Source organism: Sciurus vulgaris, assembly GCF_902686455.1.
Source record: "Sciurus vulgaris genome assembly, chromosome: 2".
In the NCBI taxonomy this organism is placed as follows: Eukaryota; Metazoa; Chordata; class Mammalia; order Rodentia; family Sciuridae; genus Sciurus; species Sciurus vulgaris.
This window is the reverse complement of record NC_136462.1, coordinates 190,149,842-190,293,400: the sequence shown is the minus strand read 5'-3', so window position 1 is coordinate 190,293,400 and position 143,559 is coordinate 190,149,842. Positions and strand designations below refer to the sequence as shown.

The window sequence follows — 143,559 nt, the reverse complement described above, 5'->3', positions numbered from 1 at the left end:
AAACTTTTCTCCCATTCTGTAGGCTCTGTGCATGTTCTTGATTGTTCCCTTGACTGTGAAGAAGCTTTTTAGTTTGATGATATCCCATTTATTGATTCTTGATTTTACCTCTTATGCTTTAGGAGTCTTATTGATGAAGTCTGTTTCTGAACTGACATGAGTGAGAGTTAAGCCTACTTTTTTTTCTAGTAGACCCAAAATCTCTGGTCTAATTTCAAAGTCCTTGATCTACTTTGAGTTTAGTTTTGTGCAGGGTGAGATACAGTAATTCAATTTCAATCTACAACATATGAATTTTCATTTTTTCCCAGCACCATTCATAGAAGAGGCTATCTTCAGTGTATGTTTATGGCACCTTTGTCTAGTATGAGATAACTGTATTTATGTTGGTATGTCTCTGTGTCTTCTATTCTGTTCCATTGGTCTTCAATTCTCTTTTTGTGCCAATACCATGCCGTTTTTGTTATTATAGCTCTGTAGTATAGTTTAAGGTCTGGTATTGCTTTGGCTATTCTGGGCCTCTTATTATTCCAAATGAATTTTATGACTGTTTTTTCTATTTGTATGAAGAATGTCATTGGAATTTTAATGGGAATTGCATTAAATTTATATAGCACTTTCAGTAGTGTGGTTATTTTGACAATGTTAATTTGCCTGTCCAAGAACATGAGAGGGGATCTTTCCATTTTCTAAGGTCTTCTTCCATTTCTTTCTTTAGTGTTCTGTGATTTTCATTGTACAGGTCTTTCACCTCTTTTGTTAGATTGATTCCAAGTATTTATTTCTTTTGAGGCTATTGTGAATTGGGTAGTTTTCCTGATTTCTCTTTTTGCTGATATATTTGTCACTGGTGTATAGGAACACAATTGATTTATGGGTGTTAATTTTATATCCCGTTACTTTGCTGATTTAGTTTATGAATTCAAGAAGCTTTTTGGTGAGGTTTTTGGGTCTTCATGTCATCAGCAAATAAGGTTTGTTTGAGCTCTTCTTTTCCTATTTATATCCCTTTAATTTCTTTCTCCTGTCTAATTGCTCTGGCTAGGGTTTCAAGGACTATGTTGAATAGAAGTGGTGAAAGACAGGCATCCCTGTTTTGTTATAGTGTTTAGAGGGAATGCTTTCAATTTTTCTCCATTTAGAATGATGTTAGCCTTGGGTTTAGCATATATAGCTTTTACAATGTTGAGGTATGTTCCTACTATCCACGGTTTTTCTAGTGTTTTGAACATGAATTGATGCTGAATTTTGTCAAATGCTTTTTCTGCATCCATTGATATAATCATGTGGTTCTAGTCTTTAAGTTTATTGATGTGATGAATTACATTTATTGATTCCATATGTTGAACCAACCTTGCATCCCTGGAATGAAACCCACTTGATCATGGTGCACTATCTTTTAAATATGTTTTTGTATGCAGTTTACCAGGATTTTGAAACAGGAGGACATAGAAAAGTTAGACAAATCAATTGAAGATGCCAACAAAAGCCTACCAACAAAGAAAATCCCAGGACCAGGTAAATTGTCAACTGAGTTCTGCCCAGACCTTCAAAGAAGAACTTACACCAATACTCCTCAAATTATTCCATGAAATAGAAAAGGAGGGAACCCTTCCAAACTCATTATATGAAGCTAGTATCACCCTGATCCCAAAACCAGACAAAGACATGTCAAGGAAAGAAAACTTCAGACCAATATCTCTCATGAACATAGATGTAAAAATTCTCAATAAAATTCTATTCCACTATGTTGCTTATCATTTTATTGTTTATTAAAAAGTCAAAATAATACACACACATATATTTTCTTTTTTTCTTGAGATAAGATCTTATTTTGTTAACCTATTCAATAAATGGGCTAGGGAACTGAACAGACACTTCACAGAAGAAGAAATACAACCAATCAACAAACATATGAAAAAATGTTTATCATCTCTTGCAATTAGAGAAATGCAAATCAAAACTGCTCTAAGATTTCATCTTCAGTCAGAATGGCAGTTATCAAAAATACAAGCAATAATAAGTGTTGGCAGGGATGTGGGGAAAAGTACACCCATACTTTGTTGGTGGGTCTGCAGATTGGTACAACCACTTTGGAAAGCAATAAGGAGATTCCTCAGAAAACTTGGAATGGAACTACCATTTGATCCAACTATCCCACTCCTTGGTTTATACCAAAAGGACTTAAAATCAGCATACTACAGTGATGCAGCCACATCAGTGTTCATGGCTGCTCAATTCATGACAGCAAAACTATGGAACCAACCTAGATGCCCTTCAACAGATGAATGGATGAAGAAAATGTGGTACACAATGGAATATTACTCAGGCTTAAAGAAGAATGAAATTATGGCATTTGCAGTAAGTAAGTGGATGGATGCTAAGTGAAATAAGCCAATCCCAAAAAAACCAAAGGCCAAATTTTTGATAAGCAGATGGTGATCTGTAGTGGTGGGTGGGTAGGGAACAATGAAGGAATTTTGGATTGTGCAGAGGGGAGTTACGGGAGGAGGGGAGGGGAGGGATGGGAAGATGGTAGATTGAGACAGATATCATTACCCTATGAAAAAAAATTTAAAAATATCACTGTCAAAAAAATTAAAAATAAATAAAAGTAATAAAAAAATTAAAGATAAAAAAATCTTATTTTGTTTCCCAAGCTGGTCTTAAACTCCTGGACTTGGGCTCAAATGATTCTCCCAACTCTTGAATAGCTAGGACTACAGGTGCCCAACTTTATGCACATAAAGTTTAAAAAATTGGTATGGTAGAACTTTCTTCTTTTTTTTTCAATAATGTATTTTTTTTATTGTAAACAAATGGGATACATGTTGTTTCTCTGTTTGTACATGGTGTAAAGGCATACCATTTGTGTAATCATAAATTTACATAGGGTAATGTTGTTTGATTCATTCTGTTATTTTCTCCCTTGCCCCCTCCCCTCCCACCCCTCTTTTTGGTAGAACTTTCAGTGAAAATAATCGTCTGGAAATCTTAAAATACTGTAGGATGATTGTCTGTCTGGTGGAGAGTGGGACTGGAGAGGGAGCTATGGGGATCATGTTGAGTCATGGGATTTTGGCCCATTCCAGATCATTCCTTATCTGGGCTGGCCCACCCTGTCCAGGTAGGAGCTGCTGAACTGCTTTTGGGTGGCAATGGGTGGGGATGTGGAGAGAGGGAGGGAGCACAGGAGAGAGTGAGGGTGGAGATAGATAGGGCTAAATCTAGGTCTTCCCCTTAAATTCCACTAGGACATTCTGGACAACTTTCCCTATTTACCCTAAACCAAAGAAGGCCACCCAAACTGTCCTTCCTCAAGATTTAAGTCAATTTCTACCTCAGTTCTACAAAATATGTCTCAGTGGATCCCAATTCTGTCCCCTTATCCCTTACCCCTGCATACTGCAATTAGCTTTCTTTAAAAAAAAATTTGTAGTTGTAGATGGGCAGAATGCCTTTATTTTGTTTATTTTTATGTGATGCTAAGTATCAAACACATGTGCTAGGTGAATGCTTTGCCACTGAGCTACCGCCCTAGCCCCCTGCAATTAGCATTTTTTTTTTTTTTAGTACCAGGGACTGAACTCAGGGGCACTCTTCCATTGAGTCACATCCCCAGTCCTTTTTTGTACTTTATTTGAGACACAGTCTCACCGAGTTGCTTAGTGCCTCACCATTGCTGAGGCTGGCTTTCAACTGGCAACCCTCCTGCCTCAGCCTCCCAAGCCAGTGCACCACCAATTGTCTGGCTTGCAATTGCCTTTTGACCAGGGTGAAACACCACCCCCACCTCCCCACTTTCAAGTTACTCATGGTGGGCAGGAATTTCTGGACCTCTGACAGGTGCCCTTCCTTAAGCTGGGCTGACAAAGTTCTGTTCTTTACCTGGAGCCAGTGAGTTTCACAGCTCCTCCCTTTTCTATCCACATTGTGGCTCAGTCCCAGCAATACCACAGTCACCATGGACACCCGCATTTCCCTCTGCTTTGGTTCTAGATTTCACTGCTGTGTCTGGTTGGGCATTACATTATCAGTAAGTGGGGTATGTGGTGTGAGGAGGGTGGAAAGTTGCTTTTGTCTTCAATTTCCTACCCAAGTCAAGCCTTCTTGTCAAGGGGATTTGGTGCATATATGCACCTTTTATATGAAGGCCAACTTCATGTAGATTCACAATCACAAGTACAGGATAAAGAAGCCCCTCATGTGAATGGAAAGGATTCTTCACTGGGTGCTTCATTCTCAGAGTCACCAGAGGGCAGCACAAGTCCAAGTCACAGACCATTGAATGAAATAACTTCCCAGAACACTGGTTAAAGGAAAAGCTTACTATCTCTCTGTGTTCCTGGATCCCTGCTAAATTACACAACAAATTAAAGCTTACTTAGAAAAACAAGAACAAAGATTCTAAAACTAGTAGAAGAAATAATCAAGAGCTGAAATTAACTAAAAAAAAAAAATTAGAAATGATTAGTGAAATAAGATTTGGTTCTTTGAAAAGATAAATAAGATGGATAAAACCATAGCCAAACTAACAAAAAGAAAAGACCCAAATTGATCTAGAGATGAAAAGGGGATATTACAACAGACACCACTGAAATTCAGAGGATTATCATGAACTGTGGTTGGTTGGTTGGTTTCTTGTTGGTACTAGGGATTGAACCCAGGGATGCCTTACCCTTGTACTACCTCTCTAGTCCTTTTTGGTTTTTATTTTGAGATAGAGTCTCACTAAGTAGCCAAGGGTCTCACTAAATTGCTGAGGCTGCTCTCAGACTTGGGATCTTCCTGTATCAGGCTCCTGAGTTGCTGGGACTACAGGCCTGCACCACTATGCCTGGCCAAGGGACTGTTTAAAAAAATCTATATTCCAATAAATTGGAAAACTTAGAAGAAATAGATAAATTTCTAGACACATGTAGCCTATCAAAATTGAACCAAGATGATATAGAAAACTTGAAAAGATTAAAAACACCCAATGAGATTGAAGCAGTAATAAAAAAACCTCCCAACAAAGAAGAGTTTAGGACCAGATGGATTCACAGCTGAAATTTACCAGAACCCTAAAGAACCAATACCAATATTTTCCAAATTATTTCACAAAGCAGAAAGGGAGGGAACACTTCCAAACTCATTCTATGAAGCCAGAGTCACCCTGATACCAAAACAGAATAAGTGTGCATCAAGAAAAGAAAATTATAGACCACTGTCCTTGATGAATATAGTGATAAAAATTCTTAACAGAATATGTGAAAATTGAATTCAGTAACACACCAAAAAGATCAGAGCATCATGACCAAGTTGGTTTTATCCCAGGGATGCCAGGATGGTTCACCATTCACCAATCAATAAAGGTAAATAGAATCAAGGACAAAACTCACATGATTATCTCAACAGATGCAGAAAAAACCTTTGACAAAAGTCAACACCTCTTCATGATTAAAAAAACCCTGAAGAAACTGGGGATAGAAGGACCTTAATATAATAAAGGCTGTATACTACAAACCCAAAGCCAACTTCATACTGAAAGGGAAAAAACTGGAAGCATTTCCTCTGTCAGGAACAAGACAAAGAGGTTCACTCTCACCATTACTATTCAATACCATACTTGAAATTTCAGCCAGAGTAATTAGGCAAGAGAAGAAAATAAAAGGGATATGGATAGGAAAGGATGAAGACAAATTATCACTGTTGGAAGATGACATGATCCTATATTTAGGAGACTCAAAAAACTCCATCAGTCAAGTGGTGGGGAATAGGGAGGGTGGGGGGAAATGTGATCTGCATATGTCAGGAGGCCCCTCCAAATAGTGATTTAAGCAAAGTTTATTTTTCATGTAAAAGAATTCTGTTGGTGATTAAACCAGGGCTGATTGGGCAGCTGCATGAAGTTTCAGAGACTCAGAATCCTATTAACCTTGTTAGTCCATCAGCTTTGGTAGGTGGCATCTATCTCATCGTTTAGACTGACTTCTTGTATTCCATTCACATCTGCACTCGAGCAACCAGGAAATGAGACAGTTGAGGAAGGGAAGGGTATATCTGCACCCTTTAGGGACATTTTTTGGGGAGTTGCACAGGATACTTGTGCCCTGCAACTAAAGATGGCCATGTGTCTAGATTCTGGACAACAAAATGTAAGCCAATGCTGGAACAGAAAGAATCTCATTTTAACTTTGTTTTCATCTAAATTTGCTAAGGTAGAATTCCAGAGTAGAATTGTTGGGTAGATGTGCCCATTTAAAATTCTGATAAGTTTAGACAAATTGTGCTCCAAAAGATTTAAAAAATATGTATGTATATAGCCAGGTGCATGCCTGTCATCCCAGTGGCTCAGGAGGCTGAGGCAGGAGGATTGTGAGTTCAAAATCAGCCTTACTCAGCAACTTAACAAGACTCAGTCTCTAAATAAAATATGAAAAGGGCTGGGGATGTGGTTCAGTGATTAAGCAACCCTGCGTTCAGTTCCTAGTACCCAAACAAACAAAAAGATATATATATATATATATATATATATATATATATATATATATATATAATCCCAATAATCCTAAGAATGTTTATTTCCTTCCTTCCCTTTCTTTCCTTCTTTTCTTGCTTCTTTCCTTTTTTCTTTCTGATACCTCTCTCTCTCTCTTTCACTCTCTCTCTCTCTGAACGCAGGAATACTCTACCATGCTCTACCGTGGAGCTACATCTTCAGCCCCTTTTATCTTTTTTTTTTTTTTTTTTTTTTTTTTTTTTTTGCGGTGCTGGGGATCAAACCCAGGGACTTGGGCTTGCAAGGCAAGCACTGTACCGACTGAGCTATCTCCCCAGCCCCCCTTTTATCTTGAGATAGGGTTTTGCTAAGCTGCAGAGGCTGGTCTCAAACTTGTGATCCTCCCTCCAGTTGCTGTGATGACAGGCATGTACCAGCACACCTGTTATCTTTGTGACTTTCTAGCACTGAACACAGTGCCTTGTACATAGTAAGTAAAAATATTTGAATCGGATTGAATTTCTATTATTTTTAAAATCCTGTCTATATTGGCCTGTTTTATATCACTGCGACATAATACCTGACATAAACAGCTTAAAAGAGAGAAAGATTCCTTTTCACTCATGGTTTCAGAGGTTGCCATCCATGATTGTTGGCCCCATGGCTTTGGGCCTGTGGCGATCAGCACATCATGGTAGGAGTGTGTGGTGGAGCAAAACTGCTCACATCATGGCAGCCAGGAAGTGAGAGAGAAAAAGAAAGGGACTGAGGTCCCAATGTACCCTTTGAGGACACGCCACAGTGACAATTTCTTCCGGCAGGATATCACCTTCTAAAAGTTCCATCAGCTTCCAATAGCACCACAGGCTGTGATGACCAAGTTTTTAACACATGAGACTTTAGCACATCTTCCAGATCTGAACTAAAACATTCTCCTTTCCCTTAGTGTATGTTCTGAGAAGTCTTGCCAGTCCATTTGGTAGTTTTATATGCTTTCATTCTTTCATTTGATAACACTCATTATTTCTGGACATTGGAGATAAAAAATATGAATTGGACATAATTCCTACCCTTATCTTTTTCTAGGTTTTTGCACTCTGTTGGTTGGCACCTTTCTCTCACTCTATTTATTTTAAGTATTCTCTTCCATTTTCTGATGTTCCCTATTTCATTATTGTTTGGGCATATTTTACTTAATATCAAATGAAGTCGTTTAGGCAGGGGTTAATATCTTTAACCGATGAGGATACAGGCTCAGAGGTAAATAGCCTTTTCCAACGGCTGCCAAATAAGGTTGTGTTTTGTTTTAGCAGGCAGTTAAATTACTGCCAGATCACCGTGAATTTGTGATGGTTTCATTTTATGCTTTTTTGGGGACAGACAAATTTCAATGACTCCTAGCTCTAGAGTGAATGCTTAGTCTTAAAATGTAGTCTTTCCTGTTAAGTCATGATTCTTCCAGGGTTTCAGTTTAAAACTGTGGTGTATATCTCTCTAGCATGTCAGGGGTTCAAAAATCTAAACTTCTCTGGTGGGCAACAGTTGAAATCTCTCTGCTTGATTTTTCAGCCTTCCAGGTATTGTTTACCTTGGATTCTTGGAACGTCACCTGCACATAAGAGATTGAGGAGTCAATCAAGGATTTGTGAGAAGTTTGCATGAAGAGTTTGGAAGTTTCCCTGCTGTGGTTCCCTCCTGTCTGGGATTTCCCCCTTTAATATATAGCCACTTTGGTAGTCCATCTTAAACATTGTTCTGTGGCTCCTCAGGGCACAAGGCTCATTTCCTGCTTGAGTTTTAGATACATAAGCTGGTTGAATTCAGTAGTGTCCTCAAAGGAAAATTCATGTAAATATGTATCTCTCTCAGTTTGATTCTTGTCTTTCAAGGCTAGATTCTACCCGGTGTCTTCTTAGTTTTGGTCACTCTCTAGTGCATTTAAACATTTTTTTTTTACATTTTATTGAGATATTATAATTTCCATTTGTATAGTAGTTCATCTGATATAAACTATTCTGCCGTTATTAGACCCAGAATTCCCTGAATGATCTTAAAAACATTACTCTCCTTGAAACCCTCTGTTCTTGTCCTTCACAGCCCACCAAGCCCTTATGACTGGGATCCTGATGACTTCAATTGTACCTCCAGCACTCTGGGGCACATTGCAATTCTTTGAAAATGTCATCCTCTATCCTGCCTCAAGGCTTGTACATACGGTTCCTTCTGATAAGCATTCTGTTTCCTTTTTGTCTACTTATGCTTCAGATGCCAGCTCAAATACCACTTCCTCTAGAAAGTATTTGCTGAATCTATGGATAGACTAAATTCCCCTCCTACACCTGCTAATAACATCTTATTTCTTTCTTGAAGATCAAAACTCACCTAGAACACTTCAGTAGTTATCAGAGCACTGTCTGTTCCTCTCCGGATTATCAGTTCCAGGAGAATAAGTCCTGGTCCTCTTTGCTCATTGCTTTATCTCATGCCTCATATGGTGTCTGACTCATAGTAGGTGCTTAATAAATGTGTTTAGTAAATGAAAAGAAGGGGATGTTGCATTGTGCATGGAAGAGATCCCCCAGTTGAGGGGCAGGGTACTATATGAAGCTATGAGCTACCAGGAGACATATGTCAATTGATCTCACATTTCAAATCTTTAGTTTCAAGGTTGAACTAGATGATCTTTTAGGTCACTTTCAATTTTCAGAATCTATGATACACATGAAAACTCAAGACAAAAGTATACTATGGGAAACAATAACGCTAAAGAACAGACACGAGGGACTTAAGACATGGGTGAAATTAAGATTTTTAACCAGAGACACTTAATGTCCTAGATTAGGGACCTGAAAAATAGAAGTGACACTAGAGGACAGTTATTCTGGGACTAGCAGATAAGATCAATGAGATTTGGAAGTAGTTAGATCATGAATGAATCTGGCAAGGGGACTTTGGCAGCATGGAACTGGCGTCAGGGTGCTAGCTGTGGAGATGACAAGGAAGGAGTGACTCATCAGACCCCATGAAGGCCAGGCTTGGGGATTAGAGGTTCTCTCCTAATCTGTTTATTTCCCTACAGGAGACAGAGTAGAAATGTTGGATAGGAAGGAGTTAAGAGTCTATGATCATCATGGACTTTCCCCCTTTACACCTTGGCTTCATTTTAGGTCCAACTCTGCACCCAGATATGAGGACAAAATATTCTGAGTGTTCCTTGCAGGACAGGCAAGGTTGTGTCTGAAGTTAGGATCAGGGTTTGCTGGTGTTGAGATTGAGCTAGAATACCCCAAGTGAATTCACTTTGCCCCGTTGTTAATGACCATTATGATAGTGGCCTGAGTTGCTCCTATCAGTGGATCCATTTGTGAGACTCAGGTCCAACGAGAACACGCCTAGGCACTCAGAGCAGAGGGGAATCACCTTCCGTACTCAGATGCTAGACGTTCACCATGGCTTAAGGCTTGTGGCTCCCAGCTGTAAAGTCACAGCTTCTATATTGCTTCTATAATTGATGTACCAGGGACATTTCCCTAGAGGATGAGGATTGTTAGGAGTTGAATGGCCATTGATCTGTGGCAGATGGAAGAATTTAATGGCAATTCTTTTAGTGCCACTTACCTGGAAATCCACTTGAGTCTGTGACACAAAATACAGAAACAAACTCAGTTTTGCTAAGTCATGCTGAGGAGAGAGCAAAAATGACTGCCCTACCCAGGCTGACTCAACGGAGCCTGTAGAGAGGCCGTTTGTATTTTATGTTGGAAGCATCTAGTCATGAGTGAATTCACATCAGGGATGATGGACAGGAAATTTTCAGTTAAAAATTTATACATCTAATCAGTATGAAAGGAAATGTGTTCAAGGAAATCAGCCAGAATTCTGAAGTCAAAAAATTTCCAGAAATGTTTAATTTACTCAGAACAATTTTAACATAGTTTTACATATTCCTTTTCTTTGTTTCTTCCTTCTGTCATATTATTGATCACTTGTTTCTTTGCTGTTAATAAATAAATAAATACATTTTGTGATTACTATGGTCATTGCTATTATTTAGGACCCAATCAATGGGTCTTTATATATCAGCAGAACTTACAGATGTCATTAGTGCTAATACCCCTCCTGATCTATACACTTACCCATAAACTTTTTTTTTTTTTTTTTTTTTTGTTTATTAGGGATTGAACCCAGGGGTCTTAACCACTGAGACACATCCCCAGCCCAGCCCTTTTTAATATATTATTTAGGGACAGGATCTCACTGAGTTGCTTAGGGCCTCCCTAAATTGCTGAGGCTGGCTTTGAACTAGCGATCCTCCCATAGGCATGCACCACCCCACTTGGCCATAAACTATTAATAACCAAATATAGTGCTTGACTCTGAGGGTATGCATATGAATAATGTCATGTTTCTGCTCTTGAGACCATTGTTTAGTCATTCACTTTAGATACAGAACAATGACGGGTGTCTTCCCCTGCTATCCTGACATCCTTACAGCTTCTCCTTTAACTGTGAAACAATAAAGTATTGGATAGGATCTCAAAGACCTGAGGCTACCACGGTAGTAGTAAGATGCTGGGTGAAGAGTTAGGGGCTCTGCATTCATGCCCTTCCTCTGAGTGATCTTGAACAAATCACTAGCTTCTCTGGGCTTCAGTTTTCATAGTTTCAAGAAAGTGTTGGACTAAAGGATGTGGCACACTGAAATTTGTTCCTCTGGCACAGCTTCAACTGATGCAATTTCCTACTTCCTTGTCCATTCTCCCTAGCCTCTTTTTTGCTTTTTCCTGGGGTTGGGTGGGGGGACATTATCCCTAGTGTTCAGCATCCTTAAGGGTGGGGTAAAATATCAGGAGACTTACTCTGTAGAAACACAATATTCTTCACAGATATATTTCTGTTTAAAGTTGTTTCTGTTGCCATTACAGCCAGAGAAGATGAAGGGCTCACATACATGTGTTAAAGTGTTATAGTAGAATCTGGTAAGAGTCAACTTGCAGCGGCCGGTCTTGACAGGATAGTTGCAGTAGTCTGCGAGAACGAGCCCAGAGTTAGATAGTCCTAACTATCTTCCTAACACTTTTTCTCAATGGCTCAGACTACTGAAATTCATCTACCCATGTGAATCTACCTGATTTTATCACTGAAGAGAAAGATACAGTTCCTTGTGTATGAATTTTACTGTGTGGGTGACACAGGCAAGAATTCTGGGCTATCACCTATGTCAAAGATGCAGAGAAGTAGTTGGAGGACAGTCATGCAGTTCTACTACCTCTACGCTGACTGCAGACCTTGAGGAAGAAAGACCTTGAGATATCCTCCGTCTTTCACACGGGTCCTCGTTCATATGAACATATATCATTTTTTGACTCTCTACATACTTCCCCAGTCACTGAAAGTGAACTCTAACCTGTTCCCCTTAGGACACACCAGTCAGAGCCTTTTTTCCCCAATCCCAACCAGATTCTATGTAAATACACACACTATAAACACCCTTTACCACCTACACTTAGCTCCTGAAGGAGAGGCTTGGAAGGTCTAGTCCAGCAGATCTTTTTCTCCTCAGAGTATGTGTTCTCTCTCACCCTGCTTCCCCTTTGTCTACCTGTCCAGACTCACCTGGGCGTACTGAGACCGTGGTTGAAGGTGGTTACAGCAGCAGCCATGGCGACCATGTTGGAGACAAAGAAGGAGTCAATGTTCATCTTTTTGAAGTCCAGCTACAGTCCCTCTCTTCCCTCTCACTCTGAGTGTTTCGTACATGCCCATTATAATTTAAATAAAGGAAAAGCTAAATAAATAGAATGAGACTACCCCAAACATGCAAGTGATGACCTCTGTCTGCATCCCTGCATCAGTGGACTGGAACACTGGTCCTACACATTCATGTAACAACCCTCCTGGCTAAATACATTTCTTGGATATGCCTGACATCAATCCAATTTTCATAATCCCCACTCCTTTTGTACTGAAAGCCCTTGGTAAGAAGTTAAGTTGATTCTACTTTCTGTTTTCTTTCTTCAATACATAGAGGGCACTCAGTGTAAATAGATGACCTAGAGCCCTAAGATTTGAGATAGAAGGAGGACTTGATCCTGATTATCACAGCAACACCACCCAGGCTGCCTAGACTCCCTTCCCTGTCACAGTTTCTTTCTGGTTTCTTTTCTTATTTTGCCTTACTTCCAAGATTGCCACTGGGACAAAAATGTTTTTTCATCTCTTCAGATATAGCACCGGACAGTGTACGGAAGAGCATGGAAAAGACAAAGAGCCACAGAGAAAAGCAGATCCATTCAGGCTTCATGGTCTTCTCGACAGCAGGTAGGAGAGTCCCAGACTATGCTGAAATGATATCTTGAGGTGGAGATCCTTCTCTTGTGAGAAGTTGGACCTATATCTCTAATTTCATTTCCCCAGGGCTCCACCCTAGGCAGAGTTCTGGTGCATCCAGAATCAGTCTAGTGAACAGGACACTAAGTACTTGGGCACCCAACTATGTGGCTTGAAGGTCAATGGTTTGTTCGAGCCCTGTGAATGAACCTCAGCCTCCTTTGGTCCGCCTCCTCTACAGACTAAAATCGCAAAGAGTTCAGGACATCAATATGTATGTAAATATATAGATTTATTTTTTGTGGTACTGGGGATTAAACCTGGGGCCACTCTATCACTGAGCTACACCCCTAGCCCATTTTTATTTTTACTTTGAGACAGGGTCTTGCTAAATTGCCAAGGCTGACCTCAAACCTGCAATCCTCCTGCCTCAACCATCAGAGATTTTGTGATTACAAGTGTGAGCCAGACATCAGTATCTTTTTAATAAATTATTAAATAGGTGAATGTGAAAAATTTGAGAGTAAGCGATCTAAGTCTTGAGCCTGAAAAATTGGAACAAAAACAGTAAAATAAATAAAGAGAAAAAAGAGAGAAGATAACTGATGAAGATAGTAGTTGTCTGTGAGTTTTTCATGGTGCTCTTTTTTAGGTTGAGGAAGTTCCCTCCTGTTCCTCCTTTGACTAGTGTCTTTAACATGAAAAGGTGATGGATTTTGCCAATTGCTTTTTCTGTGTCTATTAAGTTGTTTATGTTGGTTATGTCCTTTATTCTGTTAATGTGGTGTTTAACACTGATTTCTGCATGTTCAAATAAACTTGCACTCCAGAGAGTATTTAATAGTACTCCATGGTATTTAATAATAGTGTATAATCTTTTTTATGCGTTGCTGAATCTTTTTACTATTTTTGGGTGATTTTTTTCTGTCTATATTCACGAGGAATATTGGCCTATGATTTTCTTATAATGTCTATGGTTTTGTAATGAGGTCTGGCCTCACAGAATGATTTGGTAAGTGTCCCCTCCTCTTCTGTACTTTCAGAAGAGTTTGTAAATGATTGGTGTTAAATTTGTAAATATTTTGTAACATTTAGTAGTCACATCAATCATCTGGACGTGGGCTTTTTTCTTTTTTTAACTCATTCAAGCTCTTTTCTTCTTATAGTTCTATTCAGACTTCCCATTTTTTAGAAAAGTTGATTTTGGTAGTTGCCTTTTTAAGAATTTGTCTATTTCATGTAAGTTATCTACTTTTTGGCCTACAAATTTTCATAGTATTTCTTTATAATCATTTTTATTTCTGTTAAGAGTGGTGGAATTGTTCCTGATTGTCCTATTTCTGATTTTAGTAATTTGAATCTCCTTTCTTTTTTGCCTTGGTCAGTCAGCTTAAAGGTTTATCATTTTTGTTGGTCTTTTCAAAGAATCAGTTTTTGTCTTGTGCACTTTCTATATTCTCTCTCTCTTTTTTTGGTGGTGCTGGGAATTGAACCCAGGGTCTTGTGCACGCAAAGCAAGCACTCTACCAGCTGAGCTATATCCCCAGCCCCTCTATATTCTCTTTATAATCTATTTTTTATTTGTTCTTATTCTAAGCTTCATTATTTTCTTGCTTCTGCTTGTTTTGGGTTTAGTTTGCTTCTCTTTTCTAGTTTTTTTTTTTTTTTTTTTTAAGGCGGTAGATTAAGGAATTGATTTAAGATTTCTTCTTTTCTAGTACAGGCATTACAGCAATATGTTTCCCTTCATGTACTGCTTTCCCTGCATTTCATAGTGTTTTGCATGTTGTGTTTTTGTTTTCATTCTTTTAAAAGAATTTCTAGTTTCCTAGTTTCTAAGTTTCTAATTTTCTAGTTTCCTAAGGCTACTGTAATAAGTTCCCACAAATTGGGTGGCTTAAAATAACATAAATTTATTCCCTCACAGTTTTGGAGGCCAGAGATCTGGAATCAAGGAATAGCAGGACTGTACTTACTCTGAAGGATCTAGGCAGAATCTTTCCTTATTTCTACATCCTTCTAGTAGCTGTTGTTATTCATTGTAGAAACATAATTCCAGTCTCTGTCTCTGTTTTTTCATGACCTTCCTCTGTGTGTCTTCTCCTCTTCTCTCTGTAATAAGTACATTTATCATTAGATTTAGGTTATAATTCTAATGATACCATCTTGAGACCCTTAACTTAATTAGATCTACAAAGCCTCCTTTCTAAGTAAGGTTATAGATTCTGGGGGTTGTGATAATTGATCTGGTGGCCAGCATTCAACCTTTTATGGTTTAGATTTCTTCTTAGACTTAACTGGTTATTTAGGACTCATTGGTTATTGTTTAATTTCCATGTGTTCCCAATTTCCTTCTGTTACTGATTTCTGATTACATTCTAATGTGTTTGGAGAGCATATTTTGTATGATTTCAATCCTTTTAAATTTATTGAGATTCACTTTATTACCTAACATATGGTCTATTATGGAGAATGTTTCATGTGTGCTTGAGAAGAATGTATCTTCTATTGTTGAATGAAGTGTTCTTTTGATGTTTGTAAGATCTAACTGGCTTATAATGGTGTTCAAGTTTTTCTATTTTCTGTTGATCTTCTCTGTAGTTCTATCCATTACTAAAAGTGAGGTATTGAAGTCTTTATTATTTGTGAATTGTCTATTTCTCCTTTAATTTTTCCTTGTTTTAAAAAAATTTTTAAAGTTGTAGATGGACACAATACCTTTATTTTTTTGCACTTTTTAAAATTTTGATTCATTGTACACAAATGGGATACAACTATCATTTCTCTGGTTGTACACAAAGTAGAGTCATACCATTTGCATAATCATACATGTACATAGGGTAATGATGTTTGTCTCATTCTATTATCTTTCCTTCTCCCCGCCCCTTCCCCACCCCTCATTTCCTTCTACAGAATCCATCCTTCTTCCATTCTTCCCTTACCTCCTCCCTGCCCACTCCGCATTATGTATTTTTTGGGATTGGCCTATTTCACTTAGCATGATATTCTCCAACTCCATCCATTTACCGGCAAATGCCATAATTTTATTCTTCTTTATGGCTGAATAATATTCCATCCTGTATATATACCACAGTTTCTTTATCCATTCATTTATTGAAGGGCATCTAGGTTGGTTCCACAATTTAGATATTGTGAATTAAGCTGCTATAAATATTGATGTAGCTGCTTCTCTGTACTATGCTACTTTTAAGTCCTTTGGGTATAGGCCAAGGAGTGGAATAGCTGGGTCAAATGGTGACTCCATTCCGAGTTTTCTAAGGAATCTCCATACTGCTTTCCAGAGTGGCTGCACCAATTTTCAACCCCACCAGCAATGTATGAGTGTACCTTTTTCCCAACATCCTCGCTAACACCTATTGTTGCTTGTATTCTTGATAATAGACATTCTAATTGGGGTGAGATGAAATCTTAGGGTAGTTTTGATTTGCATTTCTCTTATTACTAGAGATGTTGAACATTTTTTCATATATCTATTGATTGCTTGTAGATCTTCTTCTGTAAAGTGTCTGCTCATTTCCTTTGCCCATTTATTGATTGGGTTATTTGTATTCTTGGTGTAAAGTTTTTTGAGTTCTTTATAGATTCTGGAGATTATTGCTGTATCTGAGGTGTGTGTGGCAAAGATTTTCTCCCACTCTGTAGGCTCTCTCTTCACATTGTTGATTGTTTCCTTGCTGAGAAAAAGCTTTTTAGTTTGAATCTATCCCAATTATTGATTCCTGCTTTTATTTCTTGTGCTTTGGGAGTCATGTTAAGGAAGTCTGGTCCTAAGCTGACATGATGAAGATTTGGACCTACTTTTTCTTCTATTAGGTTCAGAGTCTCTGGTCTAATTCCTAGGTCCTTGATCCATTTTGAGTTGACTAAAATCCCAATAACATACCTCATAGAAATAGAGAAAGCAATCATGAAATTCATTTGGAAGAATAAGAGACCCAGAATAGCTAAAGGAATCCTCAGTAGGAAGAGAGAAGCAAGTGGTATCACAATACCAGACCTTCAACTGTGCTACAGAGCAATAGTAACAAAAATGACATGGTATTGGCACCAAAATAGACAGGTAGATGAATGGTACAGACTAGAGGATGCAGAGACAAACCCACATAAGTACAGTTATCTCATACTAGACAAAGTGGCAAAAACATGCAATGGAGAAAAGATAGCCTCTTCAACAAATGGTGCTGGGAAAACTGGAAATTCATAAGCAGCAAAATGAAACTAAACCACAATACCTTTATTTTTAAATTTATTTTTTATATGGTGTTGAGGATCTAACCCAGTGCCTCATACAAGCTAGGCAAGTGCTCTGCCACTGAGGTACAACCCCTGCCCTTTCTTTGATTTTTGCTTTATGAATTCTGGGATCCTCTCATTATATATTAACTCTTTTTATCCTTATTAAATGTCAGTCTAGTTATAATTTTATTTATTTATTTATTCTTTTTAGTTATATATGACCGTAGAGTTTATTTTGACATTTATATAAACATGGAGTATATCTTATTCTAATTAAAAGGAGGGAGGGGAAGAACAGAAGTTCAGTGGATTACACATTTTTTGTTTTAAAGTCTGTGTATGAGTTCTCCAGAGAAACAGAACCACTTGTATGATTGTAGGGACTGGCAATTCTGAAATTTGCAGGGCATGCCTGCAGGCTAGAAACCCAAGGAAGAGTTGATACAGTAATCTTGAGTTCAAAGGCAATCTGGAGGCATAATTTTTTTATTCCAAGAGACCTCTGTCTGTTTTCTCTAATCAGTTCAGTCTTGAACTGATTGATGAGACTCACATGCATTGTGAAGGGTGATCTGCTTTACACAGTCTACCGTTTTAAATATTAATCACATTTTTAAAATATTTTCTCAAAAACATCTAGACTGGTGTTAGACCCAATGTCTGGGTATTATGATGTAGCCGAATTGATGTCAATTTAACCATAACAGTCTATTTTGTCTTTATTATTATAGATACTCCAGTTTTTTTCTTTTTGGCTACTACTTTCATGGCATATCTTTTCCCATTCTTTTACTTTAAGCCTATTTATGTCTTTTTAAAAGATATGGGTCCTTATGACATTGTCCAGGCTGTCCCTGAACTACTGGACTCAGGTGATCCTCTTGATCCTCCTCTCCAGCCTCCTGAGTAACGGGAATTTCAGGTGCATGCCAAGATGCCTGGCTTATATGTGCCTTTGAATTTAAGTATATCTCTTGAAGATAAAATATGGATGGATCATTTAAAGCAACCCATGCTGCTAGTCTCTTCTTTTAGGTTGGAGTATTGTTCCTCTTAGAGACAATGGAATTTCAAAACCAGTATCTGAGGATGAGTTTTGCTCATTGACATTGAAGTATCCTTGCTCTTGGGAGATAGAGTTAGGAAATCCAAACTTGTATACTTGCATACATACACAACATAGTCATATGTTTATACTGGTTTCTATATGTATTAATATATTAAAAATAAGGAGTTTACACTGATGCTCCAGATTAAGCCCAACACCCCAGGGTTTGTTTTAGTCTTCTTTTGTTCCTTATTTGAGACCTTTTTCTCTTACAGTGAGAAACTTAATTTCTATTATCCTCAATTTTTTTTTTTTTGATTTTGTCCGTCCCTTTATATCTGACCAGACTTGAGGCTGTGCCCACTTGAAACTTAATTCTGTACATACCATCTTCCTCACCAGTCCAAAGTTGGACCCTGGCAAAATGGAAGGGGCAAGAGAAGAGGAAAGAAGAAAGGAAGGAGGAGGAATGGGGTATGGGAGGGAAGCTTAATAAGAACTTGGGCTCCAGAAATGGTCCCCTCCCTGACATTCCGGCAGAAAATCAGTCCCAGCTAAGAGATTTTATTTTTTCCTTTAAAAAACTATCCAAATGCTTTATTGATTCAGTAGCATTGTAAATGGTATATTTTTCAATGTATTTTGTAATTTGTTATTGTGGTATAAAGAAGAGCTTTCTCCCACACCCTCGTGTTATTTTCTCAGTTGGCATATAAACTTAAATCAGCCAAAAAATGTCATGAAAAATGAAGACAGCAAAGCAAAACATCAAATGTAAAATATGTTTAAAAGCTGGTCATGGTGGCACACACCTGTAATCCCAGTGATTTGGGAGACAGATAAGAAATCACAAGTTGAAGACCAGCCTGGGCAACTTGAAAAATAAATAAATAAATAAATAAAGAGTTGGGGATGTAAACTCAGTGGTAGAGTGCCCTGGGTTTAATCCCCAGTACTGAAAACAAACAAACAAACGAACAACAATTCCCCAAAACCAAATTGTAGGTGTGAGAAAACCTAACATTATTTATATCATCCTAGAAGTTCAAAAAAAGTAATTTTAGCTACATCTTGAAAAAAGCAATTGGTACACCTGCCTGTGCATTTTTTTTTACTCACAAAAACTTGTTTCCCCCATTTAGGAAAGACACCAACACTCCTACCATTTGTGCCACAGGAAGGAAAATAAATTCTCCCCCCATTGTCACAGCATGACCTGATTTATTGGGATCATACACTTTCTGCTCTAGAGGGTATGAGGGACATATTTATCACAACATACATTGGTGTGCTGTTATGTGCTTCCTAAATGTCCGCCAGGAAAATATATGCTGAGCGACAATAGCTACAGAGATGGAGGAGCTACTCTGGGTAACGGCCTTGAGGCAATACAAATTTCTGGCAAGTGTATCACCACTTTGCTTCACAGTTGACTGGAGCATGAACTATATGTGATTCTGGGTCAAATGGTCCTATATAGCCCAGCTAGTCCTAAGACTCATGATGATATGCGTAGAGACTTGTGCATTGTAAATATCAATGGCAATTGGTGGAATTCTTGGCATTGAGCTTTGGCATTAGAAGTAAGGATTCTGGGAAATAAGGAATATCTTCCAAATATTTCTGACCATGGGATTTTTTTCTCCTTTACTATCAAATTCTGGCCTGTACCCAGATGTGAGGGTGTGGCTATGGCAAGAATATCTCTTGAGTGACAAGTAGCAATGTTCCACGATCCTGGCCCTACCAGATCCTTTCCCTCAGGAGCTCTTCTTGAAACCATCATGGTTTTTTTTTTTAAATTTATTTATTTTAATTAAAAATCATAAATTTACATAGGGCAATGTTGTTTGATTCATTGTTATTTTTTCCCTTCCCCCCACCCCTCCCACCCCTCTTTTCCCTCTATACAGTCCTTCCTTCCTCCATTCTTACCACCCTCCTAACCCTAAACCTAACCCTAACCCTAACGCTAACCCTTTCTACCCCCCCTTATATGTCCTCATCCGCTTGTCAGCGAGATCATTCGTCCTTTAGTTTTTTGAGATTGGCTTATCTCACTTAGCATGATATCCTCCAATTTCATCCATTTGCCTGCAAATGCCATAATTTTATCATTCTTCATGGTGGAGTAATATTCCATTGTATATATATGCCACAGTTTCTTTATCCATTCATCAACTGAAGGGCATCTAGGTTGGTTCCACAATCTGGCTATGGTGAATTGAGCAGCTATGAACATTGATGTGGCTGTATCTCTGTAGTATGCTGATTTTAAGTCCTTTGGGTATAGGCCAAGGAGTGGGATAGCTGGGTCAAATGGTGGTTCCATTCCAAGCTTTCTGAGGAATCTCCATACTGCTTTCCAGAGTGGCTGCACTAATTTTCAACCCCACCAGCAATGTATGAGTGGACCTTTTTCCCCCACATCCTCGAAATCCATATGCAACAGAATGAAACTAAATCCCTATCTCTCACCCTGCACAAAACTCAACTCAAAATGGATCAAAGACCTCGGAATCAGACCAGAGACCTTGCATCTTATAGAAGAAAAAGTAGGTCCAAACCTTCAACTTGTTGGCTTAGGATCAGACTTCCTTAACAGGACTCCCATAGCACAAGAAATAAAAGCTAGAATCAACCACTGGGATAGATTCAAACTAAAAGGCTTTCTCTCAGCAAAGGAAACTATCAGCAATGCGAAGAGAGAGCCTACAGAGTGGGAGAATGTCTTTGCCACTCATACTTCAGATAGAGCGCTAATTTCCAGAATCTATAAAGAACTCAAAAAACTCTACACCAAGAATACAAATAATCCAATCAACAAATGGGCTAAGGATATGAACAGACACTTCACAGAAGAAGATGTACAAGCAATCAACAGATATATGAAAAAATGTTCAACATCTCTAGTAATAAGAGAAATGCAAATCAAAACTACACTAAGATTCCATCTCACCCCAATTAGAATGGCGATTATCAAGAACACAACCATCATGGTTCTTAAACTACAGTCTGTTTCTTTGTCATTTATAAAGACTTTTCATCTTTGATTTCTCTGGTGATCAGTTTCAATTCAAAGGAAGAGGCCAGAATTGGCAATATGTTCTTTACTTTCTTTTTTTGGCACATAATTTTAGTTATTTGCATATGACTTTGTTGAATGATAGCTTTGCTTTAGGTTTTCATCTGGGTGTCCCCATTATGAGTGAGTGATTCCTCAAAATGCTGACCTGAAATCAATGGGAAATCCTTTTGGGTTTCATGGAGATTTACGTCCTGTCTTCTTCTTAGTGAACGTGTTGTTTGGTTCTAAGACCCACATGCATTCAATTATTCGTGCTGTGACACGTGAAGTCACCGCACATTTCAGATCTTCAACTTCAACATGAACATCAGGATTGATCAGGAATGAACTATATACTCTTTTTATTAATAAGATTGTCTTAATAACAATTAATAAGATTATTAATCTTAATACTACTAATAAGATTAGGCTAACAAGATTAATGAAGTGAAGGCAGTAGCATGGTGTGGGAAATGTTACCTAATAAAGTAGAACAGCTATGAAGGAATTGGGTATTGGGTATTTGCTTTACAATTTTAATGGGCATTTGTGAAAAATTACTTTCAGTACCAGAGATAGCATTACACATATCTTTTTCTTAGAGGCAAATTTAGAATTGAATAAGAAAGAACTCTGAGCAATAAACTCAACAGCACAGAAGGAATCTGAGAGTCTGAGACTGGAATGGACTTTGGGTCATTGTTGCCTCCAAGTGTTTGCAGAGAGTAGTTTATTAAAAGTGTTTTTCTGCACTAGGGTTATTCTGAATATCTTTTCAAGAAGAGATTACACTCAAATGTAATATATACAACACTTTATAAGCAATAATAAGAGAGAGGAAAAATTCTCAGGTAGGTTGTATAGGTCCAATCATGTCAGACCCCAGAAGAAACGTTTGTTGAAAAAGAAAAAAAGTAATATTCATATTGCTAGAATTCAGATATTGGCTTCCACCTAACATTTGATTAGAAGTGATTAATCTGCTATATAATGGTATGCTAAAGGAAAGTATCAAGAGAAGACTCAAATAGAATTCTATGAATAGCTTAGAAGTGATTAATATGGTCATGAATTGAAATATCTAGCAGTACCTTTCTGTGTAAAAAGACATTTTTGAAGAAAATATTCATAAAATAAGATCAGCATTAACAAATGAACATTCAAAGTCAATTTTGATGAATCAGAAACACTAGCTTTGAACTTTGATTAAGCAAAATGTTTACCCCTCCTTGCAGAAAACCTGAGTTCCATTTTACTGATCAGTAGACCTGTGTTATAAAAATCTGTATTCAGTTATTATCATCGTATTTAAATATTTTCAGTAAAATTTTTTGTATAAATTTGTTTTTTCTTATGTAGGTTTTTTTTTTTTTAACAAAGATCTCAAATTGGTCTGAATATTCTTACTTAAATTTCCCATGGTGTATACTTCTTTTCTCTTTCTCTTTCTCTCCCTCTTTCCATCCCTCTCATTTTTTTTTTTTTTTTTTTTTGCGGTGCTGGGGATTTGAACCCAGGACCTTGTACTTACGAGGCAAGCACGCTACCAACTGAGCTATATCCCCAGCCCTCCCTCTCATTTTTTGAGGTGCTGATGATCGAACCCAGAACGTCATGCCTGCTAGACAAGTACTTTACCACCTGAGCCCCCTTCCTTCCCTTTCCTCCTTCCCTGCTGTTTCCTCTTTTTTCAGATTCCATCTTGCTGTGTTGCCCAGGCTGTCCCAAACTCCTGGGCTTAAGCAATTCTCCTGCCTCAGGCTCCAGAGTAGCTGGGACTCTATGTAGGCATGCTCCACTGCACCTGGCTTTATTTGCTTATATTAGTTTAGTGTCCTTGGTTTTGCATGTTGGCTTGTAAAGTCTAAAAGGTTCAATATCTTGACTTTTAAAGGGATTTGCTGAATCCTGATTTGGATACATGCCTTTTGTACTCAGAATCACGTTTTGTTTTGTTTTGTTTTGTTTTTGGTGCTGGAGATTGAACCCAGGGCTTTGTGCTTGCAAGGCAAGCACTCTACCAAACTGAGCTATATCCCCAGCCCTTCAGAATCATGTTTCTAATATTTATCCATCTTGCTTTGTGGAGTTCCCATTCATTTATTTTTATGACTGCATCATCTTTGAGTGAATATGCCAAAATTTGTTTATTCATTCTTTTGTTGGTAGACACTTTCCTTTTTGGCTGACTGGTTTGTCAATGGTTTATTTCTTCTGTTAAGCTTCTCAAAGTATCAACCTTTAGTTTTGCCCTATCTGCTGTTTTTTTTTTTTTTTTTTCTTCTTCTTTTGTTTTAAATCTCATTATTGAGAATCCTCAGGCAGAGTATGGTTACAAAGTCTCAATGGCCTATGATGTCTCTGATATTAGTCTGAGCTACCACTGATCCATATTGTGATTTCCAGGTGGAGGACGGAATGTTGTCCTTGGGGTAGATAAGCAGAAGGCAAATGCAGGTACCAGCATAGGCCTTCCTACTTCAGTGCAGGTTTAACTGGGATGCCTGAGAAAATTCAGAGTTGAAAGGGTCAACCCAAGAATCCTGTAGCTGGACAGATCACAGCAAGTTGAACCTGATTACATTACAGTTAGAAGATCTGTGTTTCGATGTTTGGATTAGCATTCTTTTGGTAGCTGAAACAGTTAATGTCCTGGACTTAAGGGTTCTTTTTCCAGAAGGTCTGACAATAACCAAGTCAAATTTCAATAACTGAGGCCCTAAAAATGTCCAAATAAATACTCATAGATGTGCTGGCGATATAGCGCATCACATAGAGTGACTGCTTCCCATGCTCGAGACCGCGGTAGATTACGGAAATACTCATAGACCTGGGCCAGGTCAGGAGGGCAGTTAAACCAACTGGGGTTCATGACTTGGGGGACACGAATCAGGGAACTTGACAAAGAAAATTTTGCTATGAGTGAAGGGACATTCCATGGAAGTGGGAGGGTCACTGCTAGGTTTGATTCAAAGTAAAAAAGGAGCACAGATTTGGTATTTAGTTTCTGCTAATCAGCTCCAATTAAAAAGGGAGGTGATATAAACCAATGCAGACTCGGCCAGCTGCACTCATATTGCGCATGCATGAGGAATGGCTCAGGAGTGAGCGGAGCTAATGGTTGGAGCCAGCTGACATTTTGTGGGTAAGGCAGAGGGAGGGAAATTTAAAGAGGAAAAAGGACTGACACAAAGGCTCTTCCATTTTAATAGTTATTTAGCCATTTCTTGGGAAAGGCAAAACTGTAGTTAGGAAAATGGTAAATAGATGGAAATTTCACCAAGATTTCAAATTTGGTCTGACTTTGTTTATATCTTTGTTTCAGATGGCAGGTCAAAGAAACTCCATCTCACATCCTCTCATGATGCCCTGAAAAGAATAAGTCCATGTTACAGATTTTGAGAAATTTCCCTGGATTAATGCAGATCATTTTTGTCTTCAGGTAAGCCTAGAGGATTCAAGTTCTTTCACTGTTCCTTCAGTTGCATTGATTAATCTCTCACTCTTTCATTCACTCAAAATTTAGTTATTGCCTATGATGTGCCAGGCATTGTAAAGATTCACTAGAAATATAAAAGGAGTAAAACAAAACTTGTGCTTTTGAATTGACCCTAAGGCTACTCTCCATCTCACTCTTCTGGAAAGCAGCCACCCTACAGCCCCGTTATGTTCCATTGAGTCTCTTTTTAAAGAATGGAAAATAGGTTGGAGGCTTAGTTTTATAAAACAGCATGTTGCTATGAAGATTTCAAAAGTCTGGGAGTGCAAGGATTTGATTTGTGTGATCTTAGCACATAGAAGACAGCTAAGACTTGGGTGAATGTCAGATCTCATTCAAAACCTTGTTGTGCCATTTCATGTGATCTTTGGCTGGACTTGGTTTCCTCATCTGTCGAATGAAAATAATAATATACGGGCTGGGGAGATAGCTCTGCCAGTAGAGTGCTTGCCTTGCAAGCACAAGGCCCTGAGTTTGATCCCCAGAACTGCAAAAAAAAAAAAAAAAAGAAAAAAAAAAAAAAGAAAATCACTGAAAATAATAATATACATCTACTTAAGAGTTATTTTAGTTTAAAGTCATATCAACATACATTAATTGCTCAGTGCAATGGTACAATGCCTGGCCTATGGTAATTATTTATTAGGTGGTATCTACTATTTTCTCTCTGGATATTTGATTTCCTAACTGCAAAATGAGTAAATGTTAAATCTTTTAATTAGAACAACCCTCCCTCTTCCCATCCCAAAGCAGGGTTAGCCCCTGACCAATTTTTTTTTTCTCTCCTGGGCTCTCAGAGCCTCTCCTTTTGACCCCCTGAAAGACCAAGGATAATAATGGATTCCTTACTTTGGGTATTCTGGAACACAGGGCACTTCACACTCTATTTTAAGAAGCAGCTGGTTGTTCCTCAGCAGGTGCTTCTTCAGCCCCAGATTCTCCTTCCATCCCAGGTAGTTTCCTTCACAGTCAGTGTAGAAAAAAACTTTGAATTAGAACAAACTTTTAATTAGAACAACCCACCCTCTTCCCATCCCAAAGCAGGGTTAGCCCCTGACCAATTTTTTTTCTCTCCTGGGCTCTCAGAGCCTCTCTTTTTCATCCCCTGAAAGACCAAGGAGAGTAATGGATTCCTTACGTTTTGAACCCTGGAACACAGGCCACTTGACACTCTATTTTAAGCAAGTAGTTGTTCAGGTTGCCATCACAGCCAGTGTATAAAAAACTTTGACATTGTTTGATACTTTTGTTGTAGAAAAATCTAGGGAATACATCAAAGCAGCTTCCAGGATTCTTGTCCATCACACAGGGATCTGCATGAGAGGTTCCCATTGAGTTAGGGGAAGATGAGTAGGATGCACAGTGAAGGTTGTCTTTGTGGGTTCTTGAAAATTCTCACTTTAGCTTGGAAACATTCTCAGGTTCAGGGTCATTTCTCTTGGAATTAGAGTCACTTGACAAGATTGCCCTTGTGCAATGCAAATTGCTTACAACTCCAGATTACGGTCCTCATCAATAATTTGGAAAAGTACTGAACTATAAAAAAGGAACTTGTACAAAGTGACGAGGTTCCCCACATTTCACATCTTACAGTTTATTGAAGTTTATGATCCTCCTTCTTCTCATACCATCATCTTCCTATCCTTTTAAGTGCCTACTTAAGAGGCACAATTCAGAACACTCACTCCCCAGTTTCACAACACTAGGCTGTCTATACATCAAAATTCAGACGACGGTTTCCATTGCTATCCTCAAAGCAGGATGCATAACCATCAGGATGATGCTTTCACCCTCATACCCTGTCATTTTCCCCTTCTTGAGGTAATACTCAGCTTTTACTAGTAAATGGTTAAAACAGTCACAATCATGGTTGGATTGGCAACCTAGCCATTATTGCCACCCTACTCAAGTAGCCATTCTGGAATTTACTCTCTGGCAAAACTAGCTATTTAGGCACAGTTCCAGACATAATCTTATTATTTTATAATCACAGCCACCCTCTAAAGGAGGTGCTTTTTTGATCTTCATTTTACACATGGGAAAAGTGAGGCTAAGAGATGATAAATGGTTTAGTTACTTGTCTGAGAGCACACCTCTGTTAAGTGACAGGGCTAGAGTTTGGAATCTGACTCAAGGTGTGGACTGTGCCACTTCCTCCTACCCTGGGAGCACTCAGACTATACATATAATGTACAAGAAAACCCCATTGCCTGTCACATCCACATTATAAATTCCTACAAACAAGGATTACTTGTCCAAGTGTTCTCTATATACCCAGAGCCTAGATACTGAAGATGCCAGAATCTTCTCAGCCTCTAAAACCCTTTCTCTTTCAGTCCAACAATATTCTCTTGTCTTTTTGGTGGTACTGGGGATTGAACCCAGGGATGCTCTACCTCTGCGCTACATCCTCAGCCTTTTTAATTTTTTATTTGGGACAGAGTCTCGCTGAGTTGTTAAGGCTGGCCACAAACTTATGATCCTTTGGCCTCAGCCTTTCCGGTTGCTGGGATTACAATCATGTGCTACCACACCCGGTCCAAAATATATTCCTGAAAGGTTGGACCTCTTTGAAATTTGTCACAAAACCCCTAGTTCAAAATCCTTCCTGTCTTTTTGACCTCCTACAATAAAGCTGTCTATCTGGAAATGACTTATTTGCCTCATACCTGTTTTATTCCCCTCATGAAACATCCATGAGGCCCCTAGTGTAAGTAGTACCCTGAATCAAGGAACTAAGTATCTATGAGTATTGCCACAAAAAGAGAACTTTCCTGGCCCACCTAGAATTCACACATTTTTTGCCACTTTACTCATTCATAATTAGCCTTTGGATTTATTTTCTGCCTTAACTTCATACCTCTGTAGTTTCTGCATAAAACATCAAAAACTTTATTCATACCACCCAATAAAGGGGTAGTTAGTGAGCAGAAGATGAAGAGCCCTAGAAGAAATCCCAGCATAGCAGGTTTCATGGTGCAGTCAGCAGCAGGTCTTGGAGAGTCTTGGTATCCGCTAGTGTTATATTTTGCCCTTGATACTTAAAAGGGCTGAGCCTACCCACCCCAAGGGCCAGGATTGGGCATTGCTAGGTGTTGAGTTGAACACTGAGTGCTTGAGTACCCAGCCATGAAGCTGAAGGTCCCAAACCGATCAGACCCCTGATAGTAAGTCCCTTATTCATGTAGAAACCCATAGAAACTTAAGGATTAGAGCTTCTGCTGAAGGTTCAACCAGAGGGTTGAATCATCAGAGCAAGAAATTTTAAAAAGGATTGTTTCCTTTCTACTCTTCGAACATATGCAACAGAGAAAAAAATGATTTTAACACACCAAAATGTAGTAAGTGCAACAGTAATAGTTATAATTGCTAAAGTACTTCATGCCACACACTATTTTAAGTAATTTGTAAAGATTAATCATTTAAATAACACACAGAACCCATGAGGCAGGTACATTTATTTTCATCACTGACAGATGAAGAAACCAAAGCATTTGTTAATATGTATGTATATATGTTAATATATACTTAATATTAATATACACACATACATACACACATACACACACATTTACAACCTAACATCTCCTGACATTGATCTTCCTTTTGGTAAAGTATGAAATGAAGTTTTTTTTTTTTTTTTTTTTCATTTTTCTTATGGTTCTAGACCCATTTATGGATGAGCTCCTCTCTTGTTCAATCATATAAAAATTTTACTATATATATGACATATATGAATCATGCTATAGATATAATTATTCATATATTTCATATGAATGACTGTTTCTGAGCTCTTTATTTTACTCCACTTTATATTCCTGTCTCAAAGCCACACTTAATCCCTTGAACTTTATATTATATTAGGATTTTATATTATTATATAAATTTCAGCATCAGCTTGATAAGTAATTCAGCAAACCTGTCCTGGGCATTGATTAGAGTTGCACTGGATCTAAAGAGCAATTTGAGAGGACTAGTATCCCAACAGTATTGTCTTTTGTATGCAGTTTTCTGTTTATTTTGGTTTTCATGAATCTTTCAAAAAAGGCATTTGATATTTCTCAAGTAGATATTATAATATTATTTATATTTTTGTAAATGGCATTTTTAAAAGTTTTTTTTGAGAAATATTTTCTTAGTTGTCAATGGACTTTATTTTATTTATTTCTGTGTGGTGCTGAGAATCAAACCTAGTGCCTCACACATGCTAGGCAAGTGCTTTACCACTGAGCCATGACTCCAACCTGTAAATGGTATCTTTAAACATTATATTTCTTCCTGTTTATTTTGGTATACAAAAATGTGATGCATGTTCTATATTGATCTTATATCCAGCCACACTCCTATGTTCTCATTATTCCTAAAACTTACATGTGGTTTCTTTTGCCTTTTATAAAGGCAGTTATCTGTGACAAGTGACCGTTTTGTGCATTCTTTTCTAAATATGAATGTTCAACATTTCAATTTTTTCACTTATTTCTCTAGTTGGTATCTTGAATACATTGTGGAATAGAAATAGCGTGTGGTCATCCCTATCTTTTTTCAAATTTTAAGGCAATCTTTCTAATAGTTTCACCTTGAAGAATGATGTATACATTGGGTTTTATCTTGTCAAGGATATTCCCTTCTATTTCCCATGTGCTAAAAAATGTTAAAATATCAGAAATGGATCTTTGTTGTTTTTGTGGTACTAGTAATTAAACCACAATAGAGGGGTGCTCGATCACAGAACTACAGCCCCAGACCACTTTAGTTTTTATTTTGAGACAGGGTTTCACTAAGTAATCCAAGTTGGTCTCAAATTTGTGATCATCCTACCTTAATCTCCCCAGTAGCTGGGATCACAGGCTTGTACCACTGCAGTTGGCCATGAATGGATCTTGAAGTTCATAAAACTAGTTTTTGCATTTTTTTGGCTAATCATATATTTTCATTGGTATTTGATGAATTATGCTACAATTTCTTGTGATGTATAATCTTTTTATACACTACTGATTTTTTTTCTAGTGTGCTGTTAAGATTTGTCAGTCTACGTTTGTGAGTAGGATTGATAATTTTATTTCTTATACTGTCCTGTCCTCATTTGGTTTGAGTATAAACATTATATTGGCCTCAAAGACTGAATTGCAAAACAGTTACTTCTAGCCTCTTACAGAATCTTACACGAGTTGAAATAGTCTGTTTCTGTGGTTTTGACTGAGCTTTTCTGCAAATCATGTGTACTCTGTGTTTTCTCTATTTAGTAACTGTACTTACTGGTTTACTTTTCAAGTTTCCTATTCTTTTTTCTTTTCTAAAACCTTGTTTTATTATGGCAAGAGTACTTAATATGAGCTTATACCCTTAATATAATTTTTTATTTGTTCTTTTTAGATATATGACAGTAGTATATTCTTATTAGGAAACAATGTATAATACATTATTGTTGACTATAGGTACAGTACTGTATTCTAGATCTCTAGATCTTATTTTTCTTGCTTGACTAAAACTTTATGACTGTTCATTAGTAACTCCCATTTCTCTTCTACACAGCCATTGGCAGACACCATTCCACTGTTGATTCTATAGACCTGACTGCTTTAATGCCTCATATAAGTGGAATCAGGAAGTATGTGCTTTTCTGTGTCTGGCTTATTTCGCTTAGCATAATGTCCTCCGTCCCCATTGTCACCGCTTCTGCTCCTTTGGTGATTCCAAAGGGAAGACACTGTATTTATTAATTTTATTTATAAGTCTAACACCACTTGCTGATTTCAGGTCAGATACTTTTCTCCACCACTGCTCCAAAAGATTGCCTGAATCTCTTCTGTGTTCAGCTCCTTTCATGGACACCCAACTTCCAGGACCAGCTTCTCTGATGATATAGCATTCCTGTAAGGCAGAAGACCTCTCATCCAGAATCTTTGACTGAGACAATTTCTTGTAACTACTCAGAGATTCATTTAGTTTTGGTTGAATTAAAGTGGGAAGTTTGTTCCCATAAAAATGTGTTGACTAGACACAAAAGGACAGTAACTCAGTGCCCATCAGGAGAGTGCCAGGTTCCAACCAGGGCTGTGTTTGACTCCTCCATTGGGTTTGACCACATGCCCTTTACTCTCCTAGTTTTGTTCATTTGACTTCCAGTTTCTTTCATGTATTCAACCTGTACTCACTATGTCGACAGAGACAACCCGTCAGCGCTTGCTTCTTTTATATTATTTAAAGATAGGCTATCAGAAGGATAGTCTTCCTTCTTGTATTCCTGTTCTACTCTCTCTTGTTCCTCTTGTCTTGCCCATTACCTCTAGTATAATCTTCATAAGCAGTATTCATATATCACAATTTTCTAAAAATTTAAGGACTCTTCAAAGGGAACATTTCTCTTTTTTGAAGAGTAATAGATGAGTACTTTAGACATATTATATTTTATAGCACTTCAGTTCATCTTGGTCTTTTAAAAATTATCCTATCAATATTATTATACATCTACATTCTTCTGGTGGCCTCCAAGGGAGCAGATTGCAGTTCCTTTGTATTCTCTAGCTTTTAACTTGCTCCTGCCTCTTGCTTTTTTTGATCAAGAGATGTTTTCAGTCTTGAAATGTTCTTACAGTTTTGGATATAGTCCTTTGGCTTCCACATTTTGCCATGACAAGGTGCATCTTTTTTAGTTTGCTCTTTTTAGTTATACATGACAGGAGAGTCAACTTTGACATATCTATACAAGCAAGAAGTATATCTTATTCTAATTAGGATCCCAGCCTTGTGGATGTACATGATGTGAAGATTCACTGTGGTATATTCAAATACATAGGAAAGTCATGCCCAATTAATTCTAGTGTCTTTCTGATTCCTGTCCTACCTCCCTTCCCTTCATTCCCTTTGTCTAATCCAATGAACTTCTATTCTCTCCCTGACCTCATTGTGTGTGGGCATCAATATATCAGAGAGAACATTACACCTTTGGTTTGGGGAGATTGGCTTGTTTCATATAGTGTGATAGTCTCCAGATCCATCCATTTACTGGCAAGTGTCAGAAAGTCATTCTTCTTTATGGTTGAGTAATATTCCACTATGCATATAGACCATGTTTTCTTTATTGATTCATCTGTGAAAGGCACTTAAGTTGGTTCCATAGTTTAACTATTGTGAATTGAGCTTCAATAAATATTGATATGGCTGCGTCACAATAGTATGCTGATTTTAAGTCCTTTGGGTATAAGTCAAGGAGTGGATAACTGAGTCAAATGGTGCTTCCATTTCTAGTTTTCTGAGGAATCTCCATATCACTTTCCAGAGTGGTTGTCCAATTTGTAGTCCCACCAGCAATGTATGAGTGTATCCTTTTCTCCACATTCTCACCCTTATTTCTTGAGAGACAACTGGTTGAAGAGAGATGAGAGACACAAAGATCAAAAGTGGACCTAAGTGTTGGGAATGTAGCTCAGAGGCAGAGCACTTTCCTAACATGTGTGAAGCCCTGGATTTTAATTCCCAGAAAAAGAAAAGGACCCAATTCTCAGCCTGGATCCAAGCTCAACCAAGCCCAGCTGAGTATCTGTTATCTTGTTGATATTGTTGCTTGCTAGTCAGATTTTTGTTGGTTGGGGGGATTATTATTCAGCAATGCTTACTAAAACATTCACACAACAGATTCAATTTAAGCATTATCTACATACAGAATAAAATAATAGAACAAGAGAAATGAAAAAGAACAAAATAAATATGCACACTGCATTAAATGACATTTGTATTTATAAACATGCATGATATAGTAAGGAAGAGAATATTATGAGCATCTTATCAGAAAGTCATGGTTGATATATTTATGACTTCTTTTTCACACTATCCAACTATATTTCCTCTTTTCTTTCAGTCAACAATATATTAGATGGTTAGTGATTTTTTTAATGTGGTAAAATATCCTAAAATCAATTCATCCTTCCCTCCTTCCCTCCTTCCTTCTCTCCCTTTCTTTCTTTCTTTCTTTCTTTCTTTCTTTCTTTCTTTCTTTCTTTCTTTCTTTCTTTCTTTCTTTCTTTCTTTCTTTCTTTCTCTCTCTCTCTCTTTCTCTCTCTCTCTCTCTCGGTGACTCTATCCCTATTGCTCAGCAATAGTTCTATTTCTCTTTTGTAATGATGATTGATCACTACAGTCAACAGGGTAATCCCTCTTCATTATTCTTGTTTGACCAGTGAAATGAAGAATCTGGAATGGCCACCTGGTAGTCTTTCCCTTAATCCAGGTAAAATTTTTATGATGCTTGATGAAGGTATTAAACTCTGGATACTAAAAATATCAAATTGGTAGATCACATATCTATTGGTGAGGAATGTTCTTACACCCTTAGAGGAAAGATTTGTGGTAAGAAAGAAGGGGTTCTGGGGATCCTGGTTTGATGAGTTGTTGAAGCACATTCAGTTTATTCTTCTTCCTCAAAGAATGTGCACCAATCCACCTCAGTCAGAGAGGCATCTTTCTTCAGACTACAGAATTCCCTGTTGAGCCTGCTAAGGCTGGTCTCAAATTTGGGATTCTCCTGATTGAGTCTCCTAACTCACTGGAATAGGAGTTGGCTTTCTTAAAGTCCCTCATATGGTTTTGTGGAAGGGAATACAATACTCTTTGGTACTATAGCATCCTTACAAACAATCTCCATGAATCCTCTCTTTTATAATAAAACACTAACCTCCTCTTAGACAGTCTGGAGGTGAGTGATGGCCATTGGACCACTCTGGCCTCTTCTGAACACTTCTCTTTACATGTATTTCATACTTCTCTTTCAAATGGATGGTGGCTTATTAATAATTGTCTCTAGATTTGAAGTCTCAGCAAAATATGAGAGAACTGATTCTATAACAATCACACATGCTTATGTTTTATACCATGGATCTACTGTAATACACCTAGCCTTCTCTCATTGAGTACTAAAATTGTTTCAAATATTTTACATTTATAAATAATATGAATGAACATCTTTGTCCACATCATTATTTCATCATTATATTTTTCTAGCCATGATCTTTACTTGGTGTGATGCCTATGGGTCCTCCAGTCCTAACACCCGCTCAATCCTCCAAAAACACAGGCTTATTCCTGTATCAGCTTTAGTTTTTCCAGTTGGAAAAATTGCATGGTAGTTGCCTGTGAAATAGGAGATCTTCACTTCCTGGTCTCTTTACTCCCTGTTCCTTCCTCAGGCTATTTTCATATTATACTCTCATATTATCTCCAGAGTTTAAAGTTCAAATATATGTTTCAACAATTAGTATATATGTGTATATATATGGATTTTATTTCTTTCACAAATAATTAAATACTACATTTAAAAAGTCTTCTTCTATACTATTAAACCTTGGTAAAATTATCTGTTACTGTGATCTTCAATTTGCTATCATTAAGTAAACATCAACTTTATATAGCTTGAAGCAGTACTTTTCTTTAGAACTTCCTGTGATGATGGCAATTTTCTCTATTTGAGAAGTGTAATACGGCTACTCATGGTTATTGAACATTTGAAATGACAAGAGTGAGAAGCTCATGGAATATTTTATTTTGTTATAATTAATATATATATTTATATTTAAGTGGCTCTTTTGAGCAGTACTTATAGTACTGGATGGACCAGACTGTGATTTTTTTTTTTTTCTTTTAAACTGGGTCTGGAACCACGGGCCTCATGAATGCTAGGCAAGTACTCTACCACTGAGCTCCATCCCCAGTCCCAAGCTTTGATTATTAACGTAGTGATGGCTACATTCTGAATGGTCAACTTGTATGTACACTCAGGTCACCTGAACCATATCTGATCAGTTTCTGGTGTTAAGGAGCCTGCAGATTTTTCTGAACAGTCCTTCCTGCTCTGGTCCAGGGTACCAGGAAGTCAGCCAGATTAGAAAGGTATCACAGAAGAGAAGAGTAAGGATGGACTTGTGATACATTTATCTCAAGAAAACTTCATTTACAGAAGCATGTAACTAAAAGGAAAGTAGAATTATAGGACTAGGTGTCCTTGAATTTTCAAATTGGTGACATTCAAAAGGAATTCAGACAAGGAGAAAGAGTCTTTCACCATCATCAGAGGTTTAGTAAAGAAGTTGAGGTCACTGTTAAATCAGCTGATTCTTCCTTGTGAGGTTTAATCACAGTATCTTTCAAGGATGAGTACTTTCTTCAACTATGTCTTGCTTCTTGGCTAAAGGATTGGCAAGATATGAGTAATCGTGCTAACATGCTTCTTTGGCCCTCTGCCAGCAATCTTGCATGAGCATTTCATGTGTCACCTCATTGCATCTTCACAGTATACCTGATTCTTCATCTTCATTTTACAGGTGGACAGACTAGGGCTCTGAGGACTTAGGAGAGGCTCAGTATCACCAGGTCAGCAGGGCAGAGCTGGACTGAGTCCCAGAGTAGCAGGACCCTTCACCCTTACTCTTCTCATATCCGATGCCAACAGATACTCTCAAGCTTCTTTTTTGTTTGTTTTCCTACATATTGTAATTTTCCATAAGGAAATATAAATCAGCTAAAAAATAATTCATGAAATGAGTCTGACTTCAGAGGCAAAAGTGAAGTGGGCAACTGACATCCAAGGGAGTCTGGATTGTTCAGCAAAAGATTTTCTTTGCGAGAACAACTCATGGAAGGTTAGGGTTAATCTCCTCCTTGCCAGTCTCTTCTCATCTCTATTTGAGAAGTTTGCATTTTGTCTTCATTGTATGTAAGGCATGACACTAAGTGCTAGGGTCCTGCTTTTACGGGACTCATACTTGAGACAGAAAAAGTAGTAACTTAAATAATTACGATACTGTGTGTTACGGTTGATGGTAAGTGAAAGGACACTGGGAAGAGACACAGAGAATCACTAATTTTGTCTGGAGTGAATTGGTGAAATTTCCATGGAGTTTTAAATTGAGTATAAAATTTGAAGCATGATTGGGAAATCGGGCAAAGGTACTGAGGGCAGAGAGAAGTGCGAGGGTAGAATGTGGAGGGAAAGACTGCATGGGCCTTGGAGAGAGAAAGAGAGAGAGAGAGAGAGAGAGAGAGAGAGAGAGAGAGAGAGAGAGAGAGAGAGAGAGAGAGAGAGAGAGAGAGATCAAGTTTAGTGGGGCAGTTTCTAAGTAGAAAGGGATTTGAGGAGTTATGCCTGAGTTGTAAGCAGGGGAAAGAGTGTCAACGGAAAAACTGAGCGGAAACAGGAAACCCACTCAGAGCAGGGCTGAGCTGCCCAGGGCTATCCCCTGGGAAGAAGGACATTTTTCAGACATCTCAGCTTTGTGTTTTGACTCTAGCTCTACTTGTTGATGGAGGCTGTTCATATTCCTTCAGTTCTATGTTCCTCAAGTTCCTTGTCTGTCACCTGGGGATTATGACTGCTATGAAGAAGAAATTAGATGGCCTAACATGTTAGTTGACATTGAAAAGTTGGGAGCACTTAACTACAGTCTCCAGAGCCCAAGGTTTGGTGGAAGACTGTGAAAGGCCAATCCGGCCATCTAGCCCTCCGTCCCTCCATTCCAACTCAACTGTGCTTTCTGGGAACAAGTTCAGCATCTTCTGAGGTCCTCTCTAGCACTCTCATCTCCTTCCTCATCTGGCCTCCCGTACAACTCCGCAGACCAGTCCAGAAGAAGCAGCCTGCAGAGGATGGGCTTCAGGAGCAAGGAGAAGAAACCCTGGGACACCTGGATATAACAGCTGTGACCATTAGTGCGCTATGTGGAAGGGTGCAGTCTCTCTCAAGCCTATCAGAAGATAATAGGGTTGGGGCCTCCATTTCCCACAGAAGACATGTCAGGTGCATGGTAATATTTTTCTGCCTGTCCAAGATGAACTCCTGCCTCATTAGGCAAAGCATTAGAGTGGGACTTACCAAATGTTGTGTACCCATTATGTAGCCATTTGACCCTGACATTGCAATAAAAATACAGCATCATCAGCCACATTTAGTTAGCCTTTTATCTGGGTCTAATTCCAGGGTTGTTACTATGACTTCAGTGTCTTCCTGCTGCATGAGCCCTGAATGATCTAATCCTTAGACACATGGATTGATGGCTGATGACTGGCATGAGCAGTCAGTTATATCCAAGGTGTAGCCGGAAGGGAGCACGACGGGCTCGCCCGGTCCTGAGCACCTGCACTGCTGCACTGTCCCCCACCTGTCCCACTGTTCATGCTTAGTGCAAGGTTAGCAAGACAACTCCAAGCACAAACACCATATTTTAATTTGGAAACTCTAGTGACATCAGGACAATGAGAGGACCCTAAGTTCCTAAGTTTCCCCAAACTCCTCTGAAACAAAGCCACCAAATTAGGAATACTAGCATTGTTTTCGTGGTGGAGTTATGAGAGCCTACATATTTTTCACCATGCTGTAACACTGATAAAGTAATAAAGAGGATCTTCCACCTGTTCTTTTAAAGAGGAAATGCCTAAAACCCAGAAAGAGTGACATTGTTATGTGAGTTGCTGGCAGCTTCTAGCTTTTGCTGACTCTCTGCATTGACCAAGTTCTTCCATCCATGTGGCTCTGTGTTTTCCTCACAATACCCCAAGGCATGAATGTTCTTATCATCTTTCACATGAAAGAGCTGAGTGTCTTGGAGAAAGAAGTACAGTGAGCTGACCAAAGTCACGCGGACCGTGAAGAGCTCAGTTTGACTCCTCGCCCAGGGCACTGTCAACCTGGAGGCAGGAAGAGCCTGTTCCTAGCACAGTCTCAGGTCTGAGTGCCCTGTGCTCCCCTCGGGTTGTGACTCTGCCTCCTGTTGCTCTGTGTTGCAGGACCTCACCTTGGACTGTACCCTGCCCCAGGCACTGCAGTGATAGAACCTGGAGGGGAATGATGGAAGACGAGGCAATCAGGCCATCAAAAAAGACTCTTTTGGCCTTGTGGGAATATTGGTGACCCTGGAGAGGCCGAATGAGGAAAAGGAGCATCCCTGGGAAATGTCATCCCAGGAATGCCAGGCAAGCCCCATACTTACAAAATGCTCTGGGGAACATGCCTCAGCTGTCAGGCACAGGGTCTGCTGAAGTCCCTTCACTTAACATTCTGAAGAAAAATATCTTCAAATGTTATCCAGTGCAGTTTTATTCTTGGAGATTTAATTTTTATTTTCTATGACGTCCACCATTGAAACTAGATCACAAAGCTGAGTTCTCCTGCCATAGGCCAAGCAGAACCTCAAAAACCTCAGCAATGACAAAGAGTCATCTTTTGGGCTTCTGGTGTTCCAATACAAAGCCTCGAAAGATGTGGAGATTTTTTGTAAGAGCCAGTCTCTTGAAAGAAAAGTGGTTATCTAATTACTAAAATTTACTGAGCAGTTATTATGTGGCAAGCAGTTTTAAAGCTTACATGGATTGTTTATTTTAATCTCACTATTATTGTTCCATTTTTAGGATGAGGATGCTGATACCCACAGAGAGGTTAGTCTGTCTAAGGTCACTTTGCCAGGAAGTGGCAGAGCCAAGATTTGAGCCTAGTTATTTGGCTCTGAGCACATACTTACCTGCTCTGTACCTTGTCTCCTATGCTGGGGATTCTTCTGGGGGCAGGGGAGACAGAAGAGAACAAGATAGTCATGCTTCTCTCAAGAAGCTCTTTGGTCAAGTTTCCTGCTGTGGGTCTTTTGAGACTTCATTCTGGCCTTGCTAGCAGGAAAAAACAGTCTCCATTTTACTCATAAGAAAAAGACAGGTCAAAAGAGGGGAATCATTTTCCTGAAGGTGATAGAAAGACATATTTGCAAAGCAAGATTTGAAACCAGATGTCTCATCAGCACCCTAATGTCCTTTCTCTGTCCCAGAACATTCTCCCTTTAGCAGACTCGGGGCAATTAACTACCCTAGACCTCCAGAGTCTGAAAAGGTGGGGGGCCAAAAGATGATGTCTAGTGAAAGGAGGGCAAGCACAAAGAAGAGACAAATTTGCTTTGGGGTTTTGGTGACACAGACCCAAGTATGGTGTTCCAGGCAGGTCCTGGGATAAAGGTAGATTCTGGGTCAGGGGAGGGTCTGTGGATGTAGTCATTTTGGGTTGTATGTAGAGAAGCAGAGTCAGAGATTCATGGATGTGGTGATGGGGAAGGAAGGGTTACGTCGCTCAGGAGTGGAGGAGGCTCTTCTAGTCAGGACTTTATGGGAATTTTATTCTTGGTAAAGAGAAAGAATGTTGGTAATATGTCAACAACAACAACAACAACAACAATAGAGAAAGATTAAAGAACCATCACAGTGGCTGCGACTTGTCTGTTGGGCTTCCACCAGCAGCTCTAGGGCCAGGGCTGGGCATGGGCTGCCCCTTACTCTCCGTGTTCTGGAGGTTCGTTTAATGAACAGACTATCCCACAGTAGGCAGAGCAGCACTGAAGTCCTTGTGCCTCGCAATCTTTCTGGAACGTACAGAATTTGGAACAGTTCTCAGGTTTTGATCTGCAGGGTGGAGGTTCCAAGATATATTCTGAAACAGAAAATAAGGAAGAGGAGGGCCTGAACAACAGGCTGGAGTCACATTCAAAGCCCAGGGAACTTGCCGCCCTGTTCTCCCTTGGGTAGTCCTCAGGGAGGGAATCAGGTTGTCTTTGGCTGCTGTCTTCCTTGAGTTCTGATCTGTGAACAAGTGTTTGGATATTTGATCAAAGACAGAGTTGGGCAGAACCCTGAATCCGTGTGTTAGTCACCACCATTGCAAGTCAGATGCCAAGTCCCCATAGACCCTGGTTGGGTCTAGTTCATCGGTTTGAATAGAACGTGTGAGGTAAACAAAAAAAGGTATTGTATAACCTCTTCTTCACTTATTCTTGTGTGGTCTTAAGCAAGTCATAAAGCTTCTCTTTAACATCATAGTTTATTATAGGGTCGACCTAACATAGGCTATTTATGTATAGAATAAGTAAATGGAAGGTAAGTTTTGGGAAAAAATGAAGCCCACACAACAAACTGAAGGAACAGGATCAGAGAGTGAGGACCCCATTCACAGGTGAGTTCTGGGAGTGATTTCTTTCATGGTGAGAAGAATGGGAATTTCAGAATGGGGTGCAGTGTCTCCTGATCAGGAGCTCAGAGCCCAGGATGCCCTACTGCCTACTGTTAGAGAATACTCCCATGTTAACACTCCCAGGCATTTCAGTCCAAAGCTAATACCCACTTCCAGTGAGAGATACTGTCCAAATGGCCCAACCCACAGCCTCTCTCTCTGTTCCTGAATTCTAAGGCCTTAAGTTTGGGTCCCATTAACCTCTTTCCCCGACTTGGACCAGGCCCTCATTTTTGTACCCTGTGACTTGTCCTTTCTTTGGGGCCAAAGTCATAGATGGGGCATCCATTGTCAATCTGTTAGCTTACTGCTCTGCAAATATTTGCAGGAAGATGGGAGATCTGCAGACATCATGATAATCTGCAAGAAATAAAAGAAGCATGAGGTTGGGGGTATGACTGTGACTTAAACAACGGGTACCAGACGTGGGGGGAGAGAAGCTGAGTCCAAGCTGTGGACAAGCTGTTGGCCGAGATCAGCAACCGGTACTCTCTCTGGACTTCACAGACACAACTCATTGGGGCAGTGCAAGAAACTGGAGCAGTCCCCAGTTTGAAGAGCTGGGGTTCAGTGGGAAAGAAGGCCATGAGCCAGGGATCTCAGAGAGGTCGCTGTCCTCCGGGTTTGCTTCTTACTTGGATGTCTGGTCCCGATCTCACCCACAGCACTTACCAGTCTTTCAGAAAGACTTTTGTGTCTCTCCTCAAATTCTAGTCCTTGATTTCCCAGTTAACTTGGCCTTGGGTACTCCTATTCTCAGTCCTTATGCCATCGTGTCTGCTCTGAAGCTCCCAAAACAGGACCTATCCTGCTCTGAAACACAATCTATCAGACATATTCCTTTTCTGAGTCCCAAATGTTCTGAAGAGGCCTTCCCCACAAAAGGGTGCCTTTGGAAAGAATAGTAGTTCTGTTCCCATTGGTACTGGTCAAGGTTAGAATCACTTTCCTTGTTAGGTTGAGCTGGACAGCAATGGTGGCTGAGATAAACTATACTGTCCTGTTGATGATAATTACTGGTGACTCTCCAGTACCTCTGGATTTTTAAAAATTGAAATAAAATATAAGACTTCTTTTCCCTTCCTCCCCAAACATGCTCCAAGGCCAAGGTTGTGTAGATTGCAGTTTGAGTTCTACCATTTAATTTTCCTGTCCGTCTAAATGCCTGAAAAGTGGGACCAAGCCTCTTGGAAGGAACCAGGGTACCAAGATTATGCTGGGGATGAGGCTGATAACACTTAGAATAATTAAAATCATAGAACATTTCCAGAGTCCACCAAGAATGCTCTCTGACTGCATGCATTATTTCAGTTTTCTCTCCCAACTCTCTCAATACCATTGTGTCCATTATGAGAATAAATTCTGAAACCCAGACACTTGGCCCAGGGTTATGCAGTAACCAAACAGCAGAGATTCACACTGAGGTCTAGTTGACATCAAAGCTTGGGTTCTTGAACAGGACACTATTTTTTTGTGACATATACTGGACGGTCTGCTCACAGATCCTCTCCTCTCTAGAGAGGCTGCCTCCATCCCCTGGACCCAGACCCAGCACCTACTCAGAAAGCGCTCCTTGGGACTCCCAGGCACCAGCTGCAGTGCAAGGCAGAGCACCAGCAGGAACTGGAGAGGCAGCGCAGGTGTCATGGTGCCACCAGGATGGGTGGGTATGTCCTAGCCCAGGACAGCTGGTTTTGACCGGGTGCTGCTGAGAGGAGAAGAGAAAAAGAGGGCCCAGTGGAGGCTTCCTGGGACTGGTCTTGCTTTGTATGTTCCAATCAAGGAGGGCCAGGCAGAAACCCAAGCACCTCCCTCGCACACCTGTACAGGCCAGGTGGTGTTTCCAGATCCACTCCTCCATCCCATAATCCTCACCTTGTTATGCCTCTATCTACCTAGACTTTTTTTTTTTTTTTCCTTATGATGCTGGGGATGGAACCCAGGGCCTTGTGCATACCAGGCACATGTTTTACCATGGAGGTCTTATTTATGACTTCAAAAAATTTTAAATATAACTTTTCCCTGTGGAGATCTTAGAATGTCTTTGTTATATTTATTCCCAGAGGCTTACATTTAAAAAGTGAAAGTGTAAATAGTATCATAACTTTTTGGTTTTTTCCTCTGAAATGGCTTTTGGGTCTGGATCTGTAACCAGTTAGCTTGCTATATTCTGCTCATTGTTCATCAAGAGTTCTTGGTGTATTCTTTTCAGTGCTCATCATTGTAAATAATAACAGTTGTACTTTTCCTCTTCAAACTTTATGCCATCTTTATTGTCTCTTGGGCTGGCCAGTTTCCCCAGTGTATTGTTGAATAGAAATCTAATACCTGATTTAAAACGAAAGCTTCTTCAGTTTCTCCTTTGTGTATAATCTTTTTTAGGTTTCTCATAAGCACCCTATACCAGGTTTAGAAAGTTCTCTTTCATTCTTAAGATAATCAGAAATTTTTGATTAATTTATGTCAAATTACCTCTATTGCTCTTTTCTTTATACATTGAGAAGATAATGTTATTTCTCCCATTAATTTTCTAACATTCTTGCATTTCTATGATAATGTGATCTTTGTGCATTTGTTTCAGTTTGCTAATTTTTGAAAGTATATGAATTTTTTAAAAATTAGAACATTATAATTATACATCATATTTGGGTTCATTTTGACAAAATCATACATGCAAGGAATTTGATTTCAATCCCCATTCCCCCACTTTTCCTCCCCTCCTCTCTTGCCATTTTCTCTCTCCAACTCTACACTAATCTCCCTTTCATTTCTTCATTTATTTATTTTTGATTTTTAAAGTACCTGACATCTATGTTCATAAGTAAATTGGGTCTGTTACTTTCCCTTCTGATACCAGGATGGTACCAACCCTCATTGGATGTGCTCAGAAGCAGCCCTTCTTTATCAATTCTCTGGGAAGTTTTGTGAAGGATAAAGATAATCAGTGTCTTGAATTTATAACTCCCCCTTTTTTCCCTTGCACAAATATACTTACTTTCATGTTGTTACTTTGATTTGACAATATATCCTAGAAATTAGTCTAGAGCATTTCATGGCAATGTTTTCCTCATTAACAGCTGCATTCCATACCACCATGTGCACATACCTTGGTCATACAGCCACTCTCTATTCTATGGACATTTATGTCATTTCTAAGATTTTGCTATTATAAATAATGCTGCAATAAAAAAGCACATGTAAAAATAATAGTTTTTCCAAAAATAAAAACAAGACATGATGGGATAAATAAATAAATAAATAAGAATTTTAAAAAAGCATGCAGATATTTCCTGTAATGTTGGAAGTATAGCATCAGGGTAAAAATTTTAAGTGTGATTGTTCGTTAAACAGATAAAGACATAAAAGAGTGCAGTGGTGTGCACCTGCAATCCCAGCTACTGAGGAGCCTGAGGCAAGAGGATCACAAATTTGAGGCCAACCTGGGCAATTTGGCAAGACCCTATTTCAAAGTAAAATTAAAAAGACTCAGGGTTATGGCACTTGCCTAGATGTGTGAGTCTCTAGGTTCAATTTCTAGTGCTGGGGAAAAAAAAAAAGATAGGGGAAATGCATACATAGTTTTATTAGATAGTGCCAAATTCAACTCCATGAAGGTTGTACCATTTTGTACTGCTGCTGTTACCAAAGGCTCCATCCTTGATTCCAATGCCAATCCAATAATGAGGACACTGTTTTGAGAAAAAGGAAAAAAGAAATTTTATTGCTTTGCTGCCAAAGGAGAAACACAGGGGACTCCTGTCGCAGGGGCTGTGATTCTGCCCATTCGGGGGAATGGGGTCTTAAAAGAGGTGATTTGGAGGCTACATTCCACATATTCTGTTTTCCAAGATTAGGGAGGAGAGATTAGGAAGGAGAAGATCAGGAAGGAAAGCATCAGGGAGGTGAGAATCTGGGAGGAGCAGGTCAGGGAGGAGAAGGTTGGGAAGAAGAAAAAACATGGAATTTTAGGGAAGCAAGGGCCATATTCAAAGCATACAGTGGACCACTGTTACATCCCCAACAATGGAAACATTTCCCACAGTCTCACTAATAGACTATATGATCACTGCCAAAACAAATGAGAAATCTTACTCCTGTAGAGTTGTTAAGGCTCATTTACTATGTACCATAATCAATACGTTTTTATGACTGAATAACGTTCCATTGTATATGTTTCTTACAATTTGCTTGTCCACTCATCCACTGATGAACATTTCAGTATTTCCACCCTTTGATGATTTCAAATAGTGCAGTTATGAACATTTATGTACTAATATTTTCTGAGTACTTGTTTTAAATTCTTTTGAGTAAATATCCAGCAAACTTGGATCATAGTTTTAATTTCATGTTTCACTTTTGGAGGAACCTGAACTTTTCAAATTGGCTGAACCACTTGACATTTCTTTCAGAAATGCACAAGACTTCCAATTTCTCTGCATAGTTTTTTCTTTTTGAAAAAAATTGTGGTTCTCTAAATGGGTGTGAAATAGCATTTCATTGTGGTTTTGACTTGCACTTCCTTCATAACTAATGATGCTATTCTAGTCAGCTTTTTTGCTGCTGTGATTTAAAGACCCAATGAGAACAATTTTAGGGGAGGAAAAGTTTATTTAGAGGGTTCATGGTTTCAGAGGTCTCAGTCCATAGAAAGCTGGCTCCATTCCTTGGGGCTCAAGGAGAGATAGAACATCATGGCAGAAGAGTGTGGCACAGGGAAGCAGTTCACAAGATGATCAGGAAGCAGAGAGAGACTCCACTTGCCAGATACAAATATATACTCCAAAGCCACCCACCTAACGCCCACCTCCTCCAGCCACACTACCTGCCTTCAATTACCACTCAGTCCCCACCAGGAGATTAATTCACTGATTGGGTTAAGGCTTTCATAATCCAATCATTTCTCCTCTAAACTTTCTTGCATTTTCTTACACACGAGCTTTTGGCAGACATCTAACATCCAAACTAAAACAGGTGTTGTACATACTTTCTTGTGTTTGTTGACTATTTTTATATCTTTGGAGAAATGTCTATTTGAATCTTCTGTCCATTTGAGAATTGAGTTGTCTATCTTTTTCTTCTTAAATTGTAAGGTTTTTAAATATAGTATAGATATCCTTATTAAGTATATGATTTTCAAGTATTTTCTCCCATTTTATAGGTTGTTCTTTCACTTGTTTGACAAAGTCATTCTGATACACAAGACTTTTAAACTTATTTTTCCTGGTTTCTTTCCTTAATTGTGTTTGCAGAAAGACTGACATGGTGACTACAGACTCAAAAGGTTATGAATATCTCAAAATACATAATTTATCTAACTTAGTCTTGTTATTAAGAGTTATCTGGAAAAGATTTTAACTTTGGCAAAGTCCAGTTCATCTATTTTTTCTTTCGTTGCTGTTTTTGGCATCATTTATTTTTAAATTTTTATTTTTCTTTTAAAAATATCTTTATTAGCACTTATAGTTATATGTAGTATTGGGATTCATTTTGACATAATTATACATGCATGGAATATCATATGTTTCACTCAATCTACAGTATTTCCTCTTTCCCCCCCTTCTTCCCTCTCTCTCTTCCTATGCCTTTATATATTTATTTTTGGGTACTGGGGATTGAACCTAGGAGTTCTTTACCACTGAGTTATATCTCCAGTCCTTTTTATCTTGAGACAGAGTCTGGCTAACTTGCTGAAGGCCTTACTAAGTTGCCCAGACTGACCTTTATCTTATGATTCCCTTGCTTTAGCCTCCTGGGTTGCTGGGATTCAGACATGTACCACCTTACTCACTGGTATCATTTCTAATGACCCACTGCTCAATACAAGATAATGAAGATTAATTTTTGTTTCTTCTAAGAATTCCACAGTTCCTATATTTAAATCATTGATTCATTTTGAATTAATTTTCCGTATGATATGAGGTAGGTCCAGTTTCATTCCTTTGCATGTGAATATTCATTGTCCCAGTACCATTAGTTAACGTGACTATTTTCTCTTGAATGGTCTTGTCACCCTTGTGGAAATTAAGTGGGTATAGATAGATGGGTTTATTTCAGAACTCTCAATTTTATTCCATCAGTCTGTATGTCTGTTCTTATGTCAGTACCATACTATTTTGATTACTGAATCTTGGTAGTATGTTTTGAAATCAGGAAATAGGAGTCCTGAAACTTTGTTATTTTTCAAGATTGTTTTGGCTATTTAGGGCCTCTTACGGGTCTGTATTAATCCGAAGATCAATACATGCAATGAATTTCATTTCAATTCCTATTCCCCCTTACCTTTCCTCCCTCCCCCATTCTCTCTTCTCCTTTCACTCCTGTATTTTTTTATTTTTGATCGGCATTTTCTACATATACATATAGGTGAAATTTTTTGGGTACATTTATATATATATAATAAATATATAAAAATATATTTATATAAATAAATATATATAAATATATATAATTATATATAATTTATATATTTATTACATATAATATATAATTATATATAATTTATATATTTATTATATATAATATATAATTATATTTATTATATATTTATTTATATAATTATATATTTATTATATATATTATATAATAAATTTTTTGGGTACATTTATACAATGCACCATTGTTAAATTAATTCCATATTTCTACTCCTTTCCCTTCTTCCTTCCTTCCTTCCCTCTCATTCTCTTTCTTCTACTTTACAGATCTACCTTATATTTTTGTGATATCCAATCTCTTCCCCTGCCACCTTCTTTCCCTTATTTTGCTATAGCTTCCACATACAAGAGTAAACATTTGACTCTTGATTTTCTGAGTCTGGCTTATTTCACTTAGCATGAGTTTCTCCATTTCCATCCACTTACCAGCAAATACCATTATTTCATTATTCTTTATGGTTGAGTAAAACTCTATTGTGTATATATTCCACAGTTGCTTGATCCATTTATCTGTTGATGGGCATCTGGGTTGATTCTATAACTTGGCTATTGTGAATTGTGCTGCTGTAAACATTGAAGTGACTGTATAGCTATAGTGTGCTGACTTTAATTCTTTTGGGAAAATACCAAGGAGTGGGATAACTAGGTCATATCATTGTTCCATTCCTTAGTTTTTGAGGCGTCTACACACTGCTTTCCACGTTGATTGTGCTAATTTGCAGTCCTACCAGCAATGTATGAGTATACTCCCCACCCCCCACATCCTGGCCAGCACTTATTATTGTTCATGTTCTTTATAATTGCCATTTAGACTGAGGTGAGGTGAAATCTTAGTGTAGTTTTGATTTGCATTTACCTGATTACTAGAGATGTTAAACACATTTTCATATGCTTGTTGGTTGTTTGCATTTCTCCTCTTCCTCCTTCTCCTCCTTCTTCTTTTTTCATACTAGGGATTGAATCCAGAACTGCTTTACCACTGAGCTACATCCTCAGTCCTTTTTATTTTGTGACAAACTTTCACTAAGTTGCTAGGGTCTCACTTAGTTGCTGAGGCTGGCTTGAACTTGTGATCCTCTTGCTTCAGCCTCCCAAGTCCCTGGGATTACACAGGCATGAACCACTCTGCCTGACTGTGTTTCTTCTTTTGAGAAATTTCTGTTTAGTTCTTTGGCACATTTACTGATTAGGTTATTTGGGTATTTTTGACATTGAATATTTTGAGTTCTTTATATAATCTGGATATTAATACCCTGTCAGGGGCTAACAAATATTTTTCCCCAGTCTGTAAGGTCTCTCTACACTCTCTTAGTTATTTCCTTTGATGTGCAGAAAATCTATAATATGATGGCATCCTACTTTTGATTCTTGGTTTTATATCTTGAGCTTTAGGAGTCTTATTGAGGAAGTCAGTGTCTGCATCTATGATGGAGTGTTGAACCTATGTTTTCTTTTAACAGTTGCATGGTTTCTGGTCTAATTCCTAAGTCTTTGATCCATTTTGATTTGACTTTTGTGAAAGATATGGATCTACTTTCATTCTTCTACATATGGGTATCTGGTTTCCCCAACACTATTTGTTAAAAAGGTCTTTTCTCCAATATACGTTTTTGGCACCTCTGTCAAGTCTCTGATGGCTGTAATTATTTGGGTTTGTCTTGGTGTCTTTTATGCCATTCCATTGGTCTTCATGTGTATTTTGATGCCAATACCCATGCTGTTTTTGTTACTGTAGCTCTGTAGTATAATTTAAGGTCTGGTATTATGATAACTCCTGCACCACTTTTTTTATTCAGTATCGCTTTGGCTATTCTAGGTCTCTTATTCTTTCAAATGAATTTAAGGACTGGTTTTTCTAGTTCCTTGAAAAATGTCATTGTTATTCTGATGGGGATTGCATTGAATACGTATATTGCTTTTGGTGGTATGTAGGCCCCACCTTTAAAAGTTTCTACTACCTCTCAATAGCACCGTATTGGGGACCAAAAATTGACTACATAGGCCTTCAAGTATAGAAGTTGACTTCAAATGTGTTGGAGCTCTATTGTTTGGTGTGCATATATTTATGATGTTACATCTTTTGATGAATTGATTTTGTCATCAATCTATCATCACATTTTTCTCTTGTAGCAATATTCAAATTAAAGTCTATTTTACCCAATATTAGTATAGCTGCTTCAGCATTTTTCATTACCATTTGCATAGAATACATTTTCCATACTTCAGTTTTTCAACTTATTTGTCTTTGGGTCTAAAGTAAATTTCTTTTAAACAGCAGGTAGTTGTCATGTTTTAAAATCCATTTTGTTGACCTCTTTTAATTGGTGAATTTAATTCATTTACATTTAAAGTGATTATTGTGAGGAAGGACTTAGCTTTGATTATTTGCCATTTGCTCTCTTTTTATTCTTTAATGATTCCAATACTGCCGTCTTGTCTGTTTGACTTTTCTTCCAGTGTTATCATTTTGACTTCTTCCTTAGTTCCCTTTTTGCATATTTTAAGTTAATTTCTTAGCAGTTACCATTTGGATTACAATTACCTTCTCAAACTTGAACCCAATTATTGTGTATAACTATAATGCTCTAATAAAAATTACCTACATATAGATCAACTTAGAATATAAAATCAAATCAAGTACTATTATTGATATAATGTAATAATCTGTAAAGAACAAAATGTTTGCCCCCAACTCTGTTGATACATTTGAAAAACATCTCTTAATGGGTGTGAGAGAATGAATTGTCATTTTGTGCTCCGAAATGGATATATTTTTAATAAGAATAATAAAAAGTCTGCTCCTATATATCTCTTTCTGCCCACTCCCTAAAATGTTATTGAAAGATAAAGGTTGCCCAAAAAACCAAAGGCCAAATGTTTTCCCTGATAAGTGGATGATGATATATAATAGGGATTGGGGGGTGGGGAGTGAGAGAAGAATGGAAGAACTTTAGATTATATAGAAGGAAATGAGAGGGAGGGGGGTATGAAAAATTGAGGAATGATGCAGACATCATTACCCTGTGTACATGTATGATTACACAAAATGGTATGAATCTACATCATGTACAACCATAGAAACAAAATCATGTATCCCATTTGTGTACAGTGAATCAAAACATAGTCTGTAAAGAATAAATAAATAAATAATTTTAAAAAAAGAAAGATAAAGGTAGCTTTTTACTCCTCCTTAAGGTTTCACATTAAAGGATCATTCTTTCAAGAATTCTTCAATAATTCCTCCCAGTTGCTGGGCTTCCCTAATATCTTATTCTCTCCATCTGTAGTCCTTGTCATGTCGCATTATATTTATTTAATCTTCCTTTTCTCCTGATATATTATTATAGAAACAAGAACAGTATCTGATTTATGCTGCAGTACATAGCAGCAAGTATATTGTCTTGCACATAGGAATTTTAAAAAATCAGTTCAGTGAATGTTTTCATTTGAGTCTTTCATTACTTTTGTGAGTCACTTAGAGACAGGACTTGCCCAAGGCCTCAGAAGTTTGTTAAAGAGATGAATCAGAAATTTAGTGTTCTTTTGCACCATGAAGGTCCCCATGGAGTTAGACTCTGGGGCCCATGATAATAGCTAGGCAGGGAATAAGGACTTCCTTTGAACTGGATCTCAAGTGCCATATGGCAGTGGGTCCAAAACATGAGTATCATAAAAGAGAAAATGTTTGGTTTTGCCTACACTGTGTGTTATAGTTAGGCTAGACTAAATCCTTTAATAGAGAGCTCCATTGTAAAATATATGGAACAAAATAGAATTATTTCTTGCCCACACAATAATTCCTGATAGGTATTCTACAACAGTAGGTGACTCTTCTTCTATGTGGTGATCCGGGCTCCTTTAATCTTTTGGTTTGACTGTGCTCTAGAGCTTTGTTGTCATTGCTACTGAGCTGGTGGAGAGGAAAATGTACAAAAAGGACTTATCTTCTTAAGGCCTTGTCCCAGATGTGACATAATTTTGCCTTTCATCTGTTGGATGAAATATATACACTGCTATGTTAGCTACAGTGGGGTTTGATTGGAAAAATGCAGCTCCTGTTTGAGCAGTTATTTAGATCTATATAACTCCTCTCAAGCTAGGTGGTATGACAGTGCTCATTCTCCAAACAGTTATCTTTTATGAGTGGATGAAAAAAATCAGAAAGAGTATTTGGAAAAGTTCAAACAGCACTCTCCACACTACAGATCAGAAATTATAAACATAAATTACACCTGCATACTGAAGACTGTTAGAAATTCAGAGCATCAGATGGAGTTCAAATCTTCACTGCCCTCTTCTTAAGAGCTTCGGTCCCTCCTTTTTCCTATTAAGGAAGAATAAACATCTTCACTTCCAAGAGTCCCTTTCCTCCACAATGTTCAAAGTCTAACTGTGAGTCCTTGGCTGACAGGTCCTTCCCCTTATCTGAGCTCTAACATATCAACTATATGCCCCATTAGTCCCTTTTTCCTTGACCTCTATTGGTATATACAATGTATCTTAGTATACACACATGTGTGTGTATGTGTGTGTGTGTGTGTGTGTGTGTGTGTGTGTGTGTGTATCTTCTTAAGGTCACTGGGATGGAAAATGTAGAGAAGAGGAAGCTGATAAGAAAGGAGGGGTCACCAAGCAAGGAGGTAGTAAAGGCTAGGGTCAGGAAGAAATTATTCCAGTTGAAGGATGAAGTGGAGGAATTGACTCTTAACCTCATATAATGGGAGAATGTCCCAGACTCAGAATTCACTTCCTCACCCTGTAAAACCGGAACGACTTTCCATATTTTCCATCCTTTAGGGAGAGTACAACTACTTATGGCCAACACTGCTTGTGTTGAGTTCTGATATCTGCCCCTGGCCCTGCCACCAATTTGGACAGTGTCTGTGGATTCACTTGAATGAGCATGTGAGTCTCCTGACTCACAACTCTCTAGGTCTGGCGATTAGTACCTAATGTGAATTAAGAGATCAAGCGCTGTTCTGGACCCTTGTTATGCGCTGTTGGGTAACAACACTGGGAAGAAGACAGATAAGTGACATTGAACGCTTACTGAGCACAGGCACCATGGAGGTGTTGCTGATGTCCCCTTCTCCAATCTTAATAGCGGGGTTGCCAAGAAAATGTGGATAAACTCAGTCTAAGGCCATCAATTCTCCCAGTGATACAAAGCTAGTGAATAATGGAGTCAAATTTCAATTTCACCTCTTTCTGAGGATAAAAGCTATGAAAAATATTTTGCTACCCAAATTTGCAAAGACAATGATTTTTGCCTAAGTCCATTTAAACTCCTGCAGGACTTGAAATAGACACTCATTCACTGTTGGAGCAAACATGTTTGAAAACTTAATTCTCTCTTTCATCTCGTTGTTCCCTTTCTCCATGTACACATTACACAAGAAACATATACTTGTATTTTACACACTAATTTAACTTCCACTTCTGGGACCAAATAAATAATCATGGAATTTTGAATGAAATTCAATATTGGTAATCTCAAATTATTGATAAGAGAGATACAGTGAAAAATCATATGGTTTCTTTCACAGAAAAAAATGACAAACATTTTTATGACTAAATAAGGGTGGCAATAGGTAACAAAAGAGAGCTGATTAAAAATGTGAAAAACAAGATTATTTATATTAAATATGTGAAATGAAAAGAAAATACAATAAACCACAGGTTAATTCTACAAATAACATTACCATCTTTAACAAAAGTTATATTTAATTCTCTTTTCATTTCTGTAAATTATTACATAATGAGAACACACAAATAAATTGATTCTCTGAGAAAAATTCCATTAGCAAGAAGAGAGGGTTGCTGATGGAGAGGAGGCTGCATCCCGCAGGAGCCCAGCTCCGAATGACAGGACAGGGTGAGGGGCAGGCAGAGAGGAGGAAACAGGACACCCTTGCTCCTCCTGGCTCGCCAGCAGGGACAGCCAGGAGCTGAGCACACTCTGCCTGTGGATCGTCCTCTCGCAGCTCTGCCTGTGAAATCCTGGCTGGACTGAGACCATGGCTCTGCTCAGAGCGAGGCCATCCCAGGCTCTGATGCTCACCCTGCTCCTGTGTGTGCTGCTGCTGGAGGCCCAGGGAGGGTACCCCAAACACAAGTGGCTTCCAAGTAGGTGATGGGCCGTGTGGGTATACGGGGAGGGGGCACGAAGGGACGAGGCTTGGGAAGACCCAGGACATGGGTCCTCTTTGCACACCCAGCACTGACCACAGCACCGTGCAGGCTCTGGGCTCTTCCAGCCCACAGGCCTCCAGCCCTGTGACCCAACCCTGGGAACAGTGATGAGGTGGAGGAAGGACCTGCACCTTGACCCTTCCGTCCCAAAGGTCCAGAGACACGTGTCATGGTGAAAGGGGCATCGGGGTCAAGAATCGAATGAGCCAACCAGACAATGGTTCTTTGATATATGCACGTTTGTGAGAAATGAACAGACGGAGCTATTCATGGGGGTGGCTGTAGGTGTAGAAAAAAAGGCATTGGGTGGAAAAAATAGGAACGAACCGAGTTAAAATTACCATCGGAGGGAGCAGGAGGGTGGCGCAGCAGGGAAGCCACTGCAGGGGAAGGGATGCTGGAGACTGACCGTGGAGAGGAGAGAGGGGCAAGGGGCAAGCTCATCTTCCTCTTTGCCTCTGCGAATCCTGGAGCGTGAGGGGGTTCAGAAGATGTCTAGGCTTCTCTGAGCGCCCAGGGTCAGAGTGTAGACTCCGCAGGGGCGACTTCACCAAGGCCACGTCTATAGTGAAGACGGGTCCTGGTGAATGTGGTTCCGAGGCCCAGGCAGCCTAGACGCTGGTGTCTGGGGGGAGGGGGCGTGTCAGGAAAGGCATAGGATTTAGGAACTGCCGATTCCCAGGATTTGGTGAGGGACACCAGGGAAGGTCCGAGCAAAGTCCAGGAGTGTCGTGAGTGGGTCCTGGGTCCTGGATGCTCAGAGAAAGGGAAGCTTGAGAAGGATGCTCTCTGGGCAGCTGCTTCCATCCACCCTGCCCTTGTTTCTCTACAGATTCACCCTGGGCTCTAGAAATCAAGAAGTGTAAGAAGTGGCCCAGAGCTGATCTATGCAGCCACCACTGTTCATACTTCCAGAAGTGTCAAGAGAAGAACACATGCTGCTTAACCTTCTGTGGCAACGTTTGCATGAGGCTGTGAGGTGGCGGGTGGGCTGCACTTCCCGTTCCCCCATCCCTCTATTTAGATAGAGTCCTTGCTGAAGGACCTCCGACCACAGCAGGAGACCATCATCGCAATGCTCAGACCCTCCCCACTGTCTGAACCCCTTGTCCCTGTCAAATAAACTGGAATGACACCTGGCCTCTTTTACTCCCACAGCTGTGGTCACCGAGACCCCGGGCAGCCCTGCACGTGCCCGCCCTTCCCTGGTGCAGGGCTGCGCTCTCTTCCTAGTCCTGTTCCTCTGCTCTGTCCCTGTGCCCACACAGGCCCCACCAGGCTCAGCTCCTGCTGCTCTGCTCACTGAACCAGTTCTCCCAGTGGGCAAATTGCTCATGTGCAGCATCTCCCAATGCCAAGGAGAACATTCCTCACCCTGCAGTCAGAAGGAAGTGGCTAAGCATTAGAGAGGTGGAGGCAGAGCCTGGAGCATGGTGGGAGCCCCCCAAGGCTGCTTTCCTGGCCCACCCCTCCCCCGCTGCCCCCAGTCTCCTTCTCAAGTTCAGATTAGTGTTTCTTTCCACTGAGGACAGTGAGTCCAGGAAAGGCAGGTGGCACGCCCAACGCCACAGGAGAGTGAGGGGCTCTGTTGGGACTGGAGGAGGAGGTTGCCTCTGGGCCCTTTGCTCACTTGCACACCTTCTCGGAGACTGGAGGCGTGCGTGTGAGCGCCTGCATGAACCTCAAACCTCATCGAATCCACCCCCCACTGTGGAGCCTGAATTGGGGGTTGGGATCTGTGACCCCAGTGCCTCTGCTACCTGAACGTTCCTCACTGTTCCCAAACCCTTGGCTTTATGCTTGCATTCTCTTCTCTTTTGACTCAGAGGAAGACCAAGGGCCAGTGAAAGAGGTGCTTCCTGCTGAAGTTACGTGTATGGCATAGGGTGACTTTGGGTCTTCCTGTATCCCGTTGTTCGTGGAAATCAATCTCCTACTGGGAGAAATCACAGCTCCTGTGAAATGATCCTGGGGCTAGATCCAGGGTTGGGTGACATGCAGCCACCCGGGCGTGGCATCAAATGTGCAGGACTTCAGGCAGGTAGGCGGCCCTGCCAGAGCAGCCGTGCAGCCCCAGGCTCCAGTCCAGTGCCTCGTGCTGGGCCGCTCAAAGTGGAGGCAGCAGAGGAGGAAACCTCCTCCCCAGGACCACACCTCTGACCCGCCTCACCAGCATCCAAAGCCCAGGTATTTCAGACTCATCTCCATCTGACAAGAGCTGCCCTGGGACAAGGGGACCTTAGCAAAGACATCAGGACCAAGCAGCAAGGCAGACATCACTGCAGTAGCTGGGCAGTAGGGCTATTTCCTCTCCAAGAGCCTTCTTTGTTTGCCTGGGACAGCCTCGCTTACCAGCGTCTTTCCAGGCCAAGGCTGAGGGAAGTGCTAGGCTGACCTGTCCCCGCTCACTGGCTCCGGACCTTGAGCATGGATTTTCCTGGAAGTGTTTTCGTGAGAGTTACACACTGACTGGTGTGGGAGGGCGCCCTCGGGACACCCTTCACGCCCCAGAGAGCCCAGAAGCTGGGCCCAGATGCTGGTTGCTGGAAGGAGTGCAGCCACTCCTTCCTGGTGGTGACTGTGCTCTGCCTCCCGTGGAAGCACCTGAGTGTCCCCATGTTGGGTGGAGTGGGGACTCCCGAAGGCCATGAATCCCATGGAGGCAGCAGAAGAAGCAGCTGGGAATCTACAGGTTCTGGTATCTCTAAATTTCAAGTTCCAGCCTGCAGAGGGTCCCAGATGGGGCTGTTGGAGGCCAAACACAACCTCAGGTTGCCAGTGTTTTGCATTTTGTTCTCCTGTGCCCCAGACATGCTCCTTCCTCCATGCGAATAAAATGAGAGGATTCTAGAAGGATCTTCTCCTCACACCCCAGAGTGTTGGGAAGCTTCTGCCTCATTTTCATGCTCTGGCTGCACCTGAAACTCACAGGTGGGTGTCGCCATCCAGCCAGGTGTGTCCTACTCCTACTTGTGGTAGCAGTCTCCTCCTCCCACACCCAGGATGCCTGATTCATGAACTACAGTAAATTATTTGAAATGCAAGGGATGGGTTTAGTTGTGGAGCACACTATCCACTACTATGAAAAGTACATCAGATAAAATAGCACTAGAATATATATGACATGTGGCATTCAAGGACAGTCTTCTCTCCAGAGGAAGTTGTTCCTAACTCTGAAACTATAAAGTTACATTTTTAAAAAGTGAACCCATCTGCTGATATATCCACTGTTTTAGGAAGAGTTCCCTTCCTGACAGTCTTCAGAGACGGGTGGTAAAAGGCAGAAGCAAGAGTCTAAGTCATTAACCTTCTGATTCCTGAAACTTCTGAATTGGTATTGCTGGATATCATTGTCCCTTATGTGGGTTCAAGAATTCTGTCATTGACCGACTGCATGGTAGTCTGCTGCCATCAATGCCACCTGCACTGCTGCCACCCCGAAGTGACCACTGCCACTTGCTTCTCTGCAGCCACACTGCTACTGCCTTTTGGGACCTGTGTATGAGTAGACTTACTCCTCCTGAGTCCTGTGGTGCTCTTGGTTACACATTTATGGAGTTTCTGAAGGGCCGTGGAGATTACTGCCAGGCACAGCATAACCTCTGTGCAGACCAGTGAACTGCAGAAATTCATTACTACTCCACCAAGAAGCCCCCATATTGTAGTTAACCTGGACACAGAAGTAATGAATTGAAATCCGCAGAGCATTTTACAAGAGGCCTGACCTGGGCAGGGTAAGCCTCAGTGCACTTCCTTTCTATTGCCTAAGTGTTCCTGGATTGAAGGATTGCTGCTTCCTGTTGGCTGTTCATTTCATTTCTCATCTCTCCCAACTTCATACTCAAAACTCCGAGAATATCAAGTGGAGTGTATTGTAGTAGATTTCAATGACTTTGCATCATTTCTGTATTCTGTTTTAAAAAATCATTCATAGCCCTATTGAGTGTTTTATAAACTAAATTATCACGACTTGAATGAACTGCCCTGCTCCTGTGAAAGTCACGTACAAGAACAGGAGATTCCTTATTACACAGAATCCAAGCAAGGCAAACTTAAACAGATTTATAGAGGAACTTAAGAAGTATGGTGTTACCACAACAGTAGGAGTATGTGAAGCAACCAATGACATTATTGTGGAGAAAGAAGGCATCTGTGTTCTTGATTGGCTTTTTGATGGTGGTGCACCACTGTCTAACCAAATTATCAATGACTGGTTAAATCTTGTAAAAATTAAGTTTGTGAAGCACATGGCTGTCAGATTGCTATTCATTGTGTTGCAGACTTTGGGAGGTTCCAGTGCTTGTTGCTCTAGTATTAATTGAAGGTGGAATGAAATATGAAGATGCAGTACAATACATAAGACAAAAGCAAGAAACTTTTGTATTTGGAGAAGTATTGTCCTAAAATGCAATGTGCTTCAAAGACTCCAGTGGTTATAGAAACAACTCTTGCATTCAATAAAATTTGGGTACCTGATACTCTTGCCTTGGAGGTGGAACTTGACACAGAACCTAATTTGTCATACATATTAGCCAACATGTTGGTGTGGTGAATAAATCTGATGAAGATTCTGTAAGAATATTGGAAAGCAGTTTTACCAGGCCACAAGCTTGACAGAATTTAATCCTCTATGTTTGGGTTATGATCAACCTATTTGGACACTTAGCAAAAGATTCTTGCTGTTCAGCATTTAAAATGTGCTTCTCATTTGTACCAATTGACCTTTCCTGAAATCATGTAGTATTGAGTTAATGTCTTTAAATCTATTTCCATGTCAGAATCTTATATAAGAAATTTAGAAAAAAAGAAATTTAGAAAGATTAGGTGCCAAAATACCCAGCACAATACTGGTATATATTTAGTATCATACAAAACCAAAATTCCAGGAACAAAGAATATTCTAGACCTTATGTTATTTATTCCTGCAGTCGTTTCAAGCACTGTAGGGCCTATAATGGCTATTTGCCTGCTCATTTTATGTTTTGGTCTTTCACATTTATAACACTATACATTCGGTTTACTTTTAACCATTGGGTTTAAAAAAAAGATCCACCAAGTTTTATGCTATTTAATGTCTGTTCTATAAGTTATGGGAAACCTCCATTTAGAAAACCTAAGTTGTTACAGAAGCACATCTTTAATGTCTCCAGACCAAAACTCGTAGTTAATTTAATGTTTGCACCCTGAGGTGTAACTTAACAGGAGAGGATCTGAAAAAAGTAATGGGAGAGGGCTATAAAATATTTTTAGTAAAAATGTTGCCTTTGACTCATGCAGAACCTATAGAATATGCCTTTTAATTTAGTAAATACTTTTAAAAGGTAGAGATGCTTTGTTATTGTAGCTAAAACAATTAATTATAAAATTTCTGAAATTCTTGTAATTTTTTCATAATTATTGGAAGCTGTTTACCAACTAACTTACTTTTCGTTCAAAGTGTGATTTTTTTTTCCTTTTCTTCACGATCTCTTGCCAAAAAAAAAAAAAAAAAAAGTGGGTTTCTGCTAATAAATTGAACAAACCTCTAATATTTTATATGCCTTTTGAACAGTGTCACTTAATTATTTGGACACTTGATCATTTTGTTTTATTATGTAATTGATAAAATGGTGATTGATGTGTATTAATGTTAGTTTAGCTATATATTTATACTGTCTGGGAATGTGTGGTTATTGTTCTGTGGGAGAAATAATTTGTCAGTGTTCACCAGCTTGTAAAAACTTTGTGTGAATGCTTAAACATCTAAATAAATAATAAAATGCAAAAAAAAAAAAAAAATTCAACCATTTGCAGAAGGTTTTCTTAGGTTATAGTTTTTTAAATTAATTTATTTGTTTTTAGTTGACAAAATTGATATACATATCATATACAACATGATGTTTTGAAATATGTATACATTGTAAAATGGTTAAATCTAACTAAATAGCTTATATTACCTCCCTTATTTTTTTTTTGGTGAGAACTTTCCAAATCTACTTTTAGGAATTTTCAAGAGTATAATATGTGATTTATTAATGACAATCACCATGTGGTACAATAAGTTTCTTGATTTTATTGTTCCTATCTAACTGAAAATTTTTTTCGTGGGGTGCCGGGGATTGAACTCAGGGGCGCTCACCCCCTAAGCCACATCCCCAGCCCTATTTTGTATTTTATTTAGAGACAGGGTCTCACTGAGTTGCTTAGTGCCTTGCTGTTGCTGAGGCTGGCTCTGGACTCTTGATCCTCCTGCTTCAGCCTCTTGAGCTGCTGGGATTACAAGGGTGGTCCACCCGGTTTGGCTCTAACTGAAATTTTGCATATATTGACCAACATCTTCCCAGACCCCAACAATTAGACCCTAGTCACCTCCATCCTACCCTTTGCTTCTATGAGTTCATCTTCTTTAGATTCCACACCAAGTGAGATTTTGCAGTATTTGTTTTCTGTGCTTGGCTTATTTCACTTAATATTATGTCCTACAAGTTCATCCATGCTTTTGCTGATGATAGAATTTAAAAACTGAATAGTGTTTTTCACTGGGTATGTGTACCACATTTCTTTATCCGTTCCTCTCTTGATGGACATGTAGGTTGATTCCATGCTTCAAATACTGTGAATAATGATGTAATTAACATGAAAGTACAGATAGCTCTTCAGTGGGATGATCTCATTTTCTTAAGACGTACACCCAGTAGTAGGATTGCTGATCACATGGTAATTCCATTTTTAATTTTTGAAAAAAATTTTATACTGTTTTCAATGTCTGTATGTACTACTTCACTTTCCCACCACCCGCATGCGAATGTTCTCTTTCCTCCAAATCATCACCAACACGTTATCTTTTTATTTTATTTTATGTCTTTTGGATATTAACTGACAAGTTTGAGGTGAAGTTTTATCATGCTTTTAATTTACCTGTTTAGTGATGTTGATCATTTTTTCATATATATGTTGACCATTTGTATGTCACGTCCTTTGTCCATTTTAAAATCAAGTCATTTGTTTTCTTAAATGGCATCGTTTGAGTTACTTACATATTTTAGATATTAACCCCTTCTCAGATGTGTGTTTTGCAAATATTTCCTCCTGTTCCATAGGTTGTCTCTTCACCTGTTCATTTTTTCCATTGCTGTACAGAAACTTTTTGGTTTGATGAAATCTTATTTGTCTGTTTTCTGTTGCCTCTGCTATTGGGATCATATAAAGAAAAAAAACCCCATCACCTAGACAGATATCATGGAGCTCTCCCCCCATGAGATATTATACTACTTTTATAATTTCAGGTCTGATGTTTAGGTCTTTAATTGATTTTTGGTTGAGTTTTGTATAATGTGCAAGATAAGGATTTAATTTCCTTCTTCAGCATGTGGATATCCTATTTTATTAGCATCATTTATATGAGACTGTTTTCCCTGTTGTGTGTGCTTGGTACCTTTATCAAAATCAATTGTATGTAAATGTGTGGATTTATTTCTGGGCTCTATGTTCTGCTGCATTGGTCTGGGTCTGTTTTTATGCTGCTTTAGTGACTACAGCTTGGTAGATGCTTTTGACGTTGGATAATATGATGCTTTCAACTTGTTCTTTTTGTTCAGGCTTGCTTTGATTTTTCAGGATCTTTTGTGTTTCTCTTTCTGTAAAGAATTTTATTGGTATTTTGATAGGGATTCTGTTGAACCCTTGGTTCATGTTGGGTTGTATGAGTTTTTAACAATATTAATTCTTGTAATTCATGAGTATGAGATACCATTTCATTTGTGTTTTAATCAATTTCTTTCATCTTTGTTGTATTAATGTGCTCTGTCACATTTATAGATTTCCATATGTTGAACTATTCTTGCATCCCTGGAAAAAATTCCTTTTGATCATGATGAATGATATTTTTAATGTTGAATTTTGGATGCTAGTATTTTGTTTTGGATTTTTGCATGTACTAGGAATCTACCAGCAGCATGGGGGGATGGACTCTGGGTCTGCTGGAGCTTTGAATCATGGGTACTGGCCTGAAGCCTGTGTCCACTGGTGATGGAGACTGGGTGTTAAGGTACTGATCTAGAGGCTAGCTACATGAGGTCTGGCCTGGATCCTGGGGTCTCTGGAGCCATACTGGGACTGGAACCAATAAGGGAGCTGTTCTGGAGCCTGGGTCTAGGGAGGGCATTCCAACTCTGAGGTCTACTGAGACAGGACTGGACCCTAGTCCTGCTAGAGTGTGAGGCTACAGGAGCCATTCTGGAGGGTAGGGCTGCAGGGATTGGCCTAGTACTAGACAGTCCAGGAACCTATGCTTACAGTTGTCCATCTGGTATTTAAGGCTGGGGTGCTGACATGGCATAGTGTAGGTCTGAAGCCTGGGCTAGAGAGGTTATCTTGGAGCTGGGTGGGCTTGAATCTTGTGTCTGCAGGAACTTGCCTGAAGGCTGGGTCCACAGATGCTGGCCTGATGAACAAGGGTAAGGGGTCAGCCTGGTGTTAGGGTAGGCCTTAAGCCTGGGGCTGTGGGGACCAACCCAGTGCTGAGAATGATCCAGAGCCTGGGGTTTTGGAGCCAGCGTGGCCCTAGAATGGGCCCTAGAATGGGCCTGGAATCTGAATCTGTGGGTGCTGGGCTGGTACAATCCTGAAGCCAAGGGCCCCTGGGGTTGGCCTGGCATTGGGCCTGGTCCAGAGTTTGAGTGCTCCAGGCCCTGATTCTGGGGCTATAGGATCTACATGGTACAAGGATGGTCTGTAGGCTCGGCCCGAGTGTACTGGCCTGGGGCCACAGGAGCTCTCTTGGCATGCCAGGTGAGCCAGGAGGCTGCATCTGCATGAGGAGCCTGAAGGCTAGGTCCACAGGTGTCGGCCTGGTGATTAGGGCCTCTGGGGTCAGCCTGGTGCTGGGAACCACACGGAGCCTGTTGGCTCTGGGATTGGCCTAGCACTGAGGCAAGTCTGGAGCCTAGAGCTGCTGAGATAGACTTATCTATAATTTATTTTTTCCAACAGTTAGAAACCTGACTCTTATCTTCTACCAGTTATTTACTTGCTTGCTTGATCCTGTTGACATGTAAAGTAGTTTCAGAACTGTTAACACAAACCTCCATGAAGAATTTACCAGAGACCTGCTCTCCAAAACACTCAATGAATGACTGTTTGCCAATTCCCCATGTTAAAATGGCACATGAGAAATAAACTTTTATTCTAAGAAGCCCAGGAGATTAGTTTATCAGTTCTAAGGTTATTAAATGGGGTGGCAAAAATTGAAAGCTTAAGTACATTATGGAATGGAAACAATATTGGGGATTATAATAAGGGTAATCAAAGATAGTAGGATAGAGTGGGAAGGGAAAAAAAAAAAAAAAAAACCCAAGCCCCACTGTTGGTAAATGAGTTTATTTATCAAAGGTTTTCTCCTGCTCACCTCTCAGTAATAGTTCAGAAGTCCCACAGTAGCCATACTGCTCTGAGGTCTCTTAAACATCTCCCAGCTCACATAGGTGGTGGGTTGGTGGAAAGTTTGGATTCTTACAGGTTTCCAAGGTTTTTCTGTAAGGGAAAACGTTTAGATACTTAGAGGCCAAGGAACTCTGAGAAACAAGCATTCATCCTCAACCTTGACAGTGCCCATACCCGCCAGCCCACAGGAAGGAATATCTTAATGTAGCAACAGAAATTGTCCACACCCGAGCAGGTGAAGGGTAGAGACTTTGGGCCTGGCTGAGCCAAATGAGCCATTAGAAGGGTCTGACTAGGGAGACAGTGGTCAGAAATCTGGAACAGCAAAGCTGTTGTGCCCTATACAGAGGACAACAGACATTAATTATATAAGGAAAGAGGCTTTGGGCTCTAAGCTCTTTCTTCAAACGTTGTATTTGCCAGTGAACTGCTTTCCAGGGAGGCATTTGTCTCCTGCTATTTTTGTGTCTTGGATTTGCGAAACTCCAGTCATTTGCTTAGGAATAACGGGCTCTGAGGAGAGGGTGGCCGTCGGGGAAGACACGTTCCCAACTCACATTTGCCCAGCAGATGTTACCGCAGTAGCTCCAGCAGCACGTGTGGTTTTTGTGAGCACATTTGAAGGTCCTGGAGCACTTCTTGGTACAATCTTTGACATCTGGCTCTCCCCAGCATTCCTCCACGAGGTGTTCACCTCCTGAGACGGAAATGAACGGTAAGAGGCCGACAGGGCCCCATCATTGCAAACCTAGGCAGAGAAAGCCTTCAGACACGCAACTGCTCCTTCTAGAATCTGGGCCCCAAGCCCCCAGCAAGGCATCTATCTGCCTTACAGGAAAATTCCCTTCCAGAGCCTCCTCAGCTCCCACTCAGTGTGTCGCCCCCAACTGCTGCTTCTTCATGGACCACCTTGCTCCCTCTGCTCACACAGGTCCCACCAATGTTGCAGGTCCCAGACCCTCTCTGAGCATCCTGGAGACCACACTTGGCCAACCCTCAGCAGTCATGCCTTCTCCTAGAAATCTGTGGTAACTTAAAGGAGATTTCAGGATCTGGCAGGGAGAGTAGAGAACCACTTTCTCCCTTCTTCCCTTCTTGCTGACTCTGCCTTTCATAACTCAGTCTCTCTCCAAATTCTTATCTCTCTTGGTCAGTTTTCTTAGTCCCTCCACTGATTTCACTTTATTCTCATCTGACCCCCAATTTTGGTCTACTAAGGTACCTCTCATGCCCCTTTCCAATCTTTTCACATTCTGAAAGATGTTTATACATTAAGAGGATATATAAAGACAGACCCATTTGGTCCAATTTGTACAAAATTGAAAGATGCTCATTGCAATTTTCAAGGTGGGAAGAGGAAACACCAAAGGACCTCAGCTTGTGAATTTCTTGGATCTCTGTGCATGCGAAGTGTCTGATTCTCTAGCCGGTAGCGCTAGGAAGCTGGGTCCTGGGTCTGATACGCCTGACGTGATTCCCCGTCACTTGCTCAGGAACAAGCCCCGCCCCTCTCCTTTGGTTCCCAATGTAGTCTGGCCACCTACCATCCTGCTTTGGCCTCATCTCTCCTTGCACAGACAGCAGCACCATACAGAGGACTGTCATGAACAGGGGTGCCCAGGACTTCATGCTGCTGACCACATGTGTCCAATATGCTGTCCGGTAGATTTTTTTCCTTCCCAGTTGATGCTAGAGATCAAGAGATAAAAGAAGGAAGTAGAGGTGTGAATCAAGAGGAAATGTTTATAGCCTTTGCTCATGCTTTGTCTTCTACTTATCCTTCCTTGCCCTCTGCTGCCCAACAACAGACACACACCTCAGCCGAGTGCTGGCTTTGCCCCATAGTATCACTCCATCTCACAGCTGTTTTTCTTGTGTTGAATAAAATATTTAAAAAATGTGTTGCCTTCCCTTGATTAAACAATAACTCAGACTCGTCTTATAAAATACTTAAAATATACAAAGCAGTGTAGTCTGACGAATTCCCTTGGTGTTTTTATTTAACCCTTCCTTCAATGCGTTCTTTCCTTTTTATGGACACATACTTGTACATATTTATGAGGTACGACACACGTTTTGATTCATGAATGCACTGCATAGCAATCAACTCAGTAATGAGCATATCCATCACCTTAGACTTCTGCCATTTCCTTATAGTGAGTGCATTCAAATCCCTCTCTTCTATTTTGGGATATGTAATGAGTTATTTTTCATTATGTTCGACCTACTGTGCCACAGAACATCAGCACTCCTTCCTCTTCCTCAGACAATAAATTTGTGCCCACTAATGAACTTCTCCTCTTCCATTCTTCTCTCTTCTCCTTGGCTTCTGGTAAACACTATTCTACTATCAACCTCTATGGTATCAACTTTTTAGATTTCACTTACGAATAAGATTGTGAGGTATTTGTCTACCTGTCCCTACTTATTTCACATAACATAATGTCCTCCAAGTCCAAATGACAGGAGTTCATGCATTTTATGGCTAAGTAGTATTCCACTGGGTATATATACCATGTTTTCTTTATCCATTCATCTGCCAGGACTTTTATCTTGAATATTGTGAATAATACTGCAACAAACATGGAAATGCAGGTGTCTTTCTAACACGCTGATTTCATTTTCTTTAGGGAAGTACCCAGTAGTGGGATTGCAGATTGTATGATAGTTTTATTTTTAGTCTTTTTGAGGAACCTGCACAGTGTTACTTATAATGGCTATACTGATTTACATTTGCACCAACACTGTATACATTTCCTCTTTCTCTACATAGTCACTAGATTTGTGATTTTTAGTTTGTCTTTTTGATAATAGCCTTCTCCCTGGGATAAGATGGCATCTCTCACTGTGGTTTTTATTCCAGTTTCCTTAATGATTAGTGATGCTGAGCATTTTTTTCATACATCTGTTGGTCATTTTTATATCATCTTTTGAGATATGTCTAGTTGTATCTTTAACCTCCTTTAAAACTGGGTTATTTTTATTTGTTTTGCTGTTGAGATTGTCTTAGTTGCTTATGTATTCTGAATATTAATGCTTTGCCAGATATATAGTTTGCAAATATTTCCTCCCATTCTGTTGGTTATCTCCTCATTGTGTTTACTGTGCAGAAACTTTTCAGTTTGATGTAGTATAGTCCATTTGTCAATTTCTGATATTGTTGCCTGTGCATTTGGGCTCACAACCAAAAAAAAAATTGCCTGGGGCCAATGACCCACGAATTCCCCCTATGTTGTCCTGCTAGTAGTTTAATGTCTTATTTTTAAATCTTTGATGTCTTTGGAGTTGATATTTGTGACTGGTAAAGAGATAGGGCTCTGGTTTCATTAATTTGCATGTGGGCATCCAGCTTTCAGATCACTACTTATTGAAGAGACTTATTGTGGGTTCTTGAAAATTTTATCAAAAAAATCAGTTGGTTATAAATGCATGGGAATCTTTCTGGACTCTATTCTGTTCCATTGATGTGTCTGTTTTTATGACAACACTGTGCTGTTTTGTGGCATATTTTTAGGTCTGATAGTAAGGTGTCTCCATTGCGTTCAAGATCTGCTAGACTATTCAGTCTTCCGTGTTTCTACACAAATTTCAGGATTGCTTTTTTTTCTATTTCTGTGAAGAATGACATTGATATTCTGCTGGGATTTCATTGAACCTATAGATCACTTTGGATAAAAAGGACATTTTAACAATGTTTATTAACAGTGAATATTTAATTCTTCCAATCCATGAACAGAGGATGACTTTTCATCTATTTATATCCTCCTTGATTTCTTTCATCAATGTTTTGTAGATTCTGTTGTAGAGATTTTTCACATCTTTGGCTAAATTTATTTCTGAGTATTTAAATTTTTTGTAGCTATTGTAAAATGAATTGTTCTCTTGATTTGTCTTTCAGATAGCTTACTATTAGCATACAGAAATGCTACTGAATTCTGTGTGTTGGTTTTGTTTCCTACAACATCACTGAATTTATTAGTTCAATTTTTTTTTTTTTTTTTTTTTTTTGTGGAGTCTTTAAGGTTTTCCATGTACAAGATCATGTCATCTGCCAATAAGCTTGGTTTGACCTTCCCCATTCCAATGTGGATGCCCTTTACTTCTTTCTTTTGCCTAATTGATCTGGCTAGGACTTCCAGTACCATGTGGGCACACTTGTCTTGTTCCAGAACTTACAGGGAAACCTTTCAATATTTTCCCATTCAATTATTAGTTGTGAGTTTTTCATACATGATCTTTATTGTGTTGAGGTACGCTCATTCTATGCCTAATATGTTGTTTTTCATAATTGTATTAAATGCTTTTTCTGCAACTATTGGAATGAGCATATGGTTTTTGTGCATGAAACTGTTGGTGTGGTGTATAACATTTATTGATTTGCATATGTCAAACCATCCTTGTATTCCAGGGATGAATCCCAGTTATTCATAATGAATGATCTTCTTAATGTGTCGATGGATTTAGTTTGCTAGTATTTTATTGAGGATTTTTGTATGTATGTTCATCAGGGATATTTTTTAAAAATATTTTTTATTAGTTGTTGAACATTTATTTATTTGTATGTGGGGCTGAGAATCAAACCAAGGCCTCACATATGCTAGGCAAGCACTCTACCACTGAGCCACAATCCCAGTCCCCATCAGAGATATTGAACTACAGTTTCCTTGTGTCTTTATCTGATTTTGGTATCAAAGCAATGCTGACCTCAAAAGGAGTTTGGAAGAATTTCCTTCTCTTCAATTTTTTTGAATAGTTTGAGAAGGATTGATATTAGTTCTTTAAACATTTGGCAGAATTCTGCAGTGACAACATCAAGTCCTGGACTCATCTTTGATGAAAGACTTTTCATTTCTGCTTCAATCTCATTGCTCATTGTTTGTCAGTTCAAGTTTTCTATTTCTTCATAATTCAATATTGGTGGTTCATTTGCATGCTACTTCTTGTTTCCAACTTTTTTTTTTTTTATTTTTATTTATTTATTTTTTTTTATTGTAAACAAATGGGATACATGTTGTTTCTCTGTTTGTACATGGCGTAAAGGCATACCATTTGTGTAATCATAAATTTACATAGAGCAATGTTGTTTGATTCATTCTGTTATTTTTTTCCCTTCCCCCCACCCCTCCCACCCCTCTTTACCCTCTATACAGTAGTTCCTTCCTCCATACTTGCCCCCCTCCCTAACCCTAACTCTAACCCTTCCCTCACCCCCATTATGTGTCAACCTCCACTTATTAGCGATATCATTCGTCCTTTGGCTTTTTGAGATTGGCTTATCTCACTTAGCATGATATTCTCCAATTTCATCCATTTGCCTGCAAATGTCATAATTTTATCATTCTTTATGGCTGAGTAATATTCCATAGTATATATATACCACAGTTTCTTTATCCACTCATCAATTGAAGGGCATCTAGGTTGGTTCCACAGTCTGGCTATTGTGAATTGAGCAGCTATGAACATTGATGTGGCTGTATTTCTGTAGTATGCAGATTTTAAGTCCTTTGGGTATAGGCCAAGGAGTGGGATAGCTGGGTCAAATGGTGGTTCCATTCCAAGTTTTCTAAGGAATCTCCACACTGCTTTCCATAGCGGCTGCACTAATTTGCAGCCCCACCAGCAGTGTATGAGTGTACCTTTCTCCCCACATCCTCGCCAACACCTGTTGTTGCTCGTATTCTTGATAATCGCCATTCTAATTGGGGTGAGATGGAACCTTAGGGTGGTTTTGATTTGCATTTCTCTTATTACTAGAGATGTTGAACATTTTTCCATATGTTTGTTGATTGCTTGTAGATCTTCTTCTGTGAAGTGTCTATTCATTTCCTTAGCCCATTTGTTGACTGGACTGTTTGAATTCTTGGAGTAGAGTTTTTTGAGTTCTTTATAGATTCTGGAAATTAGTGCTCTATCTGAAGTATGATTGGCAAAGATATTCTCCCACTCTGTAGGCTCTTTCTTCGCATTGCTGATAGTTTCCTTTGCTGAGAGAAAGCTTTTTAGTTTGAATCTATCCCAGTGGTTGATTCTAGCTTTTATTTCTTGTGCTATGGGAGTCCTGTTAAGGAAGTCTGGTCCTAGACCAACAAGATGAAGATTTGGACCTACTTTTTCTTCTATAATCTGCAGGGTCTCTGGTCTGATTCCGAGGTCCTTAATCCATTTTGAGTTTAGTTTCGTGCATGGTGAGAGATATGGGTTTAGTTTCATTCTGTTGCATATGGATTTCCAATTCTCCCAGCACCATTTGTTGAAGAGGCTATCTTTTCTCCATTGCATATTTTTGGCCCCTTTGTCTAGTATGAGAAAATTGTATTTATTTGGGTTTGTGTCCGTGTCCTCTATTCTGTACCATTGATCTACCTTTCTATTTTGGTACCAATACCATGCCGTTTTTGTTACTATTGCTTTGTAGTAGAGTTGAAGATCTGGTATTGCAATACCCCCTGTTTCACTCTTCCTGCTAAGGATTGCTTTAGCTATTCTGGGTTTCTTATTCTTCCAGATGAATTTCATAATTGCCTGCTCTATTTCTGTAAGGTACGTCATTGGGATTTTAATTGGAATTGCATTGAATTTGTATAGCACTTTAGGTAGTATGGCCATTTTGACAATATTAATTCTTCCTATCCAAGAACATGGAAGATCTTTCCATCTTCTAAGGTGTTCTTTAATTTCTTTCTTTAGTGTTGTATAGTTCTCATTGTAGAGGTCTTTCACCTCTTTTGTGAGATTGATTCCCAAGTATTTTATTTTTTTCGAGGCTATTGTGAATGGGGTAGTTTTCCTAATTTCTCCTTCTGAAGATTCATCACTTATGTATAAAAATGCGTTGGATTTATGGGCATTGATCTTGTAACCTGCTACTTTACTGAAATCACTTATGAGTTCTAAGAGTTTTCTGGTGGAATTTCCAGGTTCCTCTAAATATATAATCATGTCATCAGCGAACAGGGATAGTTTGAGTTCTTCTTTTCCAATTCGTATCCCTTTAATTTCTTTGGTTTGTCTAATTGCTCTGGCCAGAGTCTCAAGAACGATGTTGAATAGAAGTGGTGAAAGAGGGCATCCCTGCCTTGTTCCAGTTTTTAGGGGGAATGCTTTCAGTTTTTCACCATTTAGAATGATATTAGCCATGGGCTTAGCATAAATGGCCTTTACAATATTAAGGAATGTTCCCACTATCCCTATTTTTTCTAGTGTTTTGAGCATGAAGGGGTGCTGTATTTTATCAAATGCTTTTTCTGCATCTATTGAAATAATCATGTGATTCTTGACTTTAAGTCTATTAATATGGTGAATTACGTTTATTGATTTCCTGATGTTGAACCAACCTTGCATCCCTGGGATGAAACCCACTTGATCATGGTGCACTATCTTTTTAATATGTTTTTGTATGCGATTTGCTAAAATTTTGTTGAGAATTTTTGCGTCGATGTTCATTAAGGATATTGGTCTGAAATTTTCTTTCCTTGATGAGTCTCTGTCTGGTTTAGGTATCAGTGTGATATTGGCTTCATAGAATGAGTTTGGGAGGGTTCCCTCCTCTTCTATTTTATGGAATACTTTGAGAAGTATTGGAATGAGCTCTTCCTTAAAGGTTTTGTAGAACTCGGCTGAGAACCCATCTGGTCCCGGACTTTTCTTTGTTGGTAGGCTTTTGATGACTTCTTCTATTTCAGTACTTGAAATTGGTCTATTTAAATTGTTTATGTCCTCCTCATTCAGTTTAGGCATTTCATATGTCTCTAGAAACCTGTTGATGTCTTCGAAATTTTCTATTTTGTTGGAGTATAGATTTTCAAAATAGCTTCTAATTATGTTTTGTATTTCCATCCTGTCTGTAGTGATATTTCCTTGTTCATTCCGAATTTTAGTGATTTGGGTTTTCTCTCGTCTTCTCTTTGTTAGTGTGGCTAAAGGTTTATCAATTTTGTTTATTTTTTCGAAGAACCAACTATTTATTTTGTCAATTTTTTGTATTGTTTCTTTTGTTTCAATTTCATTGATTTCAGCTCTGAGTTTAACTATTTCCTGTCTTCTACTACTTTTGGTGCTGTTCTGTTCTTCTTTTTCTAAGGCTTTGAGCTGTAGTGTTAGGTTGTTTATTTGTTGAGTTTTACTTCTTTTATTAAATGCGCTCCATGAAGTAAATTTCCCTCTAAGTACTGCTTTCATAGTGTCCCAGAGGTTTTGATATGATGTTTCTTTGTTCTCATTTACCTCTAAGAATTTTTTAATTTCCTTCCTAATATCTTCTGTTATCCATTCGTCATATAATAGCATATTGTTTAATCTCCAGATGTTGGAATAGTTTCTGTGTTTTACTCTTTCATTTATTTCTAACTTCAATCCATTATGATCTGATAGAATACATGCTAGTGTCTCTATCTTCTTGTATTTGCTAACATTAGCTTTGTGGCATAATATATGGTCTATTTTAGAGAAGGATCCATGTGCTGCTGAGAAGAAAGTGTATTCACTCTTGGTTGGATGGAATATTCTATAAATGTCCGTTAAGTCTAAATTATTGATTGTGTTGTTGAGATCTATGGTTTCTTTGCTCAATTTTTGTCTGGAAGATCTGTCCAGTGGTGAGAGCGGCGTGTTAAAATCACCTAGTATTATTGTGTTGTGGTCTATTTGGTTTCTGAAATTGAGAAGGATTTGTTTGACATACATAGATGAGCCACTGTTTGGGGCATAGATGTTTATGATTGTTATATCTTGCTGATTTATGCTTCCCTTAAGCAGTATGAAATGACCTTCTTTATCCCTTCTGACTAACTTTGGCTTGAAGTCCACATTATCGGAAATGAGGATGGATACTCCAGCTTTTTTGCTGAGTCCATGTGCATGGTATGTTTTTCCCCATCCTTTCACCTTTAATCTATGGGTATCTTTTTCTATGAGGTGAGTCTCTTGCAGGCAACATATTGTTGGATCTTTCTTTTTAATCCAGTCTGCCAGTCTATGTCTTTTGATTGATGAATTCAGGCCATTAACGTTCAGGGTTATTATAGAGAAATGATTTGGTTTCCCGGTCATTTGGTTCATTTTTAAAATTTTGTTTATTTATTTGTTTGACACAACTTGTTTCCTCCTTTATTTGACAATTCCTTTAACATAATTCCTCCCTTTGCTGATTTGCTTCTTTGTTTTTCATCTCTTCCTCATGGAATATTTTGTTGAGAATGTTCTGTAATGCTGGCTTTCTTTTTGTAAATTCTTTTAGCTTTTGTTTATCATGGAAGGATTTTATTTCATCGTCAAATTTGAAGGTAAGTTTTGCTGGGTATAGGATTCTTGGTTGGCATCCATTTTCTTTCAGGGCTTGAAAAATGTTGTTCCAGGACCTTCTAGCTTTTAGGGTCTGGATTGAAAAATCTGCTGATATGCGTATTGGTTTCCCCCTGAATGTAATTTGGTTCTTTTCTCTCACAGCCTTTAAAATTCTGTCTTTATTTTGTATGTTAGGTATTTTCATTATAATGTGCCTTGGTGTGGGTCTGTTGTAATTTTGTGTATTTGGAGTCCTGTAAGCCTCTTGAACTTGATTTTCCATTTCATTCTTCAGATTTGGGAAATTTTCTGATATTATTTCATTGAATAGGTTGTTCATTCCTTTGGCTTGTTTCTCTAGGCCTTCCTCAATCCCAATAATTCTTAAATTTGGCCTTTTCATGATATCCCATAGTTCTTGTAGATTCTGTTCATGATTTCTTACTATCTTCTCTGTTTGTTCAGCTTTGTTTTCAAGGTTAAATATTTTGTCTTCAATGTCTGAGGTTCTGTCTTCCAGGTGTTCTATCCTATTGGATATGCTTTCTATGGAGTTCTTAATTTGGTTTATTGTTTCCTTCATGTCAAGGATTTCTGTTTGGTTTTTTTTCAATATCTCTAACTCTTTATTGAAATGATCTTTTGCTTCCTGTATTTGCTCTTTTAACTGTCGATTGGTGCGATCAATCAATGCTTGCATTTGCTCTTTCATCTCATCATTCAATGCTTGCATTTGCTCTTTCATCTCCTCGTTTGCTTCTCTGATCATTTTAATTATGTACATTCTGAACTCCTTTTCTGTCATTTCTTCTGCCATGCTGTCATTGGGTTTTATTGATGTAACATCTAGATTTGTTTGCAGCATTTTCTTTCCTTGTTTTCTCATGTTGTTCAGATATCAGTGGACTGCTGAGATATTGCAGATTTCCTCTGTTGATTTACAATGACCCTGAAGATTTCTATATATATCCCCTCTTAGCCTTCAGTAGGCTGAAGTCTTGGAGGAGGTTGATAATGCAGTGCTCCACAAGGAAGCTGCCTCTCTAGGAGTGGTGGCCTTCAGGTGGGGTATATTCCCTGCTAGTGGGCAGAGGTGCCTCCACTTGTTGACCAATGGTCATCCAAAGGGGACCTAGGCTGTGGGCTGAGGCAAGGCCTGTTTGGGCCTGAGCCTCTGGTTTTACCGTCCTTGTGGGAAACCTCACCCAGCAGGGAAGACTCACCCGGTGGGGAGGTCTCGCTGGTCAGTTTCCTCCTAGAGGTTCCCCTCAATTTACAGCTACTGCCTGGGCTGGGCTGCCTTCCTCTGCAAAGTTTCCAGGGGCCCGGCCCTACCTCCTGGGCCTGGGAGCCTCACCCTTCGCAGATGAATCTCCTTAGGCTGCCCCTCCTCAGAGAATTTGCCCATAGGCCTGGAACCTTCGCTCCTCCCTAAGCCTGTCTCTGTGCGGCTCTTCCACCCAGAAGCCTCCTAGATTCTGGGACCCTGTTCTGCACCTAATCGCCTGGCTGCATGGCCCCTCCTCTGAGCAGCCACCTGTGGCCCCGAACAATCGCTCTGAGTCCCAGAGACCCGCCACAGGCCTCTTCCTCCAGACAGCTGCCCAGTATGCCGGTGCGGTCACTAGGAGTCCAAGAAACTCACTTCGTGCCTCCTCCTCCCACCAACCACCCGTAGCCCGGGGCAATCAATCACTCCGAGTCGAAGTGACCCTGCCCGTTCCTCCTCCTTCTCCAGATAACCCCCCGGGTGTTCAGGAGCAGTCCCTCTGAGTGGCTCTGAATCCACGTGACCCGCTGCACGGGTCCTCTGGGCAACCGCCCGGAGCTCTGGTGTGGTCCCTCAAGACCAAGCGTCCCACCACGCTTCTCCTCCAGGCAGCCCCCCTGTGTTCAGGAGCTGTCACTTTAAGACCGAACAACTCACCACTCGCCTTCTCCTCTGAGCCGCCGCCTGGAGCGCTAATGCAGTCACTGCGAGTCCAAAGGACCCGCCGCGCTCCTCCTCCTACTCCTCCTACTCCTCCGGGCAGGCCCCGGGGTTCAGAAGTGGTCAGGGTCCAAACAGCTCGCCACGCAGCCCCTTCTCTGGCAACCGCCTGTAGTTCCCGTATAGTCGCCCGAATCCAAGCGGCTGCTCCTCTTCCTCCTTGTCCTCAGGGCAGGCCCCGGTGTTCAGAAGCGTCGTTCTGATTCCAAACAGCTCGCCGCGCGGCTTCTCCTCTGGCAACTGCCTGCAGCTCTGTCGCAGTCTCTCCGAATCCAAGTGGCCACGCTCCTCTCCTCCTCCTCAGGGCAGGCCCCGGTGTCCTGAGTCCACACAGTTCTCCCCGCCACTCCTCCCCCGGACAGCCGTCGGAGCCCCAGTGGCTGCTCCGAGTCCCAGCGCTGTGCCGAGCGGCCTCCTCTACGGCGCTCCAGCGGGGGGAGGGGCGTCTCGCCGGCAGTTCTACTTCACAAAGTTTCCTGCGTTCCGGGACCCCCGTCCCATCCGGGATGCCCCCCCAGGGGGTGAGAGTCACCCGGCTACTTTGAGTTGGTCCCAAGCGTCTCAATATCTCCTCTCTTGAATCCTGAGTTCTGGAGCAACACGTAATGCAGCCACCCTCTAGGCCGCCATCTTGAAAAACCTTGTTTCCAACTTTCTATCTTTAGTTTGTTTTCTGTTATTAATATAGAATACCTGAGACTTGGTGATTTAGAAAGAAAATAAATTTACTATGGTTCATGGACATGGAAACTGGGAAATCCAAAGGGTATTGCCAGCATCTGCTTGGCTTCTGTTGAGAACCTCATGGCAAAAGGGCAAATAGGTGCATGTAGAAGAGAGAAGAAAAGGGAAACTCTCATGATAGCTTTCCCATGCCCGTGGAAAAAGCATTAACCTATTCCCGAGGTTCTGCCCCATGACCCAAAGCCCTTCCACTAGGCCTCACTTTCCAACACTGCCACATTGAGCAATTAAGATGCAACATGAATTTTGAGTACAAACCATATTTAAACCATGACAAATAAAAATGACAAATATTCAGATGTATTATGATGAACAGGAGAATGAATGGTTTGTATAACAGTGTGTTTATTCTACCAGCAGGATATATATCTTTCTTATCTTACTGTAAGAGGAAAATTCTCTCCTGTTTTCCACCAGACTGAGATAATTGGTGTAGTCTGGACATGAACACTGGGATCATAGTGGCCTGGACTTGATTCTCAACCCCAACACATTTAGATTAATAGAAGTTATGTGATTGACATAACAGTTTCTCCATCTACAATGTGAGTTATATTAATACCCACGTTGCAAATGTTGAATACACGAAGCACTTAGCCTAGTGCCTGGCACACAGTACCTGCAAAAGAAATGTTGGCTATTATTATTAAGCTTAGACTTCCTTTTCTCCCCCTGAAGGGTAAAAATCATTGACTTCATTGTGGACTTTAAAACTTTTTGTCAAATATTTATTTAATCTACTTGAAATAAATTCTTATGATTGGGTAAGCTTCTAACCTTCATTTATCTACCCTAAATTCATTCACCCTGCAAATACTTATGTAAAGTGACTACTGTAATCTAGGAACTCTTATAAGGACTGAGGGGACAGCTGGAAACCCTCCTCTCATAAAGCTCACTTCTAGTAGTGGGAACTGGAAGTAAAGAAGATAAAGAGAAATACCTTGTATATAATATGGATAGTGGTGTGAAGAAGAAAGGGTGTAGGATCTGCAAAATAAACACAATATATGCTAAATAAATACTGGCTTTTGTTTTAGGCAGCTCATTGATGGAGCTGGGGCTTGAAAGAAGGAGGTTAATTTTTAAAAAATTCCCAGTCCTTCTTACTGCTAATTCCCAACTTGCTGTTTTACTCTCCTGAAGGAAGATAAAAGAAGCAGATACAAATGAGGGGCAAATACAAAAGACAAGTCTGAATATTACGCGGTCATGGAAAGCGTTATTGAATTTTTCCCTGCAAGTGAACCATTTCCCAGAAAGTCTTTATTTTTGCTTCAACATTTTCAACTAAGCAGAAGAAAGCCTATATGCATTGGTTGAAATCCCTTCAAATCTCCAAATTGGGAATTTGCAAGGTTCAAAATTTTATATCTAGAATTTATGTATTTATTGACAATACAAAATTGAGATGGGCTAAATTCATTTTCCTCTTGGCATATATGAAAAGTTATAAAACATAAAAATAAATTTTGAGTCATGTGCACCTTTAAATGAATTGCCAATTTTTTTTTTTTTTTGTAAACTATTGTTTGGAAATAATTTCAAAGTTGCAAGAGTAAGAACAGTGCAAAGATCATCTATTGACCATTTACCCAGATTCATCTATTTTGGTTTGTATCTCTATGCCTTCCTCAATCCCAATAATTCTTAAATTTGGTCTTTTCATGATGTCCCATGGTTCTTGGAGATTCTGTTCATGATTTCTTACCATCTTCTCTGTTTGGGCGACTTTATTTTCAAGATTAAATATATTGTCTTCATTGTCTGAGGTTCTGTCTTCCAAGTGGTCTAGTCTTTTGGTGATGCTTTCCATTGAGCTTTTTATTTGGTTTATTATTTCCTTCATTTCAAGGATTTCCATTTGGTTTTTTTGAGAATCTCTATCTCTTTGTTGAAGTGATCTTTTGCTTCCTACAGTTGCTCTTTCAGCTTATTGGTATTATCATTCATTGCCTGCATTTGCTCTCTTATCTCATCCTTTGCTTCGTGAATCATCCTAATCATATGTAATCTGAAGCCCTTTTCTGACATTTCTTCTAACATACTGTCATTGGGTTCTATTAATATAGAATCTAGATTTGTTTGGATCATTTTCTTCCCTTGTTTTTTCATGTTGTTCATGTATCTTCCCCTCTAGCAGTGCAGATCTGGGGTATTGCAGATTTCCCCCTGCAGGCTTATAGTGGCCCTGTAGGTTTCCAAAACCCGTTCTTTAAGGGGAGATCAATATTAGCAGTGCCCAATTCAGACACTATGCAATCCTAGACCAAATAGCCCCTATGAGGACAATAACAAAATTGTCATAATAAACAGAATGAGTTAAAGTATTATCTTCGATAAAACAAACAGATTTGCAATAAGGTCTGCAGTTTCTAATGGAGGACAAAGAGGATGCAGAGGGATGTAGAATGTGGCTGTTAATGGGATAAGAAAAGAATATACAGAAGTTCTAGATAATAGAAAGGGTGAGAGTGTAATCAAAAGAAATTGGATGTTAGCATGCAAAAAAGGGAGAAAGAGACTCTGAGGGAACAGGTAAACAAAAGGAAAAGAGAGCAAGAAAAGTAAAGAAATAAAAACTTAAATTTTTTCTATAAGGAGAAAAAAGAAAATGTACAGTGTAACAGTCATATAGTAATGAAACCTCCCAGTCTTCAGCAGCCTGATGCATGAGAGGTACCTGACAGTGAGCTTCAAGCCTCCAGCAGGCATCTCAGGATGGGATTTGCCCCACCTAAAGATCGGAGCTCCAGCTTCCAGGATTATCCAAGATGGCTGCTCTGGCTTCGAAATGTGTTGGCAAATGGGGAGCTACAGCTCAGGGTGTGGACGTGGTCAGCTGGAGGTCCTGGAGACAGGATGCAGTTGGTCCGGCAGGGGTCCTGGAGGTCCGGTGTGTTTGGTGTGGCTGTGGGATCCTGGAGGCCGGGTGCAATCAGTCGGTCTGGGGTCCCGGTGATAGGGCACAGTCAGTTGGTCTGGGGGTCCTGGTGGCAGGGAGCAGTCAGTCGATGTGAGGGCCCCAGAGGCAGGGAGTGATCGCTCGGGCTGAGGGATCCTGCAGACGGGGCTCAGTCAGTCTGGCCAGGGGTCCTACGGAGCCTGGCTGTTGTTTCAAAATGGCGGCAGCCATGTGTAATCAAACCTGCAGGTACTGTGACAGTGAACTTCCAGGCAACAGCAGGCAGCTGGTGCTCCACTGGCAGTCGGAGATCAGTTTGCTGTCGTCGGACGATCGGGAGGTGAACCTTGTGCATTGGGTGATGGATAGGAGTAAGGCAGGTGATGGACAGGCGAGAGGCAGGCAAATGGCGGATGATAGGCGCCTGAGCAATCTGCACTCAAAAAAGGCGTTGATATGCTGGCAGACTGCAGGTGATCACAGCAGACAAATGGGGTAAAGAGCAGGAGATCGATAAGCAGCAATAACTGCCTCACCAAGAAACAGATATCCTCTGCTTGAAACCGGAGTTATGGAGCGACAAGGAACGCAGCCTCTCTCTAGTCCGCCATCTTGGATCCCTCCTCAGATTCATCTATTTTTAAGACTTTACCTCAGTTACTTTCCCTTTGTTTCTGTCTCTGCCTCTCTGTCTCTCATATCTTTTATTCTGAATGATTTGAGAGTAAATTTTATTCATCATAGTTCTCATTTCTAATTGCTTCTGTAACAGAAGGGTAATTACTTCTTAATAAAAGGATAATTCTCTTACATGATCACAGCATAATCGGCAATTTCATTAAACACTGATAAAATATACTTCAATCTACTATAAGTATTCCATCTTATCAATTTACCCAATAATATCTTTGTCTACATTTTTGAAGAATACAAACATCTTTTAATTGAACATTCCTGACTTGGGGTTTGTCTGAGATTTGTTCATAATTAGATTCAAGGTAGGTATTCTCTGTGGGAACACTACGTGGATGATGCTGTGTTCTTCTCAGCATGTCCCCTGTGGAGGCACACAATGCCTCTCCATACCAACTTTCTCTCTGTTTCTGTACTTGAACAAGAGCAACAACTAATTCCACAGACGGTGGCAGCATGAGGGGATATGACGTGAACTGGGAGCCCATTCAAGCAAACCCCAAATGAGAGCTTTCACAGGCTCACACTTACGGCCCAGAACCTTGATCTCCACCTACCTCTGAAGATGTCTCAATTGGAGGTGCTGTATAATTATATGGTCAGCAGCTCTTCTTCCTCATCTACAGGAACTGTAGGACTCCTGTGCTCAGGGCTAGTGATGAGCAGAGTGCATGCCAATGACTGATTTTAATCATACTTCTGGCTGTGACTGATCTGTGAGTTCTGTTCCAAATCATAAATCGGGTACATAAAGAACACTGACCCTGGTTTTCTATTCAAGGAGTGTTCTGTTTTTTTCACTTTGCTGCAGGCAAGGTAGACAGAGACAGACTGATGTGAACCTGCAGGACTCTCCTCCCTGAGACACGCTCACAATGGGTGATTGTGGAAGTCGGGGAAGGACCTATGAGTATCTTTTTCTGTAACGTGGTGGGATGGCCTTTGTAAAGTCCCATCCATCTTTACACCCATCTCTCCATTGGTAGCATCATCTAACACTACTGTGTCACCAGTATCTTGTGGGTTTTGTGCCAATGGTAAGAGACCTCTTCCAAGAGGGCATGAAAAGGCCACATAACACAGAGAGTTAGAACAGAGTTAAACTAAATTCAAATCCTGGCTCCCACTTACTTTGGATAAGTCACTAATCATCCCTGAGCATCTGTCTCCTCATTTTTAAAGTGGGGATAAAAACAGCACTATCCTTACGGGGTTCTTGATAGGATTCCATGAATTATCCATTGCTTAGAATCAATGACTGATATTTAGGAAACGCTGTGTGAAGTTTGGTAAATAGACCAATGAAACACTCACCCAATATGTTATATGCACTGCCAAGGTGAGTATCAGAATCACCCACTTTAGTACCAAATTCACTGAGCATAAAATATTTAATATTGCTAATGGATACTCTCAAAGACCCCTGAGTTTAGTAGTATTATATTCATCTTTTACAAATGCAGAAACTGAGGCACAGAAGAGTTAAGCAACTTGTCTAAGCCCACACAGCCAATAAGTGGCAAATAGAGAATTTGGAAGGAAGCAAGACTAGGGCCAGGTATGCCAGATGATGAAGCCCCTGGTTTCCCTGAACCTGGAAGCCATGTGCACCTCTGTCCATTTCCATCACACAAGCATTCTTTCCAGATGCTTTTAGGAGACAGCAGAGGAGCATGAAGGGACAGGGATCTCCAGGGCCGAAGCTGACTGTGGGAGTTTGGGTGAGTTCTGACTGGGGCTTGGAGTGCCCCACAGAGACTCAGCTAGATTGAGGAGGAAGAAGAACAAGAGGGAAGGAAGGCCTCTGGATTGCCCTGATACTTTCTTCTCTAGCTCTGTTTCCTCCCTCTTTCCACTTTACAGCATATGCTTGGTCTTAACCTCTTTGTGGGTCCCTCGTCTCTTCATCTCATTTACTTCTTTCTGTACAAAAAAATTGTTTCTTTCCAGCATCACTTTTTGCTTTCGCACTTATTTGTGAGCAATCCATTCTTAGTGCATAAATCTTATAAGTCTATTAAAATGACAAAGAAATTTCAAAATCACTGTTCATTTTGCTACCCTGTGGTAATGTTTACATGTATGTCCTTGTAGTCCTTTTTTGTGTGCATGTATATTTTTAAATAGCGGAAAATCCTGTGACTATTTAAAATTTTAACATGTAAGACACTTTCTTGTAGTCCTAAATATTGCATAAAACTTCATAGATCAACAGACTACTCTGATAATTAATTACCAGTGATTGGGCACCTTGGTGGTTCTAGATTCTCCCTATTTAATAAATTATTTCACTAGTATTAGTTCCATGAGTAACTAGTTCCTTGAGTATTTCTTTATGCCTTGGGAAAGACAATGGAAATAAACATGATCAGTCTTTTTACAAGATTTGGGTTATATTTGCACCAGCAGAGTATGGGTCAGCCTGTTTCCCCTCATCCTGACCCTCGCCTGAGCTGGTCCAGATGGTAAGTCAGAGGAGCCTGTGAGATGCTGGAAGCTCATGCAGGTGTAGTGCCGTAATTAATGTGTAGGCTCATCAGACACAGATGTGAAACCTGACTCTGTCACTTGCTAACTGTGTGACTTTGGTAGGTTACTCTGTCTCTCTGAAACTCACAATCACATGTACAAATGCGTACAACCCACTGGTACCATAAGAATTAAGTGAGCAAACGGATAGGTCTGTTTTCTTTATTCTTTTTTTTTTTTTAACATGGTTTCAAGTAGATTTCTTATCAATAGTTAATATTAACAACTCCCAGAGTAGGGAATGAAGAAAAATGCAATTAGACTTTAAAAAAAATTTATCATACTTTTGAGTAATTTTGTGTTGGTTCAATTTGTTTTTGCAAGTATTTTCAAGCTGATTCCCTTTAAAATTTTCTATTTTTAATCGTCAAGCCAGAATTGCATATATTTGTGGTGTACGTACGATGTGAAGTTTTGATATGTGTATACATGTGGAAAGATTAAATCAAGATAATTAAACAATCCATCACTCCCTACACTTATCTTTTTCATGTGGTGAAAACATTTAAATCTACATTTTAGTAATTTTGAAATATACAATGCATTACTATTTGTTAAAGTCATGATTCTGTGCAAAAGGTCACTAAAACTTTTTTTTTTTTTTGCAAGTGAAAGACATCTTATTCTGCTTTCAACAACAGATCGCCCACGTTATAGCTTTTCCCAGCAGCCCACCTGTTTGGCAGGAATGAGGACACCCTGAAAACTTTCCCATTATCCACCGGCAAGATGGGCATCTAACTATTTAAATTTCCACATTCTCGGGGTTAGTGTTAGGGTTAGGGTTAGGTTTAGGGTTAGGGATAAGGAGGGTGGTAAGAATGGAGGAAGGAAGGACTGTATAGAGGGAAAAGAGGGGTGGGAGGGGTGGGGGGAAGGGAAAAAAATAACAGAATGAATCAAACAATATTGCCCTATGTAAATTTATGATTTTTAATTAAAAAAATAAATAATAAAAAAAGAAAAAAGGAAAAAAGAGATAACTACTTAATAATTTTTCTGAGAATTGGATTTATATTCTCAACTAATACTAAAAAAAGCCTACAAAGGATTAAATCCAGAGAAACCAATCAAAGAACAGAAGTGCAACTTAAACAGTTGATTTAATTTGAGATATTGAAGTCTTATATCCATTATAGTATAGATCGTTTAAGGATAGAACCACAAATATCATACTTTGATGTTAAATGAAAATATTTTTAATAACTATACTCCATAGAATTATTGATATTTGAGATACTGTCATAGTATTTTAACAAACTGTAAAAAAATTAAATATTTATAGATGCAGAATGTATCAGCATTACCCAAAGGTGTTATATTCTGTTTAAATAGTTTCTTTAAATATTAATAGACAATATAGAAATTGTATTCTTCTGGGTCAAATTTGCCCAGGAGTAATTTGTCTGTTTAAAAAAAAAATCCACATTCTCAAATCTTTGGAAGTCCTCCAAGGAGTGAGGTGAACGTTACAACTCCCATAGACTGGGTAAACAATAAAAACGCAGTGAAAAATGACCACACATTCCATAAGGCAACGTTGAAGCTGCAATAAAACTCACAGTTGTAACAGGTATCAACGTTGGATACTTGACATCATGCTCTTCAATTCCATGATACCATAGGTAGACTATGCAGTAAAAGACAATTGACAAGCTGACAAGCAACAAGGCCCCCCCCAAAAAGACCGATATCTTTTATTCTTCTTTGTATCATCAGCACCTCCAGGATGATGTCGCATGGAGACCTGGAGCTTATTAAATGTTTGAAGAATTCAACTACTAGTGTGAAAGGTTTCTTTAAAGATTTTAAAGAAATCAACATAATAGGTCATAACAATGGATGTCAAAATCCAGAACTCAGAATGGATATTAAGTCTTGGAAGAGGTTTCTCCCTTTTCTCCACAGCTGTAGAAGTTCCCCAGGCTGCATGGCCCTTGAAGTCCAACCGGGTCTTGGCATCCCACACCAGCAGGTACTGCAGCTGCTTGCCGGCCTGCACAATATCTGAAACTTTTTCCTGTTGTCTTCCTGAAATGTTGTGCCCTTTGACCAACAGCTCTTCGAATTTCCCATGCACCCCCTACTCCACCTCTGGTAACCACCATTTTATTCTCTTCTTCTATAAGTTTTATTTATTTATTTTTCATATTTTTATTGGTGCATTATACTTGTACATAATGATGGGATTTGCTATTACATGTTTGCACAATCACACAATGTAACAATATAATCTGACCAATATCATTCCCCAGTATGTCCCCTTTCCTTCCTCTCCTCCCACCCCCTGGTCCTTTCTGCTATTCTACAGATCTCCCTTGGATTTTCATGAGAGTCTCAATCTCCTGCACCTTACTTTTTTTTTTTTTTCCTTTCTACCTTCCACATATGAAAGGAAACATATGACCCTTAACTTTCTGAGTTTGGCTTATTTCATTTAATATAATGTTCTCAAGCTCCACACAGTTTCCTACAAAAGACATAATTTCATTCTTCTTTATGTCTGAGTAAAATTCCATTGTGTATATATACCACATTTTCTTCATCCATTCACGTGTTGAAAGACACTTAGGCTGTTTCCATAGTTTGGCTATTGTGAATTGTGCTGTGATGGACGTGGGTATGCATGGATCACTATAGCATGCTGACTTTAATTCTTTAGGATAAATACTGATGCATGGTATAGCTGGGTCGTGTGATGGTCCCATGCCCAGTCTTCTGAGGAACCTCCATACTGATTTGTAGATGGTTATATTTATTATGTACAATCCCACCAACAGTGTAAAAGTCTTCTTTTTCTCCACATCCTCTCCGACATTTATTACTGTTTGTATTCTTGATGTCTGCTGTTCTAACTGGAGTGAGGTAAAATCTCGGTGTACTTTTGATTTTCTTTTCCCTAATTGCCAATGATATTGAATATTTTCTCATATATTTCATGGTCATTGGTATTTCTTCTTTTGAGAAGTGTCTGTTTAATTCATTTGCCCACTTACTAATTGGGTTATTTGGGGGTTTTTGGTATTAAGTTTTTTGATTTTTTAAAATATATTCTAGATATTAATCTTCTGTCCAAAGAGTAGCTAGCAAAGATTTTCTCCCATTCTGCTGGTTCTCTCTTCACATTCTTAATTGTTTCTGTTGTTGTGCAGAAGCTTTTTAACCTGATACCATCCCATTTATTAACTCTCGGCATTATTTCCTGAGCTTTAGGGGTCTTACTGAGAAAGTTGTTGCTTGTGCCTAAACGCTGGGGTGTTGACCCTACGTTTTCTTCAGGATTCGCATAGTTTCTGGTCTACTGAGATTACTGTTTTTAAGATGGAGAAACCGGAGGTCAGTGTGGTTGGAGAACAGAGGAGGGTGGATCTAGTTGAGGCTGGACAGGTCCAGACTTTGGTGGGGGAATCATTTTTTATTAAATCTTTTTAGTTATGTATAACATTAGGATTCATTTTGGCATAATTATAAAATCATGGAATATCATTCGCTCTAATTCAGTCCCCAGTACTTCCCTTTTTCCTCCTCTCCTTCTCCACTTCCCTTCCATCTACTCTACTGATCTTTCTACTATTTGCTTCTCGGAGGTCCAAACCCTCCTCTTCACGAGGACAACCTGGAAGTTGGGTATTCCTTCCTTATTCTGTGGTGAAAGGTCCAGGGTAGGGTCCGGGCCTGAGTATGCCTCAGCTATTCCTATCACTCAGCACAGATGTTTATTAGATGCCTGGTGGGTTGAGCCTCCTGATCGATCTGACTTTCTCCAAGAGGGAACTGACTCGTGGACAGGTGTTTGCTCAATGCTTTGGTGGATGCAGGGAGAGTCTGCAGTCTCTCTTTCTGACACGTGCTCCCAGCCCTAATGGTCAGCCTGTAGGCTCATCAAACACCACCTCTGTCAGAAGACCTGCCTTAACTCCTTTATACCAGGGGACATTCTAATTACATTGTGCCAAAAGGATTTTATTGACAAATCAAATCTTGGCAGAGACCTCAGACACCCAACTCAATCTTTGCATTTCAAATAATTTACTGTAGTTCATGAATCAGGCATCCTGGGTGTGGGAGGAGGAGACTGCTACCACAAGTAGGAGTAGAACACACCTGGCTGGATGGCGACACCCACCTGTGAGTTTCAGGTGCAGCCAGAGCATGAAAATGAGGCAGAAGCTTCCCAACACCCTGGGGTGTGAGGAGAGGATCCTTCTAGAATCCTCTCATTTTATTCGCATGGAGGAAGGAGCATGTCTGGGGCACAGGAGAACAAAATGCAAAGCACTGGCAACCTGAGGTTGTGTTTGGCCTCCAACAGCCCCATCTGGGACCCTCTGCAGGCTGGAACTTGACATTTAGAGATACCAGAACCTGTAGATTCCCAGCTGCTTCCTCCGCTGCCTCCACGGGATTCATGGCCTTCAGGAGTCCCCACTCCATCCAACATGGGGACACTCAGGTGCTTCCACGGGAGGCAGAGCAGTCACCACCAGGAAGGAGTGACTGCACTCCTTCCAGCAACCAGCATCTGGGCCCAGCTTCTGGGCTCTCTGGGGCGTGAAGGGTGTCCCGAGGGCGCCCTCCCACACCAGTCAGTGTGTAACTCTCACGGAAACACTTCCAGGAAAATCCATGCTCAAGGTCCGGAGCCAGTGAGCGGGGACAGGTCAGCCTAGCACTTCCCTCAGCCTTGGCCTGGAAAGACGCTGGTAAGCGAGGCTGTCCCAGGCAAACAAAGAAGGCTCTTGGAGAGGAAATAGCCCTACTACCCAGCTACTGCAGTGATGTCTGCCTTGCTGCTTGGTCCTGATGTCTTTGCTAAGGTCCCCTTGTCCCAGGGCAGCTCTTGTCAGATGGAGATGAGTCTGAAATACCTGGGCTTTGGATGCTGGTGAGGCGGGTCAGAGGTGTGGTCCTGGGGAGGAGGTTTCCTCCTCTGCTGCCTCCACTTTGAGCGGCCCAGCACGAGGCACTGGACTGGAGCCTGGGGCTGCACGGCTGCTCTGGCAGGGCCGCCTACCTGCCTGAAGTCCTGCACATTTGATGCCACGCCCGGGTGGCTGCATGTCACCCAACCCTGGATCTAGCCCCAGGATCATTTCACAGGAGCTGTGATTTCTCCCAGTAGGAGATTGATTTCCACGAACAACGGGATACAGGAAGACCCAAAGTCACCCTATGCCATACACGTAACTTCAGCAGGAAGCACCTCTTTCACTGGCCCTTGGTCTTCCTCTGAGTCAAAAGAGAAGAGAATGTGAGCACAAAGCCAAGGGTTTGGGAACAGTGAGGAACGTTCAGGTAGCAGAGGCACTGGGGTCACAGATCCCAACCCCCAATTCAGGCTCCACAGTGGGGGGTGGATTCGATGAGGTTTGAGGTTCATGCAGGCGCTCACACGCACACCTCCAGTCTCCGAGAAGGTGTGCAAGTGAGCAAAGGGCCCAGAGGCAACTTCCTCCTCCAGTCCCAACAGAGCCCCTCACTCTCCTGTGGCTTTGGGCGTGCCACCTGCCTTTCCTGGACTCACTGTCCTCAGTGGAAAGAAACACTAATCTGAACTTGAGGAGACTGGGGGCAGCGGGGGAGGGGTGGGCCAGGAAAGCAGCCTTGGGGGCTCCCACCATGCTCCAGGCTCTGCCTCCACCTCTCTAATGCTTAGCCACTTCCTTCTGACTGCAGGGTGAGGAATGTTCTCCTTGGCATTGGGAGATGCTGCACATGAGCAATTTGCCCACTGGGAGAACTGGTTCAGTGAGCAGAGCAGCAGGAGCTGAGCCTGGTGGGGCCAGCAGGGCTGTGTGGGCACAGGGACAGAGCAGAGGAACAGGACTAGGAAGAGAGCGCAGCCCTGCACCAGGGAAGGGCGGGCACGTGCAGGGCTGCCCGGGGTCTCGGTGACCACAGCTGTGGGAGTAAAAGAGGCCAGGTGTCATTCCAGTTTATTTGACAGGGACAAGGGGTTCAGACAGTGGGGAGGGTCTGAGCATTGCGATGATGGTCTCCTGCTGTGGTCGGAGGTCCTTCAGCAAGGACTCTATCTAAATAGAGGGATGGGGGAACGGGAAGTGCAGCCCACCCGCCACCTCACAGCCTCATGCAAACGTTGCCACAGAAGGTTAAGCAGCATGTGTTCTTCTCTTGACACTTCTGGAAGTATGAACAGTGGTGGCTGCATAGATCAGCTCTGGGCCACTTCTTACACTTCTTGATTTCTAGAGCCCAGGGTGAATCTGTAGAGAAACAAGGGCAGGGTGGATGGAAGCAGCTGCCCAGAGAGCATCCTTCTCAAGCTTCCCTTTCTCTGAGCATCCAGGACCCAGGACCCACTCACGACACTCCTGGACTTTGCTCGGACCTTCCCTGGTGTCCCTCACCAAATCCTGGGAATCGGCAGTTCCTAAATCCTATGCCTTTCCTGACACGCCCCCTCCCCCCAGACACCAGCGTCTAGGCTGCCTGGGCCTCGGAACCACATTCACCAGGACCCGTCTTCACTATAGACGTGGCCTTGGTGAAGTCGCCCCTGCGGAGTCTACACTCTGACCCTGGGCGCTCAGAGAAGCCTAGACATCTTCTGAACCCCCTCACGCTCCAGGATTCGCAGAGGCAAAGAGGAAGATGAGCTTGCCCCTTGCCCCTCTCTCCTCTCCACGGTCAGTCTCCAGCATCCCTTCCCCTGCAGTGGCTTCCCTGCTGCGCCACCCTCCTGCTCCCTCCGATGGTAATTTTAACTCGGTTCGTTCCTATTTTTTCCACCCAATGCCTTTTTTTCTATACCTACAGCCACCCCCATGAATAGCTCCGTCTGTTCATTTCTCACAAACGTGCATATATCAAAGAACCATTGTCTGGTTGGCCCATTCGATTCTTGACCCCGATGCCCCTTTCACCATGACACGTGTCTCTGGACCTTTGGGACGGAAGGGTCAAGGTGCAGGTCCTTCCTCCACCCCATCACTGTTCCCAGGGTTGGGTCACAGGGCTGGAAGAGCCCAGAGCCTGCACGGTGCTGTGGTCAGTGCTGGGTGTGCAAAGAGGACCCATGTCCTGGGTCTTCCCAAGCCTCGTCCCTTCGTGCCCCCTCCCCGTATACCCACACGGCCCATCACCTACTTGGAAGCCACTTGTGTTTGGGGTACCCTCCCTGGGCCTCCAGCAGCAGCACACACAGGAGCAGGGTGAGCATCAGAGCCTGGGATGGCCTCGCTCTGAGCAGAGCCATGGTCTCAGTCCAGCCAGGATTTCACAGGCAGAGCTGCGAGAGGACGATCCACAGGCAGAGTGTGCTCAGCTCCTGGCTGTCCCTGCTGGCGAGCCAGGAGGAGCAAGGGTGTCCTGTTTCCTCCTCTCTGCCTGCCCCTTGCCCTGTCCTGTCATTCGGAGCTGGGCTCCTGCGGGATGCAGCCTCCTCTCCCATAAGCAACCCTTTCTTCTTGCTAACGGAACTTATTTTATGAAATATGTAACTTATTTCTGTTGTCTGAATAAAATTCTTACAGAAAGAAGAAATGAAAAATAAAATTTAAAGGATTTTCATTTTCCTACTTAAAATCAACCCCTGTGTCACTGTATCACGTTTTGGTTTCTCTGTGCATTGAGCATGAACAATCCTCTTTTGTCCCCCATGTTTTTCACCAACCGTCTCTGTTACCTATCTTTTGCCGCTCTTTAGAATCTAGGAAATATTTCCCAAAACATGATTTCCATAATTGTCCAGCTTTCACTCAAAATGCAAGTACTGTCAATTTTTTATGTTTTACTAATTCATGAAATTTTACAATATGTCATATTGAGCATTTTCATTCAGAAATTCTTAATTTGGTTTAGTAAAAGAGGTAGAATTCCTGGATGGAAAAGTAAGCTGGTATTTCACAAATGTATATACAGGCCGAGGATCCTTAATTTGAAAATCTGAAACCTTTTGAGCGTCAGCATGACATCCCAAGGAAAAATTCATAATCTGATCTTGTGATGAGTGAGTTAGCATGCAGGTACACTACAAAGGTCCACTACAAAGATTGAACAAAATTAAAATTACTTCAGGCTTTGAGTATAAAGTGTGTATGAAATATAAATAAATAAATTTCATGTTTAGACTTTAGTTCCATCCCCAGGATACCACAGACACACACACACAGGGGGAGAGAGAAGAAAAGAGAGAGTGCAATTTGACTTTCAAATAAACTATTTTTCTCTGCGGAGGATGCACATGCTAACTTCTTCAAATCATGGAAAATACTAGAGAATAAATGGAGCAAGACTGAGCAGCAGTCTTCTAACTATTTTCTGTAAGAAACTTGGGAAACATTTTTTGCTCTGGAACCTGTGTTGTGAATCTTGTCTTCAATATACTCAGCTTCGTAACACTGGGGAAATGCCATCATGACCTTCGTCACCCTGTCTGACAGCATGGAACCACACTGTGTTGAACTTTAGGTGCGAGTGTGAAATAGATGACATATGCTAGCACCATTATTTGCATACAGTAGGTGCTCAATGTCGTCTACTTTTTTCCCCGCCAGTATTGTTTCCCAGTCACACATCACAGCACCAGGGACCAGAACGTCCATGCATCTCTTCACCTCCACTGGATGAGATTTATAGCACTTGGAGAGAGATCCTGGAAGAAGACCCTTTTATCTGGGAGGCAAGAGGTTTAGATACTTATGAAAGCTGCTCTACAGATTCTATAATTGGTGGAGGAAGCAGAACTGGAAGTCAGAATTCAAAACCACCAGTCCAAACATTGACCATGAACTGGCCTTCTTCTCTTAGAGACTGCAAAATGTGAGGAAGTGGTAAGAGGTGAGGTTGGTTCTGTGACGGGTCTTTCCTCATCCCCATGTGACTGTGAGCCAATTATGACCTCATCTTTTTTTTTAAATTGTTTGTTCTATTTAGTTATACATGACAGCAGAATGCATTTTGATTCATTGTACACAAATGGAGTACAACTTTCCATTTCTCTGGCTGTACATGATGTAGATTCACACCATTCGTGTAAACATACATGTACATAGGGTAATGATGTCTGTCTCATTCCACCATCTTTCCTTCTCCACGCCCCTCCCCTCCCCTCACTTCCCTCTACACAATCCAAAGTTCCTCCATTCTTCCCTTACCCTCCCTGCCCCCATCCTCATTATGAATCAGCATCCATTTATCAGAGAAAACATTTGGCCTTTAGTTTTCAGGAATTGGCTTATCTCCCTTAGCCTGATATTCTCCAATTCCATCCATTTATTTGCAAATGCCATAATTTTATTCTTCTTTATGGTTGAGTAATATTCTATTGTGTATATATACCAAAGTTTCTTTATCCACTCATCTGTTGCAAGGTAGCTAGGTTGATTCCATAGCTTGGCTATTATGAATTCAGCTGCTATAAATATTGATGTGGCTTCATCACTATAGTATGATGATTTTAAGTTCTTTGGGTATAGGCCAAGGAGTGGGATAGCTGGGTTAAATGGTGGTTCCATTCCAGGTTTTCTTAGGAATCTCCATACTGCTTTCCAGTGTGATGGCACCAATTTGTAATTCCACCAGCAACGTGTGTGCCTTTTTCTCCAAATCCTTGCCAACGCCTATCGTTGCTTGTATTCTTGATAATAGACATTCTAATTGGAGTGAGAGAAAATCTTAGAGAAGTTTTGATTTGCACTTCTCTAATTATTAGAGATGTTGAACATTTTCTCATATTTTTGTTGATCGATTGTATTTCTTCTTCTGTGAAGTGTCTGCTCAGTTTCTTAGCCTATTTATTGATTGGGTTATTTATATTTTTGGTTTTAAATTCTTTGAGTTCTTTATAAATTCTGGAGGTAGTGTTGTATCTAAGGTGTGTGTGGTAAAAATTTTCTCCCACTCTGTAGGCTCTCTCTTCACATTACCAATTGTTTCCTTTGCTGAGAAAAAGCTTTTAAATTTGAATCCATCCTGTTTATTGATTCTTGTTTTTATTCTTGTGCTTTCAGAGACTTGTTAAGGAAGTCTGGTCCTAAGCTGATGTGATGAAGATTTGGGCCTACTTTTTCTTCTGTTTGGTGCAGGGTCTCTGGTCTAATTCCTAGGTCCTTGGTTCACTTTGAGTTGAGTTTTGTGCAGGGTGAGAGACAGAGGTTTAATTTCATTTCCCTGCATATGAATTTCCAGTTTTCCCAGCACCATTTGTTGAGGAGGCTGCCTTTTCTCCATTGTATGTTTTTTGTACCTTTGTCTAGTATGAAGTAACTGTACTTATGTGAGTTTGTCTCTGTGTCCTCTATTCTGTACCATTGGTCTATCTGCCTATCGGTGCCAATATCATCTGTTTTTGTTACTGTTGCTCTACAGTAGAGTTGAAGATCTGGTATTGTGATACCTCTGGCTTCACTCTTCCTATTAAGGATTGCTTTGGCTATTCTGGGACTCTTATTTTTCCAGATGAATTTCATGATTGCTTTCTCTATTTCTATGAGTTACATCATTGGGATTTCAATTATAATTGCATTGAATCTGTATAGTGCCTTTGGTAGTATGGCCATTTTGACAATATTAATTCTGCCTATCCAAGAACTTGTGAGATCTTTCCATCTTCTAAGTTTTTCTTTAACTTCTTTCTTTAGTGTTCTGTAGTTTTCATTGTAGAGGTCTTTCACCTCTTTTGTTCGATTGAGTTGCAAGTTTGGCTTTTTTTTTTTTTTTTTTTTTAGGCTATTGGGAATGGGGTAGTTTTCCTAGTTTCTCTTTCAGAGGATTCATCACATATGAATAGAAATGCATTAGATTTATGAGTGTTGATTTTATATCCTGCTATTTTGCCAAATTCATTTATTAGTTCTAGAAATTTTCTGGTGGAATTTTTTGGATCTTCTAAATATAGGATCATATCATCAGCAAATAGCAATAGTTTGAGTTCTTCTTTTCCTAATGGTATCCCTTTAATTTCTTTGGTCTGTCTATTTGCTCTGGCTAGTGATTCAAGGATGATGTTGAATAGAAGTGGTGAGAGAGGGCATCCCTGCCTTGTTCCAGTTTTTAGGGGGAATGCTTTCGGTTTTTCTCCATTTAGAATGATGTTGGCCGTGGGCTTAGCATAGATAGCCTTTACAATGTTGAGGTATATTCCTACTATTCTCATTTTTTCTAGTGTTTTGAGCATGAAGGGGTGCTGTATTTTATCAAATGCTTTTTCTGCATCTATTGAAATGATCATATGATTCTTAACTGGATGCCAACCAAGAATCTTATATCCAGCAAAACTAACCTTCAGATTTGAAGATGAAATAAAAACCTTCCATGATAAACATGAAAAGAATTTACAAATAGAAAGCCTGCACTAGAGAATATTCTCAGCAAAATATTCCATGATAAGGAAATGAAAAACAACAATGTAGGTCAACAAAGGGAGGAACTACACTAAAGGAAAAGCCAATCAAAGGAGAAACCAAGTCAAGTTGAAAGCCAAAAATAAGCCAAAATGACCAGGAATACAAATCATACCTCAATAATAACCCTGAATGTTGGTGGCCTAAACTCATTAATCAAAAGACACAGACTGGCAGATTGGGTTTTAAAAAAGACCCAACAATATGCTGCCTTCAAGAGACTCATCTCATAGGAAAATACATCCACAGACTGAAGGTGAAAGAAGGGGGAAAAACATACCACGCACATGGACTCAGTTAAAAAGCAGGGGTTTCCATCCTCACATCAGACCAAGTGCACTTCCAGTCAAAGTTAATCAGAAGGGATAAAGAAGGACATTTCATATGGCTTAAGAGAAACATAAATCAACAAGACATAACAACTGTAAATACTTATGCCCCAAACAATGGAGCATCTGTGTACATCAGACAAACTTTTCTCATTTCAGGAACCAAATAGACCACAACCCAATAATTCTGGGTGATTTTCACATACCTCTCTCACCACTGGACAGATTGTCCAAACAAAACTGAGCAAAGAAACCATAGAATTCAATAACACAATAATTTAGACTTAACAGACATATCTAGAATATTCCATCCACCAATGAGTGAATACACTTTTTTCTCATTACCACATGGATTTTCTCTAAAGTAGATCATATGATATGCCACAAAGAGACTTTAGCAGATACAAAAAAAAATTAGAGATACTACCTTGCATTTTATCAGATCATAATGGAATGAAATTAGAAATCAATGATAAAATAAAAAATAGAAATGACCTCATCTTTCAATCCGAATTCCTTCAGCCAGACAGCAGCTCTGCGCCCTGAGCAGCTCTTGACCTCTGCTGGCCCTCCCTCTCAGCTCCTTCCTCATCTGCCTCCTGTCCTCCACTTTCTTCATCCCAAGAACTCTGGGAGATCTTTACAAACTGTCTTTCAAATTGTTTTCTGGGTGTGACAGTTCTACTCGAAGGCACACGATCCTCACCCTTGAACTTGAGGTCAGCCATATAGGCCTCCCTGTATTCTAGGTAATGCTTAAATTCCTGTGATTAGCCATTTTTTTTTTTTTCCTTTTGGAGACCAGACCCCTTTCAAAATGCAAATAGCTGTCAGTCATTAGGACTCAGGGAAGAGTCAGGAATGGAGACCATGAGAGCAGACACCAACACACAACCTTGCAGTTAGCAGAAACACATTGACACATCACGGAATTTAAAATGTGCATGATGCACATACACATATATGGGAGATACAGTAATGGAGGGCATGGGAAGAAAGGGCTAATGGGTGCACACAACAAATATCTTAGAACTCAGATAGGAAGAGGAACCAACATGTGGTAATTTACATATGTAACATTCCCAAAAGCCAATGTGTAAAAGACTTGATTCCCAGGCCATGGTGCTATTAGGAGTTGGTGGAACCTTCAAGAGGTGGGGCTTAGTCTTTAGGTTCTTTAGGTCACTGAGAGCATGCATGCCCTTGAAGAAGATAGTGGGACCCCTCCCCCACTCTATCATGAGGTCAGTAGTTTTGCTCTATAACAAGCCCCTGCTATATGTGCTGCCTTACCCAAAGCAGCAAGAAAGTCAACCAGTCATGGATTGAAACCTCCAAAACTTTGAGGCAAAGATAAACCTTTTCTCTCTATAAATTGATTATCCCAAGTGTTTGTTACAGTGACAGGAAGCTGACTATACAAGGTGGTACCGATCGGCCAAGGGCTCAGGGCAAGTTTAGAGGAAGAAGTCATTGACCTTGAACTCTGTGGAGGAAATAGGCCCTTTAAGATCATCAGGATCTGAACCAGATACATCTAAAGACAGTGATTGCTCTGCATAGACATAATTTTCCTGCCATATAAACCAATGTCTTAGAAATACATAATTCATTTATTTTAGGTTAGGCACTCTTATTTGTTCCGTTGCTGTAACAAAATACCAGAGGTTAGATAACTCTATAAAGAAAAGATGTTTGGGGATGGGTGTGTAAATCAGTGTAAATTGCTTACCTAGCATGTACAAGGTCCTGAAACTGGAAAAAGGAAACAAAGTTTTTGTTTTGGAGGCTGAAATTCCAAGATTGGGCAGTTTCAACTGTTCAATCTCTGATGAGGCCCTCCTTGACTGCCTCTGATCAGAGTTTTCTTGGCACAGAAGTGAAAAGGGAAACCACTGTGTGCAGAAGGAGCCACAAGTGTGGGGTGGCCTCATTATATAACAACCTACTCATGAGAATTAACTCCCTTCATAAGACCAGCATTAACCCCTTCCAAGACAGTGCCCCAAGGACCTACCTACCTCCCACTTGGCCCACCTCTTAAAGTTTCTACCACTTCTTAACATTGTCATGCTGGGGAGTAAGCCTCTGGCACACGGTCCCTGGGAACAAACCACATCCAAAGCATTGTGGGCACATTTTCATCCTTATCAAAGATTCCTCCAGTTTACCCCCAGGCCTTTGTTCCCACGCCTCTGCACTCTGTGCTTTGTCTTTGTACTGGCTCATCCTCCTCAGCCCATGCTTGGAGTCCTGGCTTGTCCTTCTTGTCGCTCCACGCATCCAAAACAACGTGGGAAGAACAGCTGACATACAGACTTCTCCTGCCACTGTGTAAAATACTCCTGGAGACAGGGTTTAGAGAAGGGAGTCTGCTTCTTGAGGGTCCCTGACTCTTGTCCACTTGACTCTTTTCTAAAGATCTCCAAATTACATGGATGTGTGTCTGATATAATGCCCCGCCCTGATATTTGGTGAATGAATCTCTCTGCTCCTCAACCAACAAGCCTGTGCCAAGATCTTGCTGCTAGATTTGTTCATTTCATTTCCTTCATTTGCTAGGTGGTCACTGAGCTCTTCCAAAATCCTTCTGATTCCGTCTCTTCTTTTTTTTTTTTTGCGGTGCTGGGGATTGAACCCAGGGCCTTACCAGCTGAGCTATATTCCCAGCCCCCATCTCTTTTTATTTACATAAGATCTGGAGGGCATTTGGTGGGAGATGGAAATATGCTATGTATTTATTGGCAAAAGGAGAATCAGTGCTGAGCAGGATGGGATGTTAAAGATAGATTCTGTCCTCAACCCCCTGTCTGTGGGTGAACTTAGATGTATCTGATAGACTCTGGGGTCATGTGACTTAGGTAGTCCGTGGTTAGCCAGAGCTATAACCCTGGTACACAACGTTCTTCCTGGCTTACAGGAGACACTGCTTATATCAAAGAAAATACAGAACTTCTGGATGGGTGAGTATAAAAAAAAAGGTCTGAGTACAGCCAACATTAGTTTTGGGGTAGAACCAAAGACCTGTCACTAAAATCACTATTAGGTTCTAAGCCCTTAAACTTTGTTCTCCTGGTCTTGTGGCCTCTGCTTCAACTTTCAGTCGCCCTGTCCCAGTAACAAGAGGTAAGACACGAAAGCTCTGAGCCAGTCCACAGTCACCTCCAGAGGTAGGTGGGGCACAGGTCTTGAGGCTTGAGTTTTTATTTGTGGTGTGCTTGGATGTGTTCCCTGCCCAGGTGGTGGCAATGCTGTTCCAATGAGCAATATTCCTGTGATCCCTAGGTTACCTTATTCTTTGTTCAAATAAGGAAATTGAAAGAGAGGTGAGGTGACCTGTCTGAAGTCCCCAAAAATAAAAGGGACATAGACAAAACAAGATACCAGCATTCCTGACTCTAAATCCAGCACTTTCTCTTAACAGCTTCTGGGATCCCACATTTTGGGGGGCAGCAGTAGCTCTTGTGTCATTCTGATGCCTGTAGATCTTTTAATTATCTTACAATTTATCTCAGATGACCAAAGAATTCACCCGGGGCTCTGTGAGAAGTGCCCAGCCTGGGCAGGATCTAAAAGTGCCCTAGCATGATGACATTTCTCTTCTCTGAGATAAATCAGTATACTTAAAATGTGCAAAGAAAGAGATTGGGCTTCTCCAGGATCTTGAGCACTTCTTGGAGGCCAAGATGTCAGACCAAGAATGTGGCCTTGTAAATGAACAGATCCAGAAGTTCTGGAAAACTTGAGTCTAGGATGATATTTTTGAATACAAAGAAACAATCTCATAGAACCGATTGCTTTGGGTTTATTGTGTTCCTGTCTCTATGTTCCAGTCTTCCTCCTTCTTTATGCAAAAGGCAGGTGCCAGGAATCCGGAAGCCCACTGCAATCCATGCCCACCTTTGCCCAGTTACCGTACCCACCTCCCCACCTGGAAGTGGGTAACACAGTCTGGGCACTGCATCCCCGTCTTGCATTGTGCAGTGTCTTCACAGGATCAGAAAACTCAGAGCCTCAGGCTCAAAAGCTGGCCAAACTGCCCTTGCTAGTTGACTTCCCCGTGCAAAGAATGTGAGTGATTTGCAGGACTTCCATACTTAAAAGAGAGTTCTCTGATGGCCTGAAGTTCTCTTAGGTGGCCTTCACCAACTAAGCACCCAATGGTAAATGGAGTCTCAACTTCTCAACTTGGCAATGTTCTATCATACAGCCACACGGAGGGAAGCTGACAGGGACATGGTTTGAACAGAGAAAGTCCAAGAGCAGATGCAAGTGTCTAGGAGTGGAAGCCCCCAAACATCTGATTGTTTACGATTTCTCCTTTTCTTTCTCTCCCTAATCTCCTGCCTTTCCTCCAATCTCCTATAACCAGTTTTCCTAAGAGTCAATGCATCTAATGATTCATGTACCTAAAACATGTATTTTTCTAACTTCCAAAGTTCACATATGTCAAGAGAAGGAGTTAACACAGTTCCTTTCAAATGATCTCTGCAGTTACACCTGCTTTTCAGCAGAGTAGTCTGGGTGGGTTCATCTAGAGTTGCATGGCTCAGCAGAACTTTTGCTAAGATGTTCTGTCTGAGCTGTCCTGAAGTAATGGCCCCTGGCTACCAGTGGCTACTGAGTGCCTGAAATGGCCAGCGATCAGAATTTTAACTTGATTTAATGAATTTAAATCGTCATGCATACAGGGTCTATCATATTAGACAGTCTAGAAGAGTCTCCTCTGTTTGGATTGAAAACTTCTGAACAAGTATAAAGACTTTCAGAGAAGAGGGACAGTTACCACCTTGTACTGTGTAATTCCAATGTCAGAATCTTACCCTTTCCTGTGTCTCCTTGATATTCCTTCCTATTTGGTGTCAGGAAGATAGAGCAGCAGACAGAGGGGGAAGGGGGCAGATGGGAGGGGGCAGGGAGCTCCGAGTGTCTCCTCTTCCCTTGCTCTAGCTCCCTCAGCTGTCACCCCGGGAATTAGGTGGCTGGCTCAGGTCCCAGAGCTGAGAGGTGGGGGTTAGGATTCTAGCTCAAGCCTCTCTGACTCTGGTGCCCACATTCTTTCTTCTGTAAAATGCCAAGCAGCCAACAAATGACCTCCATATTGCCTAGGGAGAACAGGGTGCCGGGAACCCAGCAGCTCATGCCCAGTTGGTAGAAATGCAGCTCAACTCCTGATGAGAAAATCATGGCAGTAATTTTCCGGCTAAGGAGCCCAGAAAAGTTTCTCCATCAACTCATGCTATAACGGTCATATCAGATGTGCCAAACTTTAGCTATGAGGAGATTTATCTGGATATTTTTATGTCAAGAGGAAAGGAGGTATTCAGGCCTTAAGGACCTGAGGCACGATTACAACTGCATTGGTGGCATGACTTGGACCATGCCATCGCATCTTTTTCTCCCCCCTCGGTGTCCTTCATTCAGAATGATTCGTTATTTCCTTGTTTCTTCAGGAAAACAGATAAGACTCACAGATTCCGTGACTCTTCGATCACAGAATAGCTTCTCGATTTAGAAATCAGACTGCGCAGGCTCAGGACCGAGAAGTCGACACTGACAGGGGACGTGGCTGACATCCCTTGCTGTGCTCGTTCCTCCTCCCCAAACTGAAAAAGTTTCTGTCTCCCAGGACGGGGAGGGGGAAGGACCAACAAGCAGAGTGGAAGGTGGTTACACAGCACATGCTGTCGGAGCTGGTCTGTGCTCGGCTCCTGGCTCTTCCCCGGAGATTTCACAAGTTTCCTGGAGACATAAAATGTCATCTGGCCAATTATAACTTGGACACCTCCCAAACTGCAGCCCCCTTCTCTGCTACTACAGGTCACGTTAGCCAGAACCCCACACTGTAGAGTCACAACCCTCACACAGATCTCCTGGGTCCCCAGTCACTTCTGGGGACACGCAGTGAACTCTCAGAAAGGCATTTGCAAAGCCTTCTCTCCCCACTTGGAGTTAGAGAGCAGCATCTCTATTTCTCTGAACAGAGCATTTTACCACCAAAATATCCTTCAAGATCCTCTTTACAATTCTTTCAGCTCTGTATCACCTATGTGGGTGTTTTATGAGCCCCTAACCCATTGTTGGCAACAACTTTTCTCAAGTTCTCTGAATAAACAATTTTATTGACTTTGGAGTCAATTTACAACCTTCTTTTTTTTAATTTAAAAAAAGAAATCTGGAAAATAAACTTAAAAGTAAAAACACTATTTTACTAATATGATTAGATTAAAAGTATTCAGGGTTAAGAATACTGTCTAATATTTAATGAGCACTTACTATGCACTGTATTAGTTTGCCAGGACTGCTATAGGAAAATATTACAACTGGGCAGCTTAAACAAAATAAATCTATTTTCTAACAATTCTGGAAGCCAAGAGGTCCAAGATCAAGGTGTCAGCTGGATTGGTTCCTTGTGAGTGCTTTGATAGAGACCCTTCCACACCTCTTGTCTAATTTAGGACCTTTGGTCTTAGTGTCTTCACTAAAGTTTCTGCTATCTCATCCCATTACCTATGTTTTCAAATTAAATACCAGGACACAAAATGTGTTCGATTTCATAAAAAACGACTATGACATTAAAGTACACATATGTACTGGTTCTCTCCAGGTGGTGGGATACTCATTCAGTTCCTCTGCATTTTATATTTCACAAATTATATAATCTGAAGATTGGTCATTTTTAAATCATAAAGCAATGCATTTTTTGAAAGAAATAAGCTTGCATAGGAAAGGGAATGGAATGGGCGATCGAAGAAGCTTGGGGAAGGTGAAGTCTAGCTTGGGAGTTGATATGTTCTTGGTACCAGGGGATGGAAGGGAGGAGAAAGGATAACAGGACACTAATACGGTCTTCCGCTCTCTCTCCCGCCCTGTGCTCCTCAAGCCCTTTCCACCACTAGCAGCATTTGGAAAAGACCTGTCTTCTGCCAGAAGTTAACCCACACGCATGTAGAGACAACCATGAAGCTCTGGATTCTCCTCCTCATCTGGGGGGCTGTGATGCTTCTGCCTGTGCTGGGAAGCTTCAGGGACAAAGGTGGTATCAGTGTGGGTGTGGGAAGGGAGGCGGGTGCTCTGTCCAGTTCGGGATGTTTATCACAGTCAAGGCCCACATTCCCAGGATCAGCCTTTAAAGGATCAAAGGATCAGAGCCCTCTTTAAGCAGAGACTTCCAAGCAAGATGAAGTCGGAAGTTCCCAATCTGGTGTCCCTTTGAGCTCCCTCCCCCATCCCTGGAAGCAATATTGAATGTATGGAGAGGGAGCATAGCTTTTGTCCACATTCCTTGAACCAGTAGGAAATGATATTTTCCAATGTCAGACCAGCTTGAATAGAGGACACATCAACATGTCTTTCCAAATCTCTGTGCCCTAGCAGGATGAGCCTTTGATGAACACCAAAACGATAATATTTAACACATATATTTAGTTTGAGGGGAAGAACATTTTAGAACGTGAAAAAAGTGGAAAAGACAAATAAGAAGAATTTAATGGATCATGTGGTCATAGGATTAAAAAGTGGGGATAACAAAGGGACTGAGCAGGAAGGTGGTGGTCAGTGGAAGGCGTGGAATTTGGGAAGAGGGCGAGTGCTTTGGTGGTATCAACGGGGAACAAATAGAAAGGGAGAAAAGTAGGTCCCTATTCTCGCTTAGCTTGGCTTTCCCATCCTGCTGGTTAGGTATGGAGATCGGAGTTGGAGGAGCTTGAAATCGAAGGTGATGTGAAGATAAGTTTGGTGGCGTGGTGTCATGAACAGTGGGGGTATCCCAGGCCCTATCTTTAGGACCCAGAGTCCTGCAGTCCTGTGGTGGCATGTGGAAGGAGGGAGCACATGGCACACAGGGATGGTCTTTTGGGAAGAGATGCTGGTTAGAATTTGAGGCAGGAGTTTTCTTGGAAGTCGGAGAACTACTTCGTTTGTGGTTTTGAAGCCCTAGTACCAGAAGGGGTGGTTCAACTTGGAAAGGGTCTCCTCAAGTGGCGAGTGGACAGACCCCGCCAACTTCTACCATCTCCGTTCCAGTTGAAGAAAAAGAAACTGAACAGTGCTGGGTGCAGCCGCCATCCAAGTATTGTGAGGAAAGGTGTAAGAGAGACCAGAGCTGTTCAAGCCCAAATCACACATGCTGCTGGACCTACTGCGGAAACATCTGCCTGGACAATGAGTAAGTGGTCGGGGTGGGAGGGTGAGGAGCTGGGCGTGCCGACGTCTGCTCTGCACTCACAATCAGAAGCTGCGACCCCAATCAGAAGACTATGTCACCCAAATTCCAGTCAAAGACACAGGCAATCTAAGGCAATGGCCTTCTGCCTCTAAATCTAGACTGCCAATCTGCAAAATAACCAAGTCAGCGACTTTTCCCTCTACTCTCATTTCATATTTTTGCTTCTTTCAAAACATCGCTCTGCATATCCCTCCTTTGTCCAAGGACCCAATTGCTGACCCCTTTCTCTCATCCGGACCCAAGGAGACCTGATCTCCAGCTGTTTGCAAAGTCAGCACATCTCTCAGAAAAAAAAAAAAAAAAAAAAAAAAAAAAAAAACTGATTGAAAGTCAGGAACCCCTGATGTAATGGAGGAATTTCTGTTTTCATCTGGAATAGAGAGTGCTAGTAAGTTTGGAAATAGATTTCTTCAGGGCTTCTGACTTCTAACCACCTAACTTTTCTCTTGCAGAGAGCCCATGAAAACAATGCTAACCCCCTAGGTTCTATCTGACCCTCCCTAGCAAGGACTGCAGGATGACTGTGTGGTCTAGGAAGCCTGCTGCCTGCTCCCCCGTTGGGACACTTGCTTGCTCTGGCTGAGGATCTTGCTGGAATCTCCTTGATCTCTACATCCTGTGAAGGTTCAGTTTTTTTCCCCCAAATAAACTAATATATCATACATGAACCTGAGAGCTTGTATTCCTTTCCTACAATTTAATTTCCCATGTTACAACCCCCAACAGCCCCAATGGGGGTTCCCATCGCATTCTGGGTACCGGTACCCAATTCTGCCTTCTTCATTAGACATATGTATTAGCCAGCATGGCTAATTGCTGTACAAAGATTTATAAAAAAAAAAAATTGAGCTCATTTTCATTCACAATTCATGTCACCAAAAGTGGTCAATAGGCAATCATCCACACCATAATTCAAGGACCTAAATTCTTCTACTTGTAGCTTTGTCATCTCCAAAGCCCTCCTCTGCTGGCTTCTTTACATCTAGCCAGAAGATGGGAGAAGAAAAGTAGCATAGAGGCCCATATAGAAGATGTTTAAGAACTGGGTTTAAAAGTAGAGTTCATAATTGTTATTCACAGTCCATTGGCCATTGTGTAATCACATGGTCCCACCTATTTGCAAAGGAGACTGGGAAATGTAGTCCAGCTTGTGTTCTTAAGGACAAAAAAAGGAATTTGCTGAACACATGGCAGTCTGTGATCTGAGTACTCATGCAAAGCTAAAGTGCTCAACTAAGACCCAAGACCCTGTCCTCCACATCACTCTATCCAGTGGAATGAACACCTTCCCTTGTAAGAAGTGGGTATGTTCTCATAATAGAAAGCATCCTACCTTCCAGGTGGTTACCCTGATCTTCTAGAATAGACTTCTCCTTCTGCCATCTTAGTCTCCTTGCCTGTCAGGTCAGTTCTGTCTGCCTGGTAGTTTTACCTGGGTAATAGTATTCATATCCTGAGAATTTCCTGGGTTTTGTCTAGAAAACCATTTTAAAGATGTAACTTCCTCTGGATGAGGAATTTATAGCATACCTATTACGTATCCATCCAGTCTCATGCCTCCCCCTGGGGCAGAGGACAAGACAGCCTCACTTAGATGAATGAATCGGCATGTTGCATTGGTCAACTTCATAGCCCAACCAAATGTTTGGGGATATGATACATCAAAGACCAAGTCTAGGCAAGGGCTAGGGTCCAACAAAATACTAGTTAGTGTCTTATGGCTCAGGGGAACTAAAAGGATGGATGGTTCAGGGACCAAGGGGTTCGTGTAAACACCCTTCGGGAATGGGGCTTTGCCTTAACCTTCAGGACAGGGAGGACTTGCAGTTCTTCAGAATGAAGATGGTTATTCCTTTCCAACAAAAAAACTATGGAGGAAAAAAAAAAAAAAAAAAAAAAAAAAAAAAAGGTTAGATACCCCAAAGGAAGTAGTAGGTAAGGAAAGTGTTGTCCTCTTGGGTGTCCTACTTCAATACCATGTCCCTTTCACCCCTTCATCTGCTCAACCACTGAGCCACATCCCTAGTCCTAGTTTGCATTTTATTTAGAGACAGGGCTTCACTGAATTGCTTAGCGCCCCACTTTTGTAGGCCAGCTTTGAACTCACAATCCTCCTGCCTCAGCCTCCCGAGTCACTGGGATGACAGTTATGCACCGCCATGCTCAGCACTGTCCTTTGCCAGCCACATAGGCACAAACACAAAGGCTCTGGATTGTATGGACTGGAAGCCCACTAAGCTTTCTGCTGTGTTCTGAGATGGGGCCAGCTGGGATTCCAAAGAAAGAAGTACTAAATTCCAGGGTGATCAGCCCAATGCATTTATTAGGGGAAATTATTTATTGACTACTGAAGCATATTGTCCAGGAACAAAAGGTGTTCTGCCTCCACATGCCTGCAGTGAGGAGGCCAGGGATTGGAGTTTGTAAGGTTTAAGGAATTGGGCACAGGGCCAGAGGCAGCTTCTTTCAATGTTTTGGGCGATGATAGAGTTACCTCTATCAGTGCTGGGGACAATCTGAAGCTGACTGAGTCACAGAATGGTCAAGGCACTGTGTGATTTTTTTTCTTCAAGACAGGAAGAAAGTGGCGGCTGCTGGGGTCACGACAGCCTGTCAAATGCTACAACCTGGATGAACCTCGATGGCATCACGCTAAGTGAAATAAGACAATAACAAAAAACAAATGCTGTGTCATTCACCGGAGGAGGCTTTTAAAATGCTCAAACTCAGAAACAGTACGGAGAATGCGGATGTCAGGGACTGTTGGAAAGATAAATGGAGAGTGGGTGAATGGGTATAGAGTTTCAGTCATGCAAGACGTAATGTTTCCGGAGATCCATTCTAGAACAATGTCCATGCACCAATGGATGTATGGTAGAATGCACTTTAAAATTGTCAAGGGCGAATTTATCTTATGTGTTTTTTCCACATTAAAAAATTGGTCATTCTTTTAAGAAAAAGAAGTTAACATAAGAAAATTCAAACCATAGCAAAAGTAGAAGGCAAAGGAACAGATCACTCCTTAAAACTGAAGGAAGTCTTATAATAAAGACTCTCTAATGATAAAAAATGGTGTTGTGGTGTAGTACATTGAAAATACCTATCAAGTTATTATTTTTATGCTTCTGTAATTCCTTTTTTTCCACCAGGCCCCGCCACCATTGAAATTAGGACACGAAGCTAAAGTTCATTTTCCCGGGGAAGAGAGATCACAAAATAAACAAATACGGACAGAAGTTTGTGTTCACGTATTTCAGGACCAAAATAATTTTGAAAGTTATTCCTGGTGTTCGAGAGAAAGAAGTTGTTTTTCTGTGACTTGTCTTGTGTTTGCAACTACAAAGATTTGGCTTTGACTGTCAGAGTTTACACGTGAGGTGAGGAATAAAGTCAAATAATGTAAGAACGGTCTTTGCCCATTGCAAAAGGCATAAGCATCTAATCAACCGGTGGGAAGGAGAACTCTAGAGGAGTAGAGAGGAGAGAGGCAGAAACATCCAGGTGGTCTTGGGAAGTCCAAACTGGGAGCCAGGACTCTGGTTAAACAAGGTATTGACAGATGAATATGTGGGTTTTTTTTTTTTTTTTTTTTTTTTTCCCTATTACTGTTGTAACAGATCACCATAAGTTTAGTAGTCTAAGCAGCAAATGGTTACCTTACAGGTCTGTAGGTCGGAAGCCTGGCATGGATCTCTTATGCATTTCCTCCCTGTAGAGGAGGATTCACTTCTTTGCCATTGAGATTGTTGGCCAAATCTAGTTCCTCAAAGCTGTAGGACTAAGAGCCCCGTTTCCTTACTGACCGTTAGCTGAGGGCCGTTCTCAACCTCTGGAAGGTATCTACATTCCTGGGTCTCCCTTCCTCCGTTGAGAGCCAGGAACAGCAAGTTGAGTCTTTCCCACACTTCAATCTCTCCTTCTGTCTCATCTCTCTGACCCACTGAAGCAGAGAAAGCTCTCTGCTCTGAGGAGTCCTGATTTCCTTGGGTTCACTTTAGTAGTCAATAGGAGCCCCAGGGTAAGCCTTGCATGTCCACAGTCCTGCTTCTGGGAAGCAATCAAACTGGAAGAAGCAATTAGGGAGATGGGGCACCCCTAGGAAGGGGTCGATGAAACAGCTGTGCTTTCCTGTTGCTGAACATAAAAGCAAGAACCAAGGGGCTGGGGAGATAGCTCAGTTGGTAGAGTGCTTGCCTCAGAAGCACAAGGCCCTGGGTTCAATCCCCAGCACTACAAAAAAAAAAAAAAAAAAAAAACCAAGAACAAGGAGGGAATAAAGCTGCCTTCTGTGAAAAGTTGCTCAAAACGAGGAGCCCTAGAGCAGAGTGGCAGATTCAGGGGGAGTCCAAGATTTTCTAAAGGCCTCTTCACCTGGGAGGCCTGAGGTCTTTCCTGCAAGCAATGGTAGAAAAGTTTAAACACAGGACTGCAAGAAGCCTTCAGTCACCATAGTAATACGGTTCTCATTCTGTGGCTTTGATTATCAGCCACCTCCCCCCATGCTCCCCAAAAGATGAAGTGAATCAGTGAAGTTTCTGGAAATCTGTATGATCAAGGGCCACTTAAATTAAATGGATTACTATCCCTACTGAGGTCCGAAATATTAAGCTAACGTTTTGGATGTCCTTTCTGGATGTGGAAAACTTATGAGCTATTAGGTAAGCTAAAAGAAAGCGACTTTGAATTTCTTCTTTCCAGTAATAAATTAGTCTTTAAGAATATAAAATTAGGGCTGGGGAGATAGCTCAGTTGGTAGAGTGCTTGTCTCGCAAGCATGAGGCCCTGGGTTCAATCCCCAACACCGCAAAAAAAAAAAAAAAAAAAAAATATATATATATATATATATATATATATATATAAAATTTGAGATGTATATGCTAACCCTTATTAAAAGTTTGGAAATGAACCAGAATGTGTGAACATTACTTGAAAGAAATTGAGTGAAATAAAATCAATATACATGCAAAAATTATGTTAAGTATGATCAAAATATGAAATGTGTTCCTATCATTTAGAAACTGATTATTGCAAGGAACAAAAAATGCTCCAGAAAAAAATTGCTCCAATTGAAATTTTGTGATGAATTTTAAAGTTTCTGATTATTTAAAATTTTAATTGACCTTTACTTCTTTCTTAAATAGCTTTTAAAGATACTTTTATAATAAATATGTATAATTTTAAATATTTGGTGGAGGGACTTTAATACTGAAGCTATCATAAAAATAGCAACACTGATATCCATGGAAATAGAAAGAATATCAAGAATGTGGACCAATCTTTTAAGCTGGTGTTGTCTCATTTCATTATGTCCGTTAATCTATTTTCCCTTGCATTATTTTGTATAAGATATTAACTGTCATATGATTTTGTATTATCTAGTTTCCCTATGGTGATATTAAAATGTCTTCAGTCTTAAAATAAATGAAACTACACTTATTTAAAAATGAAAAGGGAATCTATAGAATGTAAGTTCGATGTCAAGATAGTCTCCTTAAAAAAAGTAAAGAAATGTAAATTCTAACAATTAATTATAATTATTATGCAAGATAATTAATGGAGAAAAAATAGTCTTCAACAACTGGGTAGCCACAAGTAAAAAGAGTGAATTTGGACTCATGCCTCACACCATATTCAAAAATTAACTCAAAATGCATTAAGGAAATTCTTAATGCAAAAAATTAACCTCAATGTGAGAACTAAAACTATAACACTCTTAGAAGAAATTAGGGTCTAAATTTTTATGACCTTGGATTAGGTAATTGTTCTTTAGATGTGGCACCCAAAGTACAAGGAGCTGAAGAAGAAATTTTTAATTCCTCAAAATCCAAAATCTTCATGTGTTAAAGGACCTTATCAAGAAAATAAAAAGACAACCCATATTTTCAAAACACATATCTGATAAGGGCCTAGTATTCAGAATACATAAAGAACTCAAAAATAAAAAAAAATCCAATTTCAAACTAGGCAAAGGAGCTGGAGATGTAGCTCAATGGTAGAGTACTTGCATAGCATGTACGAGGGCTTGGATTTGATCTTCAATTCTGCAAACAAACAAACAACCCCAAATCAGAAATTTAAAAAGTCCCCCCAAATGGGAAAGTATTTGAATAAACATTTTGCCAATGAAGATACATGAAGGACAATAAACACAGGAAAAGAGGCTCAAGATCATTAGTCATTAAGGAAATGCAAATAAAAATTACATACCAATACCACCACATATCCATAGAAGGGTGAAAGTTTTTTAAAAACTGCGAACATAACAAGAGTTGGTGAGATGTGGAGAAATTGGAACCTCGCACATTGTTATTAGGATCAGAGAATGGTGCAGCAATTAAGGGAAACCCACAAAGGAAAACCTCAAAAAACAGAAACACAGAATTGCTATGGGGCTAAGTAATTCCACTCCTGGGCATATACCAAAAAGAATTAAAAACATCTTCCATATAAAAATATACATTTATTGTAGCCCCCAAATGGAAGAAAACCCACCAAATGGATTTAAATGTGGCATATCTATAAAATGGAATAGTAAGTCATCAAAAGGAATGTAGTACTGATAGGCAGTACAATCAGAAGGAACCTGGGACACACTGTGCTAAGGAAAAGATACCAGACACTAAAGGCCATATATTCTATGAAGTGTCCAGAATAAGCAAGTTCATTCAGATAGAAAGTAGATTAGTAATTGCCAGGGGCTGGGTCGGGGGAGAGAGGGAAAGGGAGCGACTGCTAGTGAGTGTTTCTTTTATAGGTAATAAAAATGTTCTGGAATAGGTCATGGTGGAGACTGCACAACCTCATGGATATATTTTAAACCACTGAACCATATCCTTTAAAATGGCGAATTTCATGGGATGCAAATGGTAACAACTAAAAAGAAAAGAGAAACAATTGGAGGAGGACTTGGTTCTGTCTCTTGACTCAAAATGGCAGGCGAGATTGATGCAACAGTGCAATCGTCACAGACTCCTCTGCCTCTGAAGATGGAAGAGAACAGAAATGGCCACGAACAGTTCAGCAATCACAACAATGAGGAGATCAGCACCCACTGCTGGAGAAGTGTGAGTTCAGCCAGTAACACTGGGACCCATAAGAAGAAATGGAAATAAAAGAGGAAGAAAGCCTAAGATATGCCTGTGAGGATTAATTCTTGTCTCCTGAAGATCCAGAAGGCACAAGAAGCCACAGAGCTGTACTCAGTAGGTCAGAGAAGTGGCAAAGCCATCGAGAAGGTTGGCATGCATAGTAAACAACTTTGGGACAGTCAGACAGTAGTCAAGTGTAGAGAAGTGGTGAATACTGACACTCCTGACACTCCTGGGAAGCCGATGATAACACCGGCTACCCATAGCCCTACATCATGCCCCAGGGAGGAACCAAGGAGAAACCAGCTGAACCAGAGCACACTGAAAGAACTATACACTTCCCTGCCCAAGAGTTATGTGCAATAGGATAACGGCATGTTCTGATAGATTATCAGAATTTCTTTTATAGATCTCCTGGTTCCCTATCTGCCCCAGAGCACTGTGAGGTTCAGGTTTTCTCAAGGAATAAACCCTCTGGGTTCTTCTGCACCATCGCAGCAACAATTATTTCCATGATGTAGGGAAGAAGATGGTGTAGATCATCTTCCTATGTGTAAAATTAGACGGCTATTCTAGGAGCTGGCTCCAGTCTCAAAATGTGAATAATTATGTAGGGTCATCAGCTTGGGGTGGCTAATCCCTAAGAAAAGAACTTTTAAAACATAGAAAAGTAAACTACAAGGCAATCAAAATGGCATACTAGAAAAAAATTAAGGCAGGAATGGAGAATTGAGAAATAAAGTAGATGTAAGGCAATTAGAAAACAAACAGCAAAGGGCAGAAACCCTGCTTTATTACTATTTACTTTAAATTTAAATGAGTTTAAATTGCCCTTGAAAGAGTGATTCAGCAAGAAGTTTCAATAAGGAGCCCTGAATTTTCTTTCTCCCACAGAGTATCAATTCAAAGGCAAAAAATGGACAACATCCATTTGTGAGAGATACAGGGACAGTTGAAAGGCTCCTACATCCCAGGCAAGCATGAAACCAACACATCAGAGCTGGAAGGACATTTCATGGCACTGTCTTGCCATAATTTCTTCCAGGGCTCTGTGGCACAAACTGGGAAAAGTGCCAGCCCCCAACTTCTCCCTGAAGAGGGAAAGAGAAGACTGAAAAACTTTGCCAACATTCAGACTTCTCCTGATGGGGTGCTGGAGGGACTGGTTTGTGTCACTTATCTTGGAGCACTGCCAGGACCTCACATACCCTAGTTTCTGGGGCTGCTGAGAAGTAAATCCATGCAGCGTAGTGCACGCTCGGAGGACTTGCAGTAACAGTAGATCGACACCAGAGGGAGCAGGAGATTAGGAACGCCGGGAAAAAGAAAATTGCAGATCCCTCCAGGTGTCTATAAACTCAAATCCAGAGAAGACACATCCTTGGAAAAAGTTTGAGAAGCTCCCCAGAATCTCAAGCTTTCAATTTTCAAACTGTAGAAAATAAAAAATAAAAATTCCTTTAAGAAACCACAGGGAAGAAAATCTTACTTATAGAAGAGCAAAGGTAAGAAGTACATCTGACTACTCAGTAACCATGAAAGCAAGGAGAGAATGGAGTGAAGTGTGGAGAGAAAAACTTCAATAAGACCCTGCACCCTGACAAATTGTCCTTCAAAAGTGAAGAAGAAATACTTTCTCAAGCAAAAAGTTGAGGGAATTGGTTGCCAGTAGTCCAGCCTTTAATAAATATTAAAAGGAATTCTTTAGAGAGAAAGAAAATGATACAGATCAGTAAACTGGATCTGCATAACAAAGGAGAAGCTTCAAAGAATGCATGAGAAGAGAAGGTTAAACAAAAACATTTTTCACCAAAAAATTTTTATTGGTTCTTTTTAGTTATACATGGGAGTAGAATTCATTTTGATAGAATTATACACACATGGAATATATCTTATTCTTATTAGGACCTTGTTCTTGTGAGTGTACACAATGGAGGAATTCACTTAGGTATTTTCATATGTGTACAGAGGAAAATTACGTTAGGTTTATTCTATTGTCTTTCCTATTCCTATTCTTTCTCCCTTCCTTTCATTTCCCTTTGTCTAATCTACTGAACTTCTCTTCTTCCCCTCCCCACACCTTTTATTGTGGTTTAGTTTCCACATATCAGAGAGAACATTTGACCTTTGGTTTTTCAAGGTTGGCTTATTTCACTTAGTGTGATAGTCTCCAGATCAACCCATTTTCTGGCAAATGTCATAAAGTTATTCTTTATGGATAATGTTCCATCATGTATGTAACCACAATTTCGTTGTCCATTTAGCTGTTCAAGGGCATCTAGGTTGACTCCATAGCTCAGCTATTGTGAACTGTGCTGCTGTAAACATTGATGTGGCTGCATCACTGTACTATGCTCATTTTAAATCCTTTGGCTATATGCTGAGGATTGGGATAACTGGGTCAAATGGTGGTTCCAATCCGAGGAATCTCCATACTGCTTCCCAGAGTAGTTGCGCCAATTTGCAGTTCCACCAGTAACGTACTGTTACTTTTGCAGTTCCACCAACACTTATGGTTACTTTTATTCTTGATAGTTGCCATTCTGACTGGAGTAAGATGAAAGCACTAGAAAAGATAAGACTATGGGGACAGTAAAAATATCAGTGGTTTCCAGGGATTAGGGATAAAGAGAGATGAATATGTTGGACATCGCTGATGTCCAAACTTGAGGTCTTGTCCTCAAACCAAGATGGGAGCAGGTTGGCAGCATCTAAGATACAAGCCATCCAGTGACGCTGGGCATCAGCAGAAGAGTTAAGGAGCTGATCACTGGCTTGGGTCTTGCTGCTGAGCTTTAGGTCAAGCAAAGGCAAGATGTCTCAATGGAGAGAAAATGGGAACTATTTGAAGGACTTTGAGAAGTTCTTCCTAACCAAGGACAATGCTCCATTATCCGAATGCTCCACAATTAAAGCCTCATTCATTAGGGTTAAACATTATTAGCTAGTGAATTGTCTCTATCATTTCAGCCTGAACAAATTCCCTACCTAAAACTACACCGAGGATATGGCAGAGATTTCTAGAAGTTATCATCAACAAAGCACTATTCTACTTCCTGAGCCAAAGATGAACTACATTTCCCGGCTTCCTTTGCAGTTAGGTATAGTCATGTGACCAGGTTCTGCTCAATGGGATAGAGTAGCAGTGATGTGAGCCACTTGAAGATATGGTTCACAAAGCTTCCCATGCAAGATCCTGGCCCTTTCCCTATTCATTAGCTGATTGAAGAAGACTCTTGAGACCTTGAGGAGAGTCAAGCCACAGGAAGAGCTTGATCCTTAGAATGACTCCATTGAAAGGTGCTTATAAGTTTGCATCTGACTGACATAAATGAGAAGCAAACTTTTGCAGAGGGGTGAGGCCATTGGAACTTTGCTTACTATGGCATTTAATACATAAGGTAAGTACCAACAGAAAGTGGAATAAAGGGGAAAAAGGTGGAGGGGGAGGGGAGAAATCTCCAAAAATAAGTGACTTCAGACATTTGTGACTTTCCAATTTAGGAGAAATTTTTGCCTGTGCCCTAATCCTCCTGCCTTATATTTCTCTAACATCTGTCTATTTGTTCCTGTCTCCCCTTAAGACACCTGAAATCAGTCAGGCATCTACTGAAACATTTGTCTAAAATTTCTGTTTTTCCAATTTATCACTTTTTCCATAAGCTAAAGAAGAATGATCATTCTTGAGAACTTGTATGTTTTTAAATTTTTACCTAAGAATTTGACCATTTTAAGGATTTTTAGACAATACATTTATGGAAACTTCTGCCTTAATTATGAGACTTTGATCAGAAAATGATAATATTATATAAAATCAATTTTTGATGTAGATTTAATCACTTTTATATGATTATACAACAAAAAACTCAGCATTTCCCTTGTCTTCCTCCTCTCCTAATATCCTTAATGTTTTTACTGGAAGATCTCAAGGTAGGCAAGAAATAGAGAAGGGAAGGTATTGAATGTGAGAAATCAGAAAATTTAGAATGGAACTGAGTGTCCACCTTCCCTTGCCCCTCCTCCTCTTGTCTGTCCATTAGGTGTCTCTTCACTCAACATCAGCGCTTCTCCCCTGGGGCGATAGTATCCCTAAGGTGATTTTGGCAATTCTGGAAGACATATTTGTCTTTTGCACTGGAGGGGTGCTACTGAAATCTAGTGAACAGAAGCCAGGAGTGCTGCTAAGCATCCTATAACTCACAGTACAAGCCTCCGCAGCAAACAGTTATCCGACAGAAAAAGTCATAGTGCCAAGGTTGAAAAACCCTACCTTATACACCTGAAGCAAACCAAATCAAATCTCATAGTTTAAAAAGTTAGGCATAAAATAGTAACAAAATATGTAGGGAACAAAATTAAATACATATGAACCTCTGGAGGAAAAAGAATTTTCTATAATTAAAATTAACAAATAAACACTTACTCTGTAGTAGATGTTATATCCAGCATTTTAGATGCATAAGCTCCTCTACCTCGAAATATGTCCATAAAGTAGCTTGATCATAACCATTTACCATTTTATTATTTTTTTAACTTTCAGAAAAGGTCCCTTGAAACATTTGGGTTGTAGTTGCCAGAACAATGTCCCCTAATCCTAAGTTTTTAGTGTATATTTCCCACAAATAAGGGCATTCTTTTTTATTATCACTATTCAACTATAAGAAAGTTTATATTAAAATCTTATATCCCACTCAAGATTTGCTAGTTGCACAGTAATGGCAATTAAATATAAGGAAAGGACCAATCCAGAATCATGTATTACATTTAGTTGTCATGTCTCCTTAACCTGAGTTTCTCTGATATTTTTGAGTTTTTCTGATATTTTTCTCATGATTAGGTTTAGGTTTGTATCATAAGTACACCAACATACTGCTAGCCCATTTTATGCTTTTATGCTATCAGCAGTCATTTCCCCAAGAAGTCCTGGCTCTTTTCAGTGGGAAGTTTATTTAGAAGCCACAGCCTTGAACTAAACTTGCTCATTGCTCTAGGAGTGATGTTTCCTCATCACAAAACCAGAAAACTAACACTACTCCCTCCCCATGTGTGTATGTTGTACATCCACATAGTGAACATGTATATTTAGCAAGTGTATATCTATCTATATTTATATCTAAATCTATATCTATCTGTCTATCTATCTAGTCTATTGGAAGCCATGACTTACACACTATTATCTTTATTCTAATTTCTCCCTTTGCAAATTTGTAGCTGCCATCTCAGACAGATTAACTTCTATTATCCTTAACATATTTAATTATTTGATAAATCCCCTGTATGTATTGAATTTGCATAGCCACTATCTTTCTCCCGGTTATCATACCCCAATATCTTGTATCAGGATATCCACACTGTGTGGAAGCCCTGCTATCTAAAGTGAGTTCTGATCTCCATGCCAGGATATCTTTCTTCACTGCTTGGGCTCTGGCTCCCCAACATGCCAGGCTGCTCCTAAGTGGGACTTACCTTTTTCCCCTGCAGGGGTTCAAACATCCTATACTAGATCACCTCCCACATGTGGGTGGACTCCTCAAATACCACCCCCTCATGTGGACATCCTTGTTGCCCAATGTTTTAGTTGGCTTTTTTGTTGCTACAACCAAAAGAACTGACAAGAACACTATAAAGGAGGAAAAGTTTATTTGGGGCTCACAGTTTCAAGAGTTCTCAGTTTAGAAATGATTGATTCCATAGCTTTGGGCCCAAGGTGAGGGAGAACATCATGGCGGGAGGGTATGACAGAAGAAAGCATTTCAGGACATGACAATCAGGAAACAGAGAGCTCCGTTCACCAGGGACAAAATCTGAACTCCAAAGGCATGCCCCCAGTGACCTATCTCCTCCTGCCACACCCTCCCTGACACTGTTACTGCCCAGTTAATCCATGTCAGGGATTAATGCACTGATTAGCTCTCATAAATCAATCATTTCACCTCTCAGCTTTCTTGCATTGTCTTACACATGAGCTTTTGGGGGATACCTCATATTCAAACCATAGCACCCACTTGGGCTCCAACTTTGGATACTAGGGCACACCTCTGTGAGGATGGCCCTTACTGTGGGCTCTGACATCTTGTCCTCCCAGGCAGATACAACACTGCTTGGTTTCCAACAGTGCACCAGTGCCACTTTGTGCCTCCTGCTCTCCTCAGTGCCCACATGTGCCCTGTGGTATATGCCTACCTGGCTCTGCCCCACTTAATGGTTGTAGGTATCATTTTTTCAGGAAGAGAAATAAGAGAAGAGTTAAAGCTCATGTAGAGTTTAGAAATGAGGAGACATAGGTTCCCTGAGTTAAATGACTTGCCCAAAGTTAAAAACTTAGCAAGTAGTAGAATGAAGACCAAGCCCAGGCCAGGCCGACTTGCTGATGTTTAAATGCTCCAAGAGAGACCTAAATGCCACAAAATAGGGAATTATCCTGAAGAACATGTGAAATAAAAATAATAATATTATAAAACTTCACTTTCTGCCTGTGAAAGATAGATTGCAGTAGACCAAGCCTATTGCCAAGACGAACTAGGAAAACTATATACAAAATTTATGATGCATTTAATGGAATCAGAGTTATACCAAGGCAGTTAATATTGGAAGAGTCAAAACTTGGTCAAGAATAGAAATTCACTTAGTTGAGTCCAATGAGCTATGCCACTTTCCCCTGAGGCATCTGACAAGTCATACATAAAAAGAGTGAGAGGCTGAAAGGCCTAGCAAACTCTGATCATAAAGTAGGAACTAAGCAGAAATTGTGATGAGTTCATAGGATTAGATTTTTAAAAAGTGAAGTATACCAAAAAAAGCCAGGACCTTGTGAGGTCAAACCCTCTCAGAAGAAAAAGAAGCCTGAACCTAACACTGTATACCAGCTTTTGCCTGAAGGTGTCTGCTGATTCCTAAGTGACAGAGGCCAAACAGCGTGCATTAAAATAGTGAAAAACTAAGTCAAGCTATAAACACTTTAACTGGGTAAGGGAGAGAACTTGAAGACGAGTCCTGGAAATAACCTGGGCTTTCAACCACAACCACTGAGTGGCTGTACCCTAGGAGTAAGGTAGACTCAAAATAAACCAGGATTTAAAATGATGCCTACTTCAAATCAATTCAATCTCTGCTTGGATTAAATTAATCTTCTAGTCTGATACTTGCAACTAGTTAAAATAAATTATCTCCAGAGGCAAAAAATATTATCCAGAGCATTTTCAATTTTTCCTACATAATGTCTAGCATTCCAACAAAATTACCAAGGCATACAAAGAACAAATACGCAATGGAAGGGAACTCATAGGTAATTAGACAGTTCTTAAATTGAAATGACTCAAATTAATAGGTTCAAGAAAATGGTTACTTTTACTAGTAACTTAAATTCTATAAAAAAGAAAAATTATTTGGACATGGTGGGCATTTCCCCTAGCTACTTGGGAGGCTGAGGCAGATTGTGAGTTCAAGGTTAGTCTGGACAACATAGTGAGATCCTATCACTAATAAATAAATAATTAAATACATAAATAAATAAAAAAGAACAAGAAAAAGTCTAGAATTGAAAAAATATAATAACTGAAATAAAATAACCAGTGGATGATATTTAGAGAAGATTGGACTCAGCTGAAGAAATGTTGACTGAATTTGAAGATAAATGATTGGAAAACATCCAGAGTGAAGCAGGAAGGGGAAAAAGGAATGAAAAATAGAGAAAAAAGTGAATGTGACCTTTTATCATACAGTGAAAAGGAGTAAGATAGGTATGATTGGAGGCTATCACACCTATGTTAGGAGAAGCTGGATCTCCTGTCAGCTTCTCTTTCTTGGAGAAGAAAGAGCAAAGGAAGGGGAAATGACTGGGAATTTGCAAACTGATGAAAGACATCAAGTCACAGATTCAAGAAGCCCTCAAACATCATGCCTAGGCACATCACAGTAAAACCACGTCTAGGTTACATATATCTGTTTTGATTTTGCTTTAAAACCAAGAGAATTCTTAAAATCTGACAGGGGAGAAAAAGATCTGCTATCTTCAATGGAAATAATAGAAGGCAGCAGACAATGGAATCATACCTTTAAAGTGCAGAGAGAAAACAATGCTCACCTAGAACTACACATCCAAGGAAAAACATCTTTCAAAAATGAGAGCAAAATTAAGGCCTTTTCAGACGAAGACTGAAGAAATTTATCACCAATACTCTCACACAAAAAGAAATTCAGAGATTTATTTAGACAAATGGAAGATTACCTTGGACATAAATAAGATAATGCAAGAAGGAATGAAGAAAAATAGAAAGAGAAAACAGGTAGACAAAGCTAATTAGTGGTCCCCAACTCAGGGCACTTTTGCCCACTAACTAACGTTTGGCAATGTCTGAGGTCATTTGTATTTGTCACAGCTTGGAGGCTGGTGATATTAGCATCTAGTTAATAGAGACACAGTAATACTGTTAAGCAATCTATAATGCATAGGAAAGTCCTCCACAACAAACAGTTGTTTGGCTCAAAATGTCAACAGGGTCAAAGTTGAGAAACCCTGATCCAAATTACTACTGTTTATATATAGGCCAATAATAATGTCTATGAGGTTTAAATTTATTCAGAATTGTGGTATGTTATGAAAGTAACACAAAACATGTGAGTTGGTACATGGAGTTAAAGTGCTTGAAGATTTTGGTGTTGCCTGAAAAGTGATCAGAGTTTAATTTGTTTTATTCACTAGTAAATCAAAGATGCATTTTGTAATGTATGATTAATAAGCTAATGGGGGGGGGAAGGTTAATAAAAATTTAGGGAAAATTGTTGAGTAATTGGAAATGCAATGAAAAAGAGAAAAAGAAAAATAGAACAGATGGAACAATAGAAATTGCATAGTAATTGGTAGACAGAAACTTTAATATACTATTCATTGTATTACATATAAACAGCTATAACATTTCAAATAAAAGATTGTCAGAGCAGATGAGCAAATAAAATCCACTAATATTCAGCTTAAGCAATCTGTTTTAAAGTTTGAAAGACCTGCCTTAACTATAAAATCTGGAAGTTAAAGAATGTGGGTAGATATACTACACAAGTGCTCACCAAAGTCTTAACCTAAGTATGTTAATATCAAATACAGCAGCCTTTAAAGCAAAAAGCATATTTAGAGACAAAATGAAACATTTCATAATAATGAAATTGTCAATCTACCATAAGTACTCAATGATTTAACATGATGTATCTAGTAATGTAGCGTCAAATACATGAAGGAAAAATTGACAGAACAAAAAGTAGAAATTAACGAATAGAAAATCAGAGTGTGAGATTTGAACATACCACTTTCAGTAACTGTAAGAACAAGCAAAAACCCACAAAAAAGCACTTTTTAATGAAAGACCTGAACAACATGGAATTTAAAAAAGCTTCTCCAACTGATATACTGTAGAATACTGCACACAACAATAAAATTCATATTTTTTCAAAAGCATATGAAATATTTATCAAAAAGTACCATATGTTTGGCTATAGAAATTTAAAATTTTAACTGCAAAACATATTGTAGTTTTAAATATTAGAAAAGAAATAAGTCTGGTGGTACACACTCCTAGCCCCACATACTCGGGAGACTAAGGAAGGAGGACTGCAAGTTCAAGGTTAACCTCAGCAAGACCTTACTCTGACAATAAAAAATAGGCTGGGGATGTAGCTCTGTGGTAGAGCACCCCTGAATTCAATCCCCAGAACTGAAAAAGAAAAAAAATAAATAAAAAGAGTCCAGTTCAGTGGTGCATGACTGTAATTCCAGAGGCTAGGAAGGCTGAGACAGGAGGATCACAAGTTTAAGGCCAGCATGAGCAACTTAATGAGACTAAGTAACTTAGAGAGACCCTGTCTCAAAATAAAAAGGACTGGGGATGTAGCTGAATGGTAAAGTGATCGTGGGTCCAATCCAAGAAAGGAAGGAAAGAAGGAAGGAAGGAAGGAAGGAAGGAGGAAGGGAGGGACAAATTATACTCAAAGAAAAAGGGAAAAATTAAGAAGAAAATGAGTGAAATATAAACACCATTTTAAAAGTATTTACCTTTTTTTTTTTTCCCCTCAGTGCTGGGATTGAAGGGCCGTGCATGCTGGGCAAGAACTGTACTACTGAACTACATCCCCAGCCCCTAAAATAAATTTAAATCTATAATTTAGGTCACAAATTTAAACATCAAAGATAATAACATAAGATGCTAGAAAATAACACAGAATTCTATCTTCATAACTATGACGAGGGAAGTACTTTTTAAATGGGAAACAAAACCACAGAGGAAAAGATTTACAAATTGAACTACATATAAATGAAAATTCCTGTTTATCAAAAGACACACTTAAGGTATTAAGAAAGCAAACTATAGAGTGGGAGAAGGTATTGTAAAACACATATCCAGAGCACATAAAGAATGTTTACCATGTAAATAAGGATAGAAAATTGAAAAGTAGGCAAAAAGATTTGAAGAGGCAATTGTAAAAAAAAAAAAAAAAAGAGTATCTGAATGTTTAAGAGATGGTAATTAAAAGGTGCCCAAATTCATTAATTATGAGAAAATACACAAACTCCTGTGGCAGAGATACCAGACCTGATCATAAAATGAAATTACAGAACAAATTATAGAACACTATAAGAGAACCAATGCCCGGGGAAAGGGTTCATTTTTCTCCTCCGCTCTGACAGACAGCCTCTCTTCAGGGAACCTAATTAACCTGGGTCCCTAGCTGTTGGACTCCAAATAGCTGTCTCCCTGAGCCTCCCTTTTGAAATGTAAACATCCCTGGGAAAGGCTTTCAAGGCCAGAGTTCAACCTGTAAAGCGTCCTTTCTTCTTATACTTTGAAACTTTCTGATCTCTGTAGGAATGTAGATTTATCACTTAATTGCTAGGTCAATTAATCGCTGTCTAAACTATAACCTCCTTGGCTTGGTTCTTAGAAATATAACTCTTAGGGAGATAAACACAGGTCATCTTGAGTTACTGCTGCCTGTGGTGAAGGTCACTTCGTGATAACCCTCGCAGATCTTTTTACTGTCTTTGTTCTTCACCTGTGAACTACTTATCATCGTAAATCCGATGTGCGTGGTCTTTGGTCATGTAGGCTAAAAATGCAAACCCACCAATGTCGTAATGGTTAAGAAAGGATGTCCAATTTCCCACGAAAGCCCCGGGTAACTCAGCTGGGGCCCAGAATTTCAGAGTACTCGCTACTCTGGGTCCACCGGTGTAAATACACCCAAGTTCTCCAGTCCTGTGAGTGGTGCTTGATCTCTTGCTGAGAGAGATCTCCATCACACACACACACACACACACACACACACACACACACACACACACACAACCAGAGGGCTAAAATAGAAAGTAGTTTAAAAAAAAAATAGAAAGTTGAAGAATATGTGAAATCACTAGAAATCTCATTCTCTGCTGTTAAGAGTATATGGCAATACAGCAGATCTACTGAAGCTGAAAATATTCATAGCTCATGATCCAAAATTCTAGTTATGTCCATCAGAAATATGTAGTTAACCCTTGGTATCCACAGGGCATCAGTTCCAGGACACGGCTCCCCCCACCCCCGCACCAAATGCTCAAGTTCCTTATATATACATCCTCCACATACTTTAAATCATCTCTAGATTAGTTATCTAGTATAATGTAAATTCCATGGAAATAGTTGTTTGCTGTATTGTTTAGGGGACAATGACCAGGAAAAAAAAGTCTGGCATATTTTTTTCCAGATATTTTGGATCTGTGGTTGGTTACCTGCAGGCATGAAGCCACAGACAAGAAGTGCCAACTGTACACGCATGCTTAATGCCTTATATAAAAATAATTGTGGAAACATTCATAACACTGTAACTTGGAAACAACCCACATAGCTATCAAAAGTGGAATGGATAAAATATTGTGCTATATCCAATCAACAAAATATTATACGGTAAAAGAGTTGAACAACATCCACAAGACAGAATCTCCAAACATTGCATTGAGCAAAAGTCACACAAAATAATATGCACTGTATTATTCCATTTATATAAGGTTTAAAATAGACAAATATAATTTATGGTAATAAAATTGAGAATAGTGATTACTTTTGGGGGGATAGGGAGAGGAATAGTATGTGTTCTCTTTCTTGAGTCGCGGGTGATGCCTATATCATGTTCTGTTCACTTTATGAAAATTCACTAATGATGTGTGCACTTGGGTGTGGCATACACAAGGAAAATATATGGTGCTTCCTTAAAATAAGGTTACAGAAAATAAGTTATTTCTGAAATATTTGATAAAATAGAAACATGTTAGAAATAACATGTATCATCGAATGCCAATTTAACAAAAATTGCAGATAGAGATTACATGTGGGTACAGGTAAAGATTAAGTATAATGCAGAAAATATGCATACTGATGTATTAGAAAGACTGGAAACATACTAAATTGTTAATAAGTGTTATCTCTAGGTGATTAATAACTAATATCTTATAGCTTTTCTTGGTACTTTTCTGTTTTTCAGATTTCTAAAAAGAATTATAAAGTTGTGAAGAATTCATTTCTGCAATGAGAGGAATGTGAGAGAGAAGTTCATGAAAAGCACCATCCAGACAGGGAGTGGAGAGGAAGCAGAACCAGATAGGGCAGAGAGAGGCCAGTCACGTGTTCTCCGCTCCTAGGTGGAACTTTTTTCTACCCCCCAGCAGGGCCTGCTGACATCCTGGGTCTCCTGCCAGCTGTAACTCAGATGTCCAGAGCCAACATCATGAAGTGGTTGCTTCTCCAGTTGCTGTTGCTCCTCTGCAGGGTGATCCTCCCAGCGTCGGGGAAATTGAAAGAAAGAGTTCATTTCGAAATTGAATTTCCAGATTACAGTAGGTATTTTGGCTGGGTTTCAAAATGAAACGTGGATGGAAAATAAAAGGACTTTTCCCAGTCTGGTTGCAGAGAGGAGCCAGGGGTGACCATATGTGAAAATACTGGTTCTTTTAAAAAGCCAGGATACCCAAGGGAAATAAAATGTTTAGATCTCAACCTTGAGGCTCTCCTGACACTAAAAGTAATATGATGGTCCTGTGGGTGACTGGGGGGCTGGGGGGGCCACACTGAGCTTTTGTCCTGGAGGACACTCATAAGAGCTCCAGAGGATTCAGAGCTTGCAAGGTGGGTGGGGAAGGACCAGGAGGGCAAGTCCTTGGTTAAATGTCCCAAAGATGAACACCAAATTGGGAAATGGCTGCTAAGTATTTCTTAACTCATGGCCCTTTTTTAGGAAATTGAATATTTCTGAACATTGGGCATATGAAAGAGAAATAAAATGCGTGCCTGACGGAAGCACTGGGGTTAAAAAAAATAAAATAAAATCTGCAGAATCAGGGGGAGGATGGTGGGTAGACATGGTGTGGTGGAAGGAAAGAGCCCAGCTTCCAAGGGCCATTTCAGCCAGAAGGGCAGGTGGAAGCCCATTCCTTCTACTCTGGGACTCGAGCCCTCCCATGCCCCCACAGGAGGAGGATGGGGGGCTAGCAGACCCCTTGGGGCTCTTTGTTCAGAGAATTGGGCTTGGTTTCTGTGAGTTTAAATTCCATGGGGTGACTTCCTAGTGGCTAGGGGGATTTGGGGAGAGCGTTGGGGATTGGCTCTTTATCCCTAGAATTGAAAAGACTACTTAGGTCTTTGGGTGGGAGAAGAAGGGGAGTCTACAGAGTGGGTCCCTGAGCATCAGAGGAGCTGATAATAGTGAGAAAGACTCTTCTTTGGGGAGTTAACTGCTTATTCTCTCCTCAGTTTTATCAAAGCCAAAAGTGAAATCCTGTCCCAAGACTCCCAGCCCCCGGCAGTGCAGGACCTCCTGCAGGTTACACCTAGAGTGCCCCGCTGAGCACCTGTGCTGTGTTGCGGTCTGTGGGAACGTGTGCATGCAATTCGAGGACATGGGTGAGACCCGAAAAACACTTTCCCCTCCTCGTCCAGTTCCCCACACCGTGGGGAGACAGCAGGACACGAGGTCTCCCTAGGCCCTGTATCCAATCTGGGGTCCTGCGCTTCCTCACCCTAGACCCAGAGCCTCCTCTCTCCACTCTCAGGCCCATTCGATCTAGCCAAACCCCAGGAGGTATGACTGCCTTCTCTGCTCACTGGACTTAACACATCATGAGAGAAGCCTCTGTGGGCATCTCTTAAACCGCAGAAGACATTCCTGCCCCCAGGGTTTAGGAGGATCAGTTATGCTTAAAGAAAGCTGTTTCTCACCCCTTACATCTTTCAGAGAACGGAAATCTGGGATAGAAATCAGCAACATGATGTCCAATGCTGAGCATTAAACCACAGTGAGAACTGGAGGAAGCCCCGGGAAGTCTTGGAAGAGGACCACGTGACCTCCTGTGGGACCATCTTCTTGCCCCAGCTGTGGGTGGGGGAATGTGCCAAGGGCGATGTCCTTCCTCTCTGCCATCCCTCTTCCTGCAGCTGATACGTTCGTAGTCTTAAGTCCTTTCCAAATAAGTTGCTACAGTAACCTGGCACCTCTATTTCTTTTTCTACAGTCCCACAACTATTTGCTCCCCGCCAAAGTTACTCTCACTCCACCTTTTGCCTAAGCCCCCAGCCCTGGTTGGGATCTCCCCATCTTCCCACCCTGACCTACGTGGTCTCCTTAACTGGGACTCCTGGACTGGACTTGGCTCTGTTCACTGGCTAACACCCCTGGGAATACTGCTCAAGAGCCTGTCCCTCAGGGTTCTTCACACCTGGGGTAGCCTTCCTCACACCATCTTAGGCCTGTGATTCTAGCAGGTCTCCACAAGTTACTTCCCCATTAACTAATCCACGGAGATGAAATCTTATGTAAAGTGATAGCAACAATGGTCTAGAACTGAAAGGAGTTTTGCCATCGGTCTCCCCAGCCACGTTTTCTTATCTGTGAATGTGTGATTTATTACTATTATTTATTCAATCATTTGGAGTTTTCAGGGGTCTTTTCAAATATAAATGTTGTTAGAATAAACAACCTTCAGAGGTTACAGAGGCCTAACATGTGCCACTTTGTGGAAAGAGCCACTTTACGGAAGTGGAAGTGTCACTAACTGTACCTGCTGGTACATAGTCCAAGGAAGGGTTAAGTCACATGACCCAAACAAGCAGGCACCAGGGAGTGGCAGGTCAAGAAGATGTAACAGTGTCCACTTCATGTTTGAACATAACCCTTGCCGCTCTGCCACTGTGGCTTATTTTAAAACTGACACTTTCCCCCTCTCCCTTCTCTTGCTCCCTAACCATAAGGGAAGCAAGATTAAACCTCCCCGCCTAGGCCAAGTTCCCTGTCCAGCTCACACCCCACAGGAACGAAGGAATCCAGCCTTCGGGACTGGAGCCAGAAGACCTAAGAAATGGCTCTCTCTCAAGGCTGCAAGTGAACTCTGACCCCTGACAGGGTACATCTGGGATGCGGCCTTGGAATCAGCTCTTTAAAAGTCCTCTGTTCCCCCTCACAGAACCACAGCCCCTAGGACAGGAGTCACCTCTTTCTTCTTTGCTAGCAAAGCAATAAAGCTTCTTTCTCCTTTTCCCCAAAACCTTGTCTTTGTTATTGGATTGGCACTGGGGACAAGGACCACTGAGCTTTCAGTAACAAAGGGACTAGTGGAAGTTGACTCAGTAAGATAAGGTGATGGATAGATATATAGACCCCACCCCACCCCCGCTCCTCTGTCCAGCCCTATCTGAGTTTCCTGAAATGCGTCTCTCAGGAGCTAGAGATGTGCTGGAGGCAGAGCACAGGAGGGGAACGGGGCTACGAGAGGGCTCCGGGCTGTTCTCCTGGACTAGCAGAGAGCGACTGCCTTGGTCCAAACCCAAAATGAAGCAGTTGAGGAAAACTGTGGCCACCTGGTCAACAGGATGCCCATGTGCCCCCAGGTGCTCTAAGGGACTCTGCCAGCCTTTCCACTTGGTTGTCTTGCTTCAAAGCCTGGAGTTAATCCATTCTGGAAGCTTCAAAAGCGGGAGGAGATTGGTATTCAAAGGTGTGGGCTGGGCTCCTCAAAGGGATCTCATTTGGCTTTACTGGAAGAACTGGTCCAAAGTAAGCTGGTTGACCATTACAGCAGGCTTGACCCGTAGACAATGGTCACATGCTTCTCCCAGCAACGCAAAGAATAAGAAGACAGAAAAATCAGTAAGGAGAAAGACAATTTAACAACACAAATGACTAACCACCCTATACAGTATTCAGAATTACTAAATCACATTTTTTAAGAGCACATGGAACATTTTTAAAAAGGTCTCAACAAACATCAATAGATTTAAATCAAACTGACTACAGGGTAATTGAAATAGAAATAAATGAAATAAAATAGCTACAGAAATATTCCAAATGATTAAAAACTAAGCAAAGTATCTCTAAGGAACTGCAGGAGGAAGACAAAATCAAAGATAATTTTTAAATACTTTTATTTTTATGTGGTGCTACCAAGGATCAAATCCAGTCCTTCACATGTGTTTGGCAAGCGCTCTGCCACTGAGCTACTGCCCAGCCCCCACAAGAGAAATTTTTAAAAATGAAAACGGGAAGTATCAAGACTTATGGCTGCAACTTAAACTGTAGAAGAGGAGCTCTAGCCTTATGTATATTTTTTTAAACAAAAAATGCTGAAAATCAATTATCTTTTTCTCTCAAAAATTAGGTAAAAGTTGGGCACAATGGCAGACACCTGTAATCCAAGCAGCTAAGGTGTATAAAGCAGGAGGATCACAAGTTCAAAGCCAGCTGCAGCAGTTTAGGGAGGTTCTAAGCAACTTAGAGAAACCATGTCTCAAAATATAACATAAAAAGGGTTGGGGATCTGGTTCAGTGGTTAAGCACCCCTGGGTTCAATCATCAATACCAAAAAAAAAAAAAAAAAAGAAAAAGTTAGGTAAAGAATGACAAGCTAGGGTTTTCAAAATGACAGACTAGGGGGTGACTGCATTTCATGTCGCTCCAGGACTCAGGATTCAAGAAGAGGAGGTATTGAGAGACTCAGGACCAGCTCAGAGCCGTCAGGTGAGTCTTTCCCACTGGGCGAGGCTACCCGGACAGGGCAGTAGTCCCTGAACACAGGGGACTTTGTGGAATAGAGTTGCCCAGTGAGACTACCCCGCTGGATCCATGAACCCAGACAACAGGGAGCATTGTAGAGGAGGGCCACCCAACGAGAGACTTTGGCCCAGGGCGAGGCTCCCAGCCCAGGAGGTAGGTCCGGACCCTGGGAACGTCGCAGAGGAGGGCTGCCCAACCCAGGCGGAAGTTCTGGACTGAAGGAAACTTCTTGGAGGAGAGCTGCCCAGGGAGACTTCCCTACTGGGTCAGTATTCCCTGCTGGGCAAGGCATTCCCACCAGGGTGGTAGAACCAGAGACACAGGCCCAGACCAGCCATGCCCCAGCCCGCAGTCTAGTCCCCTTTTCGACTGACCATCAGTCGATAAGTGGAGGTGCCTCTGCCCACTAGCAGGGAATATACCCCACCTGAAGGCCACCACCCTTAGAGGGGCAGCTTCCTTGTGGAGCACTGCATTATCAAGTTCCTCCAAGACTTCAGGCTACTGAAGGCTATGAGTCAATAGAGGAAATCCGCAATATCTCAGAGTTTCACTACTAGAGGGGTAGATACCTGACCAATATGAAAAAACAAGGGAAGAAAATGTCCCAAATAAACCTAGATGCTACATCAACAAAATCCAATGACAGCATGGCAGAAGAAATGTCAGAAAGGGAGTTCAGAATGTACATAATTAAAATGATCAGAGAAGCAAATGATAAGATGAAAGAGCAAATGCAGGCTTTGAATGATTGCACCAATCAACAGGTAAAAGAGCAAATACAGGAAGCAAAATATCATTTCAATAAAGAGTTAGAGATACTGAAAAAAAACAAACAGAAATCCTTGAATAAACCAAATTAAAAACTCCATAGAAAGCATAACCAATAGGATAGAACACCTGGAAGACAGAACCTCAGACATTGAAGACAAAATATTTAATCTTGAAAACAAAGTTGATCAAACAGAGAAGATGGTAAAAAATCATGAACAGAATCTACAAGAATTATGGAATATCATGAAAAGGCCAAATTTAAGAATTATTGGGATTGAGGAAGGCTTAAAGAAACAAATCAAAGGAATGAACAATCTATTCAATGAAATAATATCAGAAAATTTCCCAAATCTGAAGAATGAAATGGAAAATCAAGTACAAGAGGCTTATAGGACTCCAAATATACAAAATTACAACAGACCCACACCAAGGCACATTATTATGAAAATACCTAACCTACAAAATAAAGACAAAATTTTAAAGACTGTGAGAGAAAAGAATCAAATTACATTCAGAGGAGAAACCAGTAAGGATATCAGCAGATTTTTCAACCCAGACCCTAAAAGCTAGTAGGGTCTGGAACAACATTTTTCAAGCTCTGAAAGAAAACAGATGCCAACCAAGAATCTTATATCCAGCAAAACTTACCTTCAAATTTGACGACGAAACAAAATCCTTCCATGATAAACAAAAGCTAAAAGAACTTACAAAAAGAAAGCCGGCACTACAGAACATTCTCAGCAAAATATTCCATGAGGAAGAGATGAAAAACAACGATGTAAATCAGCCAAGGGAGGAACTACCCTAAAGGAATAGCCAAATAAAGGAGAAACCAAGTCGTGTCAAAAAACAAAAATGAGCCAAATGACCAGGAATACAAATCATATCTCAATAATAACCCTGACTGTTAATGGCCTGAACTCATCAATCAAAAGACATAGACTGGCAGATTGGATTAAAAAGATAGATCCAACAATATGTTGCCTGCAAGAGACTCACCTCATAGAAAAAGATACCCATAGACTAAAGGTGAAAGGATGGGACAAAAACATACCATGCACATGGACTCAGCAAAAAAGCTGGAGTATCCATCCTCATTTCAGATAATGTGGACTTCAAGCCAAAGTTAGTCAGAAGGGATAAAGAAGGACATTTCATACTGCTTAAGGGAAGCATAAATCAGCAAGACATAACAATCATAAATATCTATGCCCCAAACAGTGGCTCATCCATGTACGTCAAACAAATCCTTCTCAATTCCAGGAATCAAGTAGACCACAACACAATAATACTAGGTGACTTTAACACACCTCTCTCCCCACTGAACAGAACTTCCAAACAAAGATTGAACAAAGAAACCATAGATCTTAATAACGCAATCAATAATTTAGACTTAATGGACATTATAGACTATACCATCCAACAAAGAGCGAATACACTTTCTTCTCAGCAGCACATGGATCCTTCTCTAAAATAGACCATATATTATGCCACAAAGCAACTGTTAGTAAATACAAGATAGAGATACTACCTTGTATTCTATCAGATTATAATGGATTGAAATTAGAAATAAATGACAGAATAAAAAACAGAAACTACTCCAACACCTGGAGATTAAATAATACACTATTGAATGATGAATGGATAACAGAAGACATCAGGGGGGAAATAAAAAAATTCTTAGAGGTAAATGAGAACAAAGAATGACAAGCTATATGCAGTGGTGCACACCTGTAATCCCAGCAGCTCTGGAGGCTGAGGCAGGAGGATCACACATTCAAAGTTGCCTCACCATATAGCAAGGCCCTAAGCAACTTAGAGAGACCCTGTCTCAAAATAAAACAATAAAAAAGTGCTGGGGATGGTGCCCCCGGGTTCAATCCCCTGGTACCAAAAAAAAAAAAAAAAAAGAAAGAAAGAAAGAAAGAAAGGAGGGAGAGAGGAAGGGAGGGAAGAAAGAAGAAAGAGAATAACAAATACGAAAGTAGCAGGAAGAAAACAATTTAGATTAGAACAAAAATAATAATTAGAAATAAACATAAAATATGAAATATTAACAAAGTGCCAAGTTTTGGGAATAAACTAATAAAGTTGTTACACCCTGATGATTAAGCAAACACAGAAGGAGGCAAAAAGAGTCAATATAAGCCAGGGAAAAGTGGACATAACTACAGATCCTACCAATAAAGGTAAAGAATATTATAATTTCATAGCAAGAAAAAATTAGATGAAACGGGAAAATTACTAGAAAACAGAACATCAAATTTCTTAGACGAAATAGAAAGTGTCAATAATTACATAACTATTAAGTAAATCGAATTCAGAGTTTTTTAAAAATCAAAGAAAACTTCAGACCCAGATGGCATCATCAATGAGTTCTACTGAACATTCAAGGAGGAAATAGCATTAATTTAAGTCAAAATAATAATAGAAGAAAATTTCTTAGATATCTTCAATTTAATGATAAGATCTAGCAGATGGAAGGGAGGAGAGATAAGGTAATCAGTTAACATCTGTGGGTTGATACCAACAAAAGACATTACACATTTCTGAGTAAATATTGAAACCTTGGCTCAAAAGCTCATGTGGCTGAACCCCCAGGTGCCATTACTTCCTGCTTACAACCCCAACTAATCCAGAAGCACCAAGTATTCCTCCTAATGGATTGTTCTCCAAACCCTAAATTCTCCCAACTTTGAGTTATTCCATCCTTCTTTTCTACGGCCAACATAGGCTCAATGTAGACAACTTATGCTTTCTTTACCCTAATTTTCATTATATAAATGCTCTTAGCTCTAGGTCACACTGACGTCTTTTGAACTGGTACCTGACCTGCTACTAATAGTTCTAGAAACATATTATGCCAGGACCTGAACCTATTCTGGTTAATATCTGTAACAACTGAATAAAACTTTTCATTTCAGAGATCCCCCAGTCTCAAGAGTTTTAGTTTAACAATATCCTTATAATTAATCATGTAAAGAGAACAAAAGGAAAACTCATGTAATCATTTCACTAGATATAGACAAAGCATTTGATCAAGTCAAGATCTATTCATAATAAAAATTCTTAGTTAGGAATTGGAGAGAATTCTATGTGATAGACTACCTTAAAACACAACCCCCACCCCAACAACACTACTCTATTACAACATCATACTTGGTGAAAAGTTGAAAGTTTCGCTACTGAGATTAGGAAACAAATAACAATGTTTGCTATGACTATTTCTATTCAGTGTCATCCTGGGGGTCCCAGCAAATAAAATAAAAGTAAAACAACAAAATATATAAAAGAAGAGATAAAATCTTCATATTAAAAACAAACAAACATGAGAAGCTGGGCATGGTGTGTGTGCCTATAGTAGCAGAAACTTGGGAGGCCAAAGTTGGAGAATCACAAATTCAAGGCCAGCCTGAGCAACTTAGTGAGACCCTGTTACAAAATAAAAAATTTTTAAAAAGGGTTGGGGGTGTAGCTCAGTGGTAGAGTAACTGGGATCAATCCCTATTGTCATCAAAAAAAAAAAAAAAAAAAAAGGAAAGAAAGAAAGAAGTAAAGAAGTTCTGACATAATATTTTATAGTAAGGTGACTATAGGTAATTAGATAATGATAATGTACTGCATACTTCAAAATGATCACACAAACTTTTCTTTCTTTCTCTTTCTTTCTTTCTTTCTTTCTTTCTTTCTTTCTTTCTTTCTTTCTTTCTTTCTTTCTTTCTTTCCTTTTCTTTCTTTTCTTCCCTTTCTTCCCTTTTCTTTTTTAACCAGGGATTGAATCCAGGGGCACTTAACCACTGAGCCACATCCCCAGCCCTTTTTACTTTTTATTTTGAGACAGGGTCTCACTAACTTGCTTAGGGTCTTGCTAAGTTGCTGAGACTGGCTTTGAATTTGTAATCCTCCTGCCTTAAACTCCTGAGACATATTTTCATTTTCTTTTAATGTATTTATCTTGAGACTTCCTATTTGATCCATGAATTATTGAAAAACATGTTGTGTGGTTTCCAAATTTTTGAAGATTTCCCTGTTATATTTCAGTTACTGATTTCTAGTTTGATTCCATTGTGATCAGGGAATACATTCTGTATGACATGACTTTATTTATTTTAAATTTGAGATTCGTTTTATGATCCAGGAGGCAATCTATTTTGGTCCCATGGTCATTTAAAATTGTTCTGTCTGCTGTTATTGGATGAAGCACTGTATTCTACACATGTGGAATTGTGTTAGAATTCTACAGAGAAACAGAACCAAGAGTATATAGAGAGGAATAGAAGAGGAGATTTATTATAGGAATCGGCTCATGTGACTGTGGGGCCAAGAAGTCCCATGACTCCTTCTGTGCACCAGAGAACCAGGAAAGCTGGGGGTGTAATTCAGTCTGAGGCCTGAGAAATAGAGGTGCCAATGGTGGAACTCTCTGTCCACGGCCAAAGTCCTCAGGACCCAGGGGCCACTGGTATAAGTACTGGAGCCTGAAGGCTGGAGAACCAGAAACTCCAATATTTAAGGAACAGAGAAGATAGATGTCCCAGCTCAAGAAGTAAGAGCTTCTCCACCGGTTCAATAGGTTTGATGATACCTACTCACATTGGTAAAAACAGATCTTTACTCCTACTGATTCAGATTCCAATCTTTCCAGCAACTCCTTCATAGACACACTCAGCAGGGACAAAATATACACCCCAAAGGCACACCCCCAGTGATCTATCTTTTCCAGTCACACCCTATCTATCTACAGTCACCACCTAGTTAATCCATTCAAGTGGATTAATACACTGATTAGGTTAAGGCTCTCATAACCCAATCATTTCACCTCTGAACTTTTTTGCATTGTCTCACATATGAGTTTTGGGAGTTACCCCATATCTAAACCATAACAATATATAATAAATAAAGTAAGTCAGAATTAATCTCCAGGATATATAAAGAACTCAAAAAAAAAAAAAAAAAAACATAACACACACACACACACACACACACAAACACACAAATAACCCAATCAATAAATGGGCAAAGGAACTGATCTGGCTCTTCACAGAAGAAGAAACACAATTAATTGGTCAACAAATATATGAAAAAAATGTTCAACATCTCTAGCACTTAGAGAAATGCAAATTGAAACTACACTGAGATTTCTATTCTCACTCCAGTCAGAAAGGCAATTATCAAGAATATAACAATAAGTGTTGCTGAGGATGTGGGGGAAAAGGCACACTCATACATTGCTGATGGAACTGCAAATTGGTGCAACCACTCTGGAAAGCAGTATGGAGATTCCTCAGAAAACTTGGAATGGAACCACCATTTGACCCAGTTATCCCACTCAGTCTATCCCAAAGAACTTAAAATCAGCATATTATGGTAAAGCTGCCACATCAATGTTTATGCAGCTCAATTTACAATACCGAACTATGGGATCAGACTAGGTGTTCAACAGATGAATGGATAAAGAAACTGTGGTATATATACACAATGGAATATTACTCAGCCATAAAGAGAAATGAAATTATGGCATTTGCCAGTAAATGGATGAAACTGGAGACTATCATGCTTAGTGAAATAATCCAATCCCAAAAAAACAGAGGTTGAACGTTCTCTCTGATATGTGGATGCTAACTCACAATAAGTGGGGGGTGGGTAGTGAAGACTAGAAGTACTTTGGATTAGACAAAGGGGAATGAAGGGAAGGAGGAGGAATGGGAATAGGAAAGACAGAATGAATCAGACATTACTTTACTACATTCACGTATGAACACACGACCAGTGTAATTCTACATCACGTACAACCAGAAGACTGGGAAGTTATACTCCATGTATGTATAATACATCAAAATACAGTGTACTGTCATGTATAACTAAAAAGAACAAATAAAAATGTTAAACAAAGGAAGACTAAAGGAAATATTTGCAATACATATGATAAGTCAAAAATTATTTCCCCTAATATACAAATTGAAAAGAAAATGACAAACATCTCAACAGAAAAGATCTGCACAAGCAATTCTGAGAAGAAGAAATGCAAATGGCCAATAAACAGAAGCACTTCAAATGTGCTGAGAGTACATTTTAAGTGTTCCCAACACAAAGAATGTTTTGGGGTAATGGATATGGTAATTACCTTGATTTTGTGATTCCATAATGTATGCATATATCAAAATATTACATATATGCTGCATGCAATCTAATATATTGATACATGCATACATTGTGCAATCACTAAATGTATATATATATATTTGTCAATTATAGAAATATTTTATAAAGTAAGAAGATCAATATCACTAGAATGAACAAAAAGAAAAAGAGAACATTAGTAGCATAACTAGAGTAAAAGAGGACATAAAAATGGGCAAAATATTTGAGAAAGTGCCAAATAGAATACCTAGAAACAAAATATATAACTTCAGTAAAAGCAAAAACAAAGAAACTATTTGACTGACCAAGTATTTCTCAAGAAAATAGCAATGGAACCCTGAAGACAGTAGAATATTTTCAAGCTGCTCATAGAAAAGAACTGCTAAATTGGCTCAGAATAGAGTGAAATTCTTTTTTTTTTTTTTTTTAAGAATAGAAACAAATGAAAGTTATTTCAGACAACAATAAATGAGAGAGCTAGCCACACACAAATTCTCACCAAAGGAACTTCTGAAGAAAGTCCTTCAGGAAGAAGAAAAATTATTCCAGACAGAAGTTGAAAGTGTACTGAGTTGGTACAAACTCTTTGGGAAATAGCTTGCCATCAGCTCAAAAAGCTGAAGAGACACATACCATGTGACCCAGCTACTCCAATCCAGATACATAACCTGCAGGATTCTGTCCCTGTGTGCATGCAAACACAAGCAAAGCACTCCTAGCATCTTCTTCTTAATAGTTGCAAACTGAAAACAACCCAGGTGGTTAAATGAATAGATTGTATAAAGTCATACAACAGATGATACACAATAAAAATTAATGACATACAGCTTCATGGATCAGTGTGGGTGGAACTCATAATGTTGAGCAAGCCATGCACAAAACAATACCATCCAAATGGCTCCATTTGTGTAGAACAGAAGCAGATGAAGACAAAAACATGTTTTTGAAAACTACATACTTCACTTCTAAAAATACAGAAACCAGGACTGGGGAGATAGCCCAGTTGGCAGAGTGCTTTCCTGTTAAGCATGAGGCCCTGGGTTAGATCCCCAGCACTGAAAAAAAAAAAAAAAACAAAACAACAAAAAAAAAACAACCTGAAAAGAAGACTAAAGGATTATTATCATAATAATAGTATGTCTCAGGAGGATGGGAAGGGTCATGACTGGGGAGGAATAAGCAAGGGATTTCCAATGTTGGAGACCTTGCTTTACTTGACCTCAGTTAATAAGTGGTCACTCAATAGTTTGTTAGATCAAACATTAATGTTTAATGCATATTTTATTTTTATATTTTTTTCACACATACTTTTGTAAAAAGAAAAGTCATCTCTTTCTCTTTTCTTACCTTTTCACAAATGGAACTAGTCAGTCCTGAAGCCATCGGATAGGACAGATCAAGGTAGGCATCTGGCCCAAGGGGAAAGATGGTGGCCCCGTGGGGGTGCAGGACCTGAAACAGGTCAAGGGGGGCATCTCTGTAGAAGGGCTGCGGGCACAGAGTTCTGATGAGAATGCCCAGTAAAGGGGTGGGAAGCAGCCCTTTTGGAAAGAAAGGCACCCACCTCGGGTCGGGGGTAGCCTGACTTGGGATAAGAACCAAGTGAGGTGGGGAAGGCGTTCATGTCGGGACAGCCTAGGGAGGAACCGGAGCTCCGGAGCCAAGTCGGGAAGTTGTTCCGGTAGACAGAGGCCTGGCTGTGCACCGCCCCCACTGAAGGAGGGTGTCCATGGGGTGCAAGTGGGAGGTCAAGACCCTGTACAAGGTAACAAAACCTGAGCAGGGTGAGAAGGGTGTCCATGCTTGGGGCAGACAGACGTGAAGGGTCATAGCCCAAGGAGACCGAAGAGGCCATCCAGAGGTGAGGGTGGCCTGCAGTGAGGAGTCATGGCCAAGCAGTGAGGAGGGGTTCCCCAAGAGTGGATCTGACGAAGACCAAGCAGACTCAAGAGGCATTAATTCATAGGAGTAACCCAGTGTGGCTGGTGGAGCCCATGCAAGGTGAGGTGGGCTCCTACAGGGCTGGTGTCCCAATGTTCAGTCATCCAAAATAGGGTAGTTTTATATTTTTTCAGAAAAACCATATATATATATTTATGGTATGCATGCATGCACACATGCACACACACACGTACAAATCATTTTTTTAATTCAAAAGGGAGCAATAATGATAGGATAGATCATTAATCATAAGTGCTCATTCTATCCTTTCTTTAAGGAGACTAGGTCCCTGCCCATTATCTTGTGATTTCCAGAATCTCTTATGGAAGGAATAGGCACCCCTGCCTCACTGACTTTGAACCTGGCTGTAGTCTGTGCTCTGGCCAAAGATACAGACGTAACCCAGGCATGGTGAGTTTTGCACTGTGTGTTTCTGATAGCTCCATTTTTTGCCTCCCTGCTCCCAGGTGAAGGAGTCTGAGCCACACAGAAGCTGCTCCTTCAATCTGGGTCCACTGCTTGTAGCAGAGCTCCCTCCTGGAACAAAGAAGTAGACAACCAGAACCTAGATATCTTGAACAAGAAAAATCTTTTGTTGTGGCAAGTCACAGAGAGCTTAAAGCTACTTGGACCCCAAACAAAAGCAAAGCTAATAAAAATACAGGTGATGCTCATTATTCGTGGTAGTTTCATTCTCTAAAGTCACTATGAACACCAAATTAGCAAATATTGAGCCATGGCTACTGGAAGAAAATATACAAGGGTTACCCTTCTTTAAGCCTCTAGTCACCTTTTCATGAACTGATTGATACACAACCTTGTTTTATGTGTGCTTATGTTCATTTGTTTGGTTGGTTTTTATGGTACCAGGGGTTGGATCCAGGGGCAGTCTACCACTGAGCTACCCCCTAACCCTTTCTATTTTATATTTTGATATAGGGTCTTGTGAAATTACTGAGATTATCCTGGAATCTGTGATCCTCCTGCCTCAGCCTCCCTGGTCCCTGGGATTACAGTGTGTGCCACCATTCCTGGTGTAGGCTTCTATTTAGAGCCGTGATTTTAGTGTTGTTTTAACACTGAATCATGACCAATGGTACTATAACCTCTGCCTGAATAAAGCTCATCTAACACAAGTGTTTTCTTGGTGAGGCACGTGACAGTCACCTTGCACTTAGAAACCTTTAGCACCACCCTTGCAGTCTATTTTAAACAGCGAAATCACCAATAAAAAACAAAAACGTGAAAAGTGTGACCCTAACTAAACTGCAAAAGGGACCCTTGTTTAGAGTTTGAGTCAAACCAAGGATGCGGAGCATCACCTTGTCAGACTTCAGGTGGGAATGTGCATGTCGGGTGACTCTGAGAGGCAAATTTTAGCAAATAAGTGAATTTGCAAGTACAGAATTTGAGAATAAATGAGAACAGACCATAGAAAACTCAAGACTGTAGAAATGGATCCATGTGTGTCATAAATACCAATAATAAATGTCTATTAATAGGTAAAGATTTCAGACTGCATTTTTTAAAATGTTGATTGACATGATTTAAAAGATAAACACAAAACATAAGTCCATGAGATGGTGGAAAGCAAAAAGATGGAAAAAGGCAAATGCAAATGAAAGAAGAGTGTAGTCAGATTGATATCAGGTAATAGAAAACTGTAAGATAAAGATTGATTTCAGAGAGAGTCGGGATCACCTGGTGAAGGACGTAAATCACCAGGAATGCATTTGTACGTCCCTAAATCAATAGCATCAGGATATATCGTAAGCACTGAAGTAATGATAGGCATAACTTGAAAAATCTATGGTCATGTTGAGAGCCCTCCACACAGTTTCCTCAATCATTGATAAGACAAAAGGACAAAAACATTTAGAAAGATTTAAAATATTTTAGCAACACACTGTGGAACTGTGCACAGAACGCTGCACACTCAACATTTAGAGACTACCTATCAGAATGGAGATAACTGCACAGGAGTTATTTAGAAGGTGATATTTGTAGGGAAGGCTTATGCGCAAACTCTGGCTGGGTTTAGGGGAAGGCTTATTAGTGAGACCTATGGAACTAGTTGTCCTTCCCAAGGTCCTCTGCCCAGGCTAAAAGCACATTCCTGGTTGACTGGCCATGCAGCAGATCACACTATGCCACTGCGATGAAGAGGGTTGTGAACAAGCTCTCAACCATGAAAACAGGGCCTGGGGCTGGGTGTCCTCCAAGTGGGGAAATTTAACAGAGTATGAGCGGGGCCTCACCTGTAATTTCTACCCATTATTTCTAACGGTTGTAACCTGGAAATTCACACTGCTCTCCTCACTCCTGCCCATCTCGCATCTTCTCTCAATTGCAAAATGATTTTCAGTCTACTACAAAGAGCAGCCTCCGACATTTGGAAAATCTGGTCCAAAAGGTAGGTTCTGGATCTTATGGATGTTTTAAAAATGTTAAATCTTTCAATCCATGAACATGGGATATCTTTCCATTTACTTATGTCTTCTTAATGTCTTATATCAATGTTTTATCATTTTCAGTACACAGATCATTTACTGCTTTGGTTAAAGTTATTCATAAATGTATTTTAAGATATATTTTTGGTTGTAGATATACAAATTACCTTTATTGTATCTATTTATTTTTATGTAGTGCTGACGATTGAACCTAATGCTTCATATGTGTGAGGCAAGCACTCCACCACTGAGCAACAACCCAACCTCTCATAAATATATTTTTGTGCTACTGTAAATGAGATTATTTCTTAATTTCTTTTTTAAATAGTTTATTGTTAAATAGTTTAATATTTAATATTTTTAAATAGTTTATTGTTATATGATCTTGGCATGTTGATTTTGTATCCCATAATTTTATTGAATTCATCTATCAGTTCTAATAGCTTTTCTTGGTGGAGTCTTTAGGGTTTTCTATAGAAGGATCATGTTATCAGCAAACACACTATTTCAGTTCTTCCTTTGTTATTTGGATAACATTAGTTCATTCATTAATTTACTTATTTATACCTAATTTCCATGGTCAGCACTTCCTGACATATGTTTTTAAAGGGGTGAGTGTAGGCTCCCTTGTCTTGTTCCTAATCTTAGAGGAAAAGCTTCCAGCTGTTCACACAGGAGTACAATGCTAGCGTGATGATGTCCTACATAGACGACTGTGCTAAGGTACATTCCTTCTCTAACTAACATATTGAGATCATTGTCATAAAAGATACTGAATTTTATCATGCTTTTTCTGCATTGACTAAGATGATCACATGGTTTTCACCCTGCATTTTGTTAACATGGTATATAATTTTTATTGTTTTTCATATGTTGAACCATCCTTGAATCCCAGGGCTAAATCCCATTTGATCATAGTGAATGATACCTTTTAAAGTTAATTTTTATTTTATAACCGACATGGTATCTGTACTTATTTATGGGTATGGTATAATAATTTGATATATGTATACAGTGCATAATCATCAAATCAGGTCGAGTAGCATTTTTATCTTGTCTAATATCATTTCTATGTGTTGAGAACCTTCAAGGTCTTCCTTTCTAGTTGCTTTGAAATGTATAATTAATTTTAGATATTAGTTGCCCTATTATGCTCTAGAACATTAAAACTACTTCTACTCTAACTGTATTTTGATCCCATTATTTGCCCTCTCTCCATCTTCTCTCCCCTTACTCTCTTTACCTCTAGTGACATCTAGTCTATTCTCTAATTCTATTTTATTTATTTATTTATTTATTTATTTATTTATTTATTTATTTATTGTATTGGGAATTGAACCCAGTGATATACCGCTGAGTTACATCTTCAGCACTTTTTTTTTTTGTTTTGAGACAGGGTTTTGCTAAGTTGTGAAGGCTGGCCTCAAACTTGTGATCCTCCTGCCTCAGGCTCCTGAGTAGCTGAGATTGTAGGCATGTTCTACCTCACCCACTTGATCAACTTATTTTGCTTCCACAAATGAATGAGAACATGTAGTCTTTGTCTTTGTGCAAGTGGGTCCTTTCACTTAACATAATGTTAACCAGTTCCATCCATGTTGTCACAAATCACAGGATTCATTTTTTGTGGCTGAATAATATTCCATTGTTCATATGGAACGTATTTTTAATCCCTTCATGTATCAAAGAATATCTTGGTTGATTCTAAAACTTGGCTATTGAGAATAGTGTCACAATAACATGGGTGTGCAGGTATCTCTTTGATACAATGATTTCACTTCCCGTGGATGTATATCCCATAGTGACGTTGCTGGGTCATCTGGTGGTTCTGTTTTCTGAAGAACCTCCATACTATTTTCCACAATGGCTGCACTAATTTACATTCCCACCAACGGTGCTTAAAGCTCTCCTTTTTGCATATCTCTAACAGAATTTGTTATTTCTTAATCTTTTTCATAATAGCAGTGGATAATACTTTCAAGGTGTCACTGGATTTGCTCTCCTAGTATTTTGTTGAGGATTTTTCTGTCTGTGTTCATCAGGCACATTGGCCTATACTTTTTATTTTTTTCCAGTCCCTTCTCCTTGCTTTGGTATCGGGGTGATGCCAGCTTCATAAAATGAGTTTGAAAATACTCCTGCCACTTCACCTTCTTTGAAAGAGTTTGAGAAGGACTGGCACTAGTTCCTCCTGTGCTCTGTTTAGTAGAATTCAGCATTTGAGCCCTTGGGTTCTGGGATTTCCTTTGACTTGATCTTACTGATTTAATCTCCTTATTCATTATAGGTCTATTCAGATATTCCATTTCTTCCTGAGTCAGTTTTGATATGTTTCTAGAAATTTATCTATTTCTTCTAGGTTATTCAAATTGTTAGCAAATTATTGTTCACAGTTTTTATCAAAATTCCAAGAACGTTTTTCTCAGAAATAGACAAAACAATCCTAAATGGCTTAATTTGCTACAAAATACCCAGTCAAAGCGATCCTGAGCAAAAAAGAACTAAACAGGTAATAACACATCACCTTGATTTCAAAATATACTCCAAAGATGTAGTCATTGAAACAGCATGAAATTGGCATAAAAGAAATTATTCTAATGGAACAAGAGAGAGAGCTAAGAAATGAACTCAAGCACTTACATTTTTTTTTTTTCAGTACTAGCAATTGAACCCAGGGGCACTCTTCCACATCTCCAGTCCTTTTATTTTTATTTTGAAACAGGATCTTGCTAAGTTACCCAGGCTGGCCTTGAACTTGGAATCCTCCTTCCTCAGCCTCCAAAGTAGCTGGTATTACCTGGCCTATGTTCAATTGATTTTTGATAACAGGTGCCAAGAATGCACAATGGGACAATCTCTTCGATAAATGGTGTTGAAAAAACTGGATTTTCACATGCATAAAAATAAAATCGGACCCTTAGCTTACATGAGCTAAGGACCTATCCATAATAGCTGAAATTATAAAACTTATAGAAGAAAACATTGGGGGAAAACTTTATGACATTGGTCTAAGCTATGTTTTTTTTTTTTTTTTTTTTCTGGCTATGACTCAAAGCAGAGGCAACAAAAGCAAAAATACGTAAATGGGGCTGCATCAAAGTAAAGAGCAAAGAAAACAATCAACAGAGTGAAGAGACAACCTACAGAGTAGAGAAAGTATTTGTAAACCATACTTTTGACAAGGATTAATATTCTAAATATATGAGAAACTCAAACAACTCAAGAGTAAGAAAACAGCCCAATTAAAAAATGGACAAGACTTGCATAGATTTTTCTCAGAAGATACACAAGTGGTTGACAGACTTATGAGAAATCTCAATATAGGCAATTGCCAGGGGGATGCAAATTAAAATCACCATGAGACATCATTTCACACCTGTTAGAATAGATGTTATTGAAAAGATGAAAGATGTGTTTGGATGAGGATATGGAAAAAAGGGAATATTTGCACAATGTTGGTGGCAAAACAAATTAGTACAGCCTTATGGAGAACAAAATGGAGATTCCTCAAAAAACAAAAAGCAGAATTACCATTTGATCCAGCAATCCCACTTCCGGATATGTATGTGCATATATATATATACACACAAAACGAATAAAATCAGCATCACAAAGAGATGTCTACACTCACGTGTTTTTGCTGAATTAGTCACAATAGCCAAAGTACAAAAAACAACCTAAATGCCCATCAATGGATGCATGGATAAAAATGTGATATATACACTCTGTGTTGGTCAGCGTGTCCTCACTGTGACCCAAATACCTGACAAGAACGAATTAGAGGATGGAAAGTTTATTTTGGCTCACGATTTCTGGGGTTCAGTCACAGTGGGCTGACTCCATTGCTCTGGGCCCAAGGTGAAGCAGAAGGTCATGGCAGAAGGGTGTGGTGGAGAAGTGTTGCCCCTCTCATAGTGACAGGAAGCAGAGGGAGCAAGGGGAAGGGACAGCAGGGCTGATGGACCTTTACAGATTATGCCTCCAATAGCCCACCCCTCCAGCCATGCCCCGCATGCTTACACGTACCACCCAGTTACTCCATCCAAACTAGGATAGACTAATCAGGTGATGGTTTTCATGATCCAATCATTTACCTCTAAATATTCCTGCATTAGCACAGGAGCTTTTGGGGAACACTTCATATCCAAACCATAACATACGAATAAAACATTATTCTGCCTTAAAAAGGAGAAAATTCTGTCACCTGTGACAATGTGGATTAACCTGAAGAAGACTATGCAAAGTGAAATAAGCAGACAGATATGGAAAACTGAGAGACGTTGATCAAAGTGTTCTAAGTTTCAGTTAGGAAGAAGTTTTCAAGGCCTATTGTACAGCATCTTGATCATAGTTAATAATAATGTATCATATATTTCAAAATTTCTAAAAGAATAGATTTTTAATGCTTTCAGTACAAAAAATGTATCCAAGGCAATGATATACTAATTACCTTGAAATAATCATTTCACAATGTACACAATATGTTAAAACATCACATCGTTTCCCATAAATATATACAATTATTATTTATCAATTAAAAATTCAGCCCATTTGCCAACAACACATTTGGAAGCCAGAGCAGCCATCTTGGATAATCCTGGAAGCTGTATCTCCCATCCTGAGGTGGGGCAAATCCCATCCTGAGAAGCCTGCTGGAGACTGGAAGCTCATTGTCAGGTACCTCTCATGCATCAGGCTACTGAAGATGGGAGGTTTGAATGCTATATGACTGTTATAGTGTAGATTTTCTTTTTTTCCTCCTTATTGAAAAATTTTAAGTTTTATTTCCTTACTTTTCTCACTCTTTTTTCCTTTTGTTTACCTGTTCCCTCAGAGTCTTTCTTCCTTTTTCCATGCTAACAACTGACTTCTTTTGATTACACTCTCACTCTTTCTATGATCTCGAACTTCTGTATATTCTTTTCTTATCCCATTAACAGCCACATTCTACACCCCTCCACATCCTCTTTGTCCTCCATTAGAAACTGTAGACCTCATTGCAAATCTATTTGTTATACTGAAGATAATAATTGAACTCATTCTGTTTATTATGACAATATTGTTAGTGTCTTCATAGGAGCTATTTGGTTTTGGGTTGAATACTCTGAACTGGGCACTGCTAATATTGATCTCCTCCTTACAAAAAAGATTTTGGAAACCTATAGGGTTACTATAAGCCTATGGGGGGGGGGGAACTGCAATACCCCAGAGATCTGCAGCGCTAGAGGGGAAGATACATGAACAACATGAAAAAACAAGGGAAGAGAATGATCCAAACAAATCTAGATTCTATATTAATAGAATCCAGTGACAGTATGATAGAAGAAATGTCAGAAAAGGACTTTAGATTGTACATGATTAAAATGATTCATGAAGCAAAGGATGAGATCAGAGAGCAAATGCAGGCAATGAATGATAATACTAATAAGCAGTTAAAAGAGCAACTGCTGGAAGAAAAAGATAATTTCAACAAAGAGACAGAGATTCTCAAAAAATAAAACACAACAAAACAAAACAGAATTCCTTGAAATGAAGGAAACAATAAACCAAATAAAAAACTCAATGGAAAGCATCACCAACAGACCAGACCACTTGAAAGACAGAACCTCAGACAATGAAGACAAAATATTTAATCTTGAAAATAAAGTTGCCCAAACAGAGAAGATGGTAAGAAATCATGAACAGAATCTCCAAGAACTGTGGGACATCATGAAAAGATCAAATTTAAGAATTATCGGGATTGAGAAAGGCACAGAGATACAAACCACAGGAATGAACAACCTATTCAATGAAATAGTATCAGAAAATTTCCCGAACCTGAAAAATGAAATGGAAAATCAAATACAAGAGGCTTACAGAACACCAAATGCACAAAATCACAACAGATCCACACCAAGGCACATTATAATGAAAATGCCTAACATACAAAATAAAGATAGGATTTTGAAGGCTGTGAAAGAAAAGAATCAGGTTACGTATAGGGGGATCCAATACGGATATCAACAGATTTCTCAGCCCAGACTCTAAAAGCTAGAAGGGCCTGGAACAACATATTTCAAGCTCTGAAAGAACACGGTTGCCAACCAAGAATCGTATACCCAGCAAAACTAACCTTCAGATTTGAAGACAAAATAAAATCCTTCCATGATAAACAAAAGTTAAAAGAATTTACAAATAGAAAGTCTACACTACAGAATGTTCTCAACAAAATATTTCATGAGTAGGAAATGAAAAACAACAATGTAGGTCAGCAAAGGGAGGAACTACCTTAAAGGAAAATCCATTCAAAGGAGAAACCAAGTCAATTAAAAACCAAAAATAAGCCCAATGACTGAGAATACAAATCATATTTCAATAATAACCCTGAACATTAATGGCCTAGACTCATCAATCAGAAGACATAGACTGGCAGAGTGAACTAAAAAGAAAGACCCAACAATATGCTGCTTTCAGGAGACTCATCTCATAGCAAAAGACATCCACAGACTAAAGGTAAAAGGATGGGAAAAAACCTACCACACACATGGATTCAATAAAAAAAGCTGGGGTTTCCATCCATATATCAGATAAAGTGGACTTCAAGCCAAAGTTAGTCAGAAGGGATAAAGAAGGACATTTCATACTGCTTAAGGGAACCATAAATCAGGAAGACATAACTATCATAAATATTTATGCCCCAAACAATGGTGCATCCCTGTACATCAAACAAATCCTTCTCAATTCCCAGAATCACATAGACCACAACACAATAATTCTGGGTGACTTTAACACACCACTGTCACCACTGGATAGATCTTCCAAACAAAAACTAAACAAAGAAACCATAGAACTCAATAACACAATCAATAACCTAGACTTAACAGACATATATAGAATATTCTATCCATCAAAAAGTGGATTCACTTTCTTCTCAGCAGCACATGGAACCTTCTCAAAAATAGACCATATGTTATGCCACAAAGCAGCCCTTAGTAAATGCAAAAAAATAGAGATACTGCCTTGTGTTCTATCAGATCATAATGGAATGAAATTAGAAATCAATGACAAAATAAAAAACAGAAATTACTCCAACACCTGGAGACTAATATGCTATTGAATGAAGCATGGATAACTGAAAACATTAGGGAGGAGATAAAAAAATCCTTAGAAGTAAATGAGAATGACAATACAATATATCAAAATCTCTGGGACACTATGAAAGTAGTACTAAGAGGAAAACTCATTGCATGGAGTGCACTCAATAAAAGAATAAAAAGTCAACAACTAAATGACCTAACATTATAGCTCAAAGCCCTAGAAAAAGAAGAACAGAACAACACCAAAAGTAGTAGAAGACAGGAAATAATTAAAATCAGAACTGAAATCAATGAAATTGAAACAAAAGAAACAATTCAAAAAATTGACAAAACAAAACGTTGGTTCTTTGAAAAAGTAAACAAAATAGACAAACACTTAGCCACACTAACAAAGAGAAATAGAGAGAAAACTCAAATTACTAAAATCCATGATGAAAAAGGAAATATCATGACAGACACTACTGAAATACATAACATAATGAAAAGCTAATTTAAAAATCTATATTCCAACAAAATAGAAAATACCAAAGACATAGACAAATTTCTAGAGACATATGCTCCTCCCAAACTGAACTAGGAGGATATACACAATTTAAACAGATCAATATCAAGCAATGAAATAGAAGAAGCCATTAAAAATCTACCATCCAAGAAAAGCCCAGGACCAGATGGATTCTCAGCTGAGTTCTACAAGACCTTCAAAGAAGAACTCATTCCAATACTTCTCAAACTATTCCAGGAAATAGAAAAGGAGGGTACCCTACCAAACTCATTCTATGAAGCTAATATCAACCTCATACCCAAACCAGGCAAAGGCACATCAAGGAAATAAAATTTTAGACCAATATCCTTGATGAAAATAGATGCAAAGATCCTTAACGAAATACTGACAAACCATATCCAAAAACATATTAAGAAGATAGTGCAGGGCTGGAGAGATAGCTCAGCTGGTAGAGTGCTTGCCTTGCAAATACAAGGCCCTGAGTTTGATCCCCAATACCGCAAAAAAAAAAAAAAAAAAAAAAAAAAAAAAAGAAGATAGTGCACCACGATCAAGTGGGTTTCATACCAGGAATGCAAGGTTGATTCAACATCCAGAAATCAATAAATGTAATCCATCATGTCAATAGACTTAAGGATAAGAATCATATGGTTTTCTCAATTGACGCAGAAAAAGCTTTTGACAAAATACAACACCCCTTCATGCGCA

At 39.9% G+C, this 143,559-nt stretch overlaps 2 protein-coding genes, 3 long non-coding RNA genes and 2 pseudogenes across 11 annotated transcripts; 4 read left to right on the top strand and 3 right to left on the bottom strand.

The window, feature by feature from the left end:
* Positions 1-38,712: 38,712 nt before the first annotated feature.
* WFDC13 (WAP four-disulfide core domain 13) lies at positions 38,713-41,422 on the bottom strand. The gene is made up of 2 exons (XM_079124663.1): positions 41,270-41,422; positions 38,713-39,134 (listed from the first exon to the last, which is right to left on the bottom strand). The coding sequence occupies exons 1-2, from the start codon at positions 41,355-41,357 to the stop codon at positions 38,977-38,979; spliced, it is 246 nt and encodes an 81-aa protein (XP_078980789.1). The 5' UTR covers positions 41,358-41,422; the 3' UTR covers positions 38,713-38,976.
* A 10,553-nt stretch (positions 41,423-51,975) lies between these two features.
* On the top strand, positions 51,976-53,473 carry LOC306655241. The gene is made up of 2 exons (XR_013762242.1): positions 51,976-52,267; positions 53,166-53,473. It is a non-coding gene; the product is annotated as an uncharacterized lncRNA (long non-coding RNA).
* A 158-nt stretch (positions 53,474-53,631) lies between these two features.
* LOC306655240 (protein tyrosine phosphatase type IVA 1-like) lies at positions 53,632-57,538 on the top strand (annotated as a pseudogene). The gene has a single exon. The product of its transcript is annotated as a protein tyrosine phosphatase type IVA 1-like (transcript).
* A 4,169-nt stretch (positions 57,539-61,707) lies between these two features.
* Positions 61,708-93,656, bottom strand: LOC306653901. 2 transcript variants are annotated; one of them, XR_013761813.1, is made up of 4 exons: positions 93,324-93,656; positions 63,298-63,442; positions 62,311-62,450; positions 61,708-61,843 (listed from the first exon to the last, which is right to left on the bottom strand). It is a non-coding gene; the product is annotated as an uncharacterized lncRNA (long non-coding RNA). The 2 variants fall into 2 exon arrangements; XR_013761814.1 differs by lacking the exon at positions 93,324-93,656 and adding an exon at positions 77,899-78,010.
* On the bottom strand, positions 81,320-84,956 carry LOC306653740 (transmembrane protein 128-like; annotated as a pseudogene). The gene is made up of 3 exons: positions 84,911-84,956; positions 81,679-81,927; positions 81,320-81,589 (listed from the first exon to the last, which is right to left on the bottom strand). The product of its transcript is annotated as a transmembrane protein 128-like (transcript).
* A 674-nt stretch (positions 93,657-94,330) lies between the features above and the next one.
* LOC306653272 (protein WFDC9-like) lies at positions 94,331-100,480 on the top strand. Of its 3 annotated transcripts, none has more exons than XM_079126244.1 (4): positions 94,331-94,554; positions 98,475-98,627; positions 99,617-99,758; positions 100,271-100,480. In XM_079126244.1, exons 1-4 carry the CDS (start codon positions 94,551-94,553, stop codon positions 100,299-100,301), a joined length of 330 nt encoding a protein of 109 aa, XP_078982370.1. In that variant the 5' UTR covers positions 94,331-94,550; the 3' UTR covers positions 100,302-100,480. The 3 variants fall into 3 exon arrangements, with proteins under 3 accessions (XP_078982370.1, XP_078982372.1, XP_078982371.1); XM_079126246.1 differs by lacking the exon at positions 94,331-94,554 and adding an exon at positions 94,568-94,717; XM_079126245.1 differs by lacking the exon at positions 94,331-94,554 and adding an exon at positions 94,603-94,761.
* Positions 100,481-110,088: 9,608 nt separating this feature from the next.
* LOC306652943 lies at positions 110,089-122,470 on the top strand. Of its 2 annotated transcripts, none has more exons than XR_013761586.1 (4): positions 110,089-110,307; positions 119,595-119,762; positions 120,676-120,825; positions 121,157-122,470. It is a non-coding gene; the product is annotated as an uncharacterized lncRNA (long non-coding RNA). The 2 variants fall into 2 exon arrangements; XR_013761587.1 differs by having other exon boundaries at positions 119,592-119,762.
* Positions 122,471-143,559: the final 21,089 nt, after the last annotated feature.

Excerpts from the sequence above, each read along its gene's own strand:
- WFDC13 (XM_079124663.1), bottom strand. The coding sequence starts at position 41,357 with ATGACACCTGCGCTGCCTCTCCAGTTCCTGCTGGTGCTCTGCCTTGCA. Across the intron at positions 39,135-41,269 it reads TCCCAAGGAGCGCTTTCTGA|AATATATCTTGGAACCTCCA; the intron begins GTAGGTGCTGGG and ends TTTCTGTTTCAG.
- LOC306653272 (XM_079126244.1), top strand. Across the intron at positions 98,628-99,616 it reads GGGAAGCTTCAGGGACAAAG|TTGAAGAAAAAGAAACTGAA; the intron begins GTGGTATCAGTG and ends TCTCCGTTCCAG. Across the intron at positions 99,759-100,270 it reads AACATCTGCCTGGACAATGA|AGAGCCCATGAAAACAATGC; the intron begins GTAAGTGGTCGG and ends TTTCTCTTGCAG.